Source organism: Coregonus lavaretus (genome assembly GCF_964263955.1).
Source record: "Coregonus lavaretus genome assembly, chromosome: 29".
Lineage (NCBI taxonomy): Eukaryota > Metazoa > Chordata > Actinopteri > Salmoniformes > Salmonidae > Coregonus > Coregonus lavaretus.
The window spans coordinates 11,114,838-11,233,725 of NC_140016.1; the positions used below are offsets into that span (position 1 = coordinate 11,114,838).

At 44.8% G+C, this 118,888-nt stretch overlaps 2 protein-coding genes across 2 annotated transcripts; one reads left to right on the forward strand and one right to left on the reverse strand.

The window, feature by feature from the left end:
• Positions 1-15,683: 15,683 nt before the first annotated feature.
• fgl1 (fibrinogen-like 1) lies at positions 15,684-20,710 on the reverse strand (the record flags this gene model as incomplete). Its single annotated transcript, XM_084147189.1, has 7 exons — positions 15,684-15,843; positions 16,047-16,234; positions 16,920-17,008; positions 17,120-17,217; positions 17,328-17,487; positions 17,626-17,800; positions 20,651-20,710. The coding sequence occupies 7 exons, from the start codon at positions 20,708-20,710 to the stop codon at positions 15,684-15,686; spliced, it is 930 nt and encodes a 309-aa protein (XP_084003315.1).
• Positions 20,711-24,253: 3,543 nt separating this feature from the next.
• fat1b (FAT atypical cadherin 1b) lies at positions 24,254-110,699 on the forward strand (the record flags this gene model as incomplete). Its single annotated transcript, XM_084146998.1, has 35 exons — positions 24,254-24,390; positions 27,065-27,411; positions 27,584-27,707; positions 29,459-29,579; positions 29,798-29,999; positions 31,564-31,686; positions 47,559-50,852; positions 51,272-51,390; positions 51,532-51,627; positions 51,724-51,823; positions 54,001-54,062; positions 54,195-54,548; positions 55,098-55,308; positions 56,989-57,128; positions 65,247-65,522; positions 66,409-66,619; positions 66,774-70,829; positions 70,971-71,167; positions 71,662-71,815; positions 71,945-72,178; positions 76,590-76,976; positions 77,075-77,289; positions 77,470-77,607; positions 77,804-77,947; positions 78,775-78,942; positions 79,597-80,389; positions 81,264-81,421; positions 85,505-85,800; positions 85,923-86,083; positions 86,222-86,375; positions 90,936-91,022; positions 91,288-91,576; positions 91,677-92,025; positions 92,301-92,417; positions 110,521-110,699. The coding sequence occupies 35 exons, from the start codon at positions 24,254-24,256 to the stop codon at positions 110,697-110,699; spliced, it is 14,193 nt and encodes a 4,730-aa protein (XP_084003124.1).
• Positions 110,700-118,888: the final 8,189 nt, after the last annotated feature.

Sequence of the window (118,888 nt, forward strand, 5' to 3'; positions counted from 1 at the left end):
ATGAGGGGGAAAAAACAATCTAATCAATTTTAGAATAAGGCTGTAACCTACCAAAATGTGGAAAAAGTCAAGGGGTGGTCTGAATACTTTCCGAAGGCACTGTATATGGATGTTAAGATGGGGGTTGAAAGCAGTATCCTAACATCCTTTCATGAAGAAGCTCATTAAGGCATACTACTGTAGGTCTGACTAACCTGACCGTCAGAGTCCTTTTGAAAATACACTGTTACATTTTTTACATTTACATCATTTAGCAGACGCTCTTATCCAGAGCAACTTACAAATTGGTGCATTCACCTTATAGCCAGTGGGATAACCACTTTACAATGTTTTTTTTTTTTTTTTTTTTTGGGGGGGGGGGGGGGGGGGTAGAAGGATTACTTTATCCTATCCCAGGTATTCGTTAAAGGAGGTGGGGTTTCAAATGTCTCCGGAAGGTGGTGAGTGACTCCGCTGTCCTGGCGTCGTGAGGGAGCTTGTTCCACCATTGGGGTGCCAGAGCAGCGAACAGTTTTGACTGGGCTGAGTGGGAACTGGGCTTCCGCAGAGGTAGGGGAGCCAGCAGGCCAGAGGTGGATGAACGCAATGCCCTCGTTTGGGTGTAGGGAATGATCAGAGCCTGAAGGTACGGAGGTGCCGTTCCCCTCACAGCTCCGTAGGCAAGCACCATGGTCTTGTAGCAGATGCGAGCTTCAACTGGAAGCCAGTGGAGTGTGCGGAGGAGCGGGGTGACGTGAGAGAACTTGGGAAGGTTGAACACCAGACGGGCTGCGGCATTCTGGATGAGTTGTAGGGGTTTAATGGCACAGGCAGGGAGCCCAGCCAACAGCGAGTTGCAGTAATCCAGACAGGAGATGACAAGTGCCTGGATTAGGACCTGTGCCGCTTCCTGTGTAAGGCAGGGTCGTACTCTCCGAATGTTGTAGAGCATGAACCTACAGGATCGGGTCACCGCCTTGATGTTAGCGGAGAACGACAGGGTGTTGTCCAGGGTCATGCCAAGGCTCTTCGCACTCTGGGAGGAGGACACAACGGAGTTGTCAACCGTGATGGCAAGATCATGGAACGGGCAGTCCTTCCCCGGGAGGAAGAGCAGCTCCATCTTGCCAAGGTTCAGCTTGAGGTGGTGATCCGTCATCCACACTGATATGTCTGCCAGACATGCAGAGATGCGATTCGCCACCTGGTTATCAGAAGGGGGAAAGGAGAAGATTAGTTGTGTGTTGTCTGCGTAGCAATGATAGGAGAGGCCATGTGAGGATATGACAGAGCCAAGTGACTTGGTGTATAGCGAGAATAGGAGAGGGCCTAGAACTGAGCCCTGGGGGACACCAGTGGTGAGAGCACGTGGTGCGGAGACAGATTCTCGCCACGCCACCTGGTAGGAGCGACCTGTCAGGTAGGACGCAATCCAAGAGTGAGCCGCGCCGGAGATGCCCAACTCAGAGAGGGTGGAGAGGAGGATCTGATGGTTCACAGTATCAAAGGCAGCAGATAGGTCTAGAAGGACAAGAGCAGAGGAGAGAGAGTTAGCTTTAGCAGTGCGGAGAGCCTCCGTGACACAGAGAAGAGCAGTCGCAGTTGAATGACCAGTCTTGAAACCTGACTGGTTTGGATCAAGAAGTTCATTCTGAGAGAGATAGCAAGAGAGTTGGCTAAAGACAGCACGCTCAAGAGTTTGAGAGAAAACAAAGAAGGGATACTGGTCTGTAGTTGTTGACATCGGAGGGATCGAGTGTAGGTTTTTTGAGAAGGGGTGCAACTCTCGCTCTCTTGAAGACGGAAGGGACATAGCCAGTGGTCAAGGATGAGTTGATGAGCGAGGTGAGGTAAGGGAGAAGGTCTCCGGAAATGGTCTGGAGAAGAGAGGAGGGGATAGGGTCAAGCGGGCAGGTTGTTGGGCGGCCGGCCGTCACAAGTCGCAAGATTTCATCTGGAGAGAGAGGGGAGAAAGAAGTCAAAGCATAGGGTAGGGCAGTGTGAGCAGGACCAGCGGTGTCATTTGACTTAACAAAAGAGGATCGGATGTCGTCAACCTTCTTTTCAAAATGGTTGACGAAGTCATCCACAGAGAGGGTGGAGGATGGGGGAGAGGGGGAGGAGGATTCAGCAGGGAGGAGAACGTGGCAAAGAGCTTCCTAGGGTTAGAGGCAGATGCTTGGAATTTAGAGTGGTAGAAAGTGGTTTTAGCAGCAGAAACAGAGGAAGAAAATGTAGAGAGGAGGGAGTGAAAAGATGCCAGGTCCGCAGGGAGTCTAGTTTTCCTCCATTTCTGCTCGGCTGCCCGGAGCCCTGTTCTGTGAGCTCGCAATGAGTCGTCAAGCCACGGAGCAGGAGGGGAGGACCAAACCGGCCGGGAGGATAGGGGACATAGAGTCAAAGGATGCAGAAAGGGAGGAGAGGAGGGTTGAGGAGGCAGAATCAGGAGATTGGAGGGAGAAGGATTGAGCAGAGGGAAGAGATGATAGGATGGAAGAGGAGAGAGTAGCGGGAGAGAGAGCACGAAGGTTGCGACGGCGCATTACCATCTGAGTAGGGGCAGAGTGAGTAGTGTTGGAGAAGAGCGATAGAGAAAAGGATACAAAGTAGTGGTCGGAGACTTGGAAGGGAGTTGCAGTGAGATTAGTAGAAGAACAGCATCTAGTAAAGATGAGGTCAAGCGTATTGCCTGCCTTGTGAGTAGGGGGGGACGGTGAGAGGGTGAGGTCAAAAGAGGAGTGGAGTGGAAAGGAGGCAGAGAGAAATGAGTCAAAGGTAGACGTAGGGAGGTTAAAGTCACCCAGAACTGTGAGGGGTGAGCCATCCTCAGGAAAGGAACTTATCAAGGCGTCAAGCTCATTGATGAACTCTCCAAGGGAACCTGGAGGGCGATAAATGATAAGGATGTTAAGCTTGAATGGGCTAGTGACTGTGACAGCATGGAATTCAAATGAGGAGGGGAAAAAGAGAGAATGTTCACTTGGGAGAGATGAGGATTCCTGTGCCACCACCCCGCTGACCAGATGCTCTCGGGGTATGCGAGAACACATGGTCAGACGAGGAGAGAGCAGTAGGAGTAGCAGTGTTTTCTGTGGTAATCCACGTTTCCGTCAGCGCCAAGAAATCGAGGGACTGGAGGGTAGCATAGGCTGAGATGAACTCTGCCTTGTTGGCCGCAGAACGGCAGTTCCAGAGGCTGCCGGAGACCTGGAACTCCACATGGGTCGTGCGTGCAGGGACCACCAGGTTAGAGTGGCAGCAGCCACGCGGTGTGAGGCGTTTGTATAGCCTGTGCGGAGAGGAGAGAACAGGGATAGACAGACACATAGTTGACAGGCTACAGAAAATGGCTACAATAATGCAAAGGAGATCGGAATGAAATGAACTAAACATCTGGGAAAGCGAGAGCGGGGCCTCCCTCACGTTTCACTGAAACACTCAAATATAACTCTCCCAACTTCCACTTTAGAAATTATAATTGTTGTAAACTACAGCGGTTCAATGTTTTCTAGGAATAGACTAACTTAGTTTATTCAGCTAGCTAACTTGGTACAGTATTCTTCCGTGAAAACCGTCCAGGGCACCGAATCCTATGACGCCATAGCCAACTAGCATGCCAGCCTCCAATAACACGGTTTAGCACCGATACTCGGTTACAACAAACCACCAGTGTTTTAACACGCCAAGCAGATCATTCATGTCCGTGTCTAACGTTGTGTAAAGTTTTGGGTTAGTTTTGACAGTTTGAGTGAGTCCGTTGTCAACTTATTCAGCCAGTTAGTTAGCTAGAATAGTTAGCATACTAGCTAGCCATTGCTCTCTGCCAATGAAAAACCCCTCCTCCCATAGCACGAACACACAGAGAGAGCCAAGCTAACGTTAACTAGTCACCCATGTCCCGAATTCCCTTGAACGACTCTGGTTACCAGTATGTAAAAACAAAACACAAATGTAGGTTATAACTTACCCTTAGTAGCTACTGTTAGCCAGTTAAGTGCAAAGCTAGCAAAGTTTCAGCTCACTGACACTGACTGGACTGGTAAGCCTCCAGTCCCAGCCCCTTCGTAGTGGTACTGCCAGCACAGGAACATATCAATTCACCAACACTGTAAATGTGCCAGCCCCTCTCATTAAGAACATGATACAAGCAAGAAGGTTTTTAGAAACTAAACTAAAGTTCCTGACCCAAGGTCAATAAATATAAGCAAGACTGGACATTTACAAGTAGTAAAAAGGGCTGCTTAGTGCAGTAGTTCACAGTCTGCTCCATTTACAATCAAAGGGTGCGTTCCAAATGGCACTCTATTCCCTACATAGTGGACTACTTTTGACCAGAACCCTACTGTGTGTGGCCTAGTCAAAAGTAGTGCACTACAGTGCATTCGGAAAGTATTCAGACCCCTTGACTTTTTCCACATTTTGTTACATTACAGCCTTATTCTAAAATGGATTAAATTGTTTTTCCCCCCCCTCATCAATCTACACACAATACCCCATAATGACAAAGCAAAAACTGGTTCTTAGAAATTATTGCAAACGTATAGAAAAAAATACAACTGAAATATTACATTTCCATAAGTATTCAGACCCTTTATTAAGTACTTTGTTGAAGCACCTTTGGCAGCGATTACAGCCTTGAGTCTTCTTGGGTAAGCTATAAGCTTGGCACACCTGTATTTGGGGAGTTTCTCACATTCTTCTCTGCAGATCCTCTCAAGCTCTGTCAGGTTGGATGGGGAGCGTCGCTGCACAGCTATTTTCAGGTCTCTCCAGAGATGCTTGATCGGGTTCAAGTCCAGGCTCTGGCTGGGCCAGACTTGTCCTGAAGCCACTCCTGCATTGTCTTGGCTGTGTGCTTGGGGTCGTTGTCCTGTTGGAAGGTGAACCTTTGCCCCAGTCTGAGGTAATGAGCGCTCTGGAACAGGTTTTCATCAAGGATCTCTCTGTACTTTGCTCTGTTCATCTTTCCCTTGATCCTGACTAATCTCCCAGTCCCTGCCGCTGAAAATCATACCCACAGCATGATGCTGCCACCACCATGCTTCACCGTAGGGATGGTGCCAGGTTTCCTCCAGACGTGACGCTTGGCATTCTGCCAAAAGAGTTCAATCTTGGTTTCATCAGACCAGAGCATGAGCTCAATTTCGAGTCTCATAGCAAAGGGTTTGAATACTTATGAAAATAAGGTATTTCTGTTTTTAAAATGTCTAAAAACCTGTTTTTGCTTTGTCATTATGGGGTATTGTGTGTAGATTGATGAGATCTTTTTTTCTTTAATCCATTTTAGAATAAGGCTTTAATGTAACAAAATGTGGAAAAAGTCAAGGGGTCTGAATACTTTCCGAATACACTGCATTAAGGGAATAGGGTACCATTTGGGACACAACCCACAATCACAGTGACCTCCTTGGGGATACGGGATTTCAACATAAATCTGGATTGTTGGAAGAAAAGTTGTGCTGCTGCACTCCTGTCAATATCAATAAGAGAGGGAGGAAGGAGAGAGGGGATGGAGGGAGGAAGGAGGGAGGGCAGCAAGGCTAAGCTACTTTCCCAGGAGGAACATTCTAGAGAAGGGGAGAATAAACTTCTGGTATAATGAATTCTGAATCTCTGTGGCACCAGGAACTGTACAGCATCAGGTGTTCTTCAGTTGTCAAAGGCCCATGGAGTAGAGGGGGGGGAAATAGAATAGACACCTGGAGTAGAGGGGGGGTGGAATAGACACCTGGAGTAGAGGGGGGGGGGGATAGAATAGACACATGGCGTAGAGGGGTGGGGGGGAATAGAACAGACACCTGGAGTAGAGGGGTGGGGGGGAATAGAATAGACACCTGGAGTAGAGGGGTGGGGGGGAATAGAACAGACACCTGGAGTAGAGGGGTGGGGGGGAATAGAACAGACACCTGGAGTAGAGGGGGGGGGGGAATAGAATAGACACCTGGAGTAGAGGGGTGGGGGGGAATAGAACAGACACCTGGAGTAGAGGGGTGGGGGGGAATAGAACAGACACCTGGAGTAGAGGGGTGGGGGGGAATAGAACAGACACCTGGAGTAGAGGGGTGGGGGGGAATAGAATAGACACCTGGAGTAGAGGGGTGGGGGGGAATAGAACAGACACCTGGAGTAGAGGGGTGGGGGGGAATAGAACAGACACCTGGAGTAGAGGGGTGGGGGGGAATAGAACAGACACCTGGAGTAGAGGGGTGGGGGGGGGAATAGAACAGACACCTGGAGTAGAGGGGTGGGGGGGAATAGAACAGACACCTGGAGTAGAGGGGTGGGGGGGAATAGAACAGACACCTGGAGTAGAGGGGTGGGGGGGAATAGAATAGACACCTGGAGTAGAGGGGTGGGGGGGAATAGAACAGACACCTGGAGTGGGGGGGGGGGGGGGGGGGGTGGAATAGACACCTGGAGTAGAGGGGTGGGGGGGAATAGAATAGACACCTGGAGTAGAGGGGTGGGGGGGAATAGAATAGACACCTGGAGTAGAGGGGTGGGGGGGAATAGAACAGACACCTGGAGTAGAGGGGTGGGGGGGAATATAATAGACACCTGGAGTAGAGGGGTGGGGGGGAATAGAACAGACACCTGGAGTAGAGGGGTGGGGGGGAATAGAACAGACACCTGGAGTGGGGGGGGGGGGGGGGGGGGGTGGAATAGACACCTGGAGTAGAGGGGTGGGGGGAATATAATAGACACCTGGAGTAGAGGGGGGGGGGGGGGGGAATAGACACCTGGAGTAGGGGGGGGGGGGAATATAATAGACACCTGGAGTAGAGGGGTGGGGGGGAATAGAACAGACACCTGGAGTAGAGGGGTGGGGGGGGAATAGAACAGACACCTGGAGTAGAGGGGTGGGGGGAATAGAACAGACACCTGGAGTAGAGGGGTGGGGGGGGGAATAGAACAGACACCTGGAGTAGAGGGGTGGGGGGGGTGGAATAGACACCTGGAGTAGAGGGGTGGGGGGAATAGACACCTGGAGTAGAGGGGTGGGGGGAATAGAACAGACACCTGGAGTAGAGGGGGGAATAGAACAGACACCTGGAGTAGAGGGGGGGTGGAATAGACACCTGGAGTAGAGGGGGGGTGGAATAGACACCTGGAGTAGAGGGGGGAATAGAACAGACACCTGGAGTAGAGGGGTGGGGGGAATAGAACAGACACCTGGAGTAGAGGGGGGAATAGAACAGACACCTGGAGTAGAGGGGGGAATAGAACAGACACCTGGAGTAGAGGGGGGAATAGAACAGACACCTGGATGCCAGATAGCTCCAGATCTATAGCTGGAGGCTGTAACTAAATCATAAGGCTTGTCTACAATTACATCAGTGGTTTCTGTCATGGAGAAGCCATGACCTACATGCTGATCATAGTAATCACACAGCCACCTTTCTACCAAGAAAGACTACATCCCAAATGGCACCCTATTCCCTATATAGTGCACTACTTTTGACAATGGCCCATTGTAGTGCACTATATAGGGAATATGGTGCCATTTGGGATGTCGCTGTAATTTTGGCATAGTGGCTTGTGTGGGGTTCAGGACCATCTCACAAAAAGCCCCATAACCACCAAGATATTCATTATCAGTGATACCGGCTCAATATTTTGATTTCTCCAAGAAACAAACCATAATTAAATGTAATCATACGTTGTGTTTCAAAAGTCACTGGCACACAATCGCAGGAATTGCAAATGGGGAAATAAACCCTTGATGTCAAATTCCATTGGAGAATAAGTATTGTAATTTTCCTCACTAAAGAAAAAGAGAGTCTTGTCTCCTGGTTGAGACAGATCTGAACAGGACATTCTCTGAGCTATTAAAAGAACCAGACTGATTCATGCAGCCATGAAGGTGTCCTTAGTATAGCAATGTTCTGGTATACCAGGGAGGAAATACAATTCTAATACAGTGCCATTGTAAAGTAACAGGCATTCCTCTGAAATGCTTAGATTGTATGTTCAGCTCATATTGTGTCAATATATCAAACACTTTGATATATCTGATTTCATTGATCACTACCCACTTTACAGTTACTGACAGCTACCTGCACCTGTGGTTTGCTCTCTCATCCACAATATATTGTAATTTTAACTGTCATTTGTCAAATTTTGTCACAGGCAATTATTTTATTCATCAAGGCATTTTCATTAATAGGGTTCAATAGTAAAGAACTGAACGCAATGTTTGCTATTAAGGCTGAACAACATACCTCTCGGTGACGGATTGAAAGGTTTCCTAGGGAACAGGCAGAATAGAATGCTTAGTCATTTCCAGACTTCTCAAGCCAACACCAGCCATTTAAAGACGTACAGCAAGACTCCCTGATCTAATGCTGGAGGGATATTAAAAATCTGTACATTGGACCTTGGCAAGCGTTCTCATTTGGGAGATTGCTTTTATACCGGTAATCATTCACTCCAGGGATTTAAAGAGTGGGAAACTTTGGCTTGGTCTCAGTGCTAGTGTGTTATGTAAAGTACAACAGCAGACCAATCTGATATTAACCATGGCTCCACTATGTTTATGGAATAATACAACCACGAGACCTGGGTGAAATATGGCACAAAGCCAGATTTAGGAAAGAAACACTATGCATGACAGCAAAACTTAGGGACAAACCAAAAACCAGCATTTGTAGCTGTCCACTAATAAGGAAAACAAACAACTGACGAAATTAAATGATTTGTTTAATACTATACAAGATGTTGCACATCATGATTTGCAATCTACTGATTCTGACAAATACAGTATACTACTCTGAGACGCATTCATTAACAAAATCATTGGTGAGAAAAAGCACCTTACCAGTCAGTTGGTGTTGTTGTGTATCCGTATCAAGCCACAGATCTCAGTTTACCCAGGTCCCTCTCTGAGATAATCCCATTAGTGCTTCCCACAGCACTAAAACCAACCAGTAGCCCTGTGTACACCTCCTGTGGGCTAGCACTAACATTAACACTGCTGGGATGACTGCTCCCTTTACACAGACAGTACACACCCCCTCCCGGCGCGCAAACTCAGCCGTGCATCAGTAACACACAGCGAAAGAGAGAGGGACCTCTTCCATGACCAGCAAGCAGAATAGTCTGTTACTATCCCCCCTCCCTCCCTGTAGGAATGTGGCTTAGTCCAACAGTGCAGCAGTAGCAGCCTCTCTATCAGTCAGGCCCCTGGACAGTACACAGACAGTACAACGTGCCTGTGCACGCGGCAGAAGGCAACTCAAGGTCCAGCTCATGTGGTGCACCACTACTAAGTTCGGGGGGTGGGGTGGGGGGGGGCAAGAGAGAGAGATCTAGAGAAAGGGAGAGCAACTTGTTATCTTACCCCTGCCGAGCCCATTACGGGGGGGGAGTGGCCAAGGCCCGGCAGTCCGAATCAGCATTCACAGTTGCTAAGCAGCCAAAGTGTCTCTTTCATGAGGGAATGGATAAGACAGCTTTTTGGCAAATGGGGGAGAAATGAAAAGGGGTGTGGGAGTGGGATGAGCGGGTCCTAAGTTCTGGACAAAGCCGGACCATTCCTACATAAAAATACTCACAATAAACTATTACTGTACATTGAATTAACGTTTGTTAGTTTGAGCAAAACAACAGCACAAATATGCAGGGATGTAAGTCCAGGCCTAGAGTGATAGTGGACTGCTCCCCTGGACCTTCATCAAACCTCTAGGCCTAGTAAACACTGGTGATGTCATCTCAGAGGGCATGACCTGCTAGGTTAGGAGCCCTACTGTTGACCCTGCCTGCCATTACAATATAGGGCCTTGGCCTGAACCCTACTGAGCCTCAGACCAGCGCTGTTTCTGCTTAATATAAAGGTCCTTACACGTGGCCTGAGGACCCATCATCTCGGCAAGCAACGAGACGCAACCCGAGCCACCAGCACTGGAAGAGCTCCCGTTCCAAACCATTTCCTAAAGGGATTACAAAATAGGATTACCTGGAGTTACCCAGGGGACAGTTTGGTGTTTCTGTTGCAAAGTTCTATTATGTAACAATTTTGCCTGTAATTAGTGCCCATCATCAGCCTGGAGAACATGAGAGAGAGGAGTGTGTACCGGAGCTCATCAGTTTGTAGCTGTGAGCCCTGTGAGGCTTGGTTCCAACACAGCAGCAGTCCAGCTCCCTCCCAGACTCCTCCAACGTGAACAGTGATTAGGTCTGGATGAGCGGAGCACAGTCTGCCCACACACTCAGCAGAGCCTGGCCGAAATGTAATTTAGAAGATCATTGTTACAATCTGAAATAGCAGGGTATGAAACACTATCCCCCCCGCCCGACTCAGTCATAGGACCTCTAAAAACATCTGATATACATCTGATACTTCCTGGAAAATTGCTCTGGGAAGAAAAATTCCAAAATAATTATTACAAGATTAATGCCCCATTATCTTCAGCTCTCAGTGTGACCCTTGTGGGCAGATAGAAATGAAGATGGAACACACAAGCTTTGTCTTCGTGGAACATAACAACTAGCTAGGCTAACCAGTGAATGTGCTTCAATGTGCCCCATGCATGCAGTGTCAGTGAGTGACGCTACAAGACTGTGACATAGGATAGATTTCCTGTAAATCAGGGATGTGATAACAGAAAACCTGTGTTCAAACGCCAATGATGATGAATTCTGACCATGGCAGGTGGAAATGAGACAAGTGGCACCTTACTGGAGTTAATCAAGTAAATCCAATCAGTGAAGGTTTACACCTGTTCTACACACTATGAACTGAAGCAGAGGTCAAACAATGCCATCACAGTGGTAGTATCCCAATAATCTTTCCTTTCTCCCGAAGTGTGCACTTGTTCACTTCCCTTCATGGATTTGAAGGGAAATGACAGGTATATGGAACCTCACTGCTGCTCTGCATCCTAATCCCCTAGGCACGCAGCATCCAGCCTGCTCTGCATCCTAATCCCCCAGGCACCCAGCACGCTCTACATCCTAATCCCCCAGGCACCCAGCATCCAGCCTGCTCTACATCCTAATCCCCCAGGCACCCAGCATCCAGCCTGCTCTACATCCTAATCCCCCAGGCACCCAGCACGCTCTACATCCTAATCCCCCAGGCACCCAGCATCCAGCCTGCTCTACATCCTAATCCCCCAGGCACCCAGCCTGCTCTGCATCCTAATCCCCCAGGCACCCAGCACGTTCTAAATCCTAATCCCCCAGGCACCCAGCACGCTCTACATCCTAATCCCCCAGGTCCCCAGCACGCTCTACATCCTAATCCCCCAGGCACCCAGCACGCTCTACATCCTAATCCCCCAGGTACCCAGCCCGCTCTATATCCTAATCCCCCAGGCACCCAACACGCTCTACATCCTAATCCCCCAGGCACCCAGCATCCAGCCTGCTCTGCATCCTAATCCCCCAGGCACCCAGCACGCTCTACATCCTAATCCCCCAGGTACCCAGCACGCTCTACATCCTAATCCCCCAGGCACCCAGCACGCTCTACATCCTAATCCCCCAGGCACCCAACACGCTCTACATCCTAATCCCCCAGGCACCCAGCTCTGCATCCTAATCCCCCAGGCACCCAGCACGCTCTACATCCTAATCCCCCAGGCACCCAGCCTGCTCTACATCCTAATCCCCCAGGCACCCAGCACCCAGTCTGCTCTACATCCTAATCCCCCAGGCACCCAGCATCCAGCCTGCTCTACATCCTAATCCCCCCAGGCACCCAGCACCCAGCCTGCTCTACATCCTAATCCCCCAGGCACCCAGCCTGCTCTACATCCTAATCCCCCAGGCACCCAGCCTGCTCTACATCCTAATCCCCCAGGCACCCAGCACCCAGTCTGCTCTACATCCTAATCCCCCAGGCACCCAGCATCCAGCCTGCTCTACATCCTAATCCCCCCAGGCACCCAGCACCCAGCCTGCTCTACATCCTAATCCCCCAGGCACCCAGCCTGCTCTACATCCTAATCCCCCAGGCACCCAGCCTGCTCTACATCCTAATCCCCCAGGCACCCAGCACCCAGCCTGCTCTACATCCTAATCCCCCAGGCACCCAGCCTGCTCTACATCCTAATCCCCCAGGCACCCAGCACCCAGCCTGCTCTACATCCTAATCCCCCAGGCACCCAGCACGCTCTACAGCCTAATCCCCCAGGCACCCAGCACCCAGCCTGCTCTACAGCCTAATCCCCCAGGCACCCAGCCTGCTCTACATCCTAATCCCCCAGGCACCCAGCCTGCTCTACATCCTAATCCCCCAGGCACCCAGCACCCAGCCGGCTCTACATCCTAATCCCCCAGGCACCCAGCACCCAGCCTGCTCTACATCCCATCCCCCAGGCACCCAGCCTGCTCTACATCCTAATCCCCCAGGCACCCAGCCTGCTCTACATCTTAATCCCCCAGGCACCCAGCCTGCTCTACATCCTAATCCCCCAGGCACCCAGCCTGCTCTGCATCCTAATCCCCCAGGCACCCAGCACGCTCTACAGCCTAATCCCCCAGGCACCCAGCACCCAGCCTGCTCTACATCCTAATCCCCCAGGCACCCAGCAACCAGCCTGCTCTACATCCTAATCCCCCAGGCACCCAGCACCCAGCCTGCTCTACTTCCTACTCCCCCAGGCACCCAGCCTGCTCTACATCCTAATCCCCCAGGCACCCAGCACCCAGCCTGCTCTACATCCTAATCCCCCAGGCACCCAGCACCCAGCCTGCTCTACATCCTATTCCCCCAGGCACCCAGCACCCAGCCTGCTCTACATCCTAATCCCCCAGGCACCCAGCCTGCTCTACATCCTAATCCCCCAGGCACCCAGCCTGCTCTACATCCTAATCCCCCAGGCACCCAGCCTGCTCTACATCCTAATCTCCCAGGCACCCAGCCTGCTCTACATCCTAATCCCCTAGGCACCCAGCCTGCTCTGCATCCTAATCCCCCAGGCACCCAGCACGCTCTGCCCTGGTCTCCATGTGTGACTGGAGCTGCCAGGCCAGCGTCACACAGAGACAAGGTTATGAGTAGACACACCCTGGTTGCAACCAAAATGGCACCATATTCCCTAAATATATGGATATAGGGTGCCATTTGGGACACAGACCCAAAGCCCACTGCTCAAGCTGGGCTACAGGCAGGGGACAACAGGTCAAGCTTTGGGATTCCACTCTACATGCCATTGCAGAGGAACAGCCAACCAAGGTCCTTGGCATGGTATTTGGATAGTTAGAGCCAGCTACAAAAATAATATGGCTTACTGTGCACAAAAGCCTTTGAGGTATTGCATGGCAATGTAAATAAAGAAACCTTCTCTGATAAGCTGTTTGCTTGCACTGGTCAGCGCAGAGGCAATACTCAAAGAGAACTTACACACAGCCTAAGATGCCATGCATACTAGTTTGATAGGCATTTCACATTAGTTTATAGAATGCAACAATAGTTTGGAGCCAGCAATATATGTTAGTGAGTTTTTCCCTTATAGATGAGAGTATGAGCATACTGAAGATCTATTTCCAATCATTTCCTCCAATTCCCCAAAATGGAAAATCTCAACAAAGTACCTAATGTGCTTCAGGATGGTTCCAAGAGAAACAGGGTGTTTTAATAGTGAACTAATGAACTGAACCTCAGCTCAGGTTTCTCAAGAAGAGCAGCTTATGAGCAACACCAAACAACAGCCAAGCCAAGCCGCTTACAGCCAGTGGAATGAGAGCATTACAGAGAACAGAGAAAATAGCCTGAATAGACCCTGGGTGTATTTCTAGTAACTCATTCAGGATCCTCTTACTAATCATGAGGTCATAGCTCCATAGGCACACCACTGGTTTTAACTAGATGGTATACAGCTACGACCGGAAATAACTTTTGAGAACTTACGCAGCAGGTTAGAACTTACACAGCAGGTTAGGAGAATGAACGTAGCAGGTTAGGAGAATTAGGTTAAGGTTAGCTCAAATGCTCTCCTAACCTGCTACGAAAAGTCAATTCCGGTCATAGCTGTACTCCATCTACTCACAGGCACCACCACCTCGTTCTCCAACCAAGGCACATTAATTTGAGTAGCAAACTGAAGTGAAGAGGAAATTTGGCAACTCTTGAGGCAAGTGGAAGTTCATAAAGTTCTTAGGTTTACAGAATAAGAAAGTCAAGGAGGGATATATACATTTCAAAATCCAGCCTCCTGGGTTCAGTGACCAATCACAATGGGAATAAAAAAAAACCTGATGCGATTGGTTGAGTGTTTTGCATGGCTCAGGGCCCCAGGTGGGCGGAGTTTTAAACCATTCTAGACCATTGATCCTTAAAGGGATACTTCAGGATTTTGGCAATGAGTCAGATGTACTCTTGGATACCATTTTTGTGTCTCTGTGTGCAGTTTTAAGGAAGTTGCTAACAACATTAGCACAATTGCTAACAACATTAGCACAATTGCTAACTAATGTTAGCGCAATGACAAAGTCTATGGTAATTGCTAGCTAGTAGATACCATAGACTTTTTCATTGCCCTGAGGCTAGTTATCATTGACTCGCAAAACTACCTCTTACTTCCTTCATACTGGATGCAGAGACATCTGACCCTGGGGAAGTAGATAAAGGGCTTCATTGCCAAAATCCCGAAGTATCCCTTTAAGAGTAATCTTCCCCCACTTGGGGCACCCCATGCAAAACGAACTCCACCATTGGTAAATGACTTGCAGAAATATGACCATTAGGAGGCCAGGAGTCCATTTTGAAATGTATAGAAGCCTCCTTCACTTTTCAATCTGTAAAACACTCGGGCCTTGATGGTTGGAGGGTATAGGCGTTGCTAGAACTAATAAGCATCGAAATTAGGCCAAATCAAAATAAAGCACTTTAAAATAGGCTACATAGTCCACAAGGCCTGATAATAGCTGACTAAACGCCCCTCCACCGTGAAGGAGTGGAGTTTAGTCAGCTAAATCAGGGCACAAATTGTATTTGAAGCGTTGCTTTTTCTAGAGGTTCCTAGACTATCATATTTTTTCACAAATCTTTAAAAGTCTAGCCTACTGCAAACTAAATTAACGAATTGATTATTTTTTTACACTTGCTTGTGTCAATTGCTGCGTGTATGTAGAAAAATCATACTCACAAGAAGAACCATGTTTGAGTTGATATGGGCAAATCAAATGGATTTTCCAAATCCCGACATGGAATTTATATGCCCGCAGCCTGCTGCACGCGCCCCTCATAGAGTTCGCGCTCACCTATGGTGCGTTCAGCAGAACTCAAGGTTTTGAAACGCTCAGGAAGGATTACTTTATCCTATCCCAAGTATTCTTTAAAGAGGTGGGGAGCCTTCAGTTAGTTTTTGTTTTAGGACAGTAGGCCTATGCCTAATTATTGCACACACTACAGTCACCAAGCCTAAGCACTCTCATCTTTTTAGAAATTGTTTGAAATAGTCTATCTTTCTTTGTTGACAGACTATTCTTCTTTCCCTGCAGGTTTTTATTTTTTGGTAAATTTGAATAGTCAGTCAGCTTATTTTCTCCGCCAGTGAGACAGAAAAACAACAAGTAAAACATTTTAAGGAATCGTTTAATTAGATTTGCAAGCAAGGCACTTATTGAGAATGATAAGAGCACATAATTGTGATCAGGAATTCATTCAAACACTTCTGCTTCTTGCATAGCTTATGTGATAAAATGTGACTAAATAATACACTGTTTTAGCCTACTTTAATTGGATTGTATCCACAGGATCAGACAATATTGGGCTCAAAAGCAGCCGGCCTTATTTTCATGACTACAGACTTGAGGGAGTACCACCAGCCATGCCAGGTGTACCAGACTACTCCACTGTCTGTCACAGCACTGTAGGCACCTTGGTAGTAGTTGCCATTCAGGTTGGCAGAGTGACATCTAGTGGAAACAAAACAGAACAGCAAGAATTAGGATAAAGAAATAATCATAAAGTGTATTTTATTTGTCATAATGTCAAATGATGTATTCTTCGAATGGTTGTAGATTAGAGAGAGAACTTGTCCAAAGAGAGAACTTGTGACATCACCCAAATTAGCCCTTTTAGTAGCCTAGACCATTGACAGACAGAGAAAATAAGGAACCTGTTGAACCACCAGCCTCCCTTGTCCTCCTGGGCACAGTTGCGTTCGTAGCGGTCGTTGTCTTTGTCGTAGGTGCTGAACTTCATGCCCTGGTGACTGGCCCACCCCTGGTCCTGTGGGTGGTAACTGCCTGACAGAGAGTCACCTGAGTCACCAGAGAACTCACCAAAATGCAGCTGGTAAAACTCCTGGGGATAAACATCATGGGAATATAGTGAGCTAATGCAAACCAAAAAAAAAGCCTACTGTGCAACTGTAATAAGTGGATGGGAAGTAAAACTCTGTGAGGGAGGAATGAGTTGCATCGTACTATTTTGTGTTTTTCCTACAATTGACATATTGATAAAGAGATTGTCCTCCTCTTGTTTGTTTAACCTTTGATCTGTTGTTTCCTTTCCTTTTTTCTAAAGGAAACAACAGATGAGTTGTCCATCTAGACCCCTCAAACTCAACTCTGGACCATGAAGCCAGTTCCACTGCATTTTTTCATTGTTCCTGGGTGTGTGCAATTAATTATCAGGTAGAACAGAAAACCAGCAGGCTCTGGACCTCGTAGGGTAAGAGTTGAATACCCCTGATCTAGACCATGGGAAGATCTCAATTTAATCCTACTCACACCCTCTCTCCTTGTCTCCTCAAAACCCATTGGAGGAGAAGGTCAGAGGCGAGGGACCACTGGCTTTCTCATCCAATAGGTTTTGAGAAGGAGACGAGGAGAAGGGAGAAAGGACGCGAGGAGTGTGCAACTGAGATCTTCCCAATGACCCACTAACACGGATAGATTGAAACATCACCCAAAGACAACATCGTCATCATTCCATATGGACACTTGTTGAGCAGAGGTGTAAAAATGAAAACCACAGAATACAACACCTTGTCATCTGCAACTTTGAAGTTTTTGTACACTGCATAGCGTTGTACTCCCTCAAAGTCAGCTAAGTTGATCCTCAGATTGTAGTCACCTAAAGCCAAGGGGTGATGGTAGCCTTTAGTCGAAACTCTATACCTCATCTCACTGTGACTCTCTCACTGTTTGTCTTGACTTTTCAGACGTTGTAAGAGCTCACATTTACCTTGTGAAGTTAGGTAATGTAAGTTGTCATTCCCCAACCAGAACTCTCCTCTGGCTGACTGCAGGTCACCAAACCCCCGCTGATAATCACTCCAGGGCCTGCATACAAATCAGATATGAATACAACACATTACTCATTCACATACAGAAGAATGTTACTGTAATCTCATTATTACATAACATCTGAATCGTATTTGAATGTGTTTTACCTGTTGAAAGACTGGCTGCCATCTGAGCGTCTCTGGATGACTGTCCATCCGCCCCCTTCAGTCATGTCACAGTAGACCCTGACTAGGCCCGGGCTCGCCATGGGTCTGATCGTGTAGAACCCACTGCCTTTGTTCCCAGCGTTGAAAATCTGGGCACAGTCTGAAAACAGGTTACTGATGAGGTTATGGATGTTTACTTCACAAATTTGATGGTTTGAAACTATAAATTATGGAATCCATTTGTGCCCTTACTGGCCACTCCATACTAGAAATAAAAGGATAAAAAACGATTATTGACCTCTATACTGATGATCTCCCAGGTCATGGAAGGTGTCCTGGTCTAAAGCCAGCTGCTCAGTCCTCTGGCTGCCGAGAGTCTGGATGAGCTGCTGCTGCTGTTTCATCAACTGCACCTCCAGAGTCTTCAGCTGGGCCCGCAGCCGTACTGTCTCCTGCTGGCATTCATCTGAAGACTACACACACATACACTACCAGTCAAAAGTTTGGACACACCTACCTATTCCATGGTTTTTCTTTAATTTGTAAACTATTTTCTACATTGTAGAATAATAGTGAAGACATCAAAATGATGAAATAACACATATGGAATCATGTAGTAACCAAAAAAGTGTTAAACAAATCAAACTAGCCACCCTTTGACTTCATGACAGCTTTGCACACTCTTGGCATTCTCTCAACCAGCTTCATGAGGTAGTCATCTGGAATGCATTTCAATTAACAGATGTGCCTTGTTGTGTTTGAGCCAATCAGTTTTGTTGTGACAAGGTAGACGTGGTATACAGAAGATAGCCCTATTTGGTAAAAGACCAAGTCCATATTATGGCAAGAACAGCTCAAATAAGCAAAGAGAAACGACAGTCCATCATTACTTTAAGACATGAATGTCAGTCAATCCAGAAAATGTCAAGAACTTTGAACGTTTCTTCAAGTGCAGTCGCAAAAACCATCAAGCGCTATGATGAAACTGGCTCTCATGAGGAATGCCACAGGAAAGGAAGACCCAAAGTTACCTCTGCTGCAGAGGATATGTTCATTAGAGTTACCAACCTCAGAAATTGCAGCCCAAATAAATGCTTCACAGAGTTCAAGTAACAGACACATCTCAACATCAACTGTTCAGAGGATACTGCGTGAATCAGGCCTTCATGTCAAATTGCTGCAAAGAAACCACAACTAAAGGACACCAATAAGAAGAAGAGACTTGCTTGGGCCAAGAAACACGAGCAATGGACATTAGACCGGTGGAAATCTGTCCTTTGGTCTGATGAGTACAAATGTGAGATTTTTGGTTCCAACTGCCTTGTCTTTGTGAGACGCAGAGTAGGTGAACGGATGATCTCCGCATGTGTGGTTCCCACTGTAAAGCATGGAGGAGGAGGTGTGATGGTGTGGGGATGCATTGCTGGTGACACTGTCTGTGATTTATTTAGAATTCAAGGCACACTTAACCAGCATGACTACCACAGCATTCTGCAGCGATATGCCAGCCCATCTGGTTTGCGCTTAGTGGGACTATAATTTGTTTTTCAACAGGACAATTACCCAACACACCTACAGGCTGTGTAAGGGCTATTTGACCAAGAAGGAGAGTGATGGAGTGCTGCATCAGATGACCTGGCCTCCACAATCACCCGACCTCAACCCAATTGAGATGGTTTGGGATGAGTTGGACCGCAGAGTGAAGGAAAAGCATATGTGGGAACTCCTTCAAGACTTTTGGAAAAGCATTCCAGGTGAAGCTGGTTGAGAGAATGTCAAGAGTGTGCAAAGCTGTCATCAAGGCAAAGTGTGGCTACTTTGAAGAATCTCAAATAGCAAATATATTTTGATTTGTTTAACACTTTTTTGGTTACTACATGATTCCATATGTGTTGTTTCATAGTTTTGATGTCTTCACTATTATTCTACAATGTAGAAAATAGTTTAAAAAATAAAGAAAAACCCTGGAATGAGTAGGTGTGTCCAAACTTTTAACTGGTACTGTATACACTGAGTGGACAAAACATTAGGACATGGACTGACCAGGTGAATCCAGGTGAAAGCTATGATCCCTTATTGATGTCACTTGTTAAATCCACTTCAATCAGTGTAGATGAAGGGGAGGAGACAGGTTAAAGAAGGATTTTTAAGTCTTGACACAATTGAGACATGGATTGTGAATGTGTGCATTCAAAATCAAATCAAATCAAATCAAATTGATTGGTCACATATGCATGGTTAGCAGATGTTATTGCGAGTGTAGCGAAATGCTTGTGCTTCTAGTTCAGACAGTGCAGTAATATCTAGCAAGTAATATCTAACAGTTCCACAACAAATATCTAATACACACAAATCTAAGTAAGGGAATGGAAGAAGAATATATAAATATATGGATGAGCAATGTCATTGTCAGAGCGACATAGGCTAAGATGCATAGATAGTATAGAATACAGTATATACATATGAGACGAGTAATGCAAGATATGTAAACATTATTAAAGTGGCATTATTAAAGTGACTAGTGTTCCATTTATTAAAGTGGCCAGTGATTTTCCAGTCTGTATGTAGGCAGCAGCACCTCTGTGTCCAGTGTGACGAGTTACCTGGGAGTCACAGATTTCCCTGCAGCCCATTCGACCTGCGCAGCCCTTACAGCCTTTAGTTACAGTGAAGCCATGATGAACCACACAGAGCACGCTGCTTCAGCCTGTTCACTCAAGACACAGGTACAGCACAGTACACACGCAGTACATCCCAATGTATGTGACAGTTGGTCAGAGGGTGAATGGGCAAGACAAAATATTTAAGTGCCTTTGAACGGGGTATGGTAGTAGGTGCCAGGTGCACAGGTTTGAGTGTGTCAAGAACTGCAATGCTGCTGGGTTTTTCACACTCAACAGTTTCCCATGTGTATCAAGAATGGTCCACCACCCAAAGGACATCCAGCCAACTTTACACATCTGTGGGAAGCATTGGAGTCAACATGGGCTAGCATCCCTATGGAACGCTTTCGACACCTTGTAGAGTCCATGACGAATTGAGGCTGTTCTGAGGGCAAAAGGGGGTGCAACTCAGTATTAGGAAGGTGTTCCTAATGTTTTGTAGACTCAGTGTATGTACATATGGTATGCATGTACACACACACACACACACACACACACACACACACACACACACACACACACACACACAGTATAGCAAGTAGTAGAAGTAACATAAAGATCTTGGTTCCCTTGCAGTAGGCTACAGTTGGCCAATATCAAAATCAACCAAACATGAGAAAGAGTAGACCTTAGACATAGTTCCTTGTAATGAGCACTTACCGAAAGGGACATGTCCATGATGAAGATGAGCCCAATGAAAAACAACCTCAAGGTTCTCATTTTACCTGCAGAGATGCTGAAATATTCACAGTTACAACTGGGATATTTAGGTCCAGTTGCTTTGTCTTTTAGTGGAAAAAGGACTTAAACAGACTTTCCACAGATGTCTCTTCATAGCCGCCCCACAAGAATGTGAGGATTCTCAGTACCAGTTGAGCTTGTCCTCTTAAATCTGCTGTCTAGTATCACAATCCACAGGGGTGAGTCAGAAAGTGAAGAACTAACATTATGATAACCAGACAACCCCCTTTGGCACATTGTTTATTTTTTACAAACAAACAGGCACAGTATGTATTCATAATCAATTTATCTGTGGCATTAAGCTGCAATCTTTGTTTATATCTTTTGATGATAATATTAATAAAGTATCCTACTGCCCTTTGTGTTTAGGGGGGTGGCTTAGAAGGGAATACCTGATTTGCTACAGACATTACAGAATAATGGACAAAATATGTGTGAAGCAAGTTATGGGAAGTGTAGACTGACATTCAGGTCAGCTTGTACTAAATAGGGAAAGATCAGAATATTAGAATATCATAACATTTTGAAAAGATTCTAAAGATTCTAAACTGGCTCTGTATCCATAACAACGGTTTCAACTTCCTCAATGTATGTGACAGCTGGTCATGTTATTAGCTAGTTTATTAGCTACCTTTGTTAGTTAGCTTTAACAAAAGATAATGGATTACAACTCAAGATGTTCTACTCAGAAAGATGTTTCTGAGAAAGAGCGATTAAGGTACGGTATGTGCCTTTCTGTAGTCTACATTCTGCTGGATCCAAATAGTTTCAAACTGAAGGTAAATTAATGGTTGTGTCTGTGTTCTTGGAATAGAGGCTGTGGCAGCAGAAGAGAGAGTTGAAGGGGTTAAATGATGAGCAACAGCACCTGATCGACTTAAAGGGCAAGCTAGAAGAGCTCACACGGACATGTTCCCTACCAGGTAGGTGTGTGTGTGTGTGTGTGTGTGTGTGTGTGTGTGTGTGTGTGTGTGTGTGTGTGTGTGTGTGTGTGTGTGTGTGTGTGTGTGTGTGTGCGTGTGTGTGAGAGAGAGAGAGAGAGAGAGCATCCCTCATGGTTAGAGGGTGAATTCTGGGTGGCATTACGTTTCCAGGTATCTGTGTCCAGTGTGACGAGTTACCAGGGAGTCACAGATTTCCCTGCAGCCCATTCGACCTGCGCAGCCCTTACAGCCTAGTTACAGTGAAGCCATGATGAACCACACAGAGCACGCTGCTTCAGCCTGTTCACTCGAGACACAGGTACAGCATAGTACACACACAGTACATCCCAAAACGTAATAGCTAATACCCAACTGATCTGATCCCTGTTTGTTTTCAGCTGTGGACTAACTCTGAGGTGCAGCGACACCAGATCCTGGGAGGGAAGCTGAGCCAGAAGAGGACAGGGCCTGAATCTTTAATGGCAGAGTATCAGGGGAGACACAGATTGAATGACTCCTACAAAAGGATGGAGGAGCAGCTCTCAGAGCATCAGTGGATGGATGACAGGTTAGACTAAGGGGATAACTTTGGAGGGCAGCCTGCGTTATCATTTGGGAGACCATTATCTTTTAGAAGTGATGTATTTGAGCTAATGTCTTGCCGTCATGTGGAAGCCAGTTTTTCTCAGTCATGTGTCCAGCAACATGTCGTTGTTTGACTGCTGCTCTGATGAAGAAGCGTGTCAGGGCAGGTGCCTTCCCTGGTTGATGATCTGTTGTCTGTGTGCATGCCTCTGTGTTTGCTTGTTGCTCTTTCTCCTGTAAGTAGTCCATAGATGATTCCATTACCCTTTGTGCCTGTGCTGGCAGTGTTTTTGTATGTTAATGAGTTTGGAATGAAATTCACCTGACCAAGATAGCAGATGTTTATGTTGCTAGGATGCCAATGTCCATTCTAGTGATAATTTAATTATTTGTTGGGATGTCCCCTTTCAGGACGATGGCCACGTGGGGAGGATCCACGCCGTGTCAGCTGGAGGAAGATGGCTAGGAGATGGGGGTTGAGGAAGAGGAGGAGGTGGAGTTGGAGGTGGACTCCAGTTCAAGTTAAGTGTCCTCTGAGTCTTTCAGAATGAGACAGTCCAACAGGACCAGAGGATCCAGAGAAAGGTTGCTATTGACTGTTTCCCATTCCACTTTACATTGCTATTGATGTAGGAAAACATGGAGATAATGTCTGCGTCCCAAATGGCACCCTATTCCCTTTATAGTGAATTACTTTTGACCAGGGCCCATGAGGGCCCATACAGTGCACTATATAGGGAATAGGGTGTCATTTGGGATGCAGACAATGTATCCGGGCCTGGTCTTCCCTCTCCAGTGACCCCTCTGTGGAGGGAAACCTGCGTCCCTCTCTCTAGGCCAGGGGTCAGCTGAGGGTCAGGAGTCATGGCCAGGAGAAGGTGCACTGGGTGTCAGATCTGTCTAGCGTGGAGGGGGAGGAGAGACAGCAGAGACAGGAGAGACAGGAGAGACAGTAGAGACAGGAGAGACAGCAGAGACAGGAGAGACAGGAGAGACAGGAGAGACAGCAGAGACAGGAGAGACAGCAGAGACAGCAGACGCAGGAGAGACAGCAGAGACCGCAGAGACAGCAGACGCAGGAGAGACAGCAGAGACAGCAGAGACAGCAGAGGCAGGAGAGGCAGGAGAGACAGGAGAGACAGGAGAGACAGCAGAGACCGCATAGACAGGAGAGACAGGAGAGACAGGAGAGACAGCAGAGACAGGAGAGACAGGAGAGACAGCCGAGACAGCCGAGACAGCCGAGACAGCAGAGACAGGAGGGACAGCAGAGGCAGGAGAGACAGCAGAGACGGGAGAGACAGCAGAGACTGCAGAGACAGGAGAGACAGCAGAGACAGGAGAGACAGCAGAGACAGGAGAGACAGCAGAGACAGCAGAGACAGGGGAGACAGCAGAGACAGGAGAGACAGGAGAGACAGCAGAGACAGGAGAGACAGGAGAGACAGGAGAGACAGCAGAGACAGCAGAGACGGGAGAGACAGCAGAGACAGCAGAGACAGCAGAGACAGGAGAGACAGCAGAGACAGGAGAGAGGAGAGACAGGAGAGACAGGAGAGACAGGAGAGACAGGAGAGACAGGAGAGACAGCAGAGACAGCAGAGACAGGAGAGACAGGAGAGACAGGAGAGACAGCAGAGACAGCAGAGACAGGAGAGAGGAGAGACAGCAGAGACAGGAGAGACAGGAGAGACAGGAGAGACAGGAGAGACAGCAGAGACAGGAGAGACAGGAGAGACAGCAGAGACAGGAGAGACAGGAGAGACAGGAGAGACAGGAGAGACAGCAGAGACAGGAGCAGATCAGACAGCTCCAGAGACAACTGGACTACAGCACAAGGGTGTGCCACTCACTGGGACAGAACCAGCAGGTCAGACACCTCTTACAGGAGAACTGAGCTTTCAAAGCACTGGTTTCTGTTAAGAGGGTGGTGGTGGTGATGAGGATTTTATAATGAGGAATAGGAGGAGTTTGTAATATTGTGTGCTACTCTCTTCCTACATTGTACCAGATTATGTCCTATGTGTTCCAGTCTGTACTCTCCCTGAGCCCTTATGGCATCAGCCCTGGACATACACAGGTCTACCTCATCAGGAACCAACTCAACCACTGCTGCACCAAGCTGGCCAGACAACAGAACAACATCCAAAGGTGGGATACAGTAAAGCAGGGTTCTTCAATTCCGGTCCTGGAGGGCCGAAACACCTCTGTTTTTCATCCTCTCCTTCTAATCAGGGGCTAATTCAGACCTGGGACACCAGGTGAGTGCAATTAACTACCAGGTAGAAATAAAAAACAGAAGTGTTTCGGCCCCCCAGGACCGGAATTGAAGAACCCTGCAGTAAAGCCTTGACCATAAACAGCGATGACATTACTGTATTTGCGATGAATGTGTTTGCGATGACATTACTGTATTGTTGTCACGCCCTGGCTCGGGGGACTCTCGTATGTTGAGCCAGGGTGTTAGTTTCTAGGTTTTGTTGTGGGTCTAGGTTATTGTATTTCTTTGTGTGAGTGACTCCCAATCAGAGGTAACGAGTGTCAGCTGTTGGCTCGTTGTCTCTGATTGGGAGCCATATTTAAACTGTCGGTTTTCACTTTGTGTTTTGTGGTTTCTTGTTCTCGTTGGGTTGTGTTCAACTGTAGACGTCACGGTTCGTTTGTTATTTTGATCGTGTGATCATTTATCTAATAAAAGATGTTCACCTTCAACGCTGCGCATTGGTCCTCATTAGACGATCGTGACAGAAGAAACCACCAAGATGTGACCAAGCAGCGTGTCCAGGAGCCATCGCCAGGGAGATCCCTCACAGATCTCCTTCGCCTCCTGGACTGGGTCAAGCCGAGTGAGGAAGAGAGGGGCTTGACATTATGGCAGAAGGGCGAGAAGCTGGCGAGGGATATGGAGACCTGGTCCGCGGGTAGGAGAGACGCCCCGAAAATTTTTAGGGGGGGGCTCACGACGTCGGACCAGCAGGAGGCCGCGATAGAGCGGCCCAGTGGGTTGCCGGAGAAGGCCGCCGGGTTACGGGGGCCACTGGTCGAAGAGGGGATGGAGGAAGTAGAGGCACGGCGAGAGGTACTGGCGTGTGTTGCCAGTCCGGTCCGGCCCGTTCCAGATCCCGGTGTAGGGCCAGTGGTGTGTGTCCCCAGTACAGTCCGGCCCATCCAAGCTTCCCGCACCAAGCCAGTGGTGTGCGTCGTCAGTCCGGCACGGCCCGTGCCTGCTCTCCGCATCAAGTCTACGGTGCGTCTCGTCAGCCCGGCTCTGCCCGTTCCTGCTCCCCGCACCAGGTCTGTGGTGCGCGTCGCCAGCCCGGTCCGGCCCGTTCCTGCTCCCCGCATCAAGCCTGTGGTGCGTCTCGTCAGCCCGGCTCTGCCCGTTCCTGCTCTCCGCACCAGGTCTGTGGTGCGCGTCGCCAGCCCAGTCCGGCCCATTCCTGCTCCCCGCATCAAGTCTGTGGTGCGTCTCGTCAGCCCGGCTCTGCCCGTTCCTGCTCTCCGCACCAGGTCTGTGGTGCGCGTCGCCAGCCCAGTCCGGCCCACTCCTGCTCCCAGCACCAAGTCTGTGGGGCGTTTCGTCAGCCCTGTCCGGCCCGTGCCTGTTCCCCACACCAAGCCAGTGGTGTGCGTCGTCGGTTCGGCACGGCACGTGCCTGTTCCACTGGAGCCGGATCCGCCGCCTAGGCGGAGTGCCCACCCGGTCCCTCCCCTGTTGTGTTTCGTTGGCGCGGTCGGAGTCCGCGCCTTTAGGGGGGGGTACTGTCACGCCCTGGCTCGGGGGACTCTCGTATGTTGAGCCAGGGTGTTAGTTTCTAGGTTTTGTTGTGGGTCTAGGTTATTGTATTTCTTTGTGTGAGTGACTCCCAATCAGAGGTAACGAGTGTCAGCTGTTGGCTCGTTGTCTCTGATTGGGAGCCATATTTAAACTGTCGGTTTTCACTTTGTGTTTTGTGGTTTCTTGTTCTCGTTGGGTTGTGTTCAACTGTAGACGTGACGTTTCGTTTGTTATTTTGATCGTGTGATCATTTATCTAATAAAAGATGTTCACCTTCAACGCTGCGCATTGGTCCTCATTAGACGATCGTGACAATTGTGACCAAATGCAAGGGCTTGTTCCCTGTTCAGTAGTGAAAATGCATATTGTCCACTTCAACTAAAACATGATTTCATTTAACAGAATGAGGCAGCTTTTGAATGATCTCCTACACGAACAACAGTCTCAACCTCCCTTGCCTCCCCTAGTAAATACCTTGAAGATGAGTGGCATCAACACCTTCTCATATCCTCCCTCAGGCAAGGTCTTTATTTAACTCTCCAGGTTTCAATGCAAGCTGGGGATTTTGTATGACTTAACAAGAACAAAGTGTTTAAAAAGTATGAATAGTGAATTATAATTAATCATTGATCAGTAACTGTTTGTATCTTTTCAGGATTTGACCCATGTCCTGCACCTCACCCATCCATGGGGGAATTACCAGATCCCCAGTCAAGCACCAGATGGCAGCAGTGGGCTGAGCCGAAGTCCTCTGTGCTGACAGCTCATGATACAGCCTTTCCACAGCCATTTGATAGCCACTCTATGAATGGGCCAGAACAATGGTAAACCTACTGCAATCACAGTTTTTGGAGCTGCCTCCTCCTCTGTTTGTTTCATGGTAAATTACATCATGATTTGTTATTGAAAAGCACACTCAATTTGAGACAGTGGAAGCCTGTGCCTGCTCAGTTGTGAGAATGTTTTCTGATTGGGTTGGCACACTAAATACATGTTGTTAATGGAGACAATATTCCAGAATAGAACAACTTGGATTCTCAATTCTAGGGTTCCTGAGGAGGAGAAGGAGGAGGAGGACAGAAGCACACTGCCAAGAGCCGTCAGCTTGGCGGATGTCCATGTTGGAAGTCCAGACCAGCTAGGTGGTAAAGCGAAGAGCCAGAAAACCTCCAGGTTATTTCCTCTCCATAGAAATGGCAGGAGCAGTCGGTTTGGAGAGAAATCTTCTAGAATTCTCACCAGCAGTCTATCCAACCCCGTGGACACCACCGCCAGCCCAATGACAACCCTCAAATCCAACAAGGCCACCGCCCCCGTCAGCCTCATGTCTAAACACAGCCTGTCCTCGTCTAAGAACAAGAGGAACCAGAGTAGAGGACACAGAAGAACCCCTGGTGAGTGAAGGGGATTATAGAGCAATGAATCTGATGCATTTGTGCATACAACTAATAATCACTTTTGACTAGGGCCCATGGTCAAAAGTAGTGTACTGCATAGGGAATAGGGTGCCATTTGGGACACAGCCATTGACCTAAAAGGAATGTTTGTTGATTTGTGTGTTGACAGATGCGGGGGTCACTGATGGTTCATTGTTTGAGGTGTTGCGTGAGACCATCCACTCTGAGGTTGCTTCTGTGATATCTCAGGATGAGACCAGGCCCTGTTTTCTCAAAGAGCTGTTTCAGCAGCTGTAGCTGCTCAACTCGGACTACCTACGGCAGAGCACTGTTCGCCCTGAAGCTGTAGCTGCTCAACACGGACTACCTACGGCAGAGAGCACTGTTCGCCCTGAAGCTGTAGCTGCTCAACACGGACTACCTACGGCAGAGAGCACTGTTCGCCCTGAAGCTGTAGCTGCTCAACACGGACTACCTACGGCAGAGAGCACTGTTCGCCCTGAAGCTGTAGCTGCTCAACACGGACTACCTACGGCAGAGAGCACTGTTCGCCCTGAAGCTGTAGCTGCTCAACACGGACTACCTACGGCAGAGAGCACTGTTCGCCCTGAAGCTGCTCAACACGGACTACCTACGGCAGAGAGCACTGTTCGCCCTGAAGCTGTAGCTGCTCAACACGGACTACCTAAGGCAGAGAGCACTGTTCGCCCTGAAGCTGTAGCTGCTCAACACGGACTACCTACGGCAGAGAGCACTGTTCGCCCTGAAGGTACTGGAACAATTGAACTGTGCCATTTACCATCTACAGGTGTTATACAATAGGCTATTGTCACCACGGTAATACAAGAGCCATATGAGATTGTTGTTTTTATATTAATCAATTTTCCATTACTTGCAGGACATAGTGGCTCGGCATCTTTCTGAGAGAGATGTGTCTGAAGACCAGCCTATGCCTCCCAGCCCTGTTCTCCAGGCTTCCGCCACCACAGAACTGACATCCAGAAAGATCATGTTCTCAACGTATGCTGTATGTTTTTCTCTGACCTGCAATCACCTGACTAATGTAACACATGACATCCTTTGTTTGTTTTATGACCAGAACGAAATTACCATAACAAGAATAATATTAATGTCACTGTTTATTGGATTTGTAACAGGATTACTCAGGAAAGAGACAGAAAAGAAATGTCTCAGAAGGAGGTGAATGCATGCTGTCTATCGCCTCCCACCTTAAGCCATTTGCCAATGAGGATCTGGGTAAGAACAGTTCATGGATTTGAACAGTGCTGTCTCCTTAATGAATAGTCAATGCTATATGTCTAAGTGTCTGTTTAACTTTGATCTGTTGCTATGATTGACTGGACACCCTGCTGTTTTCTAGGTGCCTGTGATGGTACTAACTCTTGCTTAACTGAGATCCAGTGTGCACAAGTTGACACTCAACAACTTGACAGGCAGATAAACATTATCATGGCTGAGATCCTTCCCATTTTGAAGGTTAGTGTCACGACTTCCGCCGAGGCTGCCTCCCCTCCTTGTTCGGGCAGGTTTCGGCGTTCGTCGTCACCGGCTTACTAGCTACTGCCGATCCCATTCTCATCACTCCACTTGTCATGTCTTGTCTTGTCAATCACACACACCTGGTGCTCATTCGCCTAATTAGTATGTGTATAAGTGTTCCCTCTGTTCCCCTTGTCTTTGTGAGTGATTGTTTCATTGTGAGAGCGAGTAGCTCGGTTGAGCTACTCTTCCATTTGTTATTGCCAAGGTGGAATATTTCCCTTGTAATAGTTTCGTATTGACGGTTGGTGCGTTTTATTTATGTAAATGGAATAAACTCTGGACTTCGGTGTTTTACCTCCTGCGCTTGACTCCTTCATTCACACCTCATCACAGTTAGACACAATGATTGGTGTAGGCTACTTGCGATTTCAATGCCCTGAATGTGTATACTCATTATATTTTTACAATTTCTAAGCTGAAAAAGATTTATTTAGAACTGAAATGAAGAACTTCTTAATTTCTCACAGTGTGTGTTGTGTAGAGGAGGAGCTCTTCTTATCTCCTGGCCTCCATCAGACAAGGTTCTGGCTCTGACAGAGCAAAGGGGCGGGAGCAAAGAATTCATCCGGTTCTTCCACAAACAGCTCAATGATGTTCTGCAGGTGAGAAAACATCACGTCCTGTCTGCATCCCAAATGGCACCCTATTCCCTATAAAGTGCACTACTTTTGACCCATACTGTAGGGCTCTGGTGAAAAGTAGTGCGCTATGTAGGGAATTGGGTGCCATTTGGGACATAACTGATCCTATTGGTCATTTGACATTAACTTATATCTGACTGGGTTTAAAACCATCTCTCTCTTTATTTCACCTTTGTCAGAGTTCCATGGCTCAGTATGCAGGGAGGCCGTTGAGAGAAAGTGGTGGTGATCTACTGGGGGACCTCTCTGAGATCATCTTCAATGAGCTGGCCTTCTTCCACCTGATGCAGGACATGAACAGCTCAGCAGTCAAGCAGAACATTCAATGCACCAACACCATCACAGCTCCTGCAGTGAAATGGACCTGCTACCCTGATGTTGGTATTAGTGTTAGACAATGTGTTTATTTTATTTACCATCATATAGCTGTTTGACAAATGCAGCCAAATTGTTATTTCATTTATTCATTGTTTTCCAGGAGACAAAATCATTGGCGGAACAACAGCCATACCCGACAGCACTGGAAGATGAAGATAAAGTATATTTACTATTTTAGTCCTGTCTTTTCCCCTTTTAATTTACATACACTATATATACAAAAGTATGTGGACAACCCTTCAAATTAGTAAAATCGAGCACACAGCCATGCAATCTCCATGGACAAATATTGACAGTAGAATGGCCTTACTGAAGAACTCAATGACTTTCAACGTGGCACCGTCATAGGATGCCACCTTTCCAACAAGTCAGTTTGTCAAATTTCTGCCCTGCTAGAGCTGCCCCAGTCAACTGTATATGCTGTTATTGTGAAGTGGAAACGTCTAGGAGCAACATCAGCTTAGCCGCAAAGTGGTAGGCCACACAAGCTTACAGAATGGGACCGCCAAGTGCTGAAGTGCGTAGCGCGTAGAAATCGTCTGTCCTCGGTTGCAACACTCACTATCAAGTTCCAACTGCCTCTGGAAGCAATTTCAGCACAAGAACTGGTATTTGAGAGCTTCATAGAATGGGTTTCCATGGCCGAGCAGCCGCACACAAGCCTAAGATCACCATGTGCAATGCAAGCGTCTGCTGGAGTGGTGTAAAGCTTGCCGCCATTGGACTCTGGAGCAGTGGAAACGGGTTCTCTGGAGTGATGAATCACGCTTCATCATCTGGCAGTCCGACGGACGAATCTGGGTTTGGCGGATGCCAGGAGAACGCTACCTGCCCCAATGCATAGTGCCAACTGTAAAGTTTGGTGGAGTAGGAATAATAGTCTGGGGCTGTTTTTCATGGTTCGGGCCAAGCCTCTTAGTTCCAGTGAAGGGAAATCTTAACGCTACAGCGTACACTGACATTCTAGACGATTCTGTGCTTCCAACTTTGTGGCAACAGTTTGGGGAAGGACCTTTCCTGTTTCAGCATGTCAATGCCCCCTTGCACAAAGTGAGGTCCCTACAGAAATGGTTTGTTGAGATTGGTGTGGAAGAACTTGACTGGCCTGCACAGAGCCCTGACCTCAACTTCATCGAACACCTTTGGGATCAATTGGAATGCCAACTGCGAGCCAGGCCTAATTGTACCCTATTCCCTTTGTAGTGCACTACTTCTGACCATAGCCCTGATCAAAAGTAGTGCACTACATAGTGAACATGGTGCCGTTTGAGATGTAGACCCTGCCATCTACAAAATTCCTAAACGACTGTATCTTGAATGTGTTTTGTTAGGACAAGGATGAAGCAGAGCGGAGGGAGAATGTGCTGAGGCAGGGGAAAGGATGACTAGTTTGAAAGATAACAGCTGCAATGATGCCTTAGAAGGAGAAGAAGTGGAAGATCTGAATGACAGTGAAGGACTGCTTCTATCAATAAGTAAGCTTCAAAATTGTTTTTCACCTTGGTTAATACATATATGATTTTGATATTGTGTGAAGTGTTTGATTTGGTCTGTGTTGGTCCTGTAGACCTGTCTAAGGCAGACACCCAGGCTCTGACTAACTACAGAAGCAGAGAGGACGAGAATGAGGAAGAGGAAGAAAAAGACTTCAAGGCTGAGCCTGATGACGTCCAGACCTCTCTCCAAGCCAGTAACGACTCTCTTCAAGCCTATATAGTATACTATACTCTCCTCCTCCTGAGTTAGAACTCAAGCCCTGAGTAACCATAATGGGGTCACATGTATTCATTTATCCTTTACAGGAGGGAGGGTCAGGAAATGTAAGCCAAAAGTCGGATGAGGATGTTTTTGTCAAAGTGGAAGATATACCACCGCCGCAACATCCTGAAGTTAATAAGGTATGTCCTGATGATGCAAACAACAAATAAAATGTGAAATATTAGCAATGTGACTGACTACTGATGCAGATGGAAATAACATCTTTGTTGCTTTTTTCATAAAGGAGGAGATTCAAAAAAGTTGAACTGAAGATCAGAAAAGCAGTTTGTCTGAGGTAGTTGATGGGAAAAAACAGTACCAACAAGAAATCTCAAGCTTGACTCTGACGGTACAGGACAACTTCACAACAGTTGAATCAATTATTAAAGAAAACAACAATTCTGAAAACTCTTGAATCTCTTAAAACGAAATATAACTTTTCAATTACAGTAATCCCAAGTTTGACACTTTTCTGAATATTCTTCTTCCCCTGTGAGACAAACGTAGAATGTGAAATATTAAACAAACCTGGTATAGTGATAGTAAAACACTTTTATGCCACAGTGTTTGTTTCATCCATGGAAGTGTCTCTGGCCTAGAGGCACGACGTCGTCTCATTCTTCTCTTAACTGATGGTTCACAGCATACATCAGCAAGGAAAGTGTTTCCATATCAAAAACAAATCAATACATGATCAAATGTGAAACCTAGTGATTTGTCGGTGGATAGCTGTTTATTAGAGATCAGGATGGGCTTCGGACAGATTTTCCCTACATCTCTTCTGTGTCTGATTTTACATTCACTGAAGCAATCCACTGTAACGAAGAAGAACGATATAACTGATTACTCAACCATGTTTCTCATTCAAACACTCAGGGATCAGTTTCTATGGCTACATGGATTCTGATACAGTTAGATATCTTTATCTTAATCTAACCATGTTATTTTATGGTGGACTAAATGTATGTAGGCTGCATTGGGATTTAAGTTCACAACATAAGGAAACATTTCTTTCCTTGTTTCCTCTGACAATGGTAATAAAGCGGCCTGTTTCTAGTTCCCAAGTGCCAACTCTGTCTATAGATGTTGAACCTATAACCTCTGTTGGCAATCCCTTGTTCAGCAGCACAGCATGGTCTGTCATGTGAAGTGGGACTAGATGGGGGAGAGAGTCCAGGATGTTTTTCAGTACATGATAATGTTCACTGCCTGCTGTTGTATTGGGCTGGTGATTGTGAAAGCACTGAGTCAGCCTTTATGGACCTCGATGACATACTGTCCTGAACCTCTGGTTTGAATGAAGAGCTTTTTAGGACGATATGCATCATTCCCTTAGCTCTTCTATAATTGTATAGAGGAATGACTGTCTCTGACTGGGCTTAGTGAATAATTTATTATTAAATGTATTATTTTCCCCTAAATTGTACCCCTTAACTTTGTTTTAGTCTATAGTAGACAGAATATGAGCAGTAAAAGAGATTACTCATCCTGATTACGCAGGAAAGTATAGTCTTGCCCATGTTTAAATGCAATGTTCTTTTATTTTTCTTTAACAAGCTTAAATGTGTCATACAAAAAGCATTGATATAGTAAACATTAAGTAAAACAATTATCCTTGTGTGAAGAGAATATGTAGGAACATACTGTTCTGACGCTTGGTCTTGATGGGCGCTGAACAAGTAGACGACTGCTTCATCAGTATACTGCAGCAGAAATGGTCAGACTCATCATTTATCTGTCCACAACACCTCTGCCTGCCTTTATGTTGACTCACAACATAATAACTAATGGTTGCCAGAGGAGAGTGTAAAGTAGCAGACAGTATTGTGTTCCAGTGTTGGGCCAATGTCGTGTATTTGATGAATTACGTCATGTTTTGCATACTGTCTGTATCTAGTTTGACCACTAGATTTATCTCGATGTCTAATGATTTCCTGGTAGACTAGACTGTTTCCAATAGTGTTCCAACTGTTTTGGCCTCAAATCATTTATGAACGCTCTTCTATTGTCGTTTTCTGGATTGACTCTGTTAATAAAATGACTGTGCTTAGACCATAAAATGCAATTTACCTGAACAGAAGTGGAATTGGTGCCACCATGTGTCTTTACTGAACACATCATTCAGAACTGTCCTCTTTCTTCACCATACTGGAATAGACACCCCTGCTCTTTGGTCTTTGAATAATTCAAACCTCACCATCCATGAACTGCAAGTTCTGTGAGTCAGAAAAAGGGGTTATCAAGAGTTGTTTTTAGGAGTACCTTGTGATGAGTCGTTTTGCTGAAATGCTTGAGGAAACACAGAGGCTGGCTGAGATGAAATCAGTGACACAGAGATGCCTCTGATTTTCCTGTTGCTTTGAACAACTACCTTCAAAGCAATTTATTGGGGTGATAGCCTACCGAGTCAAACTTAGTAACTTTTGAAGTACACAGTAATGATCTGTACCTGAGACCAAAAAGCTACCAGAATCCAGAAACATAATTACTTTCACATTTATGTGAGTTCATTCAATGAGACTCGTGCTTGATAAACCTAAGTAGAGGAAAATAGGCTTTGGCACAAGGTGGAACATCACATTTCACCACAACAAGAACTCTTATGGAGCAGGACCAGTTAGGTACCTGGCATCACTTCCTTGTTGTGTACACAGTCTTATATTGTTTCTCCAACAGCTCAGAGACACAGTTTCTCTCCTAGGAATAAAAAGGGATGTGATCTCTTAGCACCAAGGGCTTTTGGTGCGTCCCAAATGTCACCCTATTCCCAATTTAGTGCACTACTTTTGACCAGGGCCCATGCACTCTTGGGAATAGGGTGCCATTTGGGATGCACATATATTTATTTCCCTAATAACCAGAGCATCAGCATTAAAGAGCAACTGTCTTAAAAAATCACAAATCCCTTTGAAAACGGCCTACAGTGCATTCGGAAAGTATTCAGACCCCTTCACTTTTTAATTTTCCATTTTAGTCATTTAGCAGACGCTCTTATCCAGAGCAACTTACAGTTAGTCAGTGCATACATTTTTTTTCTTCATATTGGTCCCCCGTGGGAAACGAACCCACAACCCTGGCGTTGCAAACGCCATTCTCTGCCAACTGAGCTACACGGGACTTCCACATTTTGTTACATTACAGCCTTTTTCTAAAATGGATTAAATAAAAAATGGTCCTCATCAATCTACACACAATACCCCATATTGACAATATGAAAACAGGTTTTTAGACATTTTTGCAAATTTATTAAAAATAAAAACAGAAATATCTTATTTACATAAGTCTTCAAACCCTTTGCTATGGGACTCGAAATTTAGCTCGGTGCATCCTGTTTCCATTGATCATCCTTGAGATGTTTCTACAACTTGATTGGATTCCACCTGTGGTGAAGGACCTTGGTCAAGGAGGTGACCAAGAACCCGATGGTCACTCTGACAGTGCTCCAGAGTTCCTCTGTGAAGATGGGAGAACCTTCCAGAAGGACAACCATCTCTGCAGCACTCCACCAATCAGGCATTTATGGTAGAATGGCCACACGAAAGCCACTCCTCAGTAAAAGGCACATGACAGCCCGCTTGGAGTTTGCCAAAAGGCACCTAAAGGATTCTCAGACCATGAGAAACAAGATTCTCTGGTCTGATGAAACCAAGATTGAACTCTTTAGCCTGACTGCCAAGCGTCACGTCTGGAGGAAACCAGGCACTGCTCATCACCTGGCCAATACCATTCCTACGGTGAAGCATGGTGGTGGCAGCTTTATGCTGTGGGGATGTTTTTCAGTGGCAGGGACAGGGATACTAGTCAGGATCGAGGGAAAGATGAATCGAGCAAAGTACAGAGAGATCCTTGATGAAAACCTGCTCCAGAGCACTCAGGACCTCAGACTAGGGCGAAGGTTCACCTTCCAACAGGACAACGACCCTAAGTACATAGCCGAGACAACGCAAGAGTGGCTTCGGAAGTCTCAATGTCCTTGAGTGGCCCAGCCAGATTCCGGACTTGAACCCGATCGAACATCTCTGGAGAGACCTGAAAATAGCTGTGCAGCGACGCTCCCCATCCGACCTGACAGAGCTTGAGAGGATCTGCAGAGAAGAATGGGAGAAACTCTCCAAATACAGGTGTGCCAAGCTTGTAGCGTCATCCCCAAGAAGACTCTAGGCTGTAATCGCTGCCAAAGGTGCTTCAACAAAGTACTGAGTAAAGGGTCTGAATACTTATGTAAATGTGATATTTCCGTTTTTTATTTGTAATACATTTGCAGAAATTTCTATAAACCTGTTTTTGCTTTGTCATTATGGGGTATTGTGTGTAAATTAATGAGGGAGGGAAAACAATCTAATCAATTTTAGAATAAGGCTGTAACCTACCAAAATGTGGAAAAAGTCAAGGGGTCTGAATACTTTCCGAAGGCACTGTATATGGATGTTAAGATGGGGGTTGAAAGCAGTATCCTAACATCCTTTCATGAAGAAGCTCATTAAGGCATACTACTGTAGGTCTGACTAACCTGACCGTCAGAGTCCTTTTGAAAATACACCCTCACTGTTACATTTTTTACATTTACACGTCATTTAGCAGACGCTCTTATCCAGAGCGACTTACAAATTGGTGCATTCACACATGGGCTGAGCGGGAACTGTGCTTCCGCAGAGGTAGGGGAGCCAGCAGGCCAGAGGTGGATGAACGCAATGCCCTCGTTTGGGTGTAGGGACTGATCAGAGCCTGAAGGTACGGAGGTGCCGTTCCCCTCACAGCTCCGTAGGCAAGCACCATGGTCTTGTAGCAGATGCAAGCTTCAACTGGAAGCCAGTGGAGTGTGCGGAGGAGCGGGGTGACGTGAAAGAACTTGGGAAGGTTGAACACCAGACGGGCTGCGGCATTCTGGATGAGTTGTAGGGGTTTAATGGCACAGGCAGGGAGCCCAGCCAACAGCGAGTTGCAGTAATCCAGACAGGAGATGACAAGTGCCTGGATTAGGACCTGTGCCGCTTCCTGTGTAAGGCAGGGTCGTACTCTCCGAATGTTGTAGAGCATGAACCTACAGGATCGGGTCACCGCCTTGATGTTAGCGGAGAACGACAGGGTGTTGTCCAGGGTCATGCCAAGGCTCTTCGCACTCTGGGAGGAGGACACAACGGAGTTGTCAACCGTGATGGCAAGATCATGGAACGGGCAGTCCTTCCCCGGGAGGAAGAGCAGCTCCATCTTGCCAAGGTTCAGCTTGAGGTGGTGATCCGTCATCCAACTGATATGTCTGCCAGACATGCAGAGATGCGATTCGCCACCTGGTTATCAGAAGGGGGAAAGGAGAAGATTAGTTGTGGGTCGTCTGCGTAGCAATGATAGGAGAGGCCATGTGAGGATATGACAGAGCCAAGTGACTTGGTGTATAGCGAGAAAAGGAGAGGGCCTAGAACTGAGCCCTGGGGAACACCAGTGGTGAGAGCACGTGGTGCGGAGACAGCTTCTCGCCACGCCACTTGGTAGGAGCGATCGGTCAGGTAGGACGCAATCCTAGAGTGAGCCGCGCCGGAGATACCCAGCTCAGAGAGGGTGGAGAGGAGGATCTGATGGTTCACAGTATCAAAGGCAGCAGACAGGTCTAGAAAGACAAGAGCAGAGGAGAGAGAGTTAGCTTTAGCAGTGCGGAGAGCCTCCGTGACATAGAGAAGAGCAGTCTCAGTTGAATGACCAGTCTTGAAACCTGACTGGTTTGGATCAAGAAGGTCATTCTGAGAGAGATAGCAAGAGAGTTGGCTAAAGACGGCACGCTCAAGAGTTTTGGAGAGAAAAGAAAGAAGGGATACTGGTCTGTAGTTGTTGACATCAGAGGGATCGAGTGTTGGCTTTTTGAGAAGGGGTGCAACATTCGCTCTCTTGAAGACGGAAGGGACATAGCCAGCGGTCAAGGATGAGTTGATCAGCGAGGTGAGGTAAGGGAGAAGGTCACCGGAGATGGTCTGGAGAAGAGAGGAGAGGATAGGGTCAAGCGGGCAGGTTGTTGGGCGGCCGGCCGTCACAAGTCGCAAGATTTTATCTGGAGAGAGAGGGGAGAAAGAAATCAAAGCATCGGGTAGGGCAGTGTGAGCAGGACCAGCAGTGTCATTTGACTTAACAAACGAGAATCGGATGTCGTCAACCTTCTTTTCAAAATGGTTGACGAAGTCATCCACAGAGAGGGAGGGGGGGGGGATTCAGCAGGGAGGAGAAGGTGGCAAAGAGCTTCCTAGGGTTAGAGGCAGATGCTTGGAATTTAGAGTGGTAGAAAGTGGCCTTAGCAGCAGAAACAGATGAAGAAAATGTAGAGAGGAGGGAGTGAAAAGATGCCAGGTCCGCAGGGAGTCTAGTTTTCCTCCATTTCCGCTCGGCTGCCCGGAGCCCTGTTCTGTGAGCTCGCAATGAGTCATCAAGCCACGGAGCTGGAGGGGAGGACCGAGCCGGCCGGGAGGGTAGGGGACATAGAGAGTCAAAGGATGCAGAAAGGGAGGAGAGGAGGGTTGAGGAGGCAGAATCAGGAGATTGGAGGGAGAAGGATTGAGCAGAGGGAAGAGATGATAGGATGGAAGAGGAGAGAGTAGCGGGAGAGAAAGAGCGACGGTTGCGACGGCGCATTACCATCTGAGTAGGGGCAGAGTGAGTAGTGTTGGAGGAGAGCGAGAGAGAAAAGGATACAAAGTAGTGGTCTGAGACATTACAGTGAGATTAGTAGAAGAACAGCATCTAGTAAAGATGAGGTCAAGCGTATTGCCTGCCTTGTGAGTAGGGGGGGACGGTGAGAGGGTGAGGTCAAAAGAGGAGAGGAGGGGAAAGAAGGAGGCAGAGAGAAATGAGTCAAAGGTAGACGTAGGGAGGTTGAAGTCCCCCAGAACTGTGAGGGGTGAGCCATCCTCAGGAAAGGAACTTATCAAGGCGTCAAGCTCATTGATGAACTCTCCAAGGGAACCTGGAGGGCGATAAATGACAATGTGGTTGTGATGTGGTTGGATGCTGCCTTCTTCTTCTTCTTCTTCGTTTAAATTTAGCCAGAGTATTGTCCCCTGTATGTTAATCTATGGGCTCATGGGGTAAATATAGTATTTCTGTAAAGGGATATTCATGTTTGAAGCTTCACACAGAAGCGTAAGTTTATGTAGAATGTGGATGCTACATTTCTCTGATCGGAGTTTGTCATCGATAGAACTCTACAGTACTCCATACACTCACTAGTCCCATTCAAAAACAAAGTTACAAAATGTGGACAAAGTGAAGGGGTCTGAATACTTTCCGAATGCACTTTATGTGGCATCGATATGAGTCAGAAACAGTTTTTCTAGTGTCAAAATTGACTACAAAGTGTAAATAGGATAATTTTGGTCATAAAGTCAGTCTCGTCTAAAACAGAGTTTGGAACATCCGTGCATCACACCGGGTAAATGAAGGTTGGGTTTGGATTTGACAATGTCCATTTGCCCACTAACATGGCGTGAACAGCTGTGGTGATTGCGCTCTATCCAATAGCATAGACCAGTAGTCACCAACTGGTCCATCTCCAAGGCATTCCTAGTCCATCACCAAACATTTCTGTAAAAACCCGTTTTGCACTGTTGGCGGGAGGTGCACTTGATTCAGTAGTCCTAGTGCCAGGAAGGCAAAGTGTTCCCATTTTGAACCATTTAATATGTCTGAAGGTAGAACTCCGCCTACCCGTCAGGCCCAGAGAGCAAATACAGATAGCTCAGATCACCATGTCTGCACAGTTTCCTCAAGCCATTGACTGTAAAAAGAAGCCTTGAACGCACAGCAATGTTGATACTGTGAGATTTCAAAACTTATAAAACCATGAATAGAGCAACTCAACGAATACAGCAAAGAGCTGGTGTTTTTATGAGCAAGTTCATGTTTAAGTTGTTATTCAGCAGTGTCAACACTTTGTTCAATACTTTTATAAGCCATAAAATGCACGTTCTCCCAACTTCCACTCACGCTACAACCAGCATTGCAGCTGCAATGAATGATAATAGCAAAAGTGTTCCCATAAGATTGCCTTGTTATTATTAGTGGCTTGTCTTTTTTAGGAATATTTCACTTTCTCTGGTCATAGGAGTAACATGAATTGGAAGACTGTGTCCCGTTTTCTCAGTGGAGGGAGGGAGAGAGGCGGCCTCACCTCCCCTCAAACTGACCATCAGATGCAGACCATCAGTCCAGTAAAACAAAAAAGAAGCAGATTATTACTTAGCTGTGCCTCACAAGCAATACAACAAATGATATATTACCAGTGTGATCATACACCTACATTTTCTAAATATAATTTCAAAATGTTCTGAGAAGAACAACATTGGCAGGGCAATTCAAGCATAGCCAATATGCAGTGATAATGTATTGGGCCTATAGTCTACTGCACAAACCTCATTGCTACATAACTGTTTTTGATTGGTTAATGTTGCATAGGCTTAAATTGTGTTGAAAAAAAATCTGAGCGGTAGATCTCATCTTGCGTTTTGACTCAGAAAGTGATCTGGACTCAGAAAGTGATCTGGACTCAGAAAAGGTTGGTGACCACTGACATAGACAGTAATACAGACCTGCCCAGCAGCTCCAACTTTGTTTGCATAAGACAAAACGTTGCAAAAAAAAAATCTTGAGAAATACTGCACCAAACACCTTAGATGTAAAATTGCGCAACTAAAACGTCCTCGGCAAGAACTTTAAAATTATTTACAGATTTCTTGAGTTATCATAGATTCATTCTGAGGATTTGGTCAGGAAACACTTCCAAGACTGAAATCTCGTTTTTTCTAATGAGCAACAGAAAAACACACATGCCAATCGGTGGCTCTTTAACCTCTCACACTCACATGTTGTTATTAAAGCGGTCACAGCAATGCATAAAACATTTGGCCATGTGCTATTGCAGAATAGAAAACTCTGTTTCCAATTATTTGTGTTATGGTTCTTTCTCATACTCAAGCCTAAAAACCTGCATCAATTAGATGGCTCTCAGCACTTGGCTGCGACAGACAGAACTGATCTCCACAGTAGAGTGTTTTATTCATCAGACTTTACAGAACTACTATTTTCTCATAGAAGTCTTTGGAAGTTCACTTCACTCAGCAAGAACCCTCGCCACCTTGTTCCATATTTACCTCTGGGAGTCTAACTCTAATGTGAGTTTGCAGTGTACTTGATGGAGGGTGTGTCTGTCACTCCAGGCCATGCAGTTACTACGCTGTATAGTCGTGGTCAAAAGTTTTGAGAATGACACAAATACTAATTTTCACAAAGTCTGCTGCCTCAGTTTTGATGATGGCAATTTGCATATACTCCAGAATGTCATGAAGATTTGCCATGAAAATTAACTTAATCCCCCAAAAAACTTTTCCACTGCATTTCAGCCCCAGCTGCCATCATGTCAGTGATTCTCTCATTAACACAGGTGAGAGTGTTGACGAGGACAAGGTGATTGAGTTAGAATAACAGACTGGAAGCTTTAAAAGGAGTGTGGTGATTGAAATCATTGTTCTTCCTCTGTTAACCATGGTTACCTGCAAGGAAACACGTGCCGTCATCATTGCTTTGCACAAAAAGGGCTTCACAGGCAAGGATATTGCTGCTAGTAAGATTGCACCTAAATCAACCATTTATCGGATCATCAAGAACTTCAAGGAGAGAGGTTCAATTGTTGTGAAGAAGGCGTCAGGGCGCCCAAGAAAGTCCAGCAAGCGCCAGGACCGTCTCCTAAAGTTGATTCAGCTGCGGGATCAGGGCACCACCAGTGCAGAGCTTGCTCAGGAATGGCAGCAGGCAGATGTGAGTGCATCTGCACGCACAGTGAGGCGAAGACTTTTGGAGGATGGCCTGGTGTCAAGAAGGGCAGCAAAGAAGCCACTGATCTCCAGAAAAAACATCAGGGACAGACTGATATTCTGCAAAAGGTACAAGGATTGTTTGCATAAACTTAATGTAATTGTCAATGAAAGCTTTTGACACTTATGGAATGCTTGTAATTATACTTCAGTATACTATAGTAACATCTGACAAAAATATCTCATAACACTGAAGCAGCGAACTTTGTGAAGACTAATACTTGTGTCATTCTCAAAACTTTTGACCACGACTGTACAACCCATCTGCTCCTCATTGTTCATTCCATCAGATGAAGACTACATGAGGAGGAGAAGTTACTGTAGATCTGTCATGAACACACAGTCTTAGGGACCTCACTGCAGGACATTTGTCATTGTGTACACTCAGATAAATGATGATGTACTATCCCTAAAAATGTCCCTGTGGTTAGTTCTCCCACGTCCTCACAGTCCTGACATGCTGACAGTGACAGGTCTCTCTCTCTCTCTCTCTCTCTCTCTCTCTCTCTCTCTCTCTCTCTCTCTCTCTCTCTCTCTCTCTCTCTCTCTCTCTCTCTCTCTCTCTCTCTCTCTCTCTCTCTCTCTCTCTCTCTCTCTCTCTCTCTCTCTCTCTCTCTCTCTCTCTCTCTCTCTCTCTCTCTCTCTCTCTCACTCACCTTTATCTCTGTGAATCTCCAGTGATGAAGAGAGAGAATGCTAATTGTCTGTCCAAGCCCCACCTGAGACTAATTTGTCTACTGACACTGTTTCCTGTATGTTTTGACACAATGTGTATTTTCTCATCAGAAGATCAGTTAATAATTTCCTTACCATACTGTAATACCTTGAGCTAAAACTTAACAGTGTTTGGTGGGTCACTGATGAGTCTGCATCATCAACATGTGCACCAAGCACACGTTTTACGAGATAAAAAAAGTAACGCTCGCTGGTACTAATCTAAATCACAGTCAACAGTCAGTCAACAGCACTTGGGAGTCAAGGGGTTTTAATGCACTTCAAATAATTGGATAAAGTAGTTTAACCTTTAAAAAATATATCAATCATGTAATCATGTTGCCAGTCTCTGTCCATCTCTACAGGCCTCTCATTTTCTCTTGAAGCATGCTAAAATTGCCAAGAGAAAATGCTGTCAAGTACTATGGAATAGTGGTAATTGTATCAAAGTACATAATAAATAATTTCTATGGTAATGATTTAGATATCATTTAGCCCTCAGAATTTTTATCTGAAACAATTAACCCTAGTTGAAGCATGTGCATACATTGAATGGGTAAAGTAAGGATAAGATGTCATGCAAAGAAAATATAATAACCACAGAACGATTAGCGTGTATAAGAATGTATTCTTTAAATGAATCCAGTATTTCAGTTTCTAAAGTCCTATCTCAAGATAACAACCTAAGCTTTTCTCATACTGTATCATGTCGAATCAGTTATCCTTAACAGAAATAACATGTTTTCTTTCTGTTCTCATTGGAGCATATTGCTGAACACTTCTCAACATTTGATGAGAGTAACCATACAAATCCACGGCCAATGAGATAAAATGTCAAACAAATGTATTCTCCCAGGCGACTCACAGAGTTAACACTGAAGAACACTGGAACATGTTCTGATCTATATTCTGATCTACTGGCCTCTCTTTAATCCAGGGATAGAGCCCTGTAAACAGCTAGGAGAGATGTCCAGCTGGCCATTACCGGCCCAAAGCTAGTTAGACTAAGACCCTTTAGCCAGCTCAGAAGATGATTTGCGGCTTAGGTTAATTACAAACAGGACTAAGAAGTGTCTTATTAAAACAATGTCACATGGCATTAGGAGAAAATAGAATTAGATGGTCCCAGGGGGAAGTCCTAATCTTATTTTGGATTCCAGTATACGAAGTTAAATCCCACACACAAGTCTGTCACGAGCCATTTACGTTCAGTTAAAGAGGTACATTTGTTCCCTCCTTTCAACGTTTTGTCATGACAGACGTGAGATTCTCTGTGAGAGGGAGGGCATTAAAAGTCAAAGACAGCATTAGCGCCACTCGGAAGATATCTGTGGTTGTCAGTGCATCCAGGGAGAAAGGGAGGACATCTGCTGTCATTCCATGGCTATAAGCCTCATGTTGTGAAGAAGTAGGGTGGTGACTACAGTAGTGGCTGCATAAAGATGGCCTCGCTATAGAAGTTGGCAGCTCAGATACCCCACAGTTCCCAGGGGATTTGGAGAGCACTAAAGCTCAATGGAGCTGAAGATGGGAAGTCATCAAACCAGGCCTCATGCCAGCCCGTCAGCCCACTCAGGACAGTGTCACAGAGGGGAAGCGGCAGCAATCTGAACATGATCGTCTGACTGCCTGGAGGGAGCAGCATAATGGACTGTGACTCCAGCGCCCAGGGTTTCTGAGATTGATGTAGGCATATAAAAGTTTGAAATACTTTTGAGAGATACTTTTTCATAATAACAGTATCTTGAAGACCACTTAGCCTTAGAACAATTAGCGTCAATGTGCTTTCATTATGCTTTCATTAAGTTCATTATGCTTCAATGTTTTTATTTTATTTTATTCAGTAATGTGGAAATGATTCTGAAGTCTACATAAATATACTGTTTTTGTATTTATTATGGATCCCCATTAGTCTTCCTGGGGTCCAGCAACATTAAGGCAGTTAAATACAACTGTAAGTGATGTTGTTATTGTTCTCTTAGCCAGGCTTCTTTAACTACAACTTAGTGATTTGCAAAACGTTCCAAAATGATGGGGTAATGTGTATCGGCCAGCACTGAGATGCAGAGAGGTTGCAGGCACAGGTGAAGCAGCAATATTGATGTTACTCATATTGATGTTACACAGGAAACAGAAACCGCTTGTTTACTACTTGATGTACTGTGGCTGGTTGACAACATGCTCAGTAAGGTTCTCTTAACTATATATCTTTGTCTGTCATGACTACAACACACAGCATATTGAAACAACAGGCTGGTATATTTCTTCATCATACCCATTAGCTGAGAGGCAGGAAATTAAATGACCAGCCTGATGGACCAAGCTGGTCCTGTGGGCCCCTGCCTGGACAGCATTCTCTACCACCTCTCTCTCCACCTTCCCTCTTTGATGGGTGTCTTAGCAATAATAGATGCAACATTCTTTCAGATTACAGACCCAGGATACTCAATGAGACACCTAGAGGGGCAACGCCACTACAACATACTGTACTGTACTACAACATACTGTACTGTACTACAACATACTGTACTGTACTACAACATACTGTACTACCACATACTGTATAAATCTGCCAACTTACTTCCAAAATAGCTTTTTCCAGGGGATCACACAGCCCAAGGCATGACACAGCCTAACATAGTAGTACACGTTTAACCACATTCTATTAGTCACTGTCCAAAATTACAACAAATTATATCTGACAGTCAGGTGTCATCATTAACCTTCCTTAGACGTGGGCCAATTAGACACAAATGGCATCTGTTGATGAAGAACAGTTCAATCTGAGACCAAACCCTGTGAGGACATAGTAGGCTAAGTCCTCTATGGTGTACTCTACAGTCCTCACCAAGATCCTCATTGGCAAATGTCTTGAGGTTGGAGGAGATAGACAGCATGCATTCACTATTCTATTGCTCTTATATACAGCATCAGCTATGGCTGTGGTCTCTCTGGGTCAGAGTAAGTACTGTAGGCTATCAATGTATGTATGTATACAGTACAGTCCACTTCACTGAATATGTGATGAGATGATGAAAGTCTGTGATTGATGTTGTTTTTCTTTAAGGGGCAGAAATATAAATGGGAATATTGTATCAGTGTGGCTCTACATCGCTGATACAAAAATGGACTTAATGAAAGTGTCTATCAGACAGCCCCTCCATTATACCCACTGAGTGGCTCTGCTCTGTCATTGCCTATGGGCCCTGGTCAAAAGTAGTGCACTAAGTAGGGAATAGGGTGCCATTCGGGACGCGGACATTGTCTGAGGCTGCACTAAAATTATATGCACATTTCTTGGTCGAACAATTGCTGTATTGACAGATCATATAAATTATGTTTTTTAGATAAAAGTGTAATTTACACAAATATCTGTCAAACTTTCACAGGCTCTAGTGTCTCTACTAGATAATCTGTAGAAATCTTGTCCATGGAATTATAATTCTCTTGCCCAATTTGCTGGATTCAGTTGACCCAATTCATGGACAATCAATTGTTCTTCCTCTTCTTCAATCTTTGATGAAAAATATTTCATTCTCTCAGCTATAACCCCTATTGATCAGTGCTCAAAATCAATCCCTTTAGTCCCATAAAGATTTAGGTGTACGAAGAGCTGTGAACCATAAAGAGGATGCTTCTAACCTTTTCCTACAATATTTTACCTGAAAACACCTATAATAATGTACTTCTGAGTCCCAAATGGCACCTTATTCCCTATACTGTATAGTGTAAGGGAATAGGAACTCTGGTGAAAAGTAGTGCACTATATAGGGAATAGGGTGCCATTTGGAACGTAGGCTCTGGTGAAAAGTAGTGCACTATATAGGGAATAGGGTGCCATTTGGAACACACCCTACCTCTCTCATACAGTAAATCCCCACCACAGGGAAATTATTTATAGGATGAAATGCAGTTTCTTTCTTTCTCTTGGTTTTATGACTGAGAACAGAAGTGAATAATACTTGGGTTTAGTTGAATTGCTCAGGAAATTACTGGGTATTGTAACTCTGAGCCCAGATAGAGACTTTACCTGATACTGAACAGAAACATCTAAATGCAATTATTCTATTCTATTCTATTCATTATACCTGAAACAAGATTTTACTTTTTCTGAAAATCTTAAAATGAAAAACAGTTAATTGTGGTAAATATCTTATTTTTGTGCATATTTTTTATGCAAAAACACAATATGGGTGTCTGTTGGTCGCCTTGACACCGATAAAATACAAAGGAAGGGAAAGTCGAACCTGACTGCCGTCTGTAAATACCAAATAGCTTGAGTTTGCTCGATAGCAATTACCAGTGCAAGCTCATAGGTGGGTGGCAGGCAATATTTCATTTTCAAAAGTGCTTGTATTGCCAACTCCATCCATTGTCTGGCATTCTTATTACCCTCACTGGTGTCAGAATTTTTTCAGCCAGGAACGAGCGCTCGAGCTTGATTACATCACTTCTTGCAGTGCGCGCGTACTGTATCCACACTGTGCTGCTGCTCTCGAGCGCCTCATTCGGAGTGAGGAGCAAACAGTTGGGCTGTAATCTCTGACTCACAAACGACTTCGAAATACAATCGTCCTTTGGATATTAAAGGATAAAACATGACTTCAAATGAATTCCCTTTGCAGTATCCCAGTTCAAATTCGTCTTGTTTTGGGAGTGGACTGACAGAGGTCAAGGAATGTTCGCAACTAATTGAGTAGCAGAAAGTTGTGAGAAGGTGAGTTTCCATGTAGGGCTGTCTGTAGGCTAATTACCCTGCAATCGTTTTCAGAGTATTTATGTTAATTTGCATATTCTGTTCTGTTATAAATTAAGGCTTTAGGCTACCCAACATGCATTTGCTTAAAAATCTTACTTGAGAAGTGGATTAATTGAATAAGTCTATTGACAATCATTTACAGTAGGCTACTTGTATTATCCCTCTCAAGTGTAGCTTGTAACAGGACAATTATAGTTGACTTGTTTTATATAGTTGACTTGTTTTATGCCTGTTAGAGTGCCTGCGTGTGTGTGTGTGTGCTCTTTCATCCTACATTTGGACATTTTTGTCATTTAGCAGACGGATCTTATCCAGAGCGACTTACAGTGGGCCGTGGGATTTATTTAAGATACTCTTGAAATGTTTAATTGGATTTTGGGATTTGGTTTAAATTGGCTGCATACCTAAGCATAGTAGTTCTCAAAACATACATCCAACTGCAATTTATTCACACTTCAGTCTTTGATTATTTAATTTTTTTAGGAGCTATGCTGATGTACGGTGCCAACATGGGAAAGCTCTTCACAGCAATTGTTATTATGCAGATCTTATGGAGTTGCTCAGGAATACCTGGACAGCAGACATCACCATTTCAATTTACACAAACACTATACAATACCACTATATATGAAAACTCAGCTGCCAAAAGCTATGTAGAATGCCCCATTAAAATGGGAATATACATCACAGACCCATCCTGGGACATTCAATACAAAATAGAATCTGGAGATGGAGAGGCTTTATTCAAGGCTGAAGAGTATGTACTGGGAGACTTCAGTTTCCTGCGAATTAGGACCAAAGGAGGCAGCTCTGCTATACTCAACAGGGAAGTGAAGGAGCACTACTCACTGAGAGTCAAAGCACTAAAATGGAGCACCAACGCTGTCGCTCAAACAAGAGTTCAAGTGCGAGTTCTGGACACCAACGATCTCCGGCCTCTTTTCTCACCAACCTCCTACTCAGTCTCCGTGCCTGAAAACGCTGCCATCAGAACCAGCATCGTGAGAGTTACCGCCACCGATGCCGACATCGGCACAAATGGAGAGTACTATTTCAGCTTGGAAGGAGAACACACCGATATGTTTGCCATTCATCCCACCAGTGGGGTGATTACTCTGATGGCCAGGCTGGATTATGCTGACCGGAGGCTGTTTGAGATGGATGTCTTGGCGGTAGATCGGGGAATGAAACTCTATGGGAGCAGTGGCTTCAGCAGCACAGCCATGCTGACGGTCAGGGTACTGCAGGCCAATGAGCACGCTCCCATCCTCACAGCTGTTCCCTTAGCTCCATCAGACACAGACACGGACCCTACGTACGCTCTAGTAACCGTGGAAGACAATGATCAAGGGCCTAATGGTGAGATAGCATCACTGAGTATAGTAGCTGGGGACCCACTCCAGCAGTTTAGGGCAGTGAGAACCAGCCCTGGTGGAAAAGAATACAGGGTCAAAGCCATTAAGGATGTGGACTGGGATAGTTGTCACTTTGGATGCAATCTTACACTACAGGCCAAGGATAAAGGTAGCCCACCACAGTTCTCCTCAGCTGAAGTCATTAGAGTGAGATCCCCACGTGTTGATGTAAGGGCTCCTACATTTGAAAAAAGCATTTACAGAGTCAACCTGACAGAATTTGCCCCGCCCAACACTTCTGTTGTAATGGTGAGAGCTATGCCAAATCACCCCATGTTAAAATACTCCTTAAAATACCCCAGGATCCAACAGAACACCCATCCTTTCACCATTAATTCAAACACAGGCTTGATCACAACAACTGCAGCTATCCAAGCCGACCGTGCCAGCAAGTATGACTTTGAGGTGATTATTAACCAAGAACAAGCATCAACCAGGGTGGTCATCAATGTGATTGATGTGAATAATAACGCACCAGTTTTTCAGCAACAGTCCTACAAAGGCAATGTCAATGAAAATGTGCCAGTGGGGACCAGCATCCTCACGGTCAGTGCTAGCGACATGGATGAAGGAGAGAATGGTTACGTTACTTACACCATCGCCAATGTAAACCAACCACAGCCTTTCACCATAGATTACTTCACAGGTGTCATCAGCACTGCCAGGGAATTGGACTATGAGAGGATGCCAAGGGTTTACAACCTCAGAGTCAGAGCTTCAGATTGGGGCTCTCCTTTCTGCCGTGAAGTGGAGACTCCAGTTTCTATTACACTCAACAACCTCAATGACAATGAGCCCTTGTTTGAGAAGGTTGACTGTGAAGTGAGCTTACCAAGATACTACAGGGTTGGTGAGCAGATAGCCGCAGTGTCTGCTATCGATGCAGACGACATGGAAGTGGTTCAGTATGTAATCATAGATGGTAACCACCTTGGTCTTTTTGAGTTGACACCAGACACTGGGGTGTTATCACTAAAATTGCCTTTACATGATGGCAAGGCTGCAAGGTTGACCTTTCACTCCTTACAAATTAGTGCCAACGATGGTGAGACATTAAGTAAGCCAATGTTTGTGAACATCACAGTCCTGTCTGGTTCAGGAGCCGTCTTCGAACAGTGTGTCGATACAGGACTGGTTGGGCGTCTGGCTGAGAAGCTGCTTCTTGGCACCAAGCTCCAATCTCAAAGGGAGAGTGAAGATCATTTTGAGGACATTCATTCAATCAATAATTATTCTCCTCGCTTTGTGGACTCTACTCCTAATGTCATTGAGGTTAAAGAGGACCTACCAGTTGGAATGAGGATAGCTCATCTAAGTGCCATAGACTCAGACAGTGGCTTCAGTGGAACATTGATGTTTGTTATATCTGGAGGAGATGTTGAAAGTTGTTTCATGATTGAAATGGACACTGGTTGGCTAAAGATTATGGAGCCGTTAGACAGAGAAATAACGGATCAATATACTCTCAACATCACTGTGTATGATCTGGGAATACCACAGCGGTCAGCATCACATGTCTTACAGATCAATGTCTTGGATTCAAATGACAACAGCCCAAACTTCCTCCAGAATAGCTACTCTGTATCGATAAGGGAGGATACAGACGTCGGAACAGCGGTCATTCAGGTTGATGCCACAGATAAAGATTCAGGGGCCAACGGAATCATCAGGTATTCATTGATGGCTGAGTCCGATCACTTTGTCATAGATGACCAGACGGGAGTGGTGAAGGTTAAAAGTCCATTGGACCGGGAGCTCCACCCAACAATTATCCTAAAAGTTGTGGCCTGTGATCAGGCAGTTGATGAACCTCAGATGATTTCTACAGTATCTCTGAAGGTAGTGTTAGAGGATGTCAATGACAACCCTCCTAGGTTTTTCCCCCTCCACCAGCGCGTGAAGGTGCGGGAGGATCTCCCGGTAGGGGCGGTGGTGGTCTGGCTACAGGCCCATGACCCTGACCAAGGTCAGTCTGGACAGGTCCATTTCAGCCTGCTGGACGATGGAGATGGAGACTTTGATGTTGATAAAACAAACGGTGCTGTTCGTATATTAAGGACCCTGGACTTTGAGAGGAGACCGGTGTATAACCTGACCGCCAGAGCCAAGGATAAAGGGAAACCTGAGTCGTTGTCCTGCACCTGTTTTATTGAAATCTCCATAGTAGATGTGGATGAGAATCTGCACCAGCCTCAGTTTGCCTCTTTTGTGGATAAGGGAAGTGTGAGAGAAGATGCTCCTATTGGCACAACTATAATGACAGTTACAGCACAGGACAATGACCAAGGTAGAGATGGAAAAATACAGTATTCTATAAGGGACGGATCAGGCCTCGGATTATTCACCATAGATGAAGAGAGTGGTAAGAGATTCCTTCTTTTTAAAATGATTTTCCCATAAAAAAATTATCACCTTTAACCCTAACCCTGCTATAGCATTGAAATGTACTATATATTGCATGTTGTAACCAGGTGGATGCAAAAATGGTCTTCATATATTTTCTTGTTTGGCCAAAACATTTGTCCCTTTAGGCCAACACAACCCTTTATCACTGAGGTATTTAAAACCTGGTTATTCTTGAACTTACTTTGCATTTTCAATGATGTTTTTGACTTATGTCTGGACTTTCAGCTTGTAACGTTTGCTATGTAAAGTAGAGAGCAGAGAGCTGGGATCTCGAGCCATGTGAGAGACCAGAGTTCCCAGTGATGCCTTGCTCAGTGGAAGCTCAGCCCAAACTGTGACTGACATGAAAAATGCATCTTCTCTTTCTCCTCTTAGGTGTCATACAGACACAGGAGCTTTTAGACCATGAGACCACCAATCGTTACTGGCTGACTATCTATGGCACCGACCTAGCTGTGGTGCCTCAGTCGGCATTTATGGAGGTCTACATTGAGGTTAGTTTATTGTTGAATTGTGTTCTTTTTTGTCTATGTCCCTCTTGTGTATTTATCTTAATGCACACACTGTAGCACTTTGCGATTGTTTTTCAATGACATCCGTGTTACAAATCAAATGTATGATTATTTATTATTCAGGTTGAAGATGTCAACGACAACGCGCCACAGACCTCCGAGCCTGTCTATTACCCTGATGTCATGGAGAATTCCCCCAAGGATGTATCTGTTATCCAGGTCCATACTTCTAGACATACTTTTAAAGAAGCACTTTTATAAACTTCCACTGTCCTCCAAGAGTTGCTGAATGTTCTCTTCTCTTCTGTTATCCAGGTGGAGGCTGTGGACCCTGACTCTGGAAACAGTGACCAGGTCTACTATAAGATAACCAGCGGGAACCCACAGGGATTCTTCAGCATCGACCACCAGACTGGTGAGATCCTAAACACTATTCGTTAATATTTATGCTTTGTATTGTTACAGACTGAACTTTGTGTGGGACTGTCCTATTGCGTCATCATGTTTAACTGATTTTAGCCAAAGTGTTGTACTTTTCATTATACTGTAAACCATTTGATGTCATAACAAGCGCAACATCCCTGAATATTTCTTCACAGTAGGCTAATTTAAACATGAACATTTTCAGTTTGCATAGACATCACACTCAGTACGAACTTTTCTCATGGAAGCGCTCCTGTTATGCAAAGTTTTATGGCAAGCACTCCCTGTAAAGTAAATCTAACATTGCTAGTCCGTTGTAGAGACAGTGTTGCTGTCTGTCTAGCATATATCTCTGTGTTTCATGTCAGTGTCAGCTGGGTGACCCTGGTCCCAGATCTGTATGTGCTTGTTTAGCCAACTCCTTGTTATGTCATGAAACAGTCAGAGGACTTGGCTAATGCAAATACAGATCTGGGACCAGGCTAGAGCTTGATGGCCACAACATGTCATTTAGTTTATTTCTAACACTACACTACTTTCTGTTGTTCCCATGAGAAAGCCCTTGTGCACCCAGACAACAGGGTTTACTGCCCATGAGAAAGCCCTTGTGCACCCAGACAACAGGGTTTACTGCCCATGAGAAAGCCCTTGTGCACCCAGCCAACAGGGTTTACTGCCCATGAGAAAGCCCTTGTGCACCCAGCCAACAGGGTTTACTGCCCATGAGAAAGCCCTTGTGCACCCAGCCAACAGGGTTTACTGCCCATGAGAAAGCCCTTGTGCACCCAGCCAACAAGGTTTACTGCCCATGCGAAAGCCCTTGTGCCCCCAGCCAACAGGGTTTCACTGTAAATCAATCAATTTCATACCACTGCACACACAGCCAGTGGATGCGTCCCCAATGGCACCCTATTCCCTATATAGTGCACTTACTTTTGACCAGGGCTCTGATCAAAAGGAGTGCACTATGTAGGTAATAGGGTGCTATTTGGGACGCAAACAGTATCAGGTTTTAGCTACCAAAGTTTTTGTTCTGAAGAGAACAATTTCAGCATTTTTTCAAAGAAAGACCCTGTGGAGAACAGATCCAGCCAAGCAGGAAATGGATACCTCCTCTAACAACTTCCAGACAGTCCTACTGTAGTCTGTAGACCTATCATAGGTTACATTTGTTACATTTACATTTTAGTCATTTAGCGACTTACAGTTAGTTAGTGAGTACATACATTTTTCATACTGGCCCCCCGTGGGAATCGAACCCACAACCCGGCATTGCAAACGCCATGCTCTACCAACTGAGCTACACGGGGCCTATCCTTAGCTACAGTATTAGAATATATTTTCCCTCTTGGCTTATTTATTTTATACTATAACTGTTGAGAAGAATGAGTTACTTCCATTATGTCATTATTTAATTACTTCATTGTTAAGTCAAGTAGTAATCAAGAACCTTCCCAGCCCTATGTTGTTGTGGACTTTCCCCCTCCATAACCTGTGTAGCTCAGTTGGTAGAGCATGGCGTTTGCAACACCAGGGTTGTGGGTTCGATTCCCACGGGGGGCCAGTATGAAAATGTATGCACTCACAAACTATAAGTCGCTCTGGATAAGAGTGTCTGCTAAAATGTAATAACTAACATAATGCTATGCTATCAACAGGCTTGGGTTACAAAATGTATTTTTTCCCCCTGCTAATCATACATAGCACACAAAACAGCCATCTTTTATGTGGTTTCAATGGGCAAGGAGCCTCCACATTCAACCTAACAAGCATCCCGTTAAGTCTTGGGAAACAGAACCGTTTTCCTTTCCTCAGAAGATGGCACAAACTGGTTGTAATGGAAGTGGTTAATTTCTTTGGGTTTATGTGCATGGATTTGTGTAAAAAAAACCTGTGTTTATGGCCTAGTGTTTAAGGACCATATATAAAGTAGAACATGCCTGATGGTCTATTCCAGCTCCTCAGGGCTGGGTGGAGCTACATGTACTGAGTACAAAACAGAAACATTCTACAGTATGCCTCTGAAACATACCCATGTTTATTTGCTTTGAATAACGTTAACTCACATTGTCAGTGATGCAAATGGGAGTTTTGCAAGAACACAGGAGTATCTTACATGTAGATCATGACTGTATTAATACAGTCTGTGTTTGATGTCTGTCCTGACAGGTTTGGTGACAACCACTTCCAGAAAACTGGACAGAGAGCAGCAAGAGGAACATACGCTGGAGGTGAACATCTTTTATATGTAGTGTAATCCTATTGGAAATCAATGTCCAATTTATCAAAATATGAATATCTAACATACTGTAAAAGTGACACCTAATGCTTGCATGACCCCTCCCCTCCTCCCCCACACCCAGATCACAGTAACAGACAAAGGCGTCCCAGCCAGGTCCACCGCTGTCCGGGTGGTGGTGAGGGTGCAGGATGAGAATGACAACACCCCACAGTTCCTGGAGAAGATCTATAAGGTCCAGCTCCCAGAGAGGGACAGGGACAGGTCAGAGAGGGAAAGACCAACAGAGAGGAGGGGGGTTGCTAAGAAAGAGCCCATCTACAGAGTGATCGCCTCTGACAGAGACACGGGCCCCAACGCTGAGGTCTCTTACAGCATCGAGGGGGGAGACGAGCAGGGGAGGTACTTCATCGAACCCAAAACTGGCCATGTGTTCTCCAGAGAGGTCGTCTCGGCAGGACAGAATGACATCCTTACAGTAAGTCTGTACAGCTTGTTGCAGTAGCTACTGTGGTATTACATCTGTTTAACAATGAGATGTATTAAATCATCTATCATATCTATATATCCATTCAACACCAGCCTGCTGCTTCAAACATTGTGCTTAAATATGAACTAGTTAAAGACATGCAGTAAGTCTGCTCAACATGCTACTGATGTATAACGTGTATTAAGTCTGCTCAACATGTTACTGATGTATAACATGTGTATTAAGTCTGCTCAACATGCTACTGATGTATAACATGTGTATTAAGTCTGCTCAACATGCTACTGATGTATAACATGTGTATTAAGTCTGCTCAACATGTTACTGATGTATAACATGTGTATTAAGTCTGCTCAACATGTTACTGATGTATAACATGTGTATTAAGTCTGCTCAACATGCTAGTGATGTACAACATGTGTATTAAGTCTGCTCAACATGCTACTAATGTATAACATGTATATTAAGGCAACACCTTAAGTCTTTGTGTTTATAACCCAGTTATTATCACCTGCGTTCCCATGTTGTGTGTTTTCCCAGATTAAAGTGGTGGACAACGGGAGACCCCAAAGGTCCTCTACCTGTCGGCTGCACATTGAGTGGATCATGAGGCCTGAGCCCTCCTCTGAGCCCCTGGTGTTTGAAGAGACCTCCCTCACCTTCTCTGTCATGGAGACTGACCCAGTGGCTCACATAGTGGGGGTCATCTCCACCCAGCCCAGAGACTCACCTGTCTGGTTCCAAATCACAGGTAACCAGTAACATACATTAGGATTTACAGACTCACCTGTCTGGTTCCAAATCACATGTATCCAGTAACAATAATTAGGGTTTACAGACTAACCAGTCTGGTTCCAAATCACAGGTAACCAGTAACACACATTAGGGCTTACAGACTCACCTGTCTGGTTCCAAATCACAGGTAACCAGTAACACACATTAGGGCTTACAGACTCACCTGTCTGGTTCCAAATCACAGGTAACCAGTAACACACATTTGTTTTTCCAGACTCACCTGTCTGCATTGAAATTACAGGAACCCAGCATTAATCCTTTCCAATGCAGAACATGTGTGAATGTGAATGTCGGTTACTATTGTTGATATCACTATTATTCTGTAGCTGAGCTGCTGTGTTGAAGTCTTTAGGCTTACTTTCCTAAAGACTTGCTAGGTAACAGCCCCTGTTAGAAGTAAGGCTTGCTAGGTAACAACCCCTGTTAGAAGTAAGGCTTGCTAGGTAACATCCCCTGTTAGAAGTAAGGCTTGTTAGATAACAGCCCCTGTTAGAAGTAAGGCTTGCTAGGTAACAACCCCTGTTAGAAGTAAGGCTTGCTAGGTAACATCCCCTGTTAGAAGTAAGGCTTGTTAGATAACAGCCCCTGTTAGAAGTAAGGCTTGCTAGGTAACAACCCCTGTTAGAAGTAAGGCTTGCTAGGTAACATCCCCTGTTAGAAGTAAGACTTTCTAGGTAACAACCCCTGTTAGAAGTAAGGCTTGCTAGGTAACAACCCCTGTTAGAAGTAAGACTTTCTAGGTAACAGTTCCTGATAAAAGTAAGGCTTGTTAGATAACAACCCCTGTTAGAAGTAAGGCTTGCTAGGTAACAACCCCTGTTAGAAGTAAGACTTTCTAGGTAACAGTTCCTGATAAAAGTAAGGCTTGTTAGGTATCAGCCCCTGTTAGAAGTAAGGCTTGCTAGGTAACAGCCCCTGTTAGAAGTAAGGCTTGCTAGGTAACAGCCCCTGTTAGAAGTAAGGCTTGCTAGGTAACAGCCCCTGTTAGAAGTAAGGCTTGCTAGGTAACAGCCCCTGTTAGAAGTAAGGCTTGCTAGGTAACAGCCCCTGTTAGAAGTAAGGCTTGCTAGGTAACAGCCCCTGTTAGAAGTTAGTCTTGCTAGGTAACAGCCCCTGGAGGAAGTTGTTCACTTTTCTTTATCTTTAACTTTGCTCCTGCACTAATTAGCTGTCCTTCAACTGACAACTTGCTCTCTCTTCTGTTTTGCTCCTCCATTCCAACCCTCCTCTTTCTCTCACCCTCTGCGGATTTCTCTTTAATTGGCAAGGAGACATGCACGCTAAAGAAGTGTTTCACATCGCTCAAATGGCTTGCGACTTGACGTGTTCTACAGAATGTATCTGCTGCAGAGATTACCCAGATCTTGTTATCTACCTCCTGTTCTTTGTTAGGCTGTATGATGCTTTCTCAGAATGCCGAACTTGTACTGATTTCATAGAAAAATGTTTTGACATTTTTCCACTCTTTTGTGGTGTTGTTATCAAATATAATAAGATTAAATTGGATTATATGGGTTTAGATGGGTTTTCTCTTAAGCATAGAAGACAATGCATCCTAAAGCCCTGTATGTCTCCTGTTGAGAGAAAGGGAAACGTTAATTTAATCCACTGTCACTTCTCATTACACTGATAACAGGTGGCAACGCTGACAGCCGCTTCGATGTGGGCAAGGACAGTGGAACCGTCATTTTAGTGAAACCCCTCCGTGCAGAACCCAAATCAAATTACAGCCTGACAGTGGAGGCAACAGATGGAAACAGTTACATCAGTACCCAGGTAATTCACAACACTGAAAAACACAGGACTAAATTGATTTTTTTCCAGATAACTCCTTCCATATTGGTGCCATGCTAGCATCCAGGGAATGCCGTTGACTTGTCACACTGCCGTATGACAAACTTATTTTAAATGATTCAGATATATTGTAAAGCAGGGGTCGGCATGCTGGCCAAAACCGGCCCGTAAAGGGATTATTTGGGGGGCAACGTTTTTAGTAAACAAATAAATAAATTTGACTGTCAAATCACCATGATTTCAGCAAAAAAAATATTTTAATTTATAAAATCTGTTCCCAAGTATTCCAACGAATATAAAAAGAGGCGTGATCGTGTCTCAATGTAATCAAGGTACGAAATGATTGTTATTTTCAAATACAACTTATTTTTGGGCTTAGTTGTGGTCAATTTGCAGTGTACAAATTATTATAATTATGTTGCGTCCCCCCAACCATCTGCTCAGACAAAAACCAGCCCACGGCTGAATCTATACTGAACAAAAATATAAACGCAGCATGCAACAATTTCAACGTATTTACTGAGTTACAGTTCATATAAGGAAATCAGTCAATTGAAATAAATAAATTAGGTCCTAATCTATGGATTTCACATGACTGGGCAGGGGTGTAGCCACTTGGGAGCCAAGTCGGTGCACTGCCAATCAGAATTAGTTTTTCCCCACAAAAGGGTGTTATTACAGACAGAAATACTCCTCAGTTTCATCAGCTGTCTGGGTAGCTGGTCTCAAGACGAACCTGCGTGTGAAGCCGGATGTGGAGGTCCTGAGCTGGCGTGGTTACTTGTGGTCTGCGGTTGTGAGGCCGGTTGGACGTACTGCCAAATTCTCTGAAACTATGTTTTTAGAGAAATTAACATTAAATTCTCTGGCAACAGCTCTGGTGGACATTCCTGCAGTCAGCATGCCAATTGCAAGCTCCCTCAAAACTTGAGACATCTGTGGCATTGTGTTGTGCACCTGTGTAATGATCATGCCGTTTAATCAGTTTCTTGATATACCACACCTGTCAGGTGGATGGATTATTTTGTCAAAGGAGAAATACTCACTAACAGGGATGTTAACAAATTTGTGCACAACATTTGAGAGAAATAAGCTTTTTGTGTATATGGAACATTTCTGGGATCTTTTATTTCAGCTCATGAAACTTGGGACCAACACTTTACATGTTGCGTTCATATTTTTGTTCAGTATAGTTGCCTACCCCTGGTGTAAAATGTGTTAATGCAATGCATCGGTGATGACTGACGTTAGGGAATCAAACAGTAGAAACACTAGCTATAATGTTGTGGGTAACATTTCGTATTCTGCACACATTACCTTGAGATCAAGGCAATTTTATCTAGGTATAGTTTGTGTTGAGTGATCTGCACCAAATACATATACCTCCTTGTTGCTATAGCCACAACATCCTCAGGCCACCCATGTGTGCTTGTTGTTGGTGGAGGATTTGGAGGTGTGTGTGTGTGTGTGTGTGTGCTTGTGTGTGTTTTTGCATGCATGTGTGTATACACATACAGTTGAAGTCAGAAGTTTACATACACCTTAGCCAAATACATTTAAACTCAGTTTTTCACAATTCCTGACATTTAATCCTAGTTAAAATTCCCTGTCTTAGGTCAGTTAGGATCACCACTTTATTTTAAGAATGTGAAATGTCAGAATAATAGTAGAGAGAATGATTTATTGCAGCTTTTATATCTTTCATCACATTCCCAGTGTATTTGGTAGCATTGCCTTTAAATTGTTTAACTTGGGTCAAACGTTTCGGGTAGCCTTCCACAAGCTTCCCACAATAAGTTGGGTGAATTTTGGCCCATTCCTCCTGACAAAGCTGGTGTAACAGGTTTGTAGGCCTCTTTGCTCGCACACGCTTTTTCAGTTCTGCCCACACAGACCAGAGCCCTGGTCAAAAGTAGTGCACTACATTAGGGATAGGGTGTCATCTGGGACACACACGTGGCCTTCATATGGTTTTAAAGAGCCAGGTTTAGAGAATTGTTTACCCAAGCGGTTTTATCGCAATCTAGACATCTGCCAAACACCCAATCATTTTCTTCATTTGTTTGTTTGTAGCAGCGTTTTCTCTAAAAAGCACATTTATTTTTGGGCAATTTCTACCTCAGTAAAACACTACCATATGTTACTGCTCTTAATGCCGTTGAGTCACATCTCTTTCCCCTCTCATGTGGGTTTATGGGGTATGGCACTAATGTTGAAAAAAGCTACAGTCCCAAAATATTGGACATTCAAACAAGATTTTAGAAGTGAACACTTTTAGTGCTGATTCCACACAGGAAACAAGGGAAGACTATTTTAACTACAAAAGTGTAATGCATGACAGCAATGAACATGTCCGCCCTTAAAGCTTACTGTTTTTCTTTTGGGGGGGGGGGGGGGGGGTAGATCAGCTTAATATTGCAGATAGATTGTAACTTCCATCAATGTAATTGTCTGCATCACTTCCAATCCCCCACGTTTTTTAATATATATACATATATATATATATATATATATATATATATACATATATTTCTGTTTGGCTGTTAATTTTACATTATCAATAGAAAAAAAATCTCTACAATTAGCTTCAGTTAGAGGAGATGGAGGCGACTGAAACGAAAACATATGCTTAAAGTACCTTGTTTCCTCCTTCAAAACATAATTAGGTGAATCATGGGTTACTCCGTCAATTGTAACCAGTTTCATTAAATTATTTTTGGTAGCATTCCTATGTTGAAGATTTAAAAATAATTTGGTGCATTTTTCCCCATATTCCATCCAGTTTGCTTTATTTTTTATAATATATTACACTTGATCTTTCTTGAATAAGTTTCTCCATTTCTTTTTGTTTTTCCTCTAATTTATTCTGAGCCTCTATGTTACAGTTTTTATTGCCATCTATCTGTTCTGTTAGACTTTCTATTTCCTTTGTTAGTATAAACTATTTTGACCTAAATTGCTTTTGTTTTCGAGATGAGTACTGAATTGCATGGCCTCTAAAGGCACATTTTAAAGGTGTCCCATACAATAAGGGGATTTGCTGTACCTATGTTATGTCGAAAAAAGTCAGTTATAAATTACTTTGTCCTAGTTAAAAATAAATTATCATCCAATAGGCTTTGATTAAATTTCCAATATCCTCGCCCACGTGGAAATTCAGTAAGAGTAATGTACAGTGGGGAGAACAAGTATTTGATACACTGCCGATTTTGCAGGTTTTCCTACTTCCAAAGCATGTAGAGGTCTGTAATTTTTATCATAGGTACACTTAAACTGTGAGAGACGGAATCTAAAACAAAAATCCAGAAAATCACATTGTATGATTTTTAAGTAATTAATTTGCATTTTATTGCATGACATAAGTATTTGATACATCAGAAAAGCAGAACTAAATATTTGGTACAGAAACCTTTGTTTGCAATTACAGAGATCATACGTTTCCTGTAGGTCTTGACCAGGTTTGCACACACTGCAGCAGGGATTTTGGCCCACTCCTCCATACAGACCTTCTCCAGATCCTTCAGGTTTCGGGGCTGTCGCTGGGCAATACAGACTTTCAGCTCCCTCCAAAGATTTTCTATTGGGTTCAGGTCTGGAGACTGGCTAGGCCACTCCAGGACCTTGAGATGCTTCTTACGGAGCCACTCCTTAGTTGCCCTGGCTGTGTGTTTCGGGTCGTTGTCATGCTGGAAGACCCAGCCACGACCCATCTTCAATGCTCTTACTGAGGGAAGGAGGTTGTTGGCCAAGATCTCGCGATACATGGCCCCATCCATCCTCCCCTCAATACGGTGCAGTTGTCCTGTCCCCTTTGCAGAAAAGCATCCCCAAAGAATGATGTTTCCACCTCCATGCTTCACGGTTGGGATGGTGTTCTTGGGGTTGTACTCATCCTTCTTCTTCCTCCAAACACGGCGAGTGGAGTTTAGACCAAAAAGCTCTATTTTTGTCTCATCAGACCACATGACCTTCTCCCATTCCTCCTCTGGATCATCCAGACAGTCATTGGCAAACTTCAGATGGGCCTGGACATGCGCTGGCTTGAGCAGGGGGACCTTGCGTGCGCTGCAGCATTTTAATCCATGACGGCGTAGTGTGTTACTAATGGTTTTCTTTGAGACTGTGGTCCCAGCTCTCTTCAGGTCATTGACCAGGTCCTGCCGTGTAGTTCTGGGCTGATCCCTCACCTTCTTCATGATCATTGATGCCCCACGAGGTGAGATCTTGCATGGAGCCCCAGACCGAGGGTGATTGACCGTCATCTTGAACTTCTTCCATTTTCAAATAATTGCGCCAACAGTTGTTGCCTTCTCACCAAGCTGCTTGCCTATTGTCCTGTAGCCCATCCCAGCCTTGTGCAGGTCTACAATTTTATCCCTGATGTCCTTACACAGCTCTCTGGTCTTGGCCATTGTGGAGAGGTTGGAGTCTGTTTGATTGAGTGTGTGGACAGGTGTCTTTTATACAGGTAACGAGTTCAAACAGGTGCAGTTAATACAGGTAATGAGTGGAGAACAGGAGGGCTTCTTAAAGAAAAACTAACAGGTCTGTGAGAGCCGGAATTCTTACTGGTTGGTAGGTGATCAAATACTTATGTCATGCAATAAAATGCAAATTAATTACTTAAAAATCATACAATGTGATTTTCTGGATTTTTGTTTTAGATTCCGTCTCTCACAGTTGAAGTGTACCTATGATAAAAATTACAGACCTCTACATGCTTTGGAAGTAGGAAAACCTGCAAAATCGGCAGTGTATCAAATACTTGTTCTCCCCACTGTATATGGCAATTATATGATGGTCCGACCGCATTCTGTCCCCTATCAACACCTTTTTAACTTTTGGTGCCATCGAGAATGAGATAAGAAAGAAGTCAAGACGACTAGCTTGATTGAGTCTCTGCCATGTACAGTGGGGAGAACAAGTATTTGATACACTGCCGATTTTGCAGGTTTTCCTACTTACAAGCATGTAGAGGTCTGTAATTTTTATCATAGAAAATCACATTGTGTGATTTTTAAGTAATTCATTTGCATTTTATTGCATGACATAAGTATTTGATACATCAGAAAAGCAGATCTTAATATTTGGTACAGAAACCTTTGTTTGCAATTACAGAGATCATACGTTTCCTGTAGGTCTTGACCAGGTTTGCACACACTGCAGCAGGGATTTTGGCCCACTCCTCCATACAGACCTTCTCCAGATCCTTCAGGTTTTGGGGCTTTCTCTGGGCAATACAGACTTTTAGCTCCCTCCAAAGATTTTCTATTGGGTTCAGGTCTGGAGACTGGCTAGGCCACTCCAGGACCTTGAGATGCTTCTTACGGAGCCACTCCTTAGTTGCCCTGGCTGTGTGTTTCGGGTCGTTGTCATGCTGAAAGACCCAGCCACGACCCATCTTCAATGCTCTTACTGAGGGAAGGAGGTTGTTGGCCAAGATCTCGCAATACATGGCCCCATCCATCCTCCCCTCAATACGGTGCAGTCGTCCTGTCCCCTTTGCAGAAAAGCATCCCCAAAGAATGATGTTTCCACCTCCATGCTTCACGGTTGGGATGGTGTTCTTGGGGTTGTACTCATCCTTCTTCTTCCTCCAAACACGGCGAGTGGAGTTTAGACCAAAAAGCTCAATTTTTGTCTCATCAGACCACATGACCTTCTCCCATTCCTCCTCTGGATCATCCAGATGGTCATTGGCAAACTTCAGACGGGCCTGGACATGCGCTGGCTTGAGCAGGGGGACCTTGCGTGCGCTGCAGGATTTTAATCCATGACGGCGTAGTGTGTTACTAATGGTTTTCTTTGAGACTGTGGTCCCAGCTCTCTTCAGGTCATTGACCAGGTCCTGCTGTGTAGTTCTGGGCTGATCCCTCACCTTCCTCATGATCATTGATGCCCCACGCGGTGAGATCTTGCATGGAGCCCCAGACCGAGGGTGATTGACCGTCATCTTGAACTTCTTCCATTTTCAAATAATTGCGCCAACAGTTGTTGCCTTCTCACCAAGCTGCTTGCCTATTGTCCTGTAGCCCATCCCAGCCTTGTGCAGGTCTACAATTTTATCCCTGATGTCCTTACACAGCTCTCTGGTCTTGGCCATTGTGGAGAGGTTGGAGTCTGTTTGATTGAGTGTGTGGACAGGTGTCTTTTATACAGGTAACGAGTTCAAACAGGTGCAGTTAATACAGGTAATGAGTGGAGAACAGGAGGGCTTCTTAAAGAAAAACTTAACAGGTCTGTGAGAGCTGGAATTCTTACTGGTTGGTAGGTGATCAAATACTTATGTCATGCAATAAAATGCAAATTAATTACTTAAAAATCATACAATGTGATTTTCTGGATTTTTGTTTTGGATTCCGTCTCTCACAGTTGAAGTGTACCTATGATAACAATTACAGACCTCTACATGCTTTGTAAGTAGGAAAACCTGCAAAAATCGGCAGTATATCAAATACTTGTTCTCCCCACTGTATATCTCACTAGATCAGGACATTTAAGCCTCCATATATCTACTAGTTCTAATGTATCCATGACATTCACGATTTCCTTAAGAGCATGTGGGTGATTGTTTGTGGTGTGATTTCCTTTACGGTCCATTGAGCTATTTAAAACAGTATTATAATCCCCCACCATAATAATATTGTCTTGAATTGCTTGCAGGGTTGATAATTTATTATATATATTGTCAAAGAAGTGTGGATCATCATTATTTGGTCCGTAAATGTTAATGAGCCATATCTGTTTATTATAATAAATAATCCATCCTCCTTGTGTATCTATTTGGACAATGTGCACATTCGGATCGAAAATACTATTAATTAATATCATCACCCCTTTTGAATTTATTTGCCCATGGGAGAAGTATATTTAGCCCCCCCATTCCTTTTTCCCGCAACTTCATCTAGAATTGTTGAATGAGTTTCCTGTAAACAATAGATATTATATTCCTTCTCTTTGAGCCATTTAAATATTGTTCTTCTTTTGTTATTATCAGCTAAGCCATTACAATTATAACTGGCTATACTTATTTCACCATACACCATAATGAGATACAAGTTTGAAGTCTATTTATCATTATATATGTTTGTAAATTTACCAATAAAAAATACCGTAATGATTGAGTGTCCATATAGCTGTACCATGATATTTGCATTGCTACTAAGTATTGTCATCCCAGTGACAATTGCTACTAATTGTTCTCCACTAATTCCCCCGCTAAAGCCCCTCCCCATCCCAAGTTGAGCCGTCATCCCAGTGATCGGCATCCCACCCACATCCCTCCGGATCCCTAGGGCCCCGAGAGGCCAGGACCCATCCATCGAAAACAGCACACAGTGCCACGCACAAAACAGAAGCAGATTAACCGCCAAAAGCATTTCCAATGCTGTCACCTCTATATAGAACTATTTAAAAATATATATCTATTCAAATATCTTGCATATCTTATTTTCCATAATTATCAATTAATATGCGTAATAATGTCAGCAGTTCATGCGTGGGATTTTAACATATAACCCGGATTGCCATTGTATTACATTTAATTTATTGACAAGCAATTATTATCCTAGCAAATAATGACTGTGGTCCATCCCATACCCCCCCCAACATCTCCACCCCCCCACAACAGATGCCGGACAAACACACACGCACATACTCACATACTCCAACACACTCAACCCCCCTCCTCCACAATCCACTATAAAATCAGTTACTCAACGGTTGTTATATCCCAGAGCCCAACTCAAGAAAGGACCTGATTTACGAGTGCACATACAGTTACAGCTGATTGAGAAAGCATGCAAGATTGAGCAGAAATTGACAACAATGTGAGATTTGATTAATCTACTTAATCTATGTCAAGTCCTAGGTGATGGAGATCAGATCCACCCTCTTCACCTGAGACACAAACACTCTGGTCCCCCGTTGTAACCATTTTTCCCAAGCATCTCCGTGCAGTCAGACCTTTGATTATTTTGTGCCACCTGGGCCACAATGATAAGCCCCCTCTTTGAAACCCCCTCTCTTACTGTTAAGTTAATTTGCAAGATGTTGAAAATTGGTGCAACAAATACACAGCCTCTGTCTTCATTTTTCTAGGTGTTCATCACAGTGATTGACACCAACAACCACCGGCCCCAGTTCTCTCAGCCCCAGTATGAGGTCAGCATCCCAGAGGACACAGTACCAGAGACAGGCATCCTGCAGCTCAGTGCCACAGACAGAGACCAGAGGAACAAGCTATCCTTCACTCTGCTGAGCAGCACTGATCTCTTCAGCCAGAGGAGGTTCAGGCTGGACCCTGGAACGGGACAGCTCTACACCACAGAACCGCTGGACCATGAGGTCATGCACAAACACATCCTCACTGTCATGGTAAGACAACATGAGGGATCTACCGCCACACCCTCACTGTCATGGTAAGACAACACTAGGTATCTACCGCCACACCCTCACTGTCATGGTAAGACAACACGAGGTATCTACCGCCACACCCTCACTGTCATGGTAAGACAACACTACATATCTAACGTATCTGTGTTCCTGATGGCACGCTATTCCCTTTATAGTGCACTACTTTTGACCATGGCCCACAAAAGTAGTGCACTATATAGGGAGGAGGGTGCTATTATTTGGAACGCACAATGAGTCATGTATCACTCATAACACGCAAATCAAGCTGATAAACAAGCCTTTTAAATCAGATCAAGCTGATAAACAAGCCTTTCAAATCAGATCAAGCTGATAAACAAGCCTATCAAATCAGATCAAGCTGATAAACAAGCCTTTCAAATCAGATCAAGCTAATAAACAAGCCTTTCAAATCAGATCAAGCTGATAAACAAGCCTATCAAATCAGATCAAGCTGATAAACAAGCCTTTCAAATCAGATCAAGCTAATAAACAAGCCTTTCAAATCAGATCAAATCAAGCTGATAAACAAGCCTTTCAAATCAGATCAAGCTGATAAACAAGCCTTTCAAATCAGATCAAATCAAGCTGATAAACAAGCCTTTCAAATCAGATCAAATCAAGCTGATAAACAAGCCTTTCAAATCAGATCAAATCAAGCTGATAAACAAGCCTTTCAAATCAGATCAAATCAAGCTGATAAACAAGCCTTTCTGTGTCACTGTGTGGATGTCTTGGTTGATGTTTTGGTTGAGAAACAGGCCTGTAGGAATAACTTGTACAGTGTAGCACCTACCCAGGTGAGATATATGGTATTTTATATGAGTACTGTGATCCATGTGTTTTCCAGGTGCGTGATGATGATGTGCCTGTAAAGCGTAACCTGGTCAGAGTGATAGTTAACGTGGAGGACACCAATGATAACACCCCCTGGTTCACCAGCTCCCAGTACTCAGGCCAGGTGTTTGAGTCAGCCGCTGTGGGATCGGCTGTACTTCAAGTTACTGCTCAGGACCGAGACAGAGGAAGCAATGCAGAGATCAGCTACATCATAGAGTCAGGTACAGTACTGTTCCTACCACACTGTTGAAAATATGACTCTGTGTACCATTACTTTTTAGTCTTTGACTATTAATTAGTAACTACAGTACACCAGACTGTAGAATAACAATCCATGCTGCTACTAATTTCTCTTTTGCTGTTTTCCCTTCACAGGGAACGAGGACAACTCGTTTGCTATCGATCTAGTCCTGGGGACCATTACAGTGGCGAAGGAGCTTGATCGTGACGACAAGAGTCAGTTTGAGCTGGCTGTAAAGGCGTCAGACAGAGGAGAGCCTCCACTGAGTGCGGTGACAACAGTACGTATAGCTGTCACTGTGCCAGATAACGCCAGGCCCAGGTTCCCTGAGGAGGAGATCTCAGCTGTTATCAGTGAGACAGCCCCTGTAGGGAGCTTAGTGACTCTAGTCTCTGCCTGCGGTCACTCTTCTGTCCTCTACCAGATCAGAGAGGGAAATGTCAACAACGCCTTCGATATCAATCCAACGTCTGGTGTTGTTGTCACTCAGAGGCTGTTGGACTATGAGAGTGTGTCTTCATACAGACTGACCGTGCAGGCCACCAACATGGCGGAGATGGTGAACTATGTTATAGTCCGTATTCACCTCAGAGATGAGAATGACAACAGTCCAGTGCTCACACAGACAGAGTTCAGAGGAGTTGTCAGTGAGTCCGCCCCTGTTAACAGTATGGTGCTGACCAATGGAAAGTCTCCTCTAGTTATCCAAGCCACTGATGCTGACAGTGATCTGAATGGCAGGCTGGTCTACCAGATTGTAGAGCCGTATGCCCTTGGTTACTTTGCCATTGACTCCAGTACCGGAGCCATTCGCACTGTCACTGACCTGGATTATGAGCAGAGGTCAGAGTTCAACTTCACTGTGCAGGTCCATGACAGTGGAAAGCCACACCTTTTCTCCGAGATCATAGCCAGTGTCACCATCCACATCACTGATGTCAATGACTGCCCCCCAACATTCAGCCAAGACGTGTTTGAGACGTCTGTCATAGTGCCAACCTACAGTGGACTGAAGGTGATTTCTATAAACGCCACTGATCTGGATTCAGGAGCTGGTTCCAAACTGCTGTTCTCTATCTCAGATGGAAACATTGGAGGTAAATTCATGATTGATCCCACGTCAGGTGTTATTTCTGTTTTGGATCCAGTCCAGTTGCGAAATGGGTACGAGCTGACAGTCAGAGTGTCTGACGGGAGGTTCACCAAGACTGCCCTGGTCAAAGTCAACATAAGAGAGAACCAGAACAAAGATCTGGTGTTCACCAAGGACCTGTACACAGCCTCTCTACCAGAGAACTCATCTGAGAGGAAAACTCTGGCTGTGGTAACTACTGTGAGAAAAAGGATAAACGAACCTCTGTTTTACACCATCTTGAACCCACAGGGGAGGTTTGAGATTGGACACACCTCTGGTGTGCTGTTTACGACTGGAATACCTTTTGATCGAGAGGAACAGGATACGTTTGAGATCGTTGTGGAGGTGACAAAGGAACAGAGATCCTCAGGAGTGGCTCATGCTCTTGTGGTGGTGACCATTGAAGATATAAATGACAATGAGCCTGTATTCATGGGACTCCCCTACTCAGCCCTGGTGCAGATAGATTCAGCAGTGGGTCAAGTTGTCAGGCAGATAACCACAGTGGATAAAGACACTGGTAGGAATGCTGAGATCAAATACCAGCTAAAAGAAGACTGGGGATATTTTCAGATCAGCCCCTCAGGGGAAATCTCTCTCAAAAGGACTATTCACCCAAAAGACGTTGACAAAAAGTTTGCGATCAGCGTCATCGCTAAAGACAGAGGGGACCCATCTCTCTCAGCGACAGTGGAGGTGGCGGTGACGGTGGTGAGCAAAGCCGTGCCTGTGTTTGAGAAATCCTCCTATGACATAGTTATACCAGAGGATGTTCCAGTAGACACCTCCATTGTGAAGATCCAGGCCAAAGCCTCAGAGGGACCAAGGACTGTCTATAGCATCTCTGAGGGAGACCCTTTAGGTCAGTTCTCCATTAGTTTCATCACTGGTGTCTTCCATGTTGTACAGCCGTTGGACTTCGAGACCCACCCAGCATACAGACTTAGCATCCGAGCCTCAGACTCACTTACAGGGGCTCACTCTGAAGTTTTCCTTGACATTATCTTGGAGGACGTCAATGATAATGCACCGACTTTCAAAGAGAGGTTATATGAGGCTAGTGTGTCTGAGTCGGCTGACATTGACTCGTCAGTGTTACAGGTGTCTGCCATAGACTCAGACTCAGGCAACAACAAAGTGCTGTTTTACCAGTTAGTGGAGGAGGGGGGTGGCTCCTCAGATTACTTCACCATTGACCAAGACAGTGGGGTGATCATGACATCTGGCCTGTTAGACTATGAGGTGGGACCACAACATAGGTTGGTGGTCAGAGCTGTGGATGGGGGTGTCCCTGCCCAGTCCAGTGAGGTCCCAGTCATCATCTCAGTGACAAACATCAATGACAACCCACCAGTCTTCACTCAGCATCTGTATAAGGCTATGGTCAGCCAGCTGGCCGAAAGGGGTCATTTTGTAGCCTGTGTGAGGACCTCTGATGCTGACCTGTCAGACACTGACCGCCTGGAGTACTCCCTACTCTCTGGCAATGAGGACTCCAGCTTCATCATAGACGGAAGGAGTGGAGAGATTGTCATATCGAACCACCGCAAGCTGAACATGGAGCCACTGTATAACCTCAGTGTGTCTGTGTCTGATGGGCTTTATAGTAGTGTATGTAACGTCCAGGTCACAGTGATCACTTCTAACCTCCACAGCCCCTCTTTCTCCCACACTGACTCTGTTATAGAGCTGTTGGAGAACTCCCCTGTTGGCACGTTGGTCACTCAAGTCACAGCTACCGATAAAGATACAGGAGTGTATGGCAAGGTGACATATTACATAGTCAATGACGTCGCAAAGGATAAATTCACTATCAATGAAAATGGGGAGATTTTTACTGTGGAAATCTTAGACAGAGAGAATGTAATCAGTAGCCTAATCTCTATTAGTCTGATGGCTACAGATGGAGGGGGAAAGCTAGGCTTCACCACTGTCAACGTGATCCTGACGGATGTTAACGATAACGCTCCTCAGTTCAGGGCAGCAGAATACAAAGCCAATATTCCCAGGGATGTCGCTGAAGGAACTATCATAGTCAGAGTTACTGCTGTGGACGCAGACGAAGGCAGCAATGCTGACATCACTTACACTGTAGAATCTGAGGTGGGAGGTTTTGACATACATCCTCTCAATGGTGATGTAATCGCCAAAGACAATTTTACGGCTTATAAAAATGACCTATCCTTTTATGTGAGTGCTAAAGACGCTGGAGATCCACCTAAACAAACTGTGGTGCCAGTATACATCAGACTACTGCCCAAGGAGGTGACAGTGCCAAAACTAGTTGAGTTACAGAAGAGATGGTCAGTCAGTGAGGGTCTTCCTATAGGTTCTGAGATAGATGTCATCCAAGAGAGTGAGCAGCCTTTGATATACAACCTTGTTAAAGGCAGCACCCCTGAGAGCAACCAAGACCAAGTCTTCGTTGTCAACACAGACACAGGGAAGCTCAAACTAGCCAAACGTCTTGACTTTGAATACACTAAATGGTACCTGCTGACTCTGCAGGCACAGGGCGACCTAGAGGGCATTGACGTGATTACTACTGCCCACCTCCATATTCAGGTACAGGACGTCAACGATAACAGTCCACAGTTTGAATCGGACTCTTACAGATCATTTGTTGTTGAGAACCTACCTAGAGGAACCTCAGTGATTCAGGTGAGGGCTACTGATCTAGACTCAGGAGTGAACGGCCAGGTTACATACAGTCTGGACCAGTACCAAAACTCTGTAGAGGTCCTGGGGATATTTGCTGTGGATGGAGAATCAGGGTGGGTCACAACACTGAAGGAGCTGGACCGGGAGCAGCAGGACCGGTACTCAGTAGCGGTACTGGCTACAGACAGAGGGCATGACGGGAGGCTGAATGCCACTGCAACAGTGGAGGTGACAGTGGTGGACGTGAATGACAATCCCATGCGCTTCACGGAGGAGGTGTTCAGGGCCAGCGTCAGTGAGGACATCCCCGTTCCTAGCAGGGCCATAGCAGTCCTGAGGACCACCGACAGAGACTCTGAAGACCTCAACAAGCCAATCTGCTGTTTCATCACAGGTACTCTGGCTGGCTTGAGTGGACATATTGTCTTTGAATTACAGAATTTTACAGGGATGTTTCAGTTGCTTACATCAGTTTTGGATACTTTTGCAAGATTGTTTGTTACCCTGAATGTCATATTTCCTTTGCCTCTCCCAGGAGGTGATCCACGGGCTCAGTTTGGCCTGGAGCACTCTCAGGGGGAGTGGAGGGTGGTGGTGAGGAGAGCTCTGGACAGGGAGGAGAGGGACCGCTACCTCCTGAACGTCACTGCTACCGACGGAACGTCTGTGACCACAGCCACTGTGGAGATCAGTGTCCTCGATGCAAACGACAACAGTCCTGTCTGTGAGAGGGTAAGGGTTGGGCAGTACAAAGACACTTAGAGCACATACTGTAACAGAGTGAAAGTACTGTTAAACAAAATGGCCTACAGTAATATGACATCCTATGAAGTTTCTTTGTAATATGAAGTTTCTTTGTAATATGAAGTCCTATTAAGTTTCTTTGTAATATGAAGTCCTGTGAAGTTTCTATGTAATATGAAGTCCTGTGAAGTTTCTTTGTAATTTGAAGTCCTGTGAAGTTTCTATGTAATATGAAGTCCTGTGAAGTTTTTTTGTAATATGAAGTCCTGTGAAGTTTCTATGTAATATGAAGTCCTGTGAAGTTTCTATGTAATATGAAGTCCTATGAAGTTTCTTTGTAATATGAAGTCCTGTGAAGTTTCTTTGTAATATGAAGTCCTGTGAAGTTTCTTTGTAATACGAAGTCCAAAAGTTTCAATGTATTTTGTTGAGTTTCTTACAGAGTTGTTTACTTCATGTAACGTCCATGACTTCCTCTACAGGCTCTCTATGCCCAGACAGTCCCTGAGAACACTCCTGAAGGGAGGCTGGTCCTGCGAGTCTCTGCCACTGATGCAGACATCCAATCCAACGCTCAGATCTCATACACTCTCTCTGGAGATGGAGCTGATTACTTTAGCATTGAATCAGACACAGGTACTGTATATGTGTCAGACACATAATCATCATGTTTGTTGAAAATTGTTCACCAAATGTTACTAGTAAATGTTCTAAGAGTGGAGCCTTCTAAGAGACGTAGTTGTCTGTGCTGTGTGTTCTCTGAAGGCCAGCTGAAAACCCTGTTGCCGTTGGACCGCGAGGAGAGGGATGTGTACAGTCTGGTGGTGCAAGCGGAGGATGGAGGACAGCGTTACTGCCAGGCTAATGTGGTGATAACAGTGGGAGATGTCAATGATAACGCTCCTGAGTTCACAGCTGACCCCTACCCTGTCACTGTCTTTGAGAACACTGAGATAAACACGTATGTGGCACGGCTACAGGCCACTGATCTGGATGCAGGTAAGAGGCTTTATATTAAGGCCTTTTAGGATCTAATGCATTAACGTGCCAAAAAGTATTCATGTTATGATAAGATATATCCTGTTATTAGACATAACTAATGTAATAAATGTGCACCAAATAATTACGATTTACAGATCAATTAGAATAGATGGCTGATGTAATGAATAAAGAGCCTTGAGAAAAGTCCTAATTCACATTCAAAAGAAATGGTTGGTGTGGTATACCTTTTGAAATTAGTCTCGCAGAAGTTTCCAAAGTCATAATGAACTTGTAAGCACTGGTTGCTCTTTGTTGCCAAGCAATCAATTATGAAGTAAGACAGAGAATGAGGTCTGTGCTTTATCCCGGCATTAACGCAAGACACACACACAGACACACACACACACACACACACACACACAAATTAACACACAGCGCAGACTGATGGAATTATTCAACTGAAAAAAGATTGCTTTGATGATGAACTGACATAATGTTATTTAGTCTGTGTCACGATCGTCAAAAGGAGTGGACCAATGCGCAGCGTTGAATGCGAACATCTTTTATTATTATTCACCACACGAACAAAAACAACAAAACGATACGTGAAGTCCTTGGGTACATACACAAACCAACACGGAACAAGATCCCACAAAACACAAGTACCAAACGGCTGCCTAAGTATGGTTCCCAATCAGAGACAACAAGCAACAGCTGATTCACGTTGCCTCTGATTGAGAACCACCCCGGCCAACATAGAAACACATGAACTAGAAACTGAAACAATGAACACAAAACATAGACTCTACACACCCTGGCTCAACATAAAAGAGTCCCTAGAGCCAGGGCGTGACAGTACCCCCCCCCCCCCAAAGGCGCGGACTGCGACCGCGCCAACATAAACCGAACAGGGGAGGGCCGGGCGGGCATTCCTCCTCGGAGGCGGATCCGGCTCCGGGCGTGACCACCACCCTCTAATAACCCCCCCGTAGTGCCCCTGGTCTGGTCTGGCCCCGCTGGCTGGAGCTAGACTGGACATCGGTGGAGCGGATTGCTTAGGCTCCGGTGTGGAGAAGCTGACCGGGCACGGGCTGTGCCGGACTGACGACGCGCACCACAGGCTTGGTGCGGGGAGCAGGAATGGGCCGGACCGGGCTGACGACGCGCACCCCTGCCTTGGTGCGGGAAGCAGGAACGGGCTGGACCGGGCTGACGATGCGCACCACAGGCTTGGTGCGGGGAGCAGGAACGGGCCGGGCCGGGCTGGCGACGCGCACCATAGGCTTGGTGCGAGGGGCAGGAACAGGCCGGGCCGGGCTGGCAACGCGCACCATTGGCTTGGTGCGGGGAGCAGGAACAGGCCGGGCCTGGCTGGCAACGTGCACCATTGGCTTGGTGCGAGGGGCAGGAACAGGCCGGACCGGGCTGGCGACGCGCACCATTGGCTTGGTGCGGGGAGCAGGAACAGGCCGGGCCGGGCTGGTGACGCGCACCATTGGCTTGGTGCGAGGGGCAGGAACAGGCCGGACCGGGCTGGCGACGCGCACCATTGGCTTGGTGCGAGGGGCAGGAACAGGCCGGGCCGGGCTGGCAACGCGCACCATTGGCTTGGTGCGGGGAGCAGGAACAGGCCGGGCCTGGCTGGCAACGCGCACCATTGGCTTGGTGCGAGGGGCAGGAACAGGCCGGGCCGGGCTGGCAACGCGCACCATTGGCTTGGTGCGAGGGGCAGGAACAGGCCGGGCCGGGCTGGCAACGCGCACCATTGGCTTGGTGCGGGGAGCAGGAATAGGCCGGGCCGGGCTGGCGACGCGCACCATTGGCTTGGTGCGAGGGGCAGGAACAGGCCGGACCGGGCTGGCGACGCGCACCATTGGCTTGGTGCGAGGGGCAGGAACAGGCCGGACCGGGCTGTGGAGACGGACTGGAGGTCTGGAGCGAAGAGCTGACACAACCCGTCCTGGCTGAATGCCTATCTTAACACACTCTGTGTGAGGCATCAGCACAGGACATACAGGGCTGTGTACACGTACTGGCACAACAGCACGTGACACTGACGCAGGATATCCGGGACCGAGGAGGGGTACTGGAGGCCACGAGCGTTGAGCCGGCACACTCCGTCCTGGCTGCATGCCCACCTTAGCACGACACGTGCGTGGTGCTCGCACAGGACGTACCGGACTGTGCCGGACCACTCGCGGCACAGTACGCAGCTCCGCATATCTCGGAACCTGCCCAGTCTCACGCTGCCTAGCCTGAGTACGGGGAGTTGGCTCTGCTCTACCTCTAGGCTCCGCCAACCTCCCTTCCGGCCCCCCAAACCCAGTGGCCTCCTCTCCTAATCCCCAAACTCGCCCTGTAGCTGCCTCCAGCAGCCCCGTCGTCCATGCCGTGTGCCCCCCCCTAAAAATGTATTGGGGTTGCCTCTTGCGTGTCCGACGTCGGCCCGGTTGGCGCCGCTGCTCCTCTCTACGGCGCGCCTCCACCGTCTCCTCCCACGGACGGCGATCCATACCGGCCTGGATCTCCTCCCAAGTCCAGGACCCTTTCCCGTCTAATATCTCCTCCCAAGTCCAGGCTGTCTGCTCCTGGACACGCTGCTTGGTCCTGTTATGGTGGGATCTTCTGTCACGATCGTCAAAAGGAGTGGACCAATGCGCAGCGTGGAATGCGAACATATTTTATTATTATTCACCACACGAACAAAAACAACAAGTCCTTGGGTACATACACAAACCAACACGGAACAAGATCCCACAAAACACAAGTGCCAAACGGCTGCCTAAGTATGGTTCCCAATCAGAGACAACAAGCAACAGCTGATTCACGTTGCCTCTGATTGAGAACCACCCCGGCCAACATAGAAACACATGAACACACCCTGGCTCAACATAAAAGAGTCCCTAGAGCCAGGGCGTGACAGTCTGTTATTGACAGTGGTCCTTTCCTCTTAACAGTCAAGCCTAAATATTCCTCAAATCCACTTAAACAACAGCAAGCTGTGTAAATAATATTTCCTCTCCAACCAACCAACCCACAGGAAAACAACAACAACATAATTAAAGACTTCCTCTATATGGACTTCATGCAGTGAGTGAGTGATTGATACAGAAAGTTCATGATAGTGCTTTTGTCCATTTGTCCTCGGCAATACAAGTATAAAGAGATGGTATCCATTATACATTAGGTAGTTTGCTTCAGTCAACAGCCCTAACCAAGGTGAAAACACACTTACACATGGCCAATAATATATATACAGTATATATTTTAAAACACTCACACTTGTAATTTCCTACTAGCATCTACTTTGCTGATTACTACTTTATTGAGGAAAAATGTACTTACTGTGAAATGTGGTTGTCTAACCTAGCTATCTTAAGATGAATGAACTAACTGTAAGTCACTCTGGATATGACACCCTATTCCCTATTTAGTTCACTACTTTTGACCAGGACCCATAAGGCTCTGGTCAAAAGTAGTGAACTATGTAGAAGGGAATATGGATGGTGCCATTGGGGACACAGCCTTTGGTTCTGTTCCCAGCAGAAAGACTTACTGTATGATGATGTAGTTATGCATGTCTGTCATTCTTCCACAGTGTTGTTGTGTGGATTTACAACAAATTGTAGCTGTTTGTTCCAATATACCTCTAATTGACCTCTTACTGGTGCTTTTCAGCACTTCATATTGAGACAATAGTGCTCTCCTTGGAGCCATTTCTTTTTCGCCTGGTTATTTCTCCATGGACTCCTACCTAGGACTTTCCGTATCTCCGTTGGTACCTGCTGTGATAGAGAGCCAGACAGACTTTAATCTGTGATAAGAGTTGAGTTATGCAGCACACTCCTCTCTGGTTGCATCATAAATGGCACCCTATTCCCTTTATAGTACACTACTTTTGACCAGGGCCTATAGGCCCTGTGCCCTATATATGGAGTAGGGTGTAGTTTGTGATGCCTGCCTGGCTGTATTCATCAGGGTCTGTTGTTGTGAAGCAGCCATGTCGCGCCCCAGCCAGGCCTCTATCATAAACAACACTAATCACAGACCTAAACACAGACGTGCCCATAGGATGTTCATGTCATCACAGAAAGACTCATTCTCGCTGGCCTCAACAACGTGCATCATTCAGGACGCCACACAGGAATGAGAGTTTACAGGATCAGTTAATGAATTGTTTTGTCACCTGATGACTCTGGAGGTTGTTGAGATCATGGAGAGATTTGGCCCGAATTCACTCAGCTGCCGTGCAGTTATCTTAACAAATGACTGTGGTCAGATACAGTATGCTGGATATGCTTGGGCTGGGCTGGGCAAGCTCTGGTTAAAACACGCCATTGACCTCCCATTCCATCTGGACTGTTCATGTAGGATAGAGTGGAGATGGCTGTGCATTTATGGGTTAAACTCTCTCTCTCCCTCTCTCTAGAAAACAACAGCAGGATCCTGTATTCCTTTGAAGACTCAGCCGATGGCCGATTCTCCATCCAGCAGGATTCAGGGCTGGTCCGTGTGGAGCGACCCCTGGTGAGGACCCAGGCTGGGTACACGCTGCGTGTCCGGGCCACAGACCAGGGCTCACCCAGAAGACTGTCCTCTGTCTGTTCTGTGCTGGTCTCTGTGCTCAGCGCCAACGACAGACCCCCGGCCTTCCAAAACAGGGACTATGGCGTCACGGTGTCAGAGGACGTCACCTTGGGGACCCAGGTGGTCAGGGTGTTTGCGGCTAGCGGTGACCCCAAGGCCACCGCTGACATCACCTACTCCATCGTCAACGGCAACGAGCATGGGATGTTCAGCATCGACTCACACACCGGTAGCTATACTATAAATGTCAACTTTATTGTTTATGCCATTAGCTGTCCTAGTCATGTGTGTTTAATGTCCCTTTACTGAGCGTATGTGTGTCTACAGGTGACATTTTTGTGACCAAGGCTCTGGATTATGAAGCGTCCCATGAGCACTATTTGACAGTACAGGCCTTGGACAAAGGCAGGATGAGCCAAGGTGACATTGCCACAGTAACCATCTACTTGACAGATGTCAACGACAACTCTCCTGTCTTCAGCCAGGAGGTGTACTCTGCTGTGATCAGTGAAGATACCGACACGGGCCTGACCATGTTGACCGTGAGTGTCTAGTAGTACTAAAACTGCAATCACTATAAATGAAACATTTTCAACCTTTGATTTGTACTCAATGCTCTATAGAAAGAAAGGGGGGAAATCCTGCAGTGTCATTTTACTAGAAAATGTCTGATGCAATATTGTTAACATGTCCATTCATGCACTCTGTTCTTTGTTGTTAAGGTGATGGCTAATGACATTGATGGTCCCTCCAACAACCACATCCACTTTTCCATCGTGAAGGGCAACCAGGCCGGGCCCTTCACCATAGACACGGTCAGCGGTGAGGTGAAGGTTGTCTGCCCGTTAGACCGAGAAAAGGTAGCTAACTAACTTTCCACATTCTTCCCATCTTTCTACCCATGTTCCTCTTATTCAACAGAGCACAATTAACACTCCAACTGTCACAGTTTGAAGCAGACAAGGATTGGCAATGTTACAAGCCTCAATTGTGTCTAATTGCTCACTAAGTCTAGAGTTGATTTTTTTCCACCCCTTCACTCTGTGTTAAAACTAGGTGGCTTCGTACACTTTGACGGTACTGGCATCAGACAGTGGGAGCCCCTCCAGATCCAGCAGTGCCCTGATCAACATTGACGTGTCGGATGTGAATGATAATGCACCCGTGTTCTCTGAGGCCGACTACAGCCTTGTCATCCAGGTAAGACAGGCATGTCAGAGGTAGACATGCCACGGAGAGATAAGAGAGAGATTACATCTGACAACACTGACTACACGTCTGAAATGAAGTGAGGTTTAGCTGGAGGGTGCAAGTTAACTGAAGTTAAGAGGACTCAGAAACGTTATTGGGTGCCATAGAGTTGCACTTGAAGCAGGTGAGTGTAAGGAATAGTGTGAGGTATAGATACAGGATGTATAGCTGAGAAGAGAAAGACAGGATAAACGAGGGAGCTTCAGTAAGCCTCTGAACAATAGCTCCTGAATCAGCATCGAAAGACATGGATATGGAATCTCTCTCTCTCTCTCTCTCTCTCTCTCTCTCTCTCTCTCTCTCTCTCTCTCTCCTTCTCTGTCCCCCTCTCTCCCTCTTTCTCTCTCCCTCTTTCTCTCTGTCTCTCTCTCTCTCCCTCTTTCTCTCTGTCTCTCTCTCTCTCTCTCTCCCTCTCTCTCTCGCCCTCTTTCTCTCTCTGTCTCTCTCTCTCTCTCTCTCTCTCTGTCCCCCTCTCTCCCTCTTTCTCTCTCCCTCTTTCTCTCTGTCTCTCTCTCTCTCTCTCTCTCTCCCTCTTTCTCTCTGTCTCTCTCTCTGTCTCTCTCTCTCTCTCTCCCTCTCTCTCTCGCCCTCTTTCTCTCTCTCTGTCTGTCTCTCTCTCTCTCTCTCTCTCTCTCTCTCTCTCTCTCTCTCTCTCTCTCTCTGTCTCTCCCTGCCTCCCTCTGTCCCCCTCTCTCTCTGTCTCTCTCTCCCTCCCTCCCTCTGTCCCTGTCTCTCTCTTTCTCCCCCCCCCCCCCCCCCCTCCCTCTTTACCCCAGGAGAGTGTCCCAGTAGGGACCAGTGTTCTCCAGCTGACTGTAACAGATAGGGATGCCTCCCACAACGGCCCCCCGTTCTCCTTCACCATCCTGGGGGGAGACGAGGGAGGCTCCTTCCTAATAGACCCCCAGGGAACCCTCAGGACCACCACACTGCTGGACCGCACAGTAAAGGACCACTACATACTACATGCTCAGGTTGGACTACATTCATAAATGTAAATTTTTCTGAAATGTGTTTTGTTCTTGATACAGTAAATGAATAGTAATCGATTAACCATAGAGGTGACTGAAGGGTCGTATATCTGCTATCTGTATTTTTTTTTAAATCTTATATATATTTTTATTTTTTTTGTATTTTTTTTGTCATGTAGCAGACGCTCTTATCCAGAGCGACTTACAGGAGCAATTAGGGTTAAGTGCCTTGCTCAAGGACACATTGACAGATTTTTCACCTAGTCGGCTCGGGGATTAGAACCAGCGACCTTTCGGTTACTGGCACAACGCTCTTAACCACTAAGCTACCTCCTGTATCAGGGAGCACCAGTAGGTTCACCGGAAACACAGGAATGGTTGCAAGCTTCTGTGATCATAGCAGAGTTGGTACAGATTGCCCTCATTCCAGTATTGATTCTCTTCTTTAATCCCAGAAGCAGCAGTGACTAAAAGTCCACCAACTCCCCCCTCTGGTCAGCAATGGCGCTTGCAAGCCTGTTATTTTATCCTCTTAACCTGAAGTGAGGAATTCAAGCACTGGGTAGCGATTATAATGATAGGTTGTAATAATTATGTAATGGTTGTGGTTCTGTTGTGTTTCCTCAGGTGTTAGACAGTGGCAGACCACCGATCCTGGCCTCCACAGTGATCAATATCAGGGTGATCCAGGAGAGCCTCCACCCCCCTGCTATCCTCCCCCTGGAGGTACTCATCTCCACCCCAGGAGAGGCCTACCCGGGCGGGGTGCTGGGTCAGATCCGAGCCACTGACCAGGACCTTTATGACTCCCTGACCTACCACCTCCAGCCCGACATAGCCAACACACTACTGTTCTCCCTGTCCCCCTCAGATGGCCGGCTGGTGACCCGGCCGGGTCAGGTCCTCAAACTGGGCCACTACCTGCTCAACGTCACCGTCACCGATGGACGCTTCACCACGGCAACCGGTGTCGGCGTGCACGTCCACCAGGTGACCAAGCGCATGCTGGAGAGCTCCGTGGCTGTCCGCCTGGCTGGGGTGGGCCCCGAGGAGTTCATAGGGGAGCACTGGAGGGGCTTCCTGAGGGCGCTGCGCATGGTGGCAGGGATCAGGAGGAGTGATGTCCAGCTGGTCAGTCTGCAGCCCTGTGAGCCCCCTGGTAGCCTGGATGTCCTGCTGACCACTACCAAGGACAGGATCCTCCTCAGTAAGCTCAATGCCTCTGTGGGGGCTATTCAGGAGGTTACAGGCCTCCGCGTGGTCAGGGTGTTCAGGAAGCTATGTGCAGGCTTGGACTGTCCTGCCATGCTCTGTAGTGAGGTGGTCACCCTGGACCAGAACTTCCTGACCACCTACAGCACGGCTAGACTCAGCCTCATCACCCCGCCACATCACAGATCTGCTGTGTGCCTCTGCAAAGGTACAACACACAACACACATCACACATCACACAATACACATCACACAACACACACCACACACCACACCTCACACCTCACACCTCACACAACACATCACATATCATCAGGCTATTGATAAAACAATAGAGGTCGTCCAATACACTACATTTTGGTCGTGTCCCAAATGGCACCCTATTCCCTACATAGTGCATTACTTTTTCCCATAGCTGTATGAGCCCTGGTCAGAAGTAGTGCACTATATAGGGAATAGGGTGCCATTTAGGATGTGTCCTCTCCCTCATTGTATTGATTTGATATGCTCGGTACTAGGTGGTGAGTGTCCTGTGTTGAAGCAGCTCTGTGAGGGGAAGCCCTGTCCTGAGGGATGTGTGTCCAACCAGAGAGAGGGACCATACAGCTGTGTCTGTCCACCTGACCAACAGGGAGGATGCTCAGGTACTCTCTGTCACTTAAACAACCTAACAGATCATCAACCAAGATAGTGTTTGAATGACTGTTTCTTTAGTCTAATGTTGCTAGACATTATTCTCACATTCCAGATGAATAGAGGATGACGAACAGAATTACATTTGAGTCATTTAGCAGACGCTCTTATCCAGAGCGACTTACAGGAGCAATTAGGGTGAAGTGCCTTGCTAAAGGGCACAACGACATATTTTTCACCTAGTCGGCTCAGGGATTCGAACCAGCGACCTTTCGATTACTGGCCTAACGCTCTTAACCACTAAGCTACCTGCCGCCCTAGAATGGCTCCTGTTTCTTCGGATCCTATATAACCATTACTTCAGTCACCACCAAAACAGATATTAGTAACAGAGATGTAATGTGTCACATAACAAACTGATCCGTCTATCTGTTCTTTTTAAACCACAGGAGGTCAGTCTCTGTGGTTCAGTGGGAAGGGTTACATCAGGTACCGTCTGATGGAGAACCGTAATAGAGAGGAGATGAAAGTGTCTCTCAGACTGAGAACGCTGTCCCACCATGCCACTCTCCTGTTCGCCAGAGGAACAGACTACAGCATTCTAGAGGTAGGTCTATAGATGAGTCCCAGATGGCACCTATTCCCTATATAGGGCTCTGGTCAATAGTAGTGCACTATAAACTAGTGCACTATATACAGAATAGGCCACAAGTTGCTGTTGGTTGTTCAGTTAGGAAAATCAATAATGTAATTTTAAGGGAATAAAACAGGCCATAAACTCAGGTGTAACACATCCATCAATACAACACTATACAGTACACCTCTAGAGACACTCACATACTGAATTGGAAAATAGTATGCGTTTAGTCAGTATTCTCTGACATCACATTGTCTGCGTTCCAAATGGCACCCTACTCCATCTACACTCAGTGGCCAGTTTATTAGGTAAACCCATCTAGTACCGGGTCGGACCCCCCTGTAGCCATGAAGGGATGCACCTGCTCAGCAACAATATTCAGTTACACTCTGTAGCTCAAACGTTGCTCAATTGGTATCACGGGACCTAACGTGTTCCAGGAAACATTCCCCACATCATTACACCACCGCCACCAGCCTGTATCGTTGACACAAGGCAGGATGGGGCCATGGACTCATGCTGTTTACGCCAAATCCTGACACTGTATTCAGCATGACGCAACTGGAACCGGGATTCGTCGGACCAGGCGATGTTCTTCCACTCCTCAATTATCCAGTGTTGGTGAATGCGTGCCCACTGGAGCCACTTCTTCTTGTTTTTAGCTGATAGGAGTGGAACCCAGTGTGGTCATCTGTTGCAATAGCCCATCTGTGACAAGGACCAACGAGTTGTGCGTTCCGAGATGCCGTTCTGCACACCACTGTTGTACTTTGCCGTTTTCAACTCTTTCTCTCTACCGCACCTGCTATTTCAACCTCTATGAAAAGCCAAGTGACATTTACTCCTGATGTACTGACCTGTTGCAACCTCTACAACCACTGTGATTATTATTTGACCCTGCTGGTCATCTATGAACATTTGAACATCTTGGCGAAAAATCTGGCCTTAATGCCCATGTACTGTTATAATCTCCACCCGGCACAGCCAGAAGGGGACTGGCCACCCTTCAGAGCCTGGTTTCTTCCTAGGTTTCTGCCTCTCTGGGGAGTTTTTCCTAGCCACCATGCTTCTATATCTGCATTGCTTGCTGTTTGGGGTTTTAGGCTGGGTATTCTGTATAGCACTTTGTGACATCTGCTGATGTAAAAATGGCTTCATAAATACATTTCATTGATTGATTGTTTTGTGGCCCGGCTGCACATTTGTTGCTATTCTCCTTCAACAAGCTGTTTTCGCTCACAGGACTGCCACTGACTGGATGTTTTTTGTTTGTAGCACCATTCTCGGTAAACCCTAGACACTGTTGTGCGTGAAAAGCCCAGGAGGGCCACCGTTTCTGAGATACTGGATCCGGCGCGCCTGGCAGCAACAATCATACCACACTCAAAGCCGCTTAGGTCACACGTTTTGCCCATTCTATCGTTTAGTCTAACAGGAACTAAATTCCTGTCTACCTCTTTTATATAGCAAGCCACTGCCACCTGACTCACTGTCTGTAGGAGCAAACCATTTTAGTGAATGGGGTGGTGTACCTAATAAACTGGCCCCTGAGTGCACTACAGTGGGGGAAAAAAGTATTTAGTCAGCCACTAATTGTGCAAGTTCTCCCACTTAAAAAGATGAAAGAGGCCTGTAATTTTCATCATAGGTACACGTCAACTATGACAGACAAAATGAGAAGGAAAAAATCCAGAAAATCACATTGTAGGATTTTTTATGAATTTATTTGCAAATTATGGTGGAAAATAAGTATTTGGTCAATAACAAAAGTTTCTCAATACTTTGTTATATACCCTTTGTTGGCAATGACACAGGTCAAACGTTTTCTGTAAGTCTTCACAAGATTTTCACACACTGTTGCTGGTATTTTGGCCCATTCCTCCATGCAGATCTCCTCTAGAGCAGTGATGTTTTGGGGCTGTCGCTGGGCAACACGGACTTTCAACTCCCTCCAAAGATTTTCTATGGGGTTGAGATCTGGAGACTGGCTAGGCCACTCCAGGACCTTGAAATGCTTCTTACGAAGCCACTCCTTCCAGATCGAGGCAGATTATCAGTGGTCTTGTATGTCTTCCATTTCCTAATAATTGCTCCCACAGTTGATTTCTTCAAACCAAGCTGCTTACCTATTGCAGATTCAGTCTTCCCAGCCTGGTGCAGGTCTACAATTTTGTTTCTGGTGTCCTTTGACAGCTCTTTGGTCTTGGCCATAGTGGAGTTTGGAGTGTGACTGTTTGAGGTTGTGGACAGGTGTCTTTTATACTGATAACAAGTTCAAACAGGTGCCATTAATACAGGTAACGAGTGGAGGACAGAGGAGCCTCTTAAAGAAGAAGTTACAGGTCTGTGAGAGCCAGAAATCTTGCTTGTTTGTAGGTGACCAAATACTTATTTTCCACCATAATTTGCAAATCATAAAAAATCCTACAATGTGATTTTCTGGATATTTTTTTCTCAATTTGTCTGTCATAGTTGACGTGTACCTATGATGAAAATTACAGGCCTCTCTTATCTTTTTAAGTGGGAGAACTTGCACAATTGGTGGCTGACTAAATACTTTTTTTCCCCACTGTATATAGGGAATATGGTGCCATTTCAGACATAACCATTAGTGATGGGTAAAAACTCAATACAATGTATCATATCATTTTGACAATATCACAAAATCATTTTTGTTGCGCTAGTTGGCTGTACCTGCACCAAGGCTCCAGTATTTTCCTTCATAGCTTGTTCTCCATCTTATTTTTAAATAGGGAGCCAATTTATTTTCAACACTTTTATTTCTGTGACTGATCAAAACTTGTTTTCTCATGGCTCTCTTGTCCCTCTGCAACAGACATATGGTGGGCAATATGTGTGGAACATCAAATCGCAAAAATATCACAGTATTGAATTGCAATATACACTACATGACCAAAAGTATGTGGACACCTGCTCGTCGAACATCTCATTCCATTCAGCCACAAGAGCATTAGTGAGGTCGGGCACAGATGTTGGGTGATTAGGCCTGGCTCGCAGTCGGCGTTCCAATTCATCCCAAAGGTGTTCGATGGGGTTGAGGTCAGGGCTCTGTGCAGGCCAGTCAAGTTCTTCCACACCGATCTCGACAAACCATTTCTGTATGGACCTCCCTTTGTGCACGGGGGCATTGTCATGCTGAAACAGGAAAAAGCCTTCTCCAAACTGTTGCCACAAAGTTGGAAGCACAGAATTGTCTAGAATGTCATTGTATGCTATAACGTTAAGATTTCCTTCACTGGAACTAAGGGGCCTAGCCCGAACAATGAAAAACAGCCCCAGACCATTATTCCTCCTCCACCAAACTTTACAGTTGGCACTATGCATTCGGGCAGGTAGCGTTCTCCTGGCAGCTTTACACCACTCTAGCCAACGCTTGGTATTGCGCATGGTGATCTTAGGCTTGTGTGCGGCTGCTCAGTCATGGAAACCCATTTCATGAAGCTCCCGGGGAACAGTTCTTGTGCTGACGTTGCTTCCAGAGGCAGTTTGGAACTCGGAAGTGAGTGATGCAACCGAGAACAGAAGATTTTTACGTGCTATGCACTTCAGCACTCGGTGGTCCCGTTCTGTGAGCTTGTGTGGCCTACCACTTCGAGGCTGAGCCGTTGTTGCTCCGAGACGTTTCCACTTCTCAATAACAGCACTTACAGTTGACCGGGACAGCTCTTACAGGGCAGAAATTTGACGCACTGACTTGTTGGAAAGGTGGCATCCTATGATGGTGCCACATTGAAAGTCATTGAGCTCTTCAGTAAGGCCATTCTACTGCCAATGTTTGTCTGTGGAGATTGCATGGCGGTGTGCTCAATTTTATACACCTGTCAGCAACGGGTGTGGCTGAAATAGCCGAATCCACTAATTTGAAAGGGTGTCCACATTCTTTTGTATATATTGTGTATATAGGATTGTGAGAATCGCAATACATATCGAATCGGTACCAAAGTATTGTAATAATATTGTATCGTGAGGTCCCTGGCAATTCCCATGCCTAACAACCATTGTCTATCTTAATGAACCCACTACTGCCCCCAGATAGTGGACGGTAAGCTGCAGTACGAGTTTGACTGCGGCAGTGGCCCAGGCATCGTCTCTATCCACAGTGCCCAGGTCAGTGATGGCCAGTGGCACACCGTATCCCTTGAGGTAGACGGCAATCACGCCATGCTGGTTCTGGATCAGCTCTACACAGCCTCGGGCACGGCTCCAGGCACCCTCCACTCCCTCAACCTGGACGGAAGCCTATTCCTGGGAGGTGTTTCTGAATCTGACCAGCAGCGTTTGCCAGTCTCTCACAGTCGTGATCTACAGGGTTGTATGGAGGCAGTCAGGTATTTGATGTTTCCCTCCTTTTTGTCCACTTTTTTTCAAATGTTGTCCTTCTTTTCGTAAAGTGATTTGTGACAAACTTGCTTGTGAAATGCATAAATAAATGTTGATTTAATTTTGTCAGGTTTAATGGCTATGATCTGAACCTGGACACCGAGGCCCAGGCCCATGTTCTAGTAGAGGAGGTGGTGGGGGTGACACCAGGCTGTGGGACCCTCCCTGTCCCAGACTGCTCCTCTCAGCCCTGTGGGAATGGAGGAACCTGCTCCACTCTGCCTCATGGAGGTAGGAGACAGACCATTTACTGACAGAGATGAATCACCATACAGTCCTATTCACAGTCTATACAGAACACATTGATCTCAAACATCTTGTTGTCCTATATATATTATTTTGTACATTATACACTTGTTTCTATTGCAGGTTACTTCTGTAAATGCAGTGACTTGTTCATGGGGTCTCACTGTGAGGTGGCTGCTAGCCCCTGTTCCTCCAACCCCTGTCTGTATGGAGGAACCTGTGTCCTGGACAACCAGGACTTTTACTGCCAGTGTAGAGGACAGTACTCAGGACCACGGTACATAGAGCAGTTACCCATTATGGACTGAAATTTTGAATAATGTGTCCCAAATGGCACCCTATTCCTTTGTAGTGCACTACTTTTGACCAGGACCCATAGGGTTCTGGTCGAAAGTAGTGCACTGTATAGGGAACAGGTTGCCATTTGGGACACAACCAATCGTGACCTTGAGGTTCTATCTGACATCTTGGTCAAAAATGAGTTATTCACATAGAGTTGCTCTTTAGGTGGTCCTTAACATGTGAGACATGTCAGATTTATTTTACAATGAAAAAAATAATAATCTGCAAGTTCTATCTGCGCAAACACCTTTTAACTTGGTGCTATAAGGTTCTATCTACACAATGCTGGGCTGCCAATCAAAAAGAACTGTATGGAAGGTGATATTATTGAGTCATGAAAGAGGAAGCCGTCACAAAACAGTTACAGTGGGGAAAAAAGTATTTAGTCAGCCACCAATTGTGCAAGTTCTCCCACTTAAAAAGATGAGAGAGGCCTGTAATTTTCATCATAGGTACACGTCAACTATGACAGACAAATTGAGAAAAAAAAATCCAGAAAATCACATTGTAGGATTTTTAATGAATTTATTTGCAAATTATGGTGGAAAAAAAGTATTTGGTCACCTACATACAAGCAAGATTTCTGGCTCTCACAGACCTGTAACTTCTTCTTTAAGAGGCTCCTCTGTCATCCACTCGTTACCTGTATTAATGGCACCTGTTTGAACTTGTTATCAGTATAAAAGACACCTGTCCACAACCTCAAACAGTCACACTCCAAACTCCACTATGGCCAAGACCAAAGAGCTGTCAAAGGACACCAGAAACAAAATTGTAGACCTGCACCAGGCTGGGAAGACTGAATCTGCAATAGGTAAGCAGCTTGGTTTGAATAAATCAACTGTGGGAGCAATTATTAGGAAATGGAAGACATACAAGACCACTGATAATCTCCCTCGATCTGGGGCTCCACGCAAGATCTCACCCCGTGGGGTCAAAATGATCACAAGAACGGTGAGCAAAAATCCCAGAACCACACGGGGGGACCTAGTGAATGACCTGCAGAGAGCTGGGACCAAAGTAACAAAGCCTACCATCAGTAACACACTACGCCGCCAGGGACTAAAATCCTGCAGTGCAACGTGTCCCCCTGCTTAAGCCAGTACATGTCCAGGCCCGTCTGAAGTTTGCTAGAGTGCATTTGGATGATCCAGAAGAGGATTGGGAGAATGTCATATGGTCAGATGAAACCAAAATATAACTTTTTGGTAAAAACTCAACTCGTCGTGTTTGGAGGACAAAGAATGGTGAGTTGCATCCAAAGAACACCATACCTACTGTGAAGCATGGGGGTGGAAACATCATGCTTTGGGGCTGTTTTTCTGCAAAGGGACCAGGACGACTGATCCGTGTAAAGGAAAGAATGAATGGGGCCATGTATCGTGAGATTTTGAGTGAAAACCTCCTTCCATCAGCAAGGGCATTGAAGATGAAACGTGGCTGGGTCTTTCAGCATGACAATGATCCCAAACACACCGCCCGGGCAACGAAGGAGTGGCTTCGTAAGAAGCATTTCAAGGTCCTGGAGTGGCCTAGCCAGTCTCCAGATCTCAACCCCATAGAAAATATTTGGAGGGAGTTGAAAGTCCGTGTTGCCCAGCGACAGCCCCAAAACATCACTGCTCTAGAGGAGATCTGCATGGAGAAATGGGCCAAAATACCAGCAACAGTGTGTGAAAACCTTGTGAAGACTTACAGAAAACGTTTGACCTGTGTCATTGCCAACAAAGGGTATATAACAAAGTATTGAGAAACTTTTGTTATTGACCAAATACTTATTTTCCACCATAATTTGCAAATAAATTCATTAAAAATCCTACAATGTGATATTCTGGAGAAAAAAAATCTCATTTTGTCTTGTCATAGTTGACGTGTACCTATGATGAAAATTACAGGCCTCTCTTATCTTTTTAAGTGGGAGAACTTGCACAATTGGTGGCTGACTAAATACTTTTTTCCCCCACTGTATCTCAAAACTATACATTTTGCAGGTAGAACCTTGTTGTCCCAAGTCCTTGATTATTCATATCATAGGTTATAGTCCCAAATCTTTGATTATTCATATCATAGGTTATAGTCCCAAGTCTTTGATTATTCATATCATAGGTTATAGTCCCAAGTCTTTGATTATTCATATCATAGGTTCTAGTCCAAAGTCCTTGATTATTCATATCATAGTTTCTAGTCCCAAGTCCTTGATTATTCATATCATAGGTTCTGGTCCCAAGTCCTTGATTATTCATATCATAGGTTCTAGTCCCAAGTCCTTGATTATTCATATCATAGGTTCTAGTCCCAAGTCCTTGATTATTCATATCATAGGTTCTCGTCCCAAGTCCTTGATTATTCATATCATAGGTTCTGGTTTTCTTTTTTCCACCACTTTGTCAGAAGAATGGTCAGCTCTTTATGGTAAAAACAAATAAATACAGGTGCCTTAGAGCATGTTTTGTCTTGTTCTATATCAAACCTCCAAGGAAGGGGTATTTCACAAAAATTTCAAACTTACCACATTTTATTGATAACTAGCAAGTAGTTTAATGACTTTGGGTGTCAGAGACCAGACACAAATATATCAGTTTACTCATCCAGAGCTAAGCTTTAGCAATGCTGCTAGTTATCCATAGGATATCGCTTTAATGAAAGTGTGATGAACATGAATTAATATATATGATGTGATTAGAAAGAAGGAAGGGTATTATCTTTATTTAATCATTAAATGTTTGTACTTTTCTATGGAAATTTGAATTATTTTAACATTCTGTGCCAAATAGAACCTTCCCACTGGGCACAGACCTCAGTTCAACACAGAAATATCTAATTTACATAAGTATTCACACCCCTGAGTCAATACTTTGTAGAAGCACCTTTGGCAGCGATTATAGCTGTGAGTTTTTCTGGGTAAGTCTCTAAGAGCTTTCCACACCTGAATTGTGCAACATTTGCCCATTATTCATTTCAAAAATCTTCAAACTCTGTCGAATTGGTTGTTGATCATTGCTAGACAACCATTTTCAGTCTTGCCATACATTTTCAAGTAGATTTAAGTCAAAACTGTAACACAGCCACTTAGGAATATTCACTGTCTTCTTGGTAAACAACTCTGGTGCAGATTTGGCCTTGTGTCTTAGGTTATTGTCCTGCTGAAAGGTGAATTAATCTCCCAGTGTCTGGTGGAAGGCAGAATGAACCAGGTTTTCCTCTAGGATTTTGCCTGTGCTTAGCTCCATTCCGTTTCGTTTTTATCCTGAAAAAATCCCCAGTCCTTAACAATTACAAGCATACCCATAACAGCCACCACTATGCTTGAAAATATGGAGAGTGGTACTCAGTAATGTATTGGATTTGCCCCAAACATAACAAGTTGTATTCAGGACAAAAATAAAATGTATTTGCCACATTTTTTGCAGTATTACTTTAGTGCCTTGTTGCAAATAGGATGCATGTTTTGGAATATTAGATTCTGTACAGGCTTCGTTCTTTGCACTCTGTCAATTAGGTTAATATTGTGGAGTAACTACAATGTTGTTGATCCATCCTCAGTTTTCTCCTATCACAGCCATTCAACTCTGTAACTGTTTTAAAGTCACCATTGGCCTCATGGTGAAATCCCTGAGCGATTTCCTTCCTCTCTGGCAACTGAGTTAGGAAGGACACCTGTATCTTTGTCGTGACTGGGTGTATTGATACACCATCCAAAGTGGAATTAATAACTTCACCATGCTCAAAGGGATATTCAATGTCTGCTTTTTTTTTGACCCATCTATCAATAGGTGCCCTTCTTTGCTAGGCATTGGAAAACCTCCCTGGTCTTTGTGGTTGAATCTGTGTTTGAAATTCACTGCTCGACTGAGGGACCTTACAGATAATTGTATGTGTGGGGTACAGAGATGGGGTAATTATTCAAAAATCACGTTAAACACTATTATTGCACACGGAGTGAGCCCATGCAACTTATTATGTGACTTGTTAAGCACATTTTTACTCCTGAACTTATTTAGGCTTGCCATAACAAAGGGGTTGAATACTTATTGACTCAAGACATTTCAGCTTTTTATTTTTTATTAATTTGTAACAATTTCGAAAAACATAATTCCACTTTAACATTATGGGGTATTGTGTGTAGGCCAGTGACTCAATATGGCTGTAACACAACAATATATGGAAAAAGTCAAGGGGTGTGAATACTTTCTGAAGGGACTGTACCTTTACGGTGAGGACCTTAATGAGTTATGAAAGAAGAATTCACTACAAAACAGTTCTGAGACTTTAATGCTCAATATCGCTGAACTATGCTTTGCTCAGATAGAACCTTATAGTCCCAAGGTCTCACAATGTCTTTAGTTTGGAACGTGTTAGTCACATGTCTGCTATCCTGTGGGGTTGGAAGTTTCTCATAGCATTGTTATTGTTGGTGAAAAACTGAAAAAATACATGATGGATGGGAAGTTAAAAGAGTGTCTATGTCCAGGTGTGAGGTTGGTCCATACTGCAGAGATAACCCCTGCAGAAACGGTGGACGTTGTATCGACAGCCTGGATGGGGCTGTGTGTGAGTGTGAGCCGGAGTTTCAGGGAGAACGGTAAGCAGAATCCATTACTCTCATTAACCAGCTTTCTTCCACTCAGGGTTTGGTATGACACATCCATGATGTCACACTGTGCCAGAGCTGCAATATATACTGTATATAGATTCTGGATGTATGCATCCCAAATGGCATCCTATTCCCTACATAGTGCACTACAGAGCTCTGGTCAAAAGTAGTGCACTATATGGGGACCATTTGGGACACACTCCATAAATATGGTGTATGTGAATGTGACTCTGGACGGTGTTCTTCTGCCCAGGTGCCTTGGGGACGTAGATGAGTGTATGCAGACAGAGAGCCTCTGTTCTAACGGAGGTGTGTGTGTAAACACCTATGGCTCCTTCAACTGTAGCTGCGTGGTGGGGTTCGCTGGGCGGCAGTGTGAGCTGGAGGTGTTGGTCAGGAACGAGCTGCTGTTCACCAGCTGGTCCATCGGCCTGGAGGAGCTCCTGGGACTGGCCTTGTTCCTGGTCACCATCTTCGGCCTGGCGCTGCTCTTTGTAGCCGTCCGGAAGAGGGCCAAACAGGACGGATCTGAGGAAGATGAGGTATGATATCTTAGTGTATCATATCTGTTGTCAGTAAGCGTTTGATTGTATTTTTTAATATATGACAAATAAATGTAATTTTTGACCTTTGAACCTTGAGGATGAAGATGATAAAGACTTCTTTGGGAGGGCTTACCTGGAGGCCAAGTCCAGCCGGGGAGTCCCAGTCTACTTGGACGTTCCACCACAGATCCCAGTTAGACCCATCTCCTACACCCCTAGTTACCCCAGCAACTCACGCCACAACCTGAACAAGGGTTCCTGCGAAGGCCTTGGGTTGGTGGAACCCATGGAGCACAGCACCTCGCCTGACCCAGACCCCATGCCCATCCTGAGGAGAGGGGTGGCAGTGTGCAGTGTGGCTCCCACCCTGCCACGACGCCCGCATTCTAACACCCCCTCAGAGACTGAGTCCATCCAGAAACCCTGCTGGGACTACCACTATGATGGTGAGAGAGCAGATGACTGGAGGCTTGGAGTAGTAAATGAGAAGACACTGTTTTGTCATTCATAGTTTTCAAATTTTTACCTATCAGCTTTACTTTGATAACCTGCAAGTATTTGTATTGTAAACAACCAAATTAAATTGCACATGATGTGGCTTTACCTACAGTACAGTATGATACCTTTGTGTTAATGGTGAATCAAACAATGTTGTCTTCATCAGCATCGTCAATGAGGTCATAAGGACTAAGAAGTGATTGTGTATGTTTGTCTCTTCCAGAAGAGGAAGTGGAGCTCGATCCGGTCTCCACTCATAGATCTAGGAAAGACCAGGAAAACCATGGCAGTGCCTCAGAGTTCCTCTGTTCCTACCAGTCAGGAACAGGAGATGAGAATGGTAGGTTTCTTTACTCATCCAAGATGACAGGGTGAGAAACATCACAGTGTAAGTACTGGAATCCAGGCTAATACATGTTATTAGGCAACACCTTCTACCTGTAATGATACCTCTGAATGAGTGTTCTCTCTTACATCACTTGTCATTTTTCCACTCTTTTCCTCTAGTCTCAGCTCCAGTTTGGATTAAATCTATGCACAGCCCCAGGTCAGGGTTTAACAGGGGGCACAGTGTAAGTTGTCATTTACATTGACGTTGTGGGAAGTTGCCCAACAGTCTTCTGATTGTCTTCTTATAGTCTGATAGTCTCCTGATAGTCTGACAATCTCTTGATAGTCTGCTGATAGTCTTCTGATGTAACATGTAAGTGTAAGATCGCGTCCTTGTCTTGTCCTGAACTCGTATGTTAAGTGTAGTTTGTGGCTTCTGTGGTTCCAATCCATACCATTACCATTTGTTTATTCTGAAAAATATGGTTAGATTCCTATGTATTTATTTCCACCACCATTACTCAATGGAGTATTAACCATGTAGTATTTGTTACATTTATTGTGTACTAATGTTAGATTTCTCTTGTCACTCCCTCCTTAGCCCTCATAGGACTTCAATCACACAGTATTTACTGTGGAAAATAAGGTATAATTCCTATCTTATACTACACTAGTTGTTTCAGTAGATAGTTGTGTTCAGGGAGTCAGTATATAGTTGTGTCCAGGGAGTCAGTAGATAGTTGTGTTCAGGGAGTCAGTAGATAGTTGTGTTCATGGAGTCAGTATGTAGTTGTGTTCAGGGAGTCAGTATATAGTTGTGTTCAGGGAGTCAGTAGATAGTTGTGTTCATGGAGTCAGTAGATAGTTGTGTCCAGGGAGTCAGTAGATAGTTGTGTCCAGGGAGTCAGTAGATAGTTGTGTCCATGGAGTCAGTAGATAGTTGTGTCCAGGGAGTCAGTATATAGTTGTGTCCAGGGAGTCAGTAGATAGTTGTGTCCAGGGAGTCAGTAGATAGTTGTGTTCAGGGAGTCAGTAGATAGTTGTGTTCAGGGAGTCAGTAGATAGTTGTGTTCATGGAGTCAGTAGATAGTTGTGTTCAGGGAGTCAGTAGATAGTTGTGTTCAGGGAGTCAGTAGATAGTTGTGTCCAGGGAGTCAGTATATAGTTGTGTCCAGGGAGTCAGTAGATAGTTGTGTCCAGGGAGTCAGTAGATAGTTGTGTTCAGGGAGTCAGTAGATAGTTGTGTTCATGGAGTCAGTATATACAGTGCCCTCCACTAATATTGGCACCCTTGGTAAATATGAGCAAAACGGGCTGTGACATTTTTTTCTTTATTGTTTATCCTCTTGGTCTTTCATTTAAAATATTCACAAAAATCTAACCTTTAAATAAAGTAAAATTGAAAGAAAATGTTTATTCTTATCATAAAACAAATATTTTTCTCTAATATATGTGTGCCACAATTATTGGCACCCCTTCATTCAATACTTTGTGCAACCTCCCTTTGCCAACATAACAGCTCTGAGTCTTCTCCTATAAAGTGTAATGAGGTTAGAGAACACATGGCAAGGGATCTGAGACCATTCCTCCATACAGAATCTCTCCAGATTCTTCAGATTCCGAGGTCCATGCTTGTGGACTCTCCTCTTCAGCTCATCCCACATGCTTTCTATGGGGTTTAGGTCAGGGAACTGGGATGGTCATGGCAAAACCTTGATTATGTGGTCAGTGAACCATTTTTGTGTTGATTTTGAGGTGTGCTTTGGATCATTGTCCTGCTGGAAGATCCAACTACGGCCCAGTTTAAGCTTCCTAGCAGAGGCAGTCAGGTTTTGATGTAATATCTGCTGGTACTTGATGGAGTCCATGATACCATGTATCCTAACAATTTGTCCAGGGCCTTTGGAAGAAAAACAGCCCCACAACATCAAAGATCCACCACCATACTTCACATTGGGGATGAGGTACTTTAATGCATGGCTATCGTTCTGTCTACGTCAAACCCACCTCTGGTGTTTGTTTCCAAAAAGCTATATTTTGGTCTCTTCTGACCATAGAACCCGGTCCCATTGAAAGATCCAGTAACGTTTGGCAAACTGTAGGCGCTTAAGTTTGTTGTTTGATGACAGCAAAGGCTTTTTTATGGCAACCCTCCCAAACAACTTGTGGTTATGTAGGTGGCGTCTGATCGTAGTTTTGGAGACTTTCTGACCCCAAGACCCAACTAACGTCTGCAATTCTCCAGCTGTGATCCTTGGAGATTTTTTGGCCACTCGACCCATCCTCCTCACTGTGCGTGGGGTCAATATAGACACACATCCTCTTCCAGGCCGATTGTTAACATCTCCAGTTGCTTTAAACTTCTTAATTAATGCCCTGATAGTGGAAATGGGCATTTTCAACCGTTGAGCTATTTTTTTATAGCCATTTCCAGATTTGTGCAGCTCAACAGCCTTTTGTCGCACATCATTACTGTATTCTCGGGTCTTTCCCATAGTGATGGATGACTATGGGATCTTGGCCTGTGTGTCACCTCATATTTATACCCTGTGAAACAGGAAGTCATGGCTTACCACTTAATTGTTCCTAATCACTCAGGTGAACTTAAAAATGTAAAATATGAATGGGAATATACTTCAGTTAGATTTTACTCATGCATTTCTAGGGGTGCCAATAATTGTGGCACACATGTTTCGGAGAAAAATATTTATTGCATTTATTTCACATTTATTTTTTTCAATCATTTTTACTTTAACTAAAGGTTCGATTTTTGTTAATATTTTGAATGAAAGACCAAGAGGATAAACAGCAAAGAAATTGTTTCACATCCCGTTTTGCTCATAGTTACCAAGGGTGCCAATATTAGTAGAGGGCACTGTAGTTGTGTCCAGGGAGTCAGTAGATAGTTGTGTTCAGGGAGTCAGTAGATAGTTGTGTTCATGAAGTCAGTAGATAGTTGTGTTCAGGGAGTCAGAAGATAGTTGTGTCCAGGGACTCAATAGATAATTGTGTTCAGGGAGTCAGTAGATAGTTGTGTTCAGGGAGTCAGAAGATAGTTGTGTTCATGGAGTCAGTATATAGTTGTGTCCAGGGAGTCAGTAGATAGTTGTGTTCATGAAGTCAGTAGATAGTTGTGTCCAGGGAGTCAGTAGATAGTTGTGTTCAGGGAGTCAGTAGATAGTTGTGTCCAGGGAGTCAATAGATAGTTGTGTTCAGGGAGTCAGTAGATAGTTGTGTTCAGGGAGTCAGTAGATAGTTGTGTCCAGGGAGTCAGTAGATAGTTGTGTTCATGGAGTCAGTAGATAGTTGTGTTCAGGGAGTCAGAAGATAGTTGTGTCCAGGGATTCAATAGATAGTTGTGTTCAGGGAGTCAGTAGATAGTTGTGTTCAGGGAGTCAGTAGATAGTTGTGTTCAGGGAGTCAGTAGATAGTTGTGTTCAGGGAGTCAGTATATAGTTGTGTTCAGGGAGTCAGTAGATAGTTGTGTTCAGGGAGTCAGTAGATAGTTGTGTCCAGGGAGTCAGTAGATAGTTGTGTTCAGGGAGTCAGTAGATAGTTGTGTTCAGGGAGTCAGTAGATAGTTGTGTTCAGGGAGTCAGTAGATAGTTGTGTTCAGGGAGTCAGTAGATAGTTGTGTTCATGGAGTCAGTAGATAGTTGTGTTCAGGGAGTCAGTAGATAGTTGTGTTCAGGGAGTCAGTAGATAGTTTTGTTCAGGGAGTCAGTAGATAGTTGTGTTCAGGGAGTCAGTAGATAGATTTGTTCAGGGAGTCAGTAGATAGTTGTGTTCAGGGAGTCAGAAGATAGTTGTGTTCATGGAGTCAGTATATAGTTGTGTCCAGGGAGTCAGTAGATAGTTGTGTCCAGGGAGTCAGTAGATAGTTGTGTTCAGGGAGTCAGTAGATAGTTGTGTCCAGGGAGTCAGTAGATAGTTGTGTTCATGGAGTCAGTAGATAGTTGTGTTCAGGGAGTCAGTAGATAGTTGTGTTCAGGGAGTCAGAAGATAGTTGTGTTCATGGAGTCAGTATATAGTTGTGTCCAGGGAGTCAGTAGATAGTTGTGTCCAGGGAGTCAGTAGATAGTTGTGTTCAGGGAGTCAGTAGATAGTTGTGTCCAGGGAGTCAGAAGATAGTTGTGTTCATGGAGTCAGTATATAGTTGTGTCCAGGGAGTCAGTAGATAGTTGTGTTCAGGGAGTCAGTAGATAGTTGTGTCCAGGGAGTCAGTAGATAGTTGTGTTCATGGAGTCAGTAGATAGTTGTGTTCAGGGAGTCAGAAGATAGTTGTGTCCAGGGAGTCAATAGATAGTTGTGTTCAGGGAGTCAGTAGATAGATGTGTTCAGGGAGTCAGTAGATAGTTGTGTTCAGGGAGTCAGTATATAGTTGTGTTCAGGGAGTCAGTAGATAGTTGTGTTCAGGGAGTCAGTAGATAGTTGTGTCCAGGGAGTCAGTAGATAGTTGTGTTCAGGGAGTCAGTAGATAGTTGTGTTCAGGGAGTCAGTAGATAGTTGTGTTCAGGGAGTCAGTAGATAGTTGTGTCCAGGGAGTCAGTATGTAGTTGTGTCCAGGGAGTCAGTAGATAGTTGTGTTCAGGGAGTCAGTAGATAGTTGTGTTCAGGGAGTCAGTAGATAGTTGTGTCCAGGGAGTCAGTAGATAGTTGTGTTCAGGGAGTCAGTAGATAGTTGTGTTCAGGGAGTCAGTAGATAGTTGTGTCCAGGGAGTCATTAGATAGTTGTGTACAGGGAGTCAGTAGATAGTTGTGTTCAGGGAGTCAGTAGATAGTTGTGTTCAGGGAGTCAGTAGATAGTTGTGTTCATGGAGTCAGTATGTAGTTGTGTTCAGGGAGTCAGTAGATAGTTGTGTTCAGGGAGTCAGTAGATAGTTGTGTTCAGGGAGTCAGTAGATAGTTGTGTTCAGGGAGTCAGTAGATAGTTGTGTTCAGGGAGTCAGTAGATAGTTGTGTTCAGGGAGTCAGTATATAGTTGTGTTCAGAAAGTCAGTAGATAGTTGTGTTCAGGGAGTCAGTAGATAGTTGTGTTCATGGAGTCAGTAGATAGTTGTGTTCATGGAGTCAGTAGATAGTTGTGTTCAGGGATTCAGTAGATAGTTGTGTTCAGGGAGTCAGTAGATAGTTGTGTTCAGGGAGTCAGTAGATAGTTGTGTTCAGGGAGTCAGTAGATAGTTGTGTTCAGGGAGTCAGTAGATAGTTGTGTTCAGGGAGTCAGTAGATAGTTGTGTCCAGGGAGTCAGTAGATAGTTGTGTTCAGGGAGTCAGTAGATAGTTGTGTTCAGGGAGTCAGTAGATAGTTGTGTTCAGGGAGTCAGTAGATAGTTGTGTTCATGGAGTCAGTATGTAGTTGTGTTCAGGGAGTCAGTAGATAGTTGTGTTCAGGGAGTCAGTAGATAGTTGTGTTCAGGGAGTCAGTAGATAGTTGTGTTCAGGGAGTCAGTAGATAGTTGTGTTCAGGGAGTCAGTAGATAGTTGTGTTCATGGAGTCAGTATGTAGTTGTGTTCAGGGAGTCAGTAGATAGTTGTGTTCAGGGAGTCAGTAGATAGTTGTGTTCAGGGAGTCAGTAGATAGTTGTGTTCAGGGAGTCAGTAGATAGTTGTGTTCAGGGAGTCAGTATGTAGTTGTGTTCAGGGAGTCAGTATATAGTTGTGTTCAGGGAGTCAGTAGATAGTTGTGTTCATGGAGTCAGTAGATAGTTGTGTCCAGGGAGTCAGTAGATAGTTGTGTCCAGGGAGTCAGTAGATAGTTGTGTCCATGGAGTCAGTAGATAGTTGTGTCCAGGGAGTCAGTATATAGTTGTGTCCAGGGAGTCAGTAGATAGTTGTGTCCAGGGAGTCAGTAGATAGTTGTGTTCAGGGAGTCAGTAGATAGTTGTGTTCAGGGAGTCAGTAGATAGTTGTGTTCATGGAGTCAGTAGATAGTTGTGTTCAGGGAGTCAGTAGATAGTTGTGTTCAGGGAGTCAGTAGATAGTTGTGTCCAGGGAGTCAGTATATAGTTGTGTCCAGGGAGTCAGTAGATAGTTGTGTCCAGGGAGTCAGTAGATAGTTGTGTTCAGGGAGTCAGTAGATAGTTGTGTTCATGGAGTCAGTATATACAGTGCCCTCCACTAATATTGGCACCCTTGGTAAATATGAGCAAAACGGGCTGTGACATTTTTTTCTTTATTGTTTATCCTCTTGGTCTTTCATTTAAAATATTCACAAAAATCTAACCTTTAAATAAAGTAAAATTGAAAGAAAATGTTTATTCTTATCATAAAACAAATATTTTTCTCTAATATATGTGTGCCACAATTATTGGCACCCCTTCATTCAATACTTTGTGCAACCTCCCTTTGCCAACATAACAGCTCTGAGTCTTCTCCTATAAAGTGTAATGAGGTTAGAGAACACATGGCAAGGGATCTGAGACCATTCCTCCATACAGAATCTCTCCAGATTCTTCAGATTCCGAGGTCCATGCTTGTGGACTCTCCTCTTCAGCTCATCCCACATGCTTTCTATGGGGTTTAGGTCAGGGAACTGGGATGGTCATGGCAAAACCTTGATTATGTGGTCAGTGAACCATTTTTGTGTTGATTTTGAGGTGTGCTTTGGATCATTGTCCTGCTGGAAGATCCAACTACGGCCCAGTTTAAGCTTCCTAGCAGAGGCAGTCAGGTTTTGATGTAATATCTGCTGGTACTTGATGGAGTCCATGATACCATGTATCCTAACAATTTGTCCAGGGCCTTTGGAAGAAAAACAGCCCCACAACATCAAAGATCCACCACCATACTTCACATTGGGGATGAGGTACTTTAATGCATGGCTATCGTTCTGTCTACGTCAAACCCACCTCTGGTGTTTGTTTCCAAAAAGCTATATTTTGGTCTCTTCTGACCATAGAACCCGGTCCCATTGAAAGATCCAGTAACGTTTGGCAAACTGTAGGCGCTTAAGTTTGTTGTTTGATGACAGCAAAGGCTTTTTTATGGCAACCCTCCCAAACAACTTGTGGTTATGTAGGTGGCGTCTGATCGTAGTTTTGGAGACTTTCTGACCCCAAGACCCAACTAACGTCTGCAATTCTCCAGCTGTGATCCTTGGAGATTTTTTGGCCACTCGACCCATCCTCCTCACTGTGCGTGGGGTCAATATAGACACACATCCTCTTCCAGGCCGATTGTTAACATCTCCAGTTGCTTTAAACTTCTTAATTAATGCCCTGATAGTGGAAATGGGCATTTTCAACCGTTGAGCTATTTTTTTATAGCCATTTCCAGATTTGTGCAGCTCAACAGCCTTTTGTCGCACATCATTACTGTATTCTCGGGTCTTTCCCATAGTGATGGATGACTATGGGATCTTGGCCTGTGTGTCACCTCATATTTATACCCTGTGAAACAGGAAGTCATGGCTTACCACTTAATTGTTCCTAATCACTCAGGTGAACTTAAAAATGTAAAATATGAATGGGAATATACTTCAGTTAGATTTTACTCATGCATTTCTAGGGGTGCCAATAATTGTGGCACACATGTTTCGGAGAAAAATATTTATTGCATTTATTTCACATTTATTTTTTTCAATCATTTTTACTTTAACTAAAGGTTCGATTTTTGTTAATATTTTGAATGAAAGACCAAGAGGATAAACAGCAAAGAAATTGTTTCACATCCCGTTTTGCTCATAGTTACCAAGGGTGCCAATATTAGTAGAGGGCACTGTAGTTGTGTCCAGGGAGTCAGTAGATAGTTGTGTTCAGGGAGTCAGTAGATAGTTGTGTTCATGAAGTCAGTAGATAGTTGTGTTCAGGGAGTCAGAAGATAGTTGTGTCCAGGGACTCAATAGATAATTGTGTTCAGGGAGTCAGTAGATAGTTGTGTTCAGGGAGTCAGAAGATAGTTGTGTTCATGGAGTCAGTATATAGTTGTGTCCAGGGAGTCAGTAGATAGTTGTGTTCATGAAGTCAGTAGATAGTTGTGTCCAGGGAGTCAGTAGATAGTTGTGTTCAGGGAGTCAGTAGATAGTTGTGTCCAGGGAGTCAATAGATAGTTGTGTTCAGGGAGTCAGTAGATAGTTGTGTTCAGGGAGTCAGTAGATAGTTGTGTCCAGGGAGTCAGTAGATAGTTGTGTTCATGGAGTCAGTAGATAGTTGTGTTCAGGGAGTCAGAAGATAGTTGTGTCCAGGGATTCAATAGATAGTTGTGTTCAGGGAGTCAGTAGATAGTTGTGTTCAGGGAGTCAGTAGATAGTTGTGTTCAGGGAGTCAGTAGATAGTTGTGTTCAGGGAGTCAGTATATAGTTGTGTTCAGGGAGTCAGTAGATAGTTGTGTTCAGGGAGTCAGTAGATAGTTGTGTCCAGGGAGTCAGTAGATAGTTGTGTTCAGGGAGTCAGTAGATAGTTGTGTTCAGGGAGTCAGTAGATAGTTGTGTTCAGGGAGTCAGTAGATAGTTGTGTTCAGGGAGTCAGTAGATAGTTGTGTTCATGGAGTCAGTAGATAGTTGTGTTCAGGGAGTCAGTAGATAGTTGTGTTCAGGGAGTCAGTAGATAGTTTTGTTCAGGGAGTCAGTAGATAGTTGTGTTCAGGGAGTCAGTAGATAGATTTGTTCAGGGAGTCAGTAGATAGTTGTGTTCAGGGAGTCAGAAGATAGTTGTGTTCATGGAGTCAGTATATAGTTGTGTCCAGGGAGTCAGTAGATAGTTGTGTCCAGGGAGTCAGTAGATAGTTGTGTTCAGGGAGTCAGTAGATAGTTGTGTCCAGGGAGTCAGTAGATAGTTGTGTTCATGGAGTCAGTAGATAGTTGTGTTCAGGGAGTCAGTAGATAGTTGTGTTCAGGGAGTCAGAAGATAGTTGTGTTCATGGAGTCAGTATATAGTTGTGTCCAGGGAGTCAGTAGATAGTTGTGTCCAGGGAGTCAGTAGATAGTTGTGTTCAGGGAGTCAGTAGATAGTTGTGTCCAGGGAGTCAGAAGATAGTTGTGTTCATGGAGTCAGTATATAGTTGTGTCCAGGGAGTCAGTAGATAGTTGTGTTCAGGGAGTCAGTAGATAGTTGTGTCCAGGGAGTCAGTAGATAGTTGTGTTCATGGAGTCAGTAGATAGTTGTGTTCAGGGAGTCAGAAGATAGTTGTGTCCAGGGAGTCAATAGATAGTTGTGTTCAGGGAGTCAGTAGATAGATGTGTTCAGGGAGTCAGTAGATAGTTGTGTTCAGGGAGTCAGTATATAGTTGTGTTCAGGGAGTCAGTAGATAGTTGTGTTCAGGGAGTCAGTAGATAGTTGTGTCCAGGGAGTCAGTAGATAGTTGTGTTCAGGGAGTCAGTAGATAGTTGTGTTCAGGGAGTCAGTAGATAGTTGTGTTCAGGGAGTCAGTAGATAGTTGTGTCCAGGGAGTCAGTATGTAGTTGTGTCCAGGGAGTCAGTAGATAGTTGTGTTCAGGGAGTCAGTAGATAGTTGTGTTCAGGGAGTCAGTAGATAGTTGTGTCCAGGGAGTCAGTAGATAGTTGTGTTCAGGGAGTCAGTAGATAGTTGTGTTCAGGGAGTCAGTAGATAGTTGTGTCCAGGGAGTCATTAGATAGTTGTGTACAGGGAGTCAGTAGATAGTTGTGTTCAGGGAGTCAGTAGATAGTTGTGTTCAGGGAGTCAGTAGATAGTTGTGTTCATGGAGTCAGTATGTAGTTGTGTTCAGGGAGTCAGTAGATAGTTGTGTTCAGGGAGTCAGTAGATAGTTGTGTTCAGGGAGTCAGTAGATAGTTGTGTTCAGGGAGTCAGTAGATAGTTGTGTTCAGGGAGTCAGTAGATAGTTGTGTTCAGGGAGTCAGTATATAGTTGTGTTCAGAAAGTCAGTAGATAGTTGTGTTCAGGGAGTCAGTAGATAGTTGTGTTCATGGAGTCAGTAGATAGTTGTGTTCATGGAGTCAGTAGATAGTTGTGTTCAGGGATTCAGTAGATAGTTGTGTTCAGGGAGTCAGTAGATAGTTGTGTTCAGGGAGTCAGTAGATAGTTGTGTTCAGGGAGTCAGTAGATAGTTGTGTTCAGGGAGTCAGTAGATAGTTGTGTTCAGGGAGTCAGTAGATAGTTGTGTCCAGGGAGTCAGTAGATAGTTGTGTTCAGGGAGTCAGTAGATAGTTGTGTTCAGGGAGTCAGTAGATAGTTGTGTTCAGGGAGTCAGTAGATAGTTGTGTTCATGGAGTCAGTATGTAGTTGTGTTCAGGGAGTCAGTAGATAGTTGTGTTCAGGGAGTCAGTAGATAGTTGTGTTCAGGGAGTCAGTAGATAGTTGTGTTCAGGGAGTCAGTAGATAGTTGTGTTCAGGGAGTCAGTAGATAGTTGTGTTCATGGAGTCAGTATGTAGTTGTGTTCAGGGAGTCAGTAGATAGTTGTGTTCAGGGAGTCAGTAGATAGTTGTGTTCAGGGAGTCAGTAGATAGTTGTGTTCAGGGAGTCAGTAGATAGTTGTGTTCAGGGAGTCAGTAGATAGTTGTGTTCAGGGAGTCAGTAGATAGTTGTGTTCAGGGAGTCAGTAGATAGTTGTGTTCAGGGAGTCAGTATATAGTTGTGTTCAGGGAGTCAGTAGATAGTTGTGTTCATGGAGTCAGTAGATAGTTGTGTTCAGGGAGTCAGTATATAGTTGTGTTCAGGGAGTCAGTAGATAGTTGTGTTCAGGGAGTCAGTAGATAGTTGTGTTCAGGGAGTCAGTAGATAGTTGTGTTCAGGGAGTCAGTAGATAGTTGTGTTCATGGAGTCAGTATATAGTTGTGACCAGGGAGTCAGTAGATAGTTGTGTTCAGGGAGTCAGTAGATAGTTGTGTTCAGGGAGTCAGTATATAGTTATGTTCAGGGAGTCAGTAGATAGTTGTGTCCAGGGAGTCAGTAGATAGTTGTGTCCAGGGAGTCAGTAGATAGTTGTGTTCAGGGAGTCAGTAGATAGTTGTGTTCAGGGAGTCAGTAGATAGTTGTGTTCAGGGAGTCAGTAGATAGTTGTGTCCAGGGAGTCAGTATGTAGTTGTGTCCAGGGAGTCAGTATGTAGTTGTGTTCAGGGAGTCAGTAGATAGTTGTGTTCAGGGAGTCAGTAGATAGTTGTGTCCAGGGAGTCAGTAGATAGTTGTGTTCAGGGAGTCAGTAGATAGTTGTGTTCAGGGAGTCAGTAGATAGTTGTGTCCAGGGAGTCATTAGATAGTTGTGTACAGGGAGTCAGTAGATAGTTGTGTTCAGGGAGTCAGTAGATAGTTGTGTTCAGGGAGTCAGTAGATAGTTGTGTTCATGGAGTCAGTATGTAGTTGTGTTCAGGGAGTCAGTAGATAGTTGTGTTCAGGGAGTCAGTAGATAGTTGTGTTCAGGGAGTCAGTAGATAGTTGTGTTCAGGGAGTCAGTAGATAGTTGTGTTCAGGGAGTCAGTAGATAGTTGTGTTCAGGGAGTCAGTATATAGTTGTGTTCAGGAAGTCAGTAGATAGTTGTGTTCAGGGAGTCAGTAGATAGTTGTGTTCATGGAGTCAGTAGATAGTTGTGTTCATGGAGTCAATAGATAGTTGTGTTCAGGGATTCAGTAGATAGTTGTGTTCAGGGAGTCAGTAGATAGTTGTGTTCAGGGAGTCAGTAGATAGTTGTGTTCAGGGAGTCAGTAGATAGTTGTGTTCAGGGAGTCAGTAGATAGTTGTGTTCAGGGAGTCAGTAGATAGTTGTGTCCAGGGAGTCAGTAGATAGTTGTGTTCAGGGAGTCAGTAGATAGTTGTGTTCAGGGAGTCAGTAGATAGTTGTGTTCAGGGAGTCAGTAGATAGTTGTGTTCATGGAGTCAGTATGTAGTTGTGTTCAGGGAGTCAGTAGATAGTTGTGTTCAGGGAGTCAGTAGATAGTTGTGTTCAGGGAGTCAGTAGATAGTTGTGTTCAGGGAGTCAGTAGATAGTTGTGTTCAGGGAGTCAGTAGATAGTTGTGTTCATGGAGTCAGTATGTAGTTGTGTTCAGGGAGTCAGTAGATAGTTGTGTTCAGGGAGTCAGTAGATAGTTGTGTTCAGGGAGTCAGTAGATAGTTGTGTTCAGGGAGTCAGTAGATAGTTGTGTTCAGGGAGTCAGTAGATAGTTGTGTTCAGGGAGTCAGTAGATAGTTGTGTTCAGGGAGTCAGTATATAGTTGTGTTCAGGGAGTCAGTAGATAGTTGTGTTCATGGAGTCAGTAGATAGTTGTGTTCAGGGAGTCAGTATATAGTTGTGTTCAGGGAGTCAGTAGATAGTTGTGTTCAGGGAGTCAGTAGATAGTTGTGTTCAGGGAGTCAGTAGATAGTTGTGTTCAGGGAGTCAGTAGATAGTTGTGTTCATGGAGTCAGTATATAGTTGTGACCAGGGAGTCAGTAGATAGTTGTGTTCAGGGAGTCAGTAGATAGTTGTGTTCAGGGAGTCAGTATATAGTTATGTTCAGGGAGTCAGTAGATAGTTGTGTCCAGGGAGTCAGTAGATAGTTGTGTCCAGGGAGTCAGTAGATAGTTGTTTTCAGGGAGTCAGGATAATGTTGTATTCAGGGAGTCAGTAGATAGTTGTGTTCAGGGAGTCAGTAGATAGTTGTGTCCAGGGAGTCAGTAGATAGTTGTGTTCAGGGAGTCAGTAGATAGTTGTGTTCAGGGAGTCAGTAGATAGTTGTGTTCAGGGAGTCAGTATATAGTTGTGTTCAGGGAGTCAGTAGATAGTTGTGTTCAGGGAGTCAGTATATAGTTGTGTTCAGGGAGTCAGTAGATAGTTGTGTTCAGGGAGTCAGTAGATAGTTGTGTTCAGGGAGTCAGTAGATAGTTGTGTTCAGGGAGTCAGTAGATAGTTGTGTTCAGGGAGTCAGTAGATAGTTGTGTTCAGGGAGTCAGTAGATAGTTGTGTTCAGGGAGTCAGTAGATAGTTGTGTTCAGGGAGTCAGTAGATAGTTGTGTTCATGGAGTCAGTAGATAGTTGTGTCCAGGGAGTCAGTAGATAGTTGTGTTCAGGGAGTCAGTAGATAGTTGTGTTCAGGGAGTCAGTAGATAGTTGTGTTCAGGGAGTCAGTATATAGTTGTGTCCAGGGAGTCAGTAGATAGTTGTGTTCAGGGAGTCAGTAGATAGTTGTGTTCAGGGAGTCAGTAGATAGTTGTGTTCAGGGAGTCAGTATATAGTTGTGTTCAGGGAGTCAGTAGATAGTTGTGTTCAGGGAGTCAGTATATAGTTGTGTTCAGGGAGTCAGTAGATAGTTGTGTTCAGGGAATCAGTATATAGTTGTGTTCAGGGAGTCAGTAGATAGTTGTGTTCAGGGAGTCAGTATATAGTTGTGTTCAGGGAGTCAGTAGATAGTTGTGTTCAGGGAGTCAGTAGATAGTTGTGTTCAGGGAGTCAGTAGATAGTTGTGTCCAGGGAGTCAGTAGATAGTTGTGTTCAGGGAGTCAGTAGATAGTTTTGTTCAGGGAGTCAGTATATAGTTGTGTTCAGGGAGTCAGTAGATAGTTGTGTTCAGGGAGTCAGTAGATAGTTGTGTTCAGGGAGTCAGTAGATAGTTGTGTTCAGGGAGTCAGTAGATAGTTCTGTTCAGGGAGTCAGTAGATAGTTGTGTCCAGGGAGTCAGTAGATAGTTGTGTTCAGGGAGTGAGTAGATAGTTGTGTTCAGGGAGTCAGTAGATAGTTGTGTTCAGGGAGTCAGTAGATAGTTTTGTTCAGGGAGTCAGTAGATAGTTGTGTTCATGGAGTCAGTATATAGTTGTGTCCAGGGAGTCAGTATATAGTTGTGTTCATGGAGTCAGTAGATAGTTGTGTTCAGGGAGTCAGTAGATAGTTGTGTCCAGGGAGTCAGTATATTGTTGTGTTCAGGGAGTCAGTATATAGTTGTGTCCAGGGAGTCAGTATATAGTTGTGTTCATGGAGTCAGTAGATAGTTGTGTTCAGGGAGTCAGTAGATAGTTGTGTCCAGGGAGTCAGTATATTGTTGTGTTCAGGGAGTCAGTATATAGTTGTGTCCAGGGAGTCAGTAGATAGTTGTGTCCACGGAGTCAGTAGATAGTTGTGTTCAGGGAGTCAGTATATAGTTGTGTTCAGGGAGTCAGTAGATAGTTGTGTTCAGGGAGTCAGTAGATAGTTGTGTTCATGGATTCAGTAGATAGTTGTGTCCAGGGAGTCAGTAGATAGTTGTGTTCAGGGAGTCAGTAGATAGTTGTGTTCAGGGAGTCAGTAGATAGTTTTGTTCAGGGAGTCAGTATATAGTTGTGTTCAGGGAGTCAGTAGATAGTTGTGTTCAGGGAGTCAGTAGATAGTTGTGTTCAGGGAGTCAGTAGATAGTTGTGTTCAGGGAGTCAGTAGATAGTTTTGTTCAGGGAGTCAGTAGATATTTGTGTTCAGGGAGTCAGTAGATAGTTGTGTTCAGGGAGTCAGTAGATAGTTGTGTTCAGGGAGTCAGTAGATAGTTCTGTTCAGGGAGTCAGTAGATAGTTGTGTCCAGGGAGTCAGTAGATAGTTGTGTTCAGGGAGTGAGTAGATAGTTGTGTTCAGGGAGTCAGTAGATAGTTGTGTTCAGGGAGTCAGTAGATAGTTGTGTTCAGGGAGTCAGTAGATAGTTGTGTTCATGGAGTCAGTATATAGTTGTGTCCAGGGAGTCAGTATATAGTTGTGTTCATGGAGTCAGTAGATAGTTGTGTTCAGGGAGTCAGTAGATAGTTGTGTCCAGGGAGTCAGTATATTGTTGTGTTCAGGGAGTCAGTATATAGTTGTGTCCAGGGAGTCAGTAGATAGTTGTGTCCACGGAGTCAGTAGATAGTTGTGTTCAGGGAGTCAGTATATAGTTGTGTTCAGGGAGTCAGTAGATAGTTGTGTTCAGGGAGTCAGTAGATAGTTGTGTTCATGGATTCAGTAGATAGTTGTGTCCAGGGAGTCAGTAGATAGTTGTGTTCAGGGAGTCAGTAGATAGTTGTGTTCAGGGAGTCAGTAGATAGTTGTGTTCAGGGAGTCAGTATATAGTTGTTTTCAGGGAGTCAGTAGATAGTTGTGTTCAGGGAGTCAGTATATAGTTGTGTTCAGGGAGTCAGTAGATAGTTTTGTTCAGGGAGTCAGTAGATAGTTGTGTTCAGGGAGTCAGTAGATAGTTGTGTTCAGGGAGTCAGTAGATAGTTGTGTTCAGGGAGTCAGTAGATAGTTGTGTTCATGGAGTCAGTAGATAGTTGTGTTCAGGGAGTCAGCAGATAGTTGTGTTCAGGGACTCAGTAGATAGTTGTGTTCAGGGAGTCAGTAGATAGTTGTGTTCAGAGAGTCAGTAGATAGTTGTGTTCAGGGAGTCAGTATATAGTTGTGTTCAGGGAGTCAGTATATAGTTGTGTTCTAGGTCCCAGTGGTTCTGACTAGGTCCCAGGGGTTCTGACTAGGTCCCAGTGGTTCTGACTAGGTCCCAGGGGTTCTGACTAGGTCCCAATGGTTCTGACTAGGTCCCAGTGGTTCTGACTAGGTCCCAGGGGTTCTGACTAGGTCCCAGTGGTTCTGACTAGGTCCCAGGGGTTCTGACTAGGTCCAAGTGGTTCTGACTATGTCCCAGGGGTTCTGACTAGGTCCCAGTGGTTCTGACTAGGTCCCAGGGGTTCTGACTAGGTCCTAGTGGTTCTGACTAGGTCCCAGGGGTTCAGACTAGGTCCCAGTGGTTCTGACTAGGTCCCAGTGGTTCTGACTAGGTCCCAGTGGTTCTGACTAGGTCCCAGGGGTTCTGACTAGGTCCCAGTGGTTCTGACTAGGTCCCAGTGGTTCTAACTCGGTCCCAGTGGTTCTGACTAGGTCCCAGTGGTTCTGGCTACATCATTACATGCAGTATATGCTCTTTAGTCTGCATCAGTCTAATACACTGACTCCCATGGGTGTTAATTTGTCTCTTTGTAGTATAAACTCTTGATTTTAAACTTGAAATATTTTATTTCTCTCTTCAAAACCCCAGAGGTGATGTGCTTGTCTTCTTTCCTCTTATTTCATGCGTTGTTAGCTTACCATAGTGAATGCAGAATTGCGCTCAGAAAGGACCTTTTAACATAATGTGCTGCCTTGTAAATCAACCCCTCTATAACATCTTAATGTTTAATGTGCTGTTGAAGGCCTGCGGGTGTCTAATCTGATTTAATACAGAGGAGATTTCACAATGATGTTGAGAAATCACTAATTATTAGAGTGTCACGCACTTTGGTGATGTAATTTTACTTCCTTTATGATTATTCATGTTCTGAATCATTCAGTTGGGTCTTTCTCTAACATATCATTAACATTATATCCAAAAAGTTGGATTTCGTAACCAAATACATACCATAATACGTACCGAGCTCTGTTGACAGAGCGAATCCGCTTCTCGCAGTGACTTTTGAGGATTTTATATGCTGTGGTCGTCTTCAAAGTTGTTTCTGCGGGTCGCAAAAAGCTAAATTATACAACGGGTGGGTCTAATACTGGATGCTGATTGTTTGAAAATGCATTCCAGCCGGTGTCTATTCCACAAGTTACCACCGGCTAAATCTATGACATTAAAATGCCTATTTACTCTGTTCCATCTGACTGCGCAATCCACTGTCTCATCAGCCCAGCCAGGCACTTTATAAACTTGATCTCCACTGTAAAAAGTATCTAGACATTATCTCACATTTCTTTTAGACTAGCATTTGGTTTTCAGCAGCGGAGATGTGTAATGACCTTGCTGTCTGTTTCAATATTGAAATTCAGTATCCAGCTGTTCTATGGTAATGAACATGGTGTCGGGAGCCGTTTCTCAGCCAGTCGAAATCATGAATCAGCATCATTTTTATGGATATATACAAAGAAATGTCAGTAGAAAAACACGAAATGCAGCTAGTTTGCTGTCATTCCAGCTTCAGTTTGAAATGATTGTGTTAGCTGTGTAGTTGGCTATCTCTTCTGAACAGTGGCCTGGCAAGAGAGCAAATGTTCTATGCCAGGCGAAATCGCACATCATTGGCTCATTGTTATGGATGTATCCCCACCAAAATCACTAGAAAACAGCTTAAACAAACGCAAATGCAGCTACTTTGCTGTTATTCTGGCTATACTGTTTGACGTGACTGTGTTAGTCAAAGTTTATTAGCTAGCAAGTAAGGGATAAGAACGTTGCCAGCCATCATGGCAATGGAACATTGTGTCCATAGATTTAGAAAAAAGATACTTTACTGTGTCGCGTCTCTGGCAACCGAACCGATAGAACGAACGACCAGCCGGCTTGGGTAGCAACCCCAGATTTGTGTCAGGACTACATCTCGTGGAAGAAATAGTATGAATAAATTCATCAAAATAATGTTTTAAAAAATATATATGTCTATCAATCATTATTGATAGACACAGTATGTTGGTAACCCGTTGTATAAAAGTGATAATGCCCTCGAAGCCGGTGTTTGGAGGATATATTGGCACAGTTTGCCTCGACTTCGTCTCGGGCCTAACAACACCCGTGCCAATATATCCTCCAAACACCGGCTTCTCGGGCGTTATCACTTAATTAACATGACACGAGATGAATTAACTGTAAAAGGCTTTGAAAATAAATGGCTTCCGGTACGCTCAGTGCTCCGTTTCACAGAGATACACTTGTTTTTCAGAGAAATCTTAGAAAAATAACCGGAATTTTGCATTAATATGACATGTCATGTTTCAAAATCGTTATCTATCTTACCTCTATGTTATTTTATGTCCTCCTGATTCAAGAACAGATGATGAGTTCAATGGTGAGCCTGTCAAATGGCCATCATTCTCTCACAGCATCCATCCTAGCTGACACAATGCTATTTTCCTGATTTTTGACCACTTTATTTTCTCTGGGCTCCATTCATTTAGTTACCGTGACCCTAATCTTTGCCATCCTACAAGGGTAAAAACTCCAATAACTTTTGAACAGATTATGATAGAGACATAAGGTCTATTCTCCAACAATGGCCACAGTAACAGGCTACTGAGATGATCTATGAATGTCTCTATGTGTATTTGTGTGTAAAGGAAGACAGACACTGAAATAATCTAATTGTGTACTAATTATTAAACTAAATCACATCTCAATGAACAGCGGTGCACAGCTTATTTGTGCCAAAATATGAATCATTGGTACATACTTGTGATGCTTGTTTTTCACTGATGACATTTTCGCCCTGAGCAGGCTATCACTGGGACACATCTGATTGGATGCCGAGTGCTCAGTGTCCCGTAGACCAGGAACTGTTGCAGTGTATACGTATAGAAAAGCCCGCCCTCTCCTGCACTGACTCTGACCCTGAGCTCCTCAACCTGGACTGCTATGTAGAAGGTATAGACATTGAGAGTGACTCCACCAACTGATTTCCTTTCTCTGGATCTGGATGACGTCCACCTACCTGTTAGGCATCAGGGGCAGTTATGATGACTCCATCCAGACATATACTTCACCTGTAGCCAGCAGGATGAAAGCATTTACCAGCACCAGCAGCACCACCTCTACCCCACAGATCCCACTAAGCTCCAAGGCAGTAACACAGGGGTCAGCAGGGCGCATATAGGGACACAACGTGACCCCTTGGACATGAGCTGTGGACAGGAGCTCAGCGGCAGTGTGCCCGTCTCCCCTGCCTCCAGCTCTGATCTGTCAGGCTTGGGTAAGGGGTCAGAGGTCAGGGGTCAGAGTGACCAGCAGGCTTGTTTGGTTATCTCACACCCTAACCTCTGGACACAAGGCCTCTGATAGGCGACTGAAAATATAAACTGAACTTAGAGAATTCAGAGATAGACCCTGATGTTCAGAGCTTTGGCTCTCTTTTGGAAACATTTCTTGGTAGTCTTAATAAAATCTACTTTGAAACAAAAGTATACACCTCACACACATGGTTATGGGCTTAAAAAAAAGAAGACACCTGGACCATGTCAGATATAGAGTTAAAATGTATTACATTTTGAGTTTGCATCCCAATATTACACTTTATATACTTTATATATCACAGAAGACTGAAATATAACAAAACCTTGTGATTTTTGGCAGGTTTTGTAAAATAATGTTGATTAATTATGAAAATATAAAATATATTAATAACATTCCACCCATGAGGCCACTAGAGGGTGATTTGATCATTTGACTGCAGGAAAGGTGTAGTGAATGTTATGTAATTTCAGAAGAAAATGCTCACACCTTATGTCCATCTGTAATGGCTAATACTGTAAATACCATGCATGTCTGCATATTCATATCAGTAACATTGTATTGCATGAAGCTTATGTTAGGTTTATACTGATTATATATTAATTAGCTATTTGATTGTACAATAAACATTTCCATGAATGATTATGCCATTGAAACATTGCTGTTATGTTTGTTTTAGTAAATGAATACAGATCTCCAGCAGTCAGCAGAAGGGACAGCAAAACAGTTTTAGTATTAGCTATCCTGTTGTCCTGCCATACCCTGCTGTCATCAGTAAGGAAAGGGGAAGAGGATGAGAGGAATGTTCTCTCTTCCAACTCAAGCTCATTCTTTTAAAAAGGGGTTAACAGTTTCTAACTCCTACTTCAGACTGAGCTGTTTAAAGTTGGACTGAATAGGACTTTCACCAAAGACTAAAGCTTTTTACTTTGGTACACTTTAAACATTTCATTTACTCCAGTTTAACTTGCGATTTAAAAGAGCAGGTTGCATCCCAAATGGCACCCTATTCCCTATGTAGTGCACTACTTTTGACCAGGTCCCATAGGGGTGCAATGCACTATGTAGGGAATAGGGTGCCATTTGGGAATGATCCATGGGCTTCAAAGGAAGACTGCTGCTCTTCCCCTCACCAGATGCACTTGACTTGATGGAGGTCATCTAGCATGTCGATAATACGGTCACCTCTACTTCTAAAGCTGTTTCCATTTGAGGAAAATCACTTTAGAAGCTGTTTGTCTTTTGGAAAATATATGTTTCTCAAGGAAAATATAGCTCTTTTCACAAGGTTAACCCTCTGAAAGAAATAGAATGGAAGATACTTCACCTTCTTTTTCCATAGCAACTTATTATCACACTTCAGCAAGCCAGAGATACACAACAAATATACTGTATCTATTCCATTCAGTCCTGTATAAATGAGCTCAATATGATGTAAAAACAAAAATATATATATATGTTTTTAATGTAACGGTTGATGTTGATGTATTTTGAATTTTTTGAGCACATGTCAAACTCAAGGCCTATTTACTCAAACCATCCAATCACATGGATGCCTAAAATATAATAAAACATTTTCTTGAAAAAACGATCTCAATTGACATTGAAATGACTAAAACTGTGTAGAAATGATAATGGACCTACATTTATAGTCTCTTCACTCTGTCCAGCTTGATAACAGTCATTTATAGTCTCTTCCCCCTGTCCAGCTTGCTAACAGTAATTTATAGTCTCTTCACTCTGTCCAGCTTGATAACAGTCATTTATAGTCTCTTCCCTCTGTCCAGCTTGCTAACAGTAATTTATAGTCTCTTCCCTCTGTCCAGCTTGCTAACAGTAATTTATAGTCTCTTCCCTCTGTCCAGCTTGCTAACAGTAATTTATAGTCTCTTCACTCTGTCCAGCTTGCTAACAGTAATTTATAGTCTCTTCCCTCTGTCCAGCTTGCTAACAGTAATTTATAGTCTCTTCCCTCTGTCCAGCTTGCTAACAGTAATTTATAGTCTCTTCCCTCTGTCCAGCTTGCTAACAGTAATGTATAGTCTCTTCACTCAATCCAACTTGCTAACAGTCATCGAAAGGAAAGCTAGACAGTCAGGAAGCATTGAAAATTCCAAAGGTGATGGATAAAGGACTTTTTAGCTAATTTTGACAATAATCAATTTTACGTGCGGCCTTGTGTGTCACGTGATGTGGCAGCTTGCTTCACCCTGACTGACTGACTGACAGGAACATGTGACACAGGCACCATGAAGATGTATGACACACACACACGTAAATCCCTGGTCGGAACACACCTACACACACACACACACACACACACACACTTATTCTCACAAACAATGACCTAAATACTCCCCACCACACACACACACACACTCTCACGTAAACACACAGACTCAGACACACTCTTTCTCTCACACATACACTGACTTTCTCTCACACACAAGGAGCCCACACACACTCTCTCACACATACATAAATAAATAAACAAACATTCATTCATGTTAATGAGGAGCCCAGGTGGTAATAACCATATTTAGCATATTAATTGTCCCTTGCAGTCTCCTCACACCTGGCCTCATAGAGCAGTAAACCAACGCTGTGTCCCCAGGTCAGCCCTGGCCCAGTCATAGAGAGGTAAACCAACGCTGTGTCCCCTGGTCAGCCCTGGCCCAGTCATAGAGAGGTAAACCAACGCTGTGTCCCCTGGTCAGCCCTGGCCCAGTCATAGAGAGGTAAACCAACGCTGTGTCCCCTGGTCAGCCCTGGCCCAGTCATAGAGAGGTAAACCAACGCTGTGTCCCCTGGTCAGCCCTGGCCCAGTCATAGAGAGGTAAACCAACGCTGTGTCCCCTGGTCAGCCCTGGCCCAGTCATAGAGAGGTAAACCAACGCTGTGTCCCCTGGTCAGCCCTGGCCCAGTCATAGAGAGGTAAACCAACGCTGTGTCCCCAGGTCAACCCTCACCCAGCAGACCGTTTCAAAACAATCACATGGACGCCTAAATCTCACAAACTTTTCCTAGCTTACCTCCCGCACTGAGTGCTTATTGTCCATTCAGAAGAGACCCCATTCATTCATTCATGGTTCGCACCATTGCCTATACACATTGTAAAGGGGATGTTTAGGTGAATAAAAGAGAAGAGCAGTCGTGGATATAGTCAATCATAAATCAACAGGGAGACACCTACAGAACAGAAACAGACCTCTTGGGGACAGGCCCTTTATATTCTAATCAGACAGTACCAAACGTTCTCTGAACATCAGCTCGAGAGGTTTGTAGGAAGTCACAACATCAGCTGCTACAGAATCACACAGGGTCAAAGATACATTATCAGTGTGTTCCTGGCCCAGAATGGAGCCAAACGTTAACCATAACATTCAACACTGGCAAACATTTGATACTGGCAGTTTCACAGGTCAAAGGTAGGAACATCAGTAATTAGTATAGTGACCATCAACCCGTACACAAATGAGTGTCACAAATAGAACACTGGAAATCATGTGTATTACAGAAACTGAAAACGTATATACAGTGGGGTAAAAAAGTATTTAGTCAGCCACCAATTGTGCAAGTTCTCCCACTTAAAAAGATGAGAGAGGCTTGTAATTTTCATCATAGGTACACGTCAACTATGACAGACAAAATGAGGAAAAAAAATCCAGATAATCACATTGTAGGATTTTTTATGAATTTATTTGCAAATTATGGTGGAAAATAAGTATTTGGTCAATAACAAAAGTTTCTCAATACTTTGTTATATACCCTTTGTTGGCAATGACACAGGTCAAACGTTTTCTGTAAGTCTTCACAAGGTTTTCACACACTGTTGCTGGTATTTTGGCCCATTCCTCCATGCAGATCTCCTCTAGAGCAGTGATGTTTTGGGGCTGTCGCTGGGCAACACGGACTTTCAACTCCCTCCAAAGATTTTCTATGGGGTTGAGATCTGGAGACTGGCTAGGCCACTCCAGGACCTTGAAATGCTTCTTACGAAGCCACTCCTTCGTTGCCCGGGCGGTGTGTTTGGGATCATTGTCATGCTGAAAGACCCAGCCACGTTTCATCTTCAATGCCCTTGCTGATGGAAGGAGGTTTTCACTCAAAATCTCACGATACATGGCCCCATTCATTCTTTCCTTTACACGGATCAGTCGTCCTGGTCCCTTTGCAGAAAAACAGCCCCAAAGCATGATGTTTCCACCCCCATGCTTCACAGTAGGTATGGTGTTCTTTGGATGCAACTCAGCATTCTTTGTCCTCCAAACACGACGAGTTGAGTTTTTACCAAAAAGTTATATTTTGGTTTCATCTGACCATATGACATTCTCCCAATCCTCTTCTGGATCATCCAAATGCACTCTAGCAAACTTCAGATGGGCCTGCGCACACACACACACACACACACACACGCCTGTACCTGTACAGTACATGAATGACCCTGATGGAACATGACGTGTCCCCCTGCTTACTGGCTTAAGCAGGGGGACACGTCTGGCACTGCAGTGTGTTTGAGTCCCTGGCGGCGTAGTGTGTTACTGATGGTAGGCTTTGTTACTTTGGTCCCAGCTCTCTGCAGGTCATTCACTAGGTCCCCCCGTGTGGTTCTGGGATTTTTGCTCACCGTTCTTGTCATCATTTTGACCCCACAGGGTGAGATCTTGCGTGGAGCCCCAGATCGAGGGAGATTATCAGTGGTCTTGTATGTCTTCCATTTCCTAATAATTGCTCCCACAGTTGATTTCTTCAAACCAAGCTGCTTACCTATTGCAGATTCAGTCTTCCCAGCCTGGTGGAGGTATACAATTTTGTTTCTGGTGTCCTTTGACAGCTCTTTGGTCTTGGCCATAGTGGAGTTTGGAGTGTGACTGTTTGAGGTTGTGGACAGGTGTCTTTTATACTGATAAGTTCAAACAGGTGCCATTAATACAGGTAACGAGTGGAGGACAGAGGAGCCTCTTAAAGAAGAAGTTACAGGTCTGTGAGAGCCAGAAATCTTGCTTGTTTGTAGGTGACCAAATACTTATTTTCCACCATAATTTGCAAATAAATTCATTAAAAATCCTACAATGTGATTTTCTGGATTTTTTTTCTCAATTTGTCTGTCATAGTTGACGTGTACCTATGATGAAAAGTACAGGCCTCTCTCATCTTTTTAAGTGGGAGAACTTGCACAATTGGTGGCTGACTAAATACTTTTTTTCCCCACTGTAAATATGCTAAGCATTGTGTTAATCGCTCTAAACTGAATAAGACCTTTATTCATCTTACATTTTCCCGTTACACACATGCATTTGTGTGTCACAAAATAATCTAGAATGCATTTTACCCACGGCATAATCTGGAAATGAACAGAGATATTGTAGCCACAACAGCGCCTCTTCTCCCTCAGGAGGCTGAAGAGATTTGGCATGGCCCCTCAGATCCTCAAGAACTTCTACAGATGCACTATCGAGAGCATCTTGACTGGTTGCACCACCGCCTGGTATGGCAACTGCACCGCACTCGACCCCAAGACTCTACAGAGGGTGGTGCAGACAGCCAAGTACATCACTGGGGGCGGGCTCCCAGCCACCCAGGACATTTATACCAGGCAGGGTCTGAGGAAAATTGCCAAAGACTTCTGCCACCCCAGCCATGGACTGTTATCTCCACCACGTCTGGCAAGCGTTACTGGAGCATCAGGTCTCGGTCCAACAGGCTCCGAGACAGCTTCTATCTCCAAGCAATAAGACTGATGAATAGCTAATCAATGGCTGCCCACCCTCACCCACGGACTATCTGCACTGGCTCTATCTGCACTGGCTCTATCTGCACTGACTCTATCTGCACTGACTATCTGCACTGACTCTATGCACACTCACAGGTCTCTATCCACACGTACACAAACATATTGACGATCACACACACACACACACACCTACACACAATGACACATGCACACACATTCACCTTTTATGCTGCTGCTACTACTATTTATTATTATTTGCTGTCCAGTCACTTTTACCCCTGACCTCAACTACCACCAGTATCCCTGCTCTACCTCAACTACCACCAGTATCTCTGATCTACCTCAACTACCACCAGTATCCCTGCTCTACCTCAACTACCACCAGTATCCAAAAGGCTTCTTAACAGCTTCTACCCCAAAGCCATAAGACTCCTGAACAGCTAATCATGGCTACCCAGACTATTTGCATTGTCCCCCCACCCCACCCCACCCCCTCTTTTACGGTGCTGCTACTCTGTTTATTATCTATGCATAGTGACTTTAAATCTACCCACATGTACATATTACCTCAATTACCTCGACTAACCGGTGCAGCACATTGACTCTGTACTGGTACCCCCTGTATACAGTGGGGGAAAAAAGTATTTAGTCAGCCACCAATTGTGCAAGTTCTCCCACTTAAAAAGATGAGAGAGGCCTGTAATTTTCATCATAGGTACACGTCAACTATGACAGACAAAATGAGATTTTTTTTCTCCAGAAAATCACATTGTAGGATTTTTTATGAATTTATTTGCAAATTATGGTGGAAAATAAGTATTTGGTCACCTACAAACCACGCTGGCGAACGAACCGGCTGAGAACTCTGGTATTGATAACTCCCTAAACGGTTGGTTTGATAACATATTTGGTAAATGGAAAACTATTGTTGTAACTATTCTGGGTGAAGTTATAGCTTCTATGGGTATACTTGTTCTTTGTGGATGTTGTCTTATTCCCTGTGTCTGAGGGTTGGTGAGAAAGGGGATGGAGTAGGCGGTTTCCCAACAGATGGTGAGATACGGCCCAATCCCGGACTCCGACCTAAGGAATGAAGGATATGACCTACCAGGCTTGGTGGAGGGCCAAAATTTACTTCCCTGTTTGTGTTTTATGTTTTATTAATCTTGTGTTTTGTGTTCTATTAATCCTGTGTTTTATGCTTTATTAATCAAGTTAACCATTGTGAATGTTTGTCTTTCCTTATGTGAAGGTAAAGTATTCCTGGGTGGCTGGTAGCCAACCTAGTACGAGTTAGGTGTAGATGGAAGGACTGAAGGCCTTTTTATTATCATTATTGCCTATTAATAAAAGTGTGATTCTTTTTGTTTGTATTGTATTTTAATGAGTGACACCCTAGAGGGTGTCAATACGGGGAATCCTACATTTCCCTGAAATTTCATATTTTGGGTTTTCTTATTTTGGGTTCACACCCAGTGGGTGTGAAAAGGGGGATTGTGGGGATCTAGATGTGATGCCTAGCTTAGAAATAATGCATTAATGATTAAACATAATAGGTTTGTACTGTACTGATATAAATTGTTTCACATAACAAGCTGTGATTCATGTGAGGAGCTGTTAGGGAGTAGGGGGAGATAAGAACTTGTGTCTCAAATGTCTCACATACACGAACACTGCCTCTTTGTTAAACCGCGCTCAAGGACATGTGTACTGCAAAAGTGCCGACTCTCTACAGGTTGTGATGATAACAACTTATGCCTGGCAACAGTGAAGCGCCAAGGGACTGGGATCAGCCTGTGCGCCAACGATTGGCTGAGTAAGTCTAAACCACGCTCAGTCTCTACCCTGATAGGCCCAGCAAGGAGCGGGAACTATCACTGTCAGGGTATTTAAAGAAGAGCCTGTAACAATGGATCAGTTCTCTGTCTGCCCTGCGTGGTATTTCAGTGAGCCCGTATACGAACCATCATACTTATCATACATACATTTTGCATATAATAAATTTAGCTTGGATTGAATATCTCTTGATTATGTTTTCTCTTATTCCAATTCCAGATTTGAATTACACTATTTCTAACAGTATCAAAGGCAGCGGATAGGTCTAGAAGGATAAGAGCAGAGGAG